Raw genomic sequence first — 144179 nt, 5'->3', positions numbered from 1 at the left:
TGTTAAATATGTCTAACTATCAATTTATTTAGGAATGGGAACATGATATAGATACACCCACTTCCGTGCATATAAGCAATGATACATAATGACTAACGGCAGCTTCATTTGTTCTTTGAAGAACTCATTGAACCTTTATATATCAGTTTCTTCATTTGCAATTGCATGTTTTTGCAGTTATTGGCATACGGAAAAGTCTATTACTCTTTCAAGTGCATGAGTTCTTGAAGAATTTGAGCGCACACAATATAGCCATTTGGGAAAGGAGGGGTAGAAGAGAAGGAAAAAGAGGGTTATGATGGTGCTCCTCTCTGAGGATTTCTGCAGTTTAAATTTTTTATCATGCATTTTTTCTACGTCAATTTAACTTTTTAGCAATTTTATTTTAATTTAAGTCAAATTAAATTTAATAAGATTTCACTAATGTTACCATTTAAATTTTAAATTACATTTATTTTTGATAAGGAGGGCAAGACGGTGAAGAGGGGCACTTAGAAACATCAATACACAGCTTCCTCTCTCTCCCTAGACTCAAGATCATAACCAGCTACATTTTCATGAAAGGAGGGATATGTTCAGAGTTACCCAGGAAGACTCTGGAAAGAAACAGTTGTTCATGTGTCTTCTGTCAATGTACAGGTGAAATCACTGCCAAGTCCTCCTCTTTCCCGTCACGGCCTCTGGGCAGCTGCCTGGGGAAGAACAAAAGGATATGCCCATGTCACTGTTTGAAGCCTTTGGTAGTAATTCCACATCACCGCGCTGGTATCTACTGGTGACAACAGCGGAAACCAATAGCTGCTGGCTCTGTTGCAGCCAAAAACCCAATATTGTCAAGATCTGAGATGAGTATGTTAAGTAGATGCATTAGCTTAGCTTCTGGAGTTGCTTTTGCTCAGCCTACATAAAAACTGGCCTGGGAGCAGAAGATCACCTCTGAAAAGTCTCTTGTCATATGAACTGTAAGTACATTGAGGTATTAAAAAAATCCCCTTTTAAAGGTCGCAGTGACCCTTTCATTGCATACAAATGGAAACTTTTCCCTCCTCTTCCACCAGCCATCTTACCCCATCCCTTTTGCTAATGAAGTTTCCTCTTTTTCATCTCTTCTCAGTTCAGTGGCAGCCGACATCATAGGAGACAGATGTAGAAACCTGCAGAAGAACACACTAACCTTTCATGCTGATAGAGGAGACCTTTTAAAGGTTTGGCTGCAGCCTGTAGACTCTACTAATAGAGATTTGTGCTATCATCTTTACAGACAATGAATTTCAAGTATCCAGATACCTATACTGAACAAATCTTGTTTTGTTGTCGAAAGGGACACCAGGGGACCTCCTCTAACTCCCGTATACAGATCCTCCGTCTGAAGAATTTACGAGGTTCTGCAGAAACCATATTCAATTACAGGGACCAAAACTTTTTTTTTTAATTATTGCAGTAGTGTCAAAGGCAGACTGGAAGTTCTTTAGAACACAAGACTCCCCTTCTGACACATCAAGTAGCTTCAAGAAAATCCTGTCTCGGACCTCATTTAGTGCATTTTACATTACTTTCACCACCTTGTGTCATGCACTCAGGTCACTGAAGTACTTCCAATTTCTCCCCTGTTGTACTTCATTCTGTAGCATCTCCTCAGCTGTGCAGGCTTTTGTGGCACATAACTCAAACACATCTCTTCAGCTGCTCAGTAGGCCTTTATGTTGAAATCAGCAAGGAAGTGCAGGGTTTATTATTTTTATGTTACTGCTATACAAACACATTTCTGCATCATGGGCTATTGAATTGAATTGCAACGTTGATCCAAGCAGCATCACTCCATCGAAGTTAATATCATAGCTTATGAAACTAGAAAATTATTCAGAGTTTGATAGGCCTCAGAATGCAACTGGTGAGAAAATCGTGTGGCATCACAACTTGCAAGGCAGCCGGTGTGTTTAAGTTACACTTTTGCATAGAAAAAGGAGCAAATGCCAATTGTGAAGTTCAAAGGATTGGCGCTGGAGACAGGAACAGTTGAAGAGTTCATCATCATTGCTTTTCAAATATTATGTATGCACAGGAGGAGAGAGAGGATTTATTTCTAAAAAAAATTGGGATAGTATAACACACACACATGCAGTTGGAGGAGGGAATTTTTAGAGATTAGATCAAAGACACTGACCTACACCTTGTTTATGACAGCATAAAAAAATCCATTCATGCTCCCATCAGTTACATATCACTAATTTAAGTTTCCTATAATAATCAGGGCTATATTCATCTGATATTGAGCATTTCAGTGTCAATACTAGAACTCTACGTTTCCAGTGTTTTATATAACTGAAAGACACAAGCATCTCCTATCAAATATCTTTCAAGGGAAAAAGAAGTTTATAACATAACAGCCTGGATAGGTTCTATAGTCATGTCTTTTCTTGTTGTCTCTTAATTTTGTACAGGAATTTAATAGTTTCTCACCATCCCTCCCTAATAACAAAAGTCTCTCTGCTATAATTACAGATTTATTGTGTCCTTAAACAATGAAACAACCTAGGTAGAATTTGACATTGCATAATGATTTTCAGCCTTATTTCAAACAAAACCCAAGGAGGCAATAAATCCAATGTTTATGAAATCTAGGATGTGTCAGAGAAATTCGTGCCATTGAATGAGACTATTCAGTATCGCTTTATCTTGGTATTGCTTAGGAATATCACGTGAAGCATAAAGCTGAGCTCCATCCATCTGCTGCATATTCCCTCTGATTGGAGTGGGAAAGAAATGGAAGTAGCAGCATCTACAAGAATGTGCCTATGCCACTTTTATCTCTGAATCATTGCTTCCTTCCTTCAGTTCAACTACCCAAGTTATAGCAGAATAATTTTGTACAGTTTGTGCAATACCAAAAAGCTTTTTTCTTTCTCATTTGCATGTCTTTTGGCCACTTTTTTCAGCTCATGAAGTCAGAACATTATTATAGTTTTGAGCTTCTCAGCAGTAAGGAGAAAAAAAACATAATATGATCTTCTCTGTTGGGAGAGCAAGGAGGTAGAGGGAACAGATGCAGCAGCAAGATGTAAGATAGTTGCTTTAGGGCAATACCTTTCTGGCTTTGCTAGGAAAAGACCTCATACAAATAAAGTGATTAGCTCACACTCTAGATCATTCATAAAAACAGAACTTCTCTAGCAACAGCTCACTTGCGTAAGGGCTGCTTTTGGCGACACTCATTGTTCATACATCAGAGTCTTCCACAAGTAGGAAAACCAAAAAGAAAGTACATGCAACTGCTTCTTATCCTTTCTTGATGCACACGAAAAACTGAACCAGCGGGTTGCACTGAGGTCTAAGTAAGCCAGCTACAGGACACCCACAGCTGCAGCAACAACAGACACGTGTTGCAAGTTGGTAACAACTGTGGGAAAATCCATCTAGCAGAGGCTGAAATTTCATTCTTGCACAGCAAAGGAAGGGGAAGAAAAAAATCTAGTCAATTGTCACTTCGAAGTGAATATAGGAGCAACTATATTTCCTTACAAGATGTGTATTTAGAACAGATGTTCAATCCAAAGCTCATATATCAGCATGGGTAACAGGTCAATTTTTATCTTCAATTTTAAAGCATCTAGAGTTTGCTTTAATGTAATAGTGATGAGAGATGCAGTACCACCAGCTGTAGAGCAGAAAAGGCTGAAATATTTCTCTTAAAACGGCAAACAAATAGAAATTGTTCAAATCACATTTGGTCTGCATTTTATTAGCACAAGGAAACTACAGGTTACTTGCAACACTAATCACCGTGTGAAAATAAATGCTCTTTTATAGCTAGCTGGTGTGTTTCTTTATCCCATTTCTACATGACTATGTAGTTACCTCCTGAGATTCAAATTTATATGTTCCTTAAAGCAAGTTTTTGCTGCTCAGATTTTTTCAAAGTAGGAATATATTGCTTTTTAATATAGGAAAGGGCAGTGTGTTCTGCCAAGTCTAAGATTATCATCACTGCATTTTCTGGAGAGACTGATCTGCTAAGGGTGTTCTCTGCTATTGGATCAGCATAGTCTTCTGACCCTTAAGACTACGACTTGCATCCAAGGGAAGTGAACACATTGCCTCCAAAACGCCTATATTCCATCGTGCATGAAGTAAACAAACCCTGAAGAAATAGTTATGTCAACACTCAGTTACGCTGCAAAATTTAATTTCATCTCATTTAAATATGACTAAAGAAATGAAATAGCTTCCAGAGCTGGTTTGTCACAAGTTTCTTCTTTATTTGGTGCCTTAGGAACTCTGAGGCATAAAAGTACCCTCTGTGAATCTATGAGAAATATCTTTCCACCACCACCTCCTCACAACAAAACAGCCGAAACCAAAAAGACACAAAAACACCCAGAGGAAATCCTTACTTGGAACCACTTCCTTTTCAAATAGTATTTGTTGCGGGTTATTGGTCATTTTCTAGACCTATGTAACAGAACACAAGGTGTTTAATAAAGAAATCCTGAATACTTTGAAGCAAGTACACGCCCCTTATTGTGAATAGTATTTTGTCACCACACTGTAATGAAATATTTTAAAAGATATGTTGCAAAATTTTAGAATGCATTTTGATATTGTGTATTTATAAGCTTTAGCAATTACAAAAGAAGTGTAAACTATTCTGCATACGTTACAACCAGAGGGAAGTTATTTTGCTCACTGGCAGAAGAAAGAAAAAGACTTTTACCCTTTCCATTTTAAACTTTGTTTCCCTCATACAACAAGTAGTACCATAATAGAAGCATTTAATGGCACTATGAACTCAACCACCTAAAACCAGAATCTATATTAATTACATTCATTATTCTTAATTGAACATAATCATCTAACCTAACAATTCCTTGTACACTAATTAATAAAACAGCATGTCTTCTGGATCAGAAATGCATTAATTTATTTCTTTTGAAGGTAAGATATTTAGGGGACAGAAAAAATTCATAACTTTCATCATTACTATATTTGGACAGACAACTTTTGTAATCACAGTGACTGTTCAGGACAATGGATCTCTAAGTGAAATTGAAATGTCATGCAAATTTTGCATATCTAATGTGTTAGGTTTTTTTTTTTCCTCCTTTGTGACATTTGAAGAGAAAGACATGAATCAACAAGGCTATTTCCATAAAAACATTGCAAGGAGTCTCAAAAAAAGTCTAAAAAGTGTCATCTATATTACGAGCAATCTTCAATAACTCTACATTTTTATATAGTGCTGTTCAAGTATACAATGTCATCTCCTTAAGCAGGTAAAGAGTAAAGCCTGGACAGATCAGATGGGCCATCCAAAAAAAAAAAAAAAAAAATGCATAAACTACTTCCGCTTCCAGCAGCAAGCTCATGATATCTCATGAATTGATCACTTGGGCTGGATCACTAAAATAGTCACCAATTTGCCTTTGTTTCAGGGCACAAAATGGCCAGAAGGAAAAAAAAAAAGAAAAGCTTCGTGTCTAAATTAATATGCATACTGAATAAAGCAGTCTACAGCTCTGCACCTGAAAATCCCCACTTGACTATTATTTACTTTGAAAGAAACCCTAACTGTAACTGTGTCTTACCTTTGATAGCAAAATGTCTTAGGCACCTGCAGGGTTTTGGGGGTTTGTTTTTGGTTTTGTTTTTTTACATACAGCCAGAAGTGCATCCATCAGGAGGGACACAGCTGAACAAAAGCAAGGAACGCTTTCAACCTGACATTGTAGAGTCAAGATTACCCTCTGCTAGAGGAGATGGAAATAAAGATGACTCTCAGCCTGGGAAGTCATCCTGAGAACTGAACAATGGACGTCTCTAAGATAGAATTATTCTCTAACCCTCTTATTAAAGCTATTATAGCGTCTAATAATAATTAAAGCAGCAATAGGCTAGAGGGAGAAAGCTTTAACCACTTTGTCATTTGGTAGCTACGTAGGTCTGCATCCTAAAGCATGCATTTCATTATTATTGAAATTATTTATTCAATATGAAATAAGTAATCTTTGAAGAAGGAAATGGAGGAACCAGACCTATACTTAATAATCAGGACACTTCCCTGGGAAGGGAGAATAACGTGTGTTTGGCCCAATTAATCTTTGGTGTTGCTCCACTGTTCATAACAAAATTAAATTCAAGAGCTAGAAAATACCACAGACTAACTCAGCAAAATAGTTTAGAAGGCAAAACAAAAACAAACGAACAAAAAATAGCAAACTCCCATCATGAAGAAATTTGCACCTTGATTTCACATCCTATGTAAGGGTACTAACCAGTAAGCTACGTTCGGTGAACTAAGCAGGGGAAAGGGTGGAAGAGAGGAAGGGGAGCATATGCTTGCATTCCTAAATCTCTCGATCCATTAAAGAAACAAAACAAAATGAAAAACACAGACTAGGCATCAATATTCAGCAAATAACTCTGTTTTGTCAATCACAAGGTGAAAGCACATCCCCCAAAAGAACAAAGAAAGGGGTCTAAATTTTAGCTTCACAGGAGCTTAAAGAACCATTCTCACTCTCAGCATTTCCCTTGGGGCAGTTCAGCGATACCTTGTCTATGTGACACGCACTGACACAGTCCGACTACCTAAACTGATAGCTATTAAAAATGTATCAGAAAACAACCTTTCCACAACTATTACTGTCCCCTGAAATTATTCAGCACAGTTTCTGAACTTTAAGTGGCTTAAGTGGTTTGTTTGAGACACACTATTTCTGCACATAACGAACAAATGCACTTTTCTTTATTTCGGTATATTCATATATAGCAGGAACGAAGTTCAGTGGTTGTGTTTCCCAGGTCTGAATTAGTTTAGCCAATTACATACCCTTTGAAGATATTTTTTTTTAAACCTTATTCCTTAACAAAAGTGACTGAGCAAAAGTTGTATTTTATTCACATCCAGATAATGCAAAGATTTAGTATTAGCATCATTTAAAAAAAAAAACCCCTCATCTGTTCCAACTTCCTTTAAGTTCCAACAACACATCTTAACTGAATAAGCTTCTGTATTGCGTAAGTCATCCAATATGCTAATATACTACATCCTACTTGTAAAAATATAATGCTGTTCTCATGAGTCTCCACCCTTCTCCCCCTGTTCTCCCTCAAGCTGTTTCATCAGCAGATCTTTTCAGGCCTCCCGCTTCACAGCTTGTGCCTCTTTGAACAAGTAAATGGTGGGAATCACGTTACCAAACTTCTAGGCTCTCCGTGAGAATCTCTGAACTGTCTGTGTACTAAATACCTGCTCTTACATACAGTAGAAATGGATAAAACACAAGCCAACTTCGATTCCCTCACCTAAATTTACGGAGCGCACACACACGTATGTGTAAACAGCCACACTCCTCTTGTGAATTTATCTACATAAACTTGATTTCAGAACAACCACACATGACCCTCTTTCCCTCCCCTCCCACTCCTCCTCAACACACAGAGTTTGAGAGTTTCTGACCAAGATAAAGTTTGAATCTCCTACTGTTTGAGCTAAAAATGTTGCAGAGACAGCATATCAATTTTCAGGATATACCAGATCCAAATTATAGCCTATTCTGAACCCTGATCCCTATTTTGGATCCTAATGTCATTTTCTTAGTTTGTAATTAGTAATATTATTTTAGAGCCTTATTAATAACTAGTGCCACAAACTAAGTTATCGTAGTTTCAATCAAGTCATCTTTCAGATCCAGTAAAACAAACAGCGTAAACCACACACATTTCCTAGCTACAGACAGGTATGTCATAGCACGCAATTTTTAATTTTATAGGCATAAACAGATCAAGTTTGACTACCCAGTTATTAAGTGATTATGTTTATTAATGAATTAAGCAGCTTTTAAAAAAAAAAAATCATTTATAAGTAGTACACATGAATCACTGGTTCAGGAGCTCCTACCCTTTCCCAGGAAGCGTCCTGCAAGTCACACCCGGCCCCACGTCTGTTCTGTCTTGCCTCTGCAGCGCAAGCCTTTGGGGGAAGACTCTCTTATCTTTTGACACGCATAACTGCACAACACTTCACCATCTGCAGCCTTACACAACATGAATATTGCGAATCTTTTCCTGCAAGCGATTTTAATGTAATTTCGGTTTCGTTAAAAACATTAAGTCCCGTTACCAAACCTCACCGGGTGCACTGGGTCTCAGTAGCGCAACAGGATTTCCTTACAAGGACTTTCAACAGGAATCCAAGGCTGGAGGTATATTCCTGTCCCGAAAAACTTTAACATCTTTGTGATACCAACAGTTCCATGTCAACAGGAATTATTATTACCCATTTGATTTTTGAGCAAAGCATTGTCTTCCTTAGAAAGTGGTTAGAGTAGACAGAAAAACACTTTTAAATTTTAATTTCTTTAGCAGTGTTTGTGGAAATCAAAGTTACCAGGTAGACTTGAGGATGATGTGGGCTGTATTTGCTGTGGAGAAGAACAGAACTGGGATATGTTGAAACTAGCTTAGCTGGTTACAAATGTACGTATAAGACATGGTTATTGTATGCACTCTGAAACCAAAGAAAAAGTTTAATTTAGTGCTGAGGAGGAGCTGAAAGTGGAAAAACTAGTTTCCCAGCATTGTTCCTCAGAAGCCCAGAGGAAAATTTTTAAATGTAACACAAATCAGTTTTGCTTCCTGCCCCACCGCCTTAAACAAAATACTCTCAAAGCTGACTCGCTTTATTTAATAGCACTCTTTAAAAGACATTTGCTATTAGAATTTGGCATCATTAATTTTTCTGGAGCACACTGTCAGCATGTGAGTAAGTACAAATGCGGAACTCATACATGTGTGTTACACGGTATAGAGCTTGCCTTTAGCATTTCTCCGTTTCTGACAAGCAGGAAAGTAATTATCAAACTAGTTGATGCAGAAGCCTGTGGCTATAGTAACTAGTTAACCCAATTTAAATTTTGCTGGTTTTGCCGATATGTAGTTGGTTTATTTTTTAATGATTAAACAGCCTGGTTTGTTGGGTTTTTTTGGTGGTTTTTTTTTAGCTGACTGTCAGCCTGGAAGTCTTATATCAGAATTCCCTTTATGCAACAAAATGCCACCAAAGAAGAAAAAATAATCGAGAGTTCCAGTTTTACTTCTCTCTGAAAAAAAAGTCATTACATGTGAAAAAAGTATTCTTAAATGGAGCTCAATTAAAGAAAAAATTGAATGTGGATTCAAAAACATGCTCTGAACCCATAACTAATTTTTGTATTCTTTCCTTTTCCTCTTCCTTTTTTCACGTAGATGGAGCAGAAAAGCCAGTGCCCGCTATGATCTGCGGTCAGGCTGCAGCAGTAACAGGAGTTTCTGCCCCAGGACAGCTTCCCGACCTTCCCCGCCAGGAGGAGAAGGCAGGGACGACCCCCAGGGCCAGGCACTGGAGCCCCAGCTCTGCCCCAGCTGCTCTCACCCTGGGCTCCGCAGTCCGACACCGCCCCAAAAGGCATAGGAAGGGAGGAACAGCACGGGGGTCCTCTCCCACTGCTTGGCATTTCCCCACTTGATTCTTCTCCTTCCTGAAGGAAGGACAGGCACAGTCTCCCTCCTCATTGCCCTTTAAGGCAGTAGGTTAAGCAGGTGCTTTTTTCCTCTAATTCAACTCTCTTCCCCCTCTTGAAACGCCTTTATTTTGCCGGCTTATATCACATTACCCCCCACCTATCATCTCCTTCCAGCTGAGAAACTCTGCTTTTCCACATTTGGTTGTTCCTTAAACAGAAACTATCCCATGGCTTTACAGTTTATTGCTGTCCTTCTCTGAACCTATTCCAGACGTACTATATCCTTTTCGAAACGACAGGAACCAGCGCTACATACAGTATTCAACGCGATGCAGGCAAAACAGGGATTAATACATGATCTTCTGTTTTGTTCTCTGTTCCTTTCCCAACAGCCCCTAACACTCTGCTTTCTTTTCGGATTATTACTGAGCTGAGGTTTTCACAGAACTATTTATCATAAACTCCAAAACTCACTCCTTAGTGATAATGAGGCTTCAACCTCAGCAACAGAATAAGCAGACAGAGCAAGGACAGCAGCAGGGCAGGGGAAGAGAAATCTTTAAAGACATACTTTGAGAGCTATACCCCAGGGCTGGCTTCTCAGTTTATGAAAGTTTACATTAAGAATTCAAAATTTGTTTTCATTCTCCGTGAGCACAAAAGCAGGACTTAAGCAACTGTCAGCAAAAAAAAAAAAGGGAGAAGAGTAATGAAGCAAGTCAACAAAGAAAAATAAGAATGCAACATCAAGAGTGACTAACACAGCACAGAATGGTTCAGAAACCACTGAAACCTAAAGGCTCCTGCATCTCCCACATCCCAGGAGAGCGCTGTTCTCATCCCTGCAAAGGGCATCTGATCCCGAGGAGCTACTGCTGAACCAGAGCTGCTGCCAAACAGTCCCTGCAACAGCTCTCAGGCAAGCAAAGCCAACACCACACCTCGATAGTGCTTTGTGGGCTAATTCACTCCCTCTGTCCATGTGCTGGGCTTGGATGCAAGCCAGCAGGACTCCCAAAATCTGGAGAGTGAGAGCTAGTGAATTGCTTCACTTGAGCTTTAAAGGCTTCCTCTCAGCAGGATTTATGATCTCAGCACAACACCATGCTAACTGCAGTGACATAGCTGCCTATTCATAGCTCCCCAGAGGGCAAGAAATGTGCTGAAGTCTGCTAGCAGAAGACCATAAAGACAGGCCATGAGGACATGTACATCTTTTTTAAATGAGGACTGCTTGTTAGTGGACTGAGCAACTCTGGATGCTAGCCCCTACTTGCTCTTTGCCTTTGGGCAAATCAGCTAGCATCTTTCCTGGATTAAATTAATTATAAGCACAGGGATGAGACAAAGAGAAAGAGTGACTCGTCTCCTCTCCTTCAATGGTGGCTTAGCTACCAAAGACTGCCATAAGTCCCTCGAAGCACATGAGAATAGCAGTACACAGACCAGGCCAAGCTACTTGTTATAAAATGCTGTTAACACTACAGAAAATTTTATGCAAAAATAAAGCGCTTGAAGAGCGCAGGGAAATTGCAAATCTAACTTTTACTTTTTGAGAAAGATTATTTACCTTTATGGGAGCATGCATCTTGCAGTCAGTGTTGAATAGCCAAATAACATCACTGAGGGAACACCACAGATTTGACACACTTGTGATGCTTTTTGCTATGAAAGGCAGATAATCTTCCTCCAGTCCTTTCCAGGGGCACCTAGTAACAGGAGTACTTTTGAAGAAGTTATGTAGCTAGAAGTGTAAGAGATTACACTTCTTGCTCTTTTGGTCACCAAGAAAGTTGCCACATAATGCAAGAGACTGCTCAGATCAAAATGGAAGAGGAGTCCATTCTGGTGTGACAACATTCATTGCTACGGCAGATACTGCTGAGTCGGGAGGATGATGTATGACGAGAGACTTCATAAATTCACTGAGCAACAAAGCAAACTGATAAAGCTTTCAGGAGAATACCACACTGGAAGATTATTAGATTTTTTTTCCTATAAACAAAGACAGGCTGTGTTTACCATCAGATCAACTACTTGCATCTAAGTCTGATGGATCCCAGTTGACAACAGTTAATAAATACCCTGTTCAAGTGTTATCTGTGTTATCACTGGCTTGCTTTGTCACTTTCTAAAGTTTTGTAGCCATTGAAGCTGGTTGATAAACAGTTGCCCACCAATAAAGACCATCCCTTAACTTCTAGGTTTGCCTCAGCAAATGCCAACTTTTTCCAAATCACTGAAGCACTTTATCAAAATTTAAAGTATGCTCATTAATTCAGGACTTCCCAAATTACCAACTTATCTTAATTCACTATATAAGATACTTGCCGGGTGTTTAGAAGAAAAATTGACATCAACAAATCCTGAGGGGGGTGGAGGGGTGGGCAGCATGGGCCGGGGGGGCGGCAGGGAGTTCAAGATGACTGGAAGACTGTCTTACCAATGAATCCTCAGCTGAATATTCAACCAACCACCCTGTGCCAGAAAATGGCGTGGGTGTATCCAGAATCTGACACAAAAACAATCGTGTAAGACATAAGCATAATCTGATGCATTCATTTTTCTTGGATTTTCGAAAGAAGATGACAGACAAGATTATCTTCCTTTCAGGTCACTGACAGACTTCAGGATGAACAATACAGGAAGCTAGAAACCATTATTTGAAAAGAAACTGGTATTATTAAACGGAAGAATCTAAAGCAACGTGAAGGTCTTGATAGGTACTTCATGACCATTTAGCCAAGTGGAAATCTATACCCAATTAATGGAACTACAAAGATTTTCTACTTGTTAAGGAAGCACAAAACATGAGGCAGTTTCACATTTTCTAGCGCATGGGGTAATTTAGCTCACATACTTTGCTACTGCTTTGTCACCAAACCAGCACCAAAACTTGCTATTTCCACTGTGACAAATGATCAAGCATAGATACTAATTCAGTTCCACATCACATTTGATAAGGTTGACAGCTTCAGAAGGGGGAAAATCTGTAAGTGCTTATTTGGCCAGATTGTTATGAAATTTATGAAATGATGTGGGCATTTGCTGCACAGCGGGGGATGGCTTTTATTGGACAGGAGCTCAGTGGACAGGAAAGCTGTGTTTTGAAACTGCCGATCTTGAGTTTCAATCCTGTTTTCTAGTGCAGGTCATATTGAGACAGATCTCTCTTTGTAACTTGTTCCACGCTGTTGGAACTGCTACTGCAAGTCTATTTGCTCACATACATTATTAATATCAGCCTCATGTGTCATCCCCCTTCTAACCTTCAGTCCAGCTATTTGAATTTCATTAGGCTATAACTAGAGTCAGTTGAAATGCAGCACTGAAGACAGACAAATTGCAACAATTCTCTTACCTCATTATTAAAGATTTATATTACAGCATAAGAGATAAAGTTTATAAACTTCATGGTTTTAAATGGGGAAAAAGCCAAAATGTTCTTCTCTGGTGAGGATGAAGTATAGCGCTCCTCTGTCCTGGTTTCGGCAGGGATAGAGTCAATTTCCTTCCTAGTAGCTGGTACAGTGCTGTGTTTTAGATTTAGCATGAGAACAATGTTGGTAACACACCGATGTTTTAGTTGTTGCTAAGCAGTGCTTACACTAGTCAAGGACTTTTCAGCTTCCCATGCTCTACCGACTGAGAAGGCTGGAGGTGCACAAGAAGCTGGGAGGGGGCACAGCCAGGACAGCTGACCCCAACTGGCCAAAGGGACATTCCATACCATGTGACGTCATGCTCAGTACAGAAACTGGGGGGAGTTGGCCAGGGGTGGCGATCGCTGCTCAGGAACTGGCTGGGCATCGGTCGGCGGGTGGTGAGCAATTGCATTGTCCCATCACTTGCTTTGTATATTCTTCTATTCTTATTATTATTATTTTCCCTTCTTTTTCTGTCCTATTAAACTGTCTTTATCTCATCCCATGAGTTTTACTTTTTTTTTTTTCTCCCCGATTCCCTCCCCCATCCCACTGCAGGGGGGGGAGTGAGCGAACGGCTGTGTGGTGTTTGGCTGCCTGCCGGGTTAAACCACAACATCCTCAAATACTATTTTCTTCTTATATTATTTTAGAATACCTTGTAAAAATCAGTCCGTTCCTTCAGAAGGTTGCAGTTGCAAAGAAACGTAGTTTTCCCAATACAAAAGCATTCCTTTGGGACACATTCCAACAGCAAGAATCCAGAGTAACGTAAGGGTTTGAGAAACAGAGGATGAAGGATACATAGGATGTCCAGCCTAGGTGACCACTTGTTCTTTTCTTCTTCCAAGAAGCCTGAGAGATGCGAGATCAGAGGCACTCTACAGTGCAGTAGCAGAACGTACAACATTTCCTCCAATGGAAAAAAGCTGTGACAACTTTCTTTAATGTTTGGGGTTTTTTTAAAGTTTCAAAATAATGTCTCAGCCATTGCTCAAAAAAAAAATCTTCAAAAACTAGGCTCAGATTAAGGTTAGATTTTGGCATTTTTTTTCATGTTAAAAAAAAGCTTTATGCACAGGTAGGGTGGTTCTGTACTCACGGCCACACAAGCAACCAAGCTCCACAAAAGATTTTTTTGGTTCAGAACCCGTTTTTCTCTTTCCGCACTTTCACCCTCTAAAAGGTCCTTATTTGACAGTAGTAAATTACATCATTAAAGTTTTTGACAAACATCCCTGGATATTAGGAAAAACAGAGTTGTTAGTCTTTCTGTTAATCATAAGCCCTCTTTATATTTGGTTTTAATGACATAGTAATTCTTCTGTAGTTTTCTTAGTGCCTGTTTGCTTTCCCTTTTATCATTCACATTCATGTACTGTCTGGTGCACTAGCTGTCCTTGACATTCCCTTATTAGGTTTACAAATAATCATTAATTTGTTTTGTGTTCTGCCTCCTGTTTCAGTGATATATAGGCATGTCATTATCTTTCTAAAGCATATTCATTATTTTTCTTCTTCAAAAAAAAGCCCACTACTTTTCACACAGGGTTCAAGGCAATTTGCATGGTACACACATAATGGTGTATACTGTTTAGTGCATCTTCAAAGTTTGTTATCTATTCTTTAGATTTCATAATTAATGGACTTGTGATCTGAAGTCTCTTTCACTGTTTGATTGCTCTTTCTCTTGATCTGTTTGAAAGGCATTGCACTATAGTGAATAGAATATTAAACTCAGGCTCGATTGTTATTCTTCGTTTTGTCCCAGGCCTTCGTATTGCACCATCTCTGTTTTCCTCCCACCACAGAGGAAGCAAGGCATTCTTAAATAAGGGTTTGTGCAAGGTTTCTTTTGTTGGGGGGGCGTTGGGGGGTTTTTTTGTTGTTGTTTGGGTTTGGGGGTTTTTTGGGTTGTGGGGTGTTTTTTGTTTGGTTGTTTTTTTTTTTTTTTTTAGTAGGGACAACCTCTTATTCTGGTTTTGTATAGTACCTGACACAGAGTTTGGGAATTAGTTGAGGCCTACAGGCACTAAGGCCTTCTTTTTTCTGTTTCTACTTTCTTCCATAGGCTATTTCTATTAGTTTAGCTCAAGTTTTGAGGAAAAGTTCTTTGATATATATCTTATATATATCTTATTATATATTATATATTATCTTATTTATATCTTTTGATATAAAGATATAAACCACCACTTTGTGGTTTAAGCTCAGTGTTTATACCAGTGATGCAGTATTAGTAACAACAGTAATTTTATCAAAGCTTTGCAACATACTAGAAAATGCTAATACTGATTTGATACATCAGATGTCCTTAAAATTATCAGTTAAGTTTAAAGTCATCCTCAGATTTGTGTCTCTTCTATCCCGAGAGGCTAGCTCAGGACAGCTTGCTTAGAATCTCAGCACTCTGCTGTGGCTGACTTTATCGAGGGGGCATTTACTGGCAAGTCATCTGAAATTTAAAGCCCTAGAAGACAAACATGAATCTTTTTATTATACTTTTTTTCCCCAGCAGTTTTGGTAACCTAGTTTATATAGTACCGTTGCTCTTACTGCTTAAAAAAAAAATGCAGACATTTTGGATAATAAACTTGTTCAAAATATACTCTTAGTTAAAAAGTTAAAACCACACCAAACCAATACAAAATTTCACTCATATTTCTGATATTTAGATGTTATATTTCCAAAATTAACAAAACTTTAATAGCCAAACAGAGATAGCTATGGCAACTTAAGACGGCAATTATGTCAAGAAGCCCTTGAAGCAGAATGGGAAGAAGAACAAAGCAATGAGCCTGTAGCCTTTCTCAGCAGAGTTTGAAGATTTAAGAAATTCTAGAATCAAAGACGCATTTGTTCATACCATCAGTTGGATTTGTAATTATAAAAGAGAACTAAAAAGGCACAGATGTGATTTGTGGGATTGGTGGAGCCCATTCCCTTCTGAAAGAATACCACCATATGTTTTCTGTGGCTGACAAAAATGAAGTGTTATTATGGAATCACTCAATAGTTTAAAAGGATCCATGGAAAAAACATGAGAATTTTTAATAGAAAGTGGTGTAGGGGACAGCTTGTCCAAAGTTGGGTCCCACAAAAGCCTGCAAATGTCAGCCTCATGAAATAATCCCATTGAAGTTTGTACAATAATAGAGGCCACGTCACAGACAGTTATCCACAGATATTAGAAAAGCCATCCTGAAGAACAAAGGACACCAACCAAAACTAAATAATTTTGGCTGCACTCTCAGAAACGACAGTCAGGCATGTTATTTAATACATGGTACAGCCCAGGTGATGCTGGTTTATCAGCTTGATGCTGCAGTTGAACACGTAATTATCCACTTCACCTTTTATGATAGGTATGTTCACAATAGATGCTGTCATTACTCAGGAAAGATGACCAGCACCAACACTTTTTTTTTTTTTTTAAGTCTCTATCATGAAGAGAAACTGAGACCAAGATACAAGGCAGATCACCCTCTCAGTGACTTTAAAACAGCAGAAGTCAGATGACTTCAAGAAAGGCATGTTAAAGAGATAACAATTAGAGCAAGATTAATCTGATTTATACTGGAGAACCAGTATGAATTCAGTTCTCTTATGTTCTGCCTTAAAGAAAACAGTAACAAAAATTAGTTGTGTCACGTGTGTTGCATTTTTTCCTCACGTACACTAAGCTAGTACTAAAAAAAAGTGATGTGCCTTGTTATGTTAGTAGAACCCCATAATTGGCGATTTATTCAAAGAAATCATTAGACTTTATATTCAACAAAAGGAATTATCTGTCCTATACTCATAGCTCTGCTTTTACCTGATCCATACTGAATATCTTATTTCTCTTTATATTACTTTGTAAGGAGCCATCCTTTATTTTGCTCTGAACCTTGTGTCAACGTCTGCACCTGTGTAAACCAAGTGTAATACACAATCATGTCAAGAGTGATAGCGTTTCCCACCTATTCTATGAGAAGGATTATGGTGCGTTTCAGGCTGTTGGGGAACCTGGTCCAGAGTGTCTTGTGGCAGCCTTTTCCAACACAATCCAATTAAAGTGAGCCCTGTGCTGTCCTCCATGTGATGTTCTAAAACTGTAATGTCAAAATTAGGGACCTCAGAGTTGAATGAGATTCATTTTTAACACGTGTTTCAATCACTAACACAGTGGAACTGAATAAACTGTAACTTTCATTTCTTCCCAGAAACAAATTGTTGAAAAGGGTTAGTTATTGCAGTTTTTTGGAAATAATGTCTTACCGTGACAGGTTTCTTTTCCCGTTTGTATACTGTATTTGTACAAATGACAAAAGAACATGCAGCAGCATGTAGGATATTCACAACGTTTTACTGGGGAATTACATTTGCAATATGTTTTTCAGCATTTTCCTGATAGGTCTCTGTATTTAGGGGTTCATAACTCCGGTGAAATTTCAGTCCCAACTGGAACTTGGCAAACAGATTCTCCACTCGAGATCTTTTTCATGTAAGCCTCAGAAAAAAAGCCATTAAACGGGAATGCATATGCATAGCTTATTGCAGAAGTGACATTAAAACTGGAAAGAAGCTATACTCGTTGTATCAGTTTATACACCAATAGGAATTCTATAAGCTTTAGAACTGGAAAGCTTTTCTTAAGAAGAAATAAAAGCTATACAGAAAGAATACTTCATCCTTCCTGAAAGAGGAAATTATTAGTGTAAGCTTTAAGAGAAGAATGGAAGACTTTGTTTGAAAGGTAAATTATCACATATCCATTCCTTTCCTTGAGTTAGCCAGGTCATAACTATCTGTACCTATGTTAATATTGGGAATATCTGAAATAAATTGCATGCAAGTAAGATATAATCAAGAATTATGGAGGTATATTTGATGAAAATTTGAAGTGAGGTCTAAAAGGTAGACTCAATCCACAGAAGACTCATGAGCAGAAAAAATTCACACTCATTAAACAGGTTTTTCTACAGATTCCAAGAAAGTGATTTACAAACAAAATACAGTAGCGCTGTACATTAGCAGAACTAAAACCTGTTGTTCAGTAGGACTAACACTAAAAAGAAGATAGAAGTCAACACATAACAAGTTTCAGCTGCTTTAAAAAAATTGGTTTAGTTTATCCAGTAAAACTTGACTGTCACAATGCAGTCAGTGTCAAAAAACAAATGACTGAGCTTCCCCATGGCGTTTCAATGGAATCAAAATCTATTAACTGCCTGCACATCAATATTCTTTTGCAACAACCAATTTAAAGCTCAATGCTAAAAAACACGCTCTCAAATGAAGTACATCATCAAGTACCAAATAATTTAAAAGGTCATGAAGAAAGTTATGCTTGAGTAGTGTTGTAACAAATAAGCAAACCAAACAAGCAATAGCTCACCCACTTCCCCTTTTTGCCTCACTTCGCACCATCCCTCCTTCCACACACTAGGGTTTGAAACCTCAGATGATAAAAGCTGTCGTGTGTTTATTAAGGTCATGAACATACAACACCTGAATGATTTTAATATCCTTGGTACAACTCCTGAACTATATAAGCCAGCCACACTTGTCTCTAAGAGCCTCAATAGTACACATTTTATACCACACAACTTTGATAGTGGCAATATTTGCACCCTTCCTAAATGTTGGGTGGGGGGGTGTGTGTGGAATTCAAACCTCTTCCATATTCATGTACTTGCATCACATCTTACTGAAGAAGACCTCAAACGTCATACTCTACTTATGTATCAGAATTCTCTAAGTATAACTTAGAGCAGCTTTGACAATCTAATTCAGACAAGCTTTCATGCATGACTAACATTAATCAACTTATAAATCTTGATGTAGAAGTTTAGCTTAAGAAAAAACACAGTAATTTAATTAGTGTTGTACACTGCAGTTATATTTTGTTCATCACTACCCATAATACTGTATCATTAAGCACGTTTAATTCCACATAAAGCAGTCAAGCAGTGAACACTAAAGCCTTCCTCAGACATCATTTAACCCAGCAAGCCTCAGGCACCACTGGAAAAAGCACGCAATTTGAGAACAGGGAAAAATCCAAAGATAGCACAAGTTTGGAAATATTTCACATCTCAATGACCAAACGCAACAAGCTTTATTAATAACAAAATTCTGTCATTGATAATACTAGTTATTCATAGCAAGACATACTCCATAAAAGGGCAGTGGTCTTTTCAGGTATATTACTGTGTTAAATACATAAATCCAATATAAATACAGGCTAATTTACTCCTCCATTACCGCACTTTAAGTTCCAGTGCACTCGCTATAACAAAATGTGGATGCAAGACAGTGAATGACTTCACCCCAACCTGGGAAAGTCTCTCTCCTCCACTCTCTTCTTCTGAGGTGATCAAACAGGAGTCCTTCAGCCTCAGCAGAAGGTGTAAACGATGTTTATTGCTCTGTCCCTCACAGGTCAGTTAATCTTATCTGTCCTCAATCAAAAAGAGTGCAACGGGGAGGTCAAAAAACTACACATCCCACACATGCTCTTAATCTGCAGCTTGTTGTTATTTTAGATTTCCATGAATCCTGAGGGTTCATCTTTCAAAATGTGAAATAAGAACTACACAGCATCTACCCTATGCAGTAAGATAGTTACCAAGGAAATCCTCATTTTTTTATTATGCTAAGGGTTACAGACCATCATTCTCACGTAGCAACAGAAACCCATGGGAGGGTTCGGTTTCATTGTCCAGCAACGATACAGGAAAGTGCAATTCATCTCTGAAGCAGCCTATCAATTGTCGCTGAGCAGTGACAGCAGAGAAAATGCTTTCCTGTGGAGTCCTGAGTCATCGGCCTGAACTTCTGCCACATTCTTGCATTAGGCATTTGCCCGCTGAGCAGTTATTTGCCAGCGCAGCGAGAGATAAACATGTTAGCCATGGGGAGAACAGAAGGGGAAAAAAACCCCAAACAAACTAAAAAACATGGGGAAAGAGTATGAAATTTTGTAAATAGAGACGAGAAGTGGAAATAATCCTTGCCCCAGCATGCATAAAACACGAGAGGTTCTGTAACATGCTTCTTCTAGTGACTCCTCTGAGGATTCAGAAGTACTTGCTTACATCTGGTACTTCAGTGTTTATACCTTTGTTTTCACATGCTTTTTGACCCAGCAGTTTTTGTTTGCTTGCTGTCTTCTTACAACTTCAAGTACCAAGCGGTAAAACCCTGAATTAGCTGTTCAGATCACCAACTAAACTGAACCATTTCATATCAACTGAACTCAATTATTCCACTTTAATTAACCACAAAAAGGCCTAACCCATCAGAAATAGAGTTCTTTCATCTTCCAAGCAAGTAACAGAGTATAAACATCAATCAATTCTGAAATGCCAGTTAAAAATGAAACTTCCCAGATGTTTTATTATTTCAATGTGTGTAGATGCCTATTGGAATAACCAGCATTCCTGCAAGAATTGCCCCCCCCCCCCCCCCATTTCATTAATAGTGAAGTCATTAATGCAGTAGACAAAATGGACCACATTGACAAAACGAAGACTTACAAAAGCCTGTTGATCAAGCAATATCAAAGAAGCAGTGTTGTCAGGGGGAAAGGTAAAAGATCACATGGGAGGAAGAGATTGGTGGTAAAACAAGTGGATAAATTTTTAACTTAGGAAAAGTTTAACAAGGAAGGTACCGCAAAAGCCTACTCACTGGTTTGTCAAACCCTTTTTTCCAAGTATTTTTTTTTTTCCTTGTAGCCATTGTCTACACCCCTTCAGTGCTATCTCAGGTGTGACTACATGGTCTATGCAGTCATGCCAGAGCTCAGCCCGATCTAGCTAGCAGAGACTGTGGGCACGTTGGCATTATCTGACAGCCTACAGATTTTAGACTAAGTTCTATGTACAATTATGTAATGGTCTGTTTTATAGTCCTTTATGAAATTTACAATACAGTCCCACAAAGAACCTACAGAAGGAAAGAATAATGCACCTTTTCTTTTGTGAGCAAAATCTAATTGTATGTTCAAATCTCCAAACATTTGAACTGCAATTTAAAAGAGAAGGTGAATTAGAAAGCAAAGATAATAAGAATTAAACAGTTGTGAACATCTGTAGTATGGTTTGGCAGTGACTGTTTTACTTAAATCATACATATGCAAAACAACTCTCTTCACAGGTTTACATTTTCCTTGCTCACCGACAAGTAATAGCCTAGTTCACTACAGCAATATCGACTGTTCCTTAACTGGGAGCTTACAAAATATTCTGACAGCCTCCAACTTAATTGAAACTTGTACAGCCAGTGAAAGGTAGAGGGAGGAGATAGACACAATACTGAGGATGTAATTTTATTCAGTTTAATGCAATCAATGTGAGCCATCATTCAAAACTCAGAGTCTTCATGGATTCAAAAGACAAATATTGAACAGCTCCCTCCCTTTTGGGGGATTAATACCATTCACAAAATTATATTCTTATCAGATACTAAAAATGTCTTCAAATGCATTCTCCTCTGCAAAAAAAGAGAGATTGCTATCTGCTGTGGATAGAAAAAGAACTGAATTTCAGTTTTACTCCTAGGGTAAATTCAGCTCTATTTAGTGGCTAAATTTATTTGAAATAGAGATGAACAAACACACCCATGGCAAACCACTGGAAAATGTAGATTCAAACTCTAAATCCACTGTCAAAACTAGAAGCCTTCCAAATGAACATGCCCTATATTGTGGTATTTGCAGATATCTGCGCTCTGCCACTGTGGCCTCTGTGTCAACTTCAGCTTTCATAAGCTCTGTAAATTAATTCTGAAAGATTATTGAAACAACTCCACCACAATTTAGAGCTTAGCAAGTCTTTTAAAGACTTTTCAAATATGCATAACTAATCTATGATTTTATATTCTGGATCTGTGATCTTGTCACGAGGACATGCAACTGCACTGCAGAGAAATCACGATTCAGATGATCACAACTCCTCCCACGTTTTTCCCATTATGTGAAGGATAGAAAATTATTTCACCTGCAAACCTTTTAAACTGGTTTTATAAAATCTGTTATTTTTTAAAACTCAGCCTTTCAAGGCATGTTATCTGAAAAAATGTTCTTTTTAAATTTCAAGTGAGTTTCCAGTCTTTGTATGGAAATATACTTCATTATATCAGCTGTGGATTAAAAAAATCCAGAAATTATGAAATTTTTGAAATCTTGTACTTTAAAGCCTCTTTCCCTTTTTACCACTTTTCATAGAGCAGTTTCATCTCATTACGTGCCTAATAAGGAAGGACTAGTGTCACATCTTTAACCAATTCCTGCTCATCTTTTGATTTTTTTTTTAAAGATATTTTCAGAGTACAAGTTCCTTCCTTAGGTGACTCAATGACAGACTAGTTTTATGAAGAGGGAATGAATATCATGTCCTTTTTGCCAAGACCAAACTCAAGGCCTTGTGTGAAGAAAACTGTTCATGCAATGCTTCATTGGTGAGCAAGTAGGGACAGAAAGATTTTAGGCCTAGAGAGCCTTCCATGGAACATGCTCATCGCTAATTAATTCTGATTACTTTATAGCTGAAGGGCTGAAATACAGGGAAAGGAATTTGAATTTTACTCCTGAAAAATATGTTTGCTGCTTCTACATTGTAAGACAACACATTAGTTACACATCTAATCTGGGGACATAATTGGTCATCACCCAGCCATGAAACCAGTTCTGAGCATTAAGATCTGTTTCTAGGGACAAGTTTTTTTGTTGGAAGATACTAGCAAGTTGATTGCACCAAAGGCATTACTGAACATGCCACTGACTTTGAGAGAATGTCTACAGAAGTGCAGGTATCTCTAGAAGAAAAAAATCTTAAACAGTTAAAGATTTCAAGGGTTTTGTCAATGTTTGTGTCATATTGTACATATTACTGGAAATAGTCATGCCATTTAGAGAAGCACCAATTTAGGATTTCTTTACAATACACTTGCAAGATTTATTTTGGCATATGGGACCTGGTTGATCTTTCCACCAGGGAATTAGTTCAGATTAGCATTTGGAGTGCTCTAGATCTCTTTAAATGACATACTGTCCACTCTTGACACAAGCAAGAGAAGAGCATGCTAGGCCTTGCTATCTTATCCTTTTCTCCTCTCCCAGGCATGTTGGGAGACACAGTGCTTAAACCATAGATATCACATACAGAATACTGGGAGCCACTTAGAGACACACGTAGAATTTGCTATAGGGCAATGTAAGTTTTATACAGAAAGTCCAGATAATGTTTTTGTTGAATCTTTCTCCACAACCTCCAAGGTGAGCAGTATTCAGCCTTTCTATCTATCTTACCTCCAATAACTGCCTGGCCTATACCCTCAGAGCTATTTCTCTAGAAAGCTGTACTTCCAAATTAGGCTTTGCCTGAATAAAGGCAGTAGCTATAGTGAATATTCGTGGTAAAATGTGTATCTATCTTAGGAAGTTTGGGCATGCTTTCCAGTTAACAATGCTTATACATTAAGGGCAGAGTCCATTATCACATTACTCTGGTTTTAGGCTTCCTTTCTTTTAGGTTTCCACTATAATGTGTGGATGAATCACATATGCAGTACCTAGGTCTTAGTGTCATTCTAGGTCAGTCTTCTTAATTAGAAACTGCATCTCTTCTTTCTAAACTTAGTACGAAAAACAAACAATATAACCTACTAAAGACTTGATTAATAACTTGCTGATCTTTCAGATACAAGGAATTTTAGTTATAGACAGTGGCAAAAAACAGAATGCTTAGTAAAAAAAATTTTTTAAAGTGAATCTGCCACCAACTATGCTGCTTCTATTTGTCTTGTATTGTTACCCTAGAGGCAAAAAGCATAAATGTTTGTCTTGTTATCAACCTAGACTCTGTATATAGATATTATATCAAATTTATTAGATATACAATAGAGTAATACCTAAAGAGGAATGATAAAACAAAAATAAATTTAACAAGCCCCACCAATTAGGTACCTATCCAGAGATACCCAACTAAAAATGCAAGAGGATTATGTCTGAGATTTTGCCTCTCCCATGAAGGAGACCTAGACACTTAACCAGGGAGTGAAGAAATGCCTCCATCCTCTCAAGATCCAGACTACAGAATTACCCCTTGAGGGCAGATGATTGGCAATTACTTCCTCCTTTTTTAAAAAACAATCAGAAGTTTTCTTCTAAGTGTCACATGTAATGTTGTTCTTTGACTGAGGGACTCAAACCCTCAGCTTTCCAGTGCACACCTTTAAACTATGACAGGAAAAAAAAAACAAGAACAAAACAATATACTTCTGTTAACATTAATCCATTAATTAGTGGAAGACACAAGCAAAATCCAGTACAAATATACCCCCCCAACAAGGTTAGCTGGACCAGAAAGATAAGTAATGGCTATAGTACTAGCTCAGCAATAGAAATACTCAGTGTGAAGTGTTGATACTGAGTGTCTTCACCACATTAAACAGCACATCAGGCAGGTTGTATATTTAGATAATGAAAAAACACAGCTGTGAAACTCCTTAAGCCAAAATCCACATTTTCTACTTAGACGTCTTACATAGAATGTAACATAGTAAGTATCCTCCTCCTTTAGTAAGGTTTCACAAAATGCTTTCTATATCTAGTTCATGAATAGTAACTACCTCAGTGCATGTAAAGAACATTATGAACTGCTTACTGCATCATTCAAGCCATTTTCATATCACAGTAAAACGTGCGAGGGAGCTAGATGCTCAAATAGTTAGGCCAAACAAGTTTAAGATGTGGAAGTTGAGCTTCAAAGCACTCAAGTCAGGGAAAAAAGTGCTCAACGAGGTTAAACACATCAGGTTTAGGGACTATGCAGTAGAATGTTTTTAAATTGCAATTATTTCCAAGTCAAAAATCACCTTTATATACATCTATTTTAGGAAAAGAGAAATGTGTTTTGATTAGTGGTTTAACACCAGCTGTAATCCTAAGCAATACATTCTTAGTTGTTGAGAGGGCATCTATTTACAGGATAGCAAGGGATTTTGCTTCTGTAATACATGTTTTCAGTTTGTTGGTGTACATTCATGAGCTGCTTTTTATGCCCATCTGGAGTAATATTAAGTGCTTCAAAAATATTACACATTTATGTACAAAAAGAAGCCTTAATGCAAGATGATTTCTCCAAGGAGAACTCTGTAATAGAAGGCCATTCACTTAAAAACAAAAGTGGTAAATTGTATATCTGTCTACTCCTTTCTGATGGTGTTAATAATAGAGTATGGACAGAGAGAAAGCAAAGCACATGTATAGTTTAATATACAAAGAAATGTATTTTTTAATGAAAATTTTTTAGTAGCTCCTCATTTCAGGTGCATGCACATTCCACTTATCTAATCCTGTAGTGATTATTTTCTAGGATACATTTTACAGTCTTTGAAGAAGCTGAGTAATTGCAAAAACTGGGAAGCAACTATTATAGCATAACTTGCCATAAAGTTTGAAGTTCATCAGCAAATCAGTTCTACATCTACAGTAATATTGTATAACAGATTATAGAGGGAAGACTCATTAGATTTTTATCATTTGAGGACCTAATACAGAATCAGTAAGTACCTAGTTGGGAAACAAAAAACATACAGTAATTAATGTACTATAGTATGCATGCATTGATTTTTACATGGACTATATTTTAGCGGTAATAATGTCTGGCACCAAACTACAAATCAATAGGAGACACTATTGTGCTGTTGGCTTTAAAAAAAAATTAAGGAAAACAATCTTTTGTTTAACTGGCACCATCAGAGTTCCACATCCCAATTTTGCTATGGTAATGCTTGCTGTTATTTTAAATAAGATTCTCATTCCAAACTTATTTTGCCAAATACATACCAGTCTTTGTACTAGTTCTGTTCTTCTCAGAAGAAACACGTTGTCAAATTTAGAAAAAAGCAAAACACTAACATCAGATGGAAATGGGACTGTGTTCTGCATGTGAATATTCTTGAGGATTTGCATTTGCCATCACAGTTCAAACACCATAATGTTATGCTTTGCTTTCCTTCATTGTTTTCTCTTAGAATTGTTAAGCAAGTTTCAGACTAATATGTAAACAGAAGATGAGCAAGAGACACTAGATTAATTTCCTGAAAAGGCATTACTGAATATTAAGAACAGAAGAGGGAGGAGTGAGCTTGCCTGTACTCTACCAAAATCATTAGAAGAGTGAGCAACGCTTTCATTAGATCCGAAAGTGTTTCTTTTTATTATGGCTGGGAAAATTCAGAATTTCAAACACAGTTGTAATCCAATTTACTAATCTTCAAAGAAAAAGAAAAATTAATTCTGAAGGTTCAATATCTTGTTTAACTCTTGGAAGGCCCACAGGCTGAAGGGAACGTGGCAGGTAGCATCAGGGAACAACAACTGTCTTCACTAGCTGCTCTTTGGTAACTGCGCAGGTGTAGACCCGTAACCTTGCACAAGGGAGTTTCCAATCACCCCACAATAGAGGGGGATAAGTTAAGGGCCAACTCCAGAAAAGCTGTACTGGAGCAAGTAGCAGGCAAGTGACCCAGGATGGAGGCTATGGGGGCCAAACAAGAAAGGCCTGTGTGTCCGGACCTGTGCAGTCATTTCACAAGCTTGCTTTCATAGACTTAAAAAAAAAAAAAAAAAAATCACAGTTTGTAGACTGTAACTTCACAGAACCCCATGAAAGCGACAGAAGGAAAGAAAATATTGCACTAGCAAGAGTTGTAAGGTACATAGAAATCCAAGGACAACTATGGTACATACGAAGGATATTTTGCTTTATGTAAGAAATTATTTTACTTAAGACTTCAGGTCAGAACAGCCTCCAGAACAGTATAGCCAACATTATGGCATGCTAAAAATTATCCTGGCAGGAAAAAAGAATACTCAATTAAGATTCCCATTACTGATAACACAGCCCATTTTAAAAAGGAAGGCCTGAAAAAAAGGCAGATAGCCTTAATTTAAGGAAAAAAGATCAGTCTAAGCAATCTCTTTCTCCCAAGCACCTACAGTTCTTTTACTTCCAAGGCAATACCAGGCCTGCTTCCACTGTCTTTTCCTATTAGTAGTATACAGCCAAGAAAAGCTGGCATGGGTAGCTTAAAATCCATTGTCATTACCATTTGTCTTAGCATACAGGATTAAGCTGATGGAAGTAATATATTTTCCACTTTTCATACTGTGGTTAGGATTTCAGTGTTTTTAGAATAAAGAAAACAAATGGGATTATGCATGTTTATAGTATGAGGAAAATAATCTAAAAATTAAATTAGCACAATAACCTTTAAGAGAAAGTACGTATGCAACCTCTATAAGGTTGCTGCTAATACACAGGAAAAAAGCATTATTTGTTCCAGAATGTCTTTAGATTAGCCAGCTGGTTCTCTTACATACCAAAAGAGTTTAAAGGCTATTAGGGACCTACAGATCCCATTTCTCAGCAGGTGTTACAAACACACAGTTCGGGGGGGGGGGGGGGGGGGGGGGAAGCTCCTGTGATCTTACCTTACAATTCTTTTCTGAAATGCATTGCCAATTTCAGAAATATTCAGCCACTATTTCCATAGAGGGTTGTGATTTAACTGTTTTACCATATAACAATAGACTTAAGCCCAGAAAGATACACTTAAGAAGTTTGTTAAATCAAGGACCTAATATTAGGAAATATTCCTAATTTGAAATTCTACCTGAGTGAGAATTGAAAGCATTCAGCAACTCCCAGCATTTGACTTACTATTTTTAGTCAGGAAAGTGTGTGATCTAGTGCAGCACCATTTGCTTTCTTAAATTGATTGCGCTGTCTTTTCACTGGTAATAAATATACTATCCTAACACCATTTACATAAAAATCTGGAACCAACACAGCATCAAGCTCAAATGCAGAACAGCAGATCTGTGTTTGAGTGACCTTTATGTATAATGTGCCCACAAAAACCTACTAACAAATAAAAGCTTTTTCAGGGCTGTCAGGTTTCACCGGCATAAGTTTAGAAATGATAAATCAAGATACAGCAGAAAAAGGAGTAGTATATGGTGGAAAAATAAAACAAAACAGCACTCTTCAGAAGACAGGTTAAAGAGAATCCAGCATTACACTTGCTCTGATCTGCTGGGTTTAATATTCAAGTGGTTGAGACACTGATCATTTACATTTCAAAGAAAAAAACTGAAGCTTGCTGATGATCCTCCATAGAGCGTGGGTGAGACTGCCTAATTCTGCATGACCCGTATCCATGGAAGCAGAGGAAGCACCTTCGGAGCCCACCCTTCCCAGCGCTGTTCACGCAACTGGAGCCATGTCTCTCTCACCCGAAGCAACCACATTTACCAATATAAAACCCGACTCAAGCATAAAGGTAAACTGTTTCAAGATGACAAGTGGCCCTTGGTATGCCACTTTCTAGGAGTATCAATACATCTAGTGGAACTAAGTCTAGGAAATATATATATAAACGATGGCAGGTTGTTCACCTGCAGATGAAGACATGAAGAAGTGAAGCGATTCAGCTAGCACGCATCTTGACTTCACTGATTTTTTTTTTTTCCCTGCAGGTGCTATTTATGCAATGAAACCAACAGTCTAACTGCTGATGTTTGTCCATGATCTTTTGAATGTCAGCAGATGTCAACATACCCCCTAGCGCTGTGTAGCACTAAATTTCTCAGAGGAAGATCTGAGCACCTAACTGCCAAATTTCACTCTCAACACCTTGGGGGGGGGGGGGGGGGGGGGGAACATGCTTAAGAACAGAAAACTTGTCTAATGGGCCCAAATTGTTGTTGTATGTGTTGCTCCTTTTTCTTCAGACAAGAACAGCATTTAGTCATTCTCTTTTCGTTGAACTTTAAATTGGGATCCAGTTTAGTGCACATTTGAGAAAAAAATTGCTTTGGTTTAGTTTCCTAGCAGGTTTCTCTCTTGATACTGCTTAAAAGCAGATCATATGAAATTAGGTCTCAAAGGTTTTCTAGGAGAATCAACATGTGTGAGATGTTCTCTTTAGAAGCAGGGTTGCTTCTGTCAGATAATACGCCATCATACCTCTATATGGGGATAAAGGAGGACACCCATTTGTTTCCCCTCCTTTTACTCTAAAGGCATCAATTTATAATCCACAATTCTTAGCTGAAGAACTTCTTTTCCTGCACTCTTAGAAATAATATATAAATAGACATGAACAGATAAGTAAATAAAAAAGAGAACACAACTTTTATTTCCTCCTTGGCAACTTAATATTTTCAAAAGAATGTCTTTGAGACGTTTCCTGCCACTGACAGCGTAAGACCAGACGTCTGCAACTTCAGAGTCCTATTAAAGCAAATTGGGCACAACAGTTATACCTGTTTTCTCCACTGCAATTTTAAGTTCCAGTCCTAAAACAGAGTGCAAGTGGCATGTCTTATCTTCCCCAATTCAAAGAGACCCTCACAGTCAAAAATAGCCTTAGTGAAGTCCATATCAACTTGATAGATAAAACAGAGTATTTGCATTTATCCTGCCTTTCTCCAACCTCACTGTATCTAAAAAAGCAACTTGTATCTGTCTGAAGGATCATTTGAACATAGTATTTAGTCATTATATGTTTAAAAAAATAAACATTTTAAAAAGTGAACATCTAAACATTTTGTTTTGATTCTTTGTGTAACAGAAACAACGTTCATTTTTCCCCCCTTCACATCTCCCCTCTTTTCTTTCACAAGTATATTCTATTTAGTTCCACAGTCTGAAAATGACCTTTTATTTCAACAGCTCTGTGGGCTCCACTGCTTGCAGAAACAAACATTTTCTTCCTGGCACAATAGCAACTATTTTAATATTCTCTTCAGACTCTCTCTTCATTGCAATCCTAATAAACGCATTCAGGTTTACGATGAAGAGAGATCCTACCAGACAAATGGCAGCAAGGTTACAAGCTCAAGCTGGTGACCTTCTGAAAGCTTGTTTTCCAGAGCTGCCTGATGGGGTGAACATTCCAGCGATGTTATTCATTGAAACAGGAACTCCAAATATTCCCCTTTTCTAAACAATGTCATTTTACCTTGACAACATATCATCACTGGCTTTCTTCTGTTCATCTCCTAGGTCAGGAAAGAAAGGTGAACAATTTCTCACTCATGAATCCCTGATTTTTAATGCAGGTATTAACTGAAATTCAATTTCCATTGAATACATATTTTGAATATTATATACACATACATATGCAGTAGCATTAAGGCACAAAGGCTAAACATATCTGTCAGATCTGATCTGAACTGGAATGGAGATATAGCATTTTTCAACTACAGTATAAAACACTAGTGACTTATACTTCACAAATTCCTGATTTTTCTAAAGCCTTTAAGCCATTTAACCATTAGAAAGCAAACAGCTTAACAGGATTTCCAGTTTTATAATTCATTTGACTTCAGCTTGCAAGAGTTAAAAAAGGGTTAGGTCATACAGGTTCATCTGTTCTGAATACCACAAACCTGTAATGATTCGTCTGCTTTCTTTTCAGAAGGACGATTTACAATTTGGATTATACACCCCACAGAGCTATACACAAAGGTGTCCTTCGATGTGCTAATCTCCCTCTTTTGGCAGAGATTTCACTTCTGAGATACTCCCTGGATGACACCGTTGTTTTGTCCCACACTGAGAAAGATGATGCCATCACTTCAGATGTATATGGGTCTCTTATTTGGGTACTACTGCAATCCAAACTTAAAAGCCACCTCGTAAAGCTTCAATTATGCTTCTTTTCTGCCTGAAAAGCGGACAGATTCAGTCCTTACCTTACATCCTAAAAGGGCACCTTCGATTTTGCCAGGAAAGATTCAGAAATTCAGCTTGCTTCAGCACAGAGAATTACAGGGTACAACCCCAAGCAAATTAATAACACACCAAGACTAGGAAAATAAGGTCAGGGTGTCTTTAGCATGGTTTTGAACAGGACAGTCATAGTTGGTCTAAATTCTTTTGTTATTATCTTCTTTGAAGGCACACTTTTAATTAACTGTGGTAGAAAAAGTGGATATGCCAGGTATGGAGAGCAAGCCTCATGTTCCTCTACCCACTGTAAGTTAGAGAAGTAAACAAAGTTTAGGGGTTTTTTTCCCTTCAGTGTTAAAATAGTCTTTTGTTGTCATCTTTTAAAGTAACCAGCTGCTTCCTGACAGGATCTAGTTTACACCTCAACTGGTACCACTATAAAGGTATTTCTTCAAAACATTAAAATTCAATGCAGCTTTATTTGTTGACACTGCTATAATCTTAAAACTACTTTTGTCAGTCTACATAGCCCCTACACGTGTTGCCTTGAACTGATGCAGTGAGGACAATGCAGTACCTTTGCTTGCAGTTACATTTTGCATAAAGTAGTCTATAACTGGGGAATGGGAACAAATTATACCCAGGACATTCCAACAACGCAGAGAGACTCTACAGGTCAAGAGGTAACAAGTGTCAGCATCTCAGAGGGTAAATCAGAACAGAAAGTTAGTAAAAAAGATCCTACAAAGTAACAGGGCATACACGCAGAGATGTTCCTCAAGCAAACAGGGTTAGGCAAACTGCCCTATGATCTGAGCTCTTCCCATGCAGATACTGTGTTCTCCAAATCACAGTCACTTAAAGATGACTGGAATTACAAATCTGCTAATATTTTTAAAAGGTAGTTTTCTTCACCTATCAAAGTCAAGAGGATTTAGTTGTCCAAAACTGTACAGTTTAGAGCGTTATCTGTGTTTGGCGGAGAACAACCCTTCATAAAACAATCCTTTAAATTTAAAATGAAATTACAATTATTTAGTATAGTTCCAAGCAAGCAATTCTTACCAAGTGGCTGTCAGATCAGAATGCTGTGCAGTATACTTGACAGAAAAGCTAGTGGAGTAACAAGAAACCAACCCGAGATTCAGTACCGGAATAATTCAAACTCTGCCAAAAGAATCGCACAAGTGCACCCTGTAACAGAGCTTTTGGGAATGTTATTCATACATACTTAGACTCTCACAATTATAATCATGCACCCTATTGCTTCAGGTACTCCTCAAATTTAGCTTTAAGAGTTATACTTAGGCTACCCTTAATAAAAAAAAAATATATTTTAAAAGAGTGGGAAAATAACTAAAAATATGGAAGGAAAAAATCCATCACCCTCAAACGCTTGGAACAATAGGACTGTAGACGTATGATAGCCATACGACACAACTACTCTAATCTGCACGATAAGGACAGTTTTACAGATCCAAGTAGTGTTTCCATTTATAATTCAAGGGCTATCTACACTGCACTTAATCCATTTCCCTTTCCCACTTGGCCCTCTCCCCCCCTCTGCCAAAGCTGTGAACTAAAATACAGGCACACCATATTGGTGTGAAACCAGTTAAATTACCAGGATTAGTCATTCTGATGCATATTCTGTTTTGCAGTGCATCTGTATTAGGCAAATGCATTTATATTAATGCAAATGTCTTAGTTGAGACATACTATGAACTGAAAGGAAAATATAAACATTTCAGCGATTAGAACAACAAAACATCTAAAGGTGAGGCACTACATGTAAGAGGACCTGAGCCGGAAGTCAAATTAGCTTAAGGGCTTAACTACACCCCTGGAATGAAATGGTAATTCATTGTTGGAAATACAAAGCAGACTCTGACAAGTCTAATTAATGAATAGAATTCTTGTGTCTTTTACAATAGAGCTTTAAACCGTTCCTACTCAGCAGGCTCAAAATGATTTCACTGGGGGGTACAGGGGCTATTGAGCTGAAATAGCAGCTGTTTCGCTCAGCTCGCCTCACGTCATACCAGAATCCCAGGGAGTTTTGTACTGCATGCTAGCATCCCCCTCGCCCCTCCCCTCCAAAAAGTAAACTTAATCATAATATCCAAGTGAAAGACTCAGGAAACAGTTCACATCTCTAGGTGCGCTGCTTAACAAACTTTCAAAGATACTAAAACAGGTTTCAGGGTCTACTTTCCCCTCCCCGATCTTGCCCTGGCACGCATCAGTGAAGTACAACCTTCGCATGTTCACAAATTCCTATATTCGTAACTACCAAAATGGAGGTCTATAAGGAAGACTCTTTCATGTTTAGGTTTCCATATGCCTATCAAACATTTTCTGAACCCTGTAAAAAGTGCTAAACTAACACAGGTCATCTAAAGTTTATTAAAGCATCTGCACATTCCAGCATAGAGTTCACAAATCTTGAATGCAATATTATTCAGCCAATTTAACAAGATTAGCCAGCCTGCTTTTTCCACTTTCTGTCATTTCTTCTTCCATAACAAGCTAGCTTGTAGCTAAGGGAAGCCAAGCTCTTTTAAAGCTTTATTCTTTCACAGCTAGTGAAGTACAGCATTTACTATTGGGAGCTATCATGTCAGAAGCACAGTAGTTTCTCACGGGTCATTCAAAGTATGCTACATAAACCAAAAACAAGAAAATAGAAAGGAGACTGGGAAGAAAGGAGACTAATTAACAGTTCTAAATTTTAGTTAACTCTGTTCAACCTTCTGCTTCTCAGATCCGGCTAGACAGCTAATAAGCCTCGTGGAATTCTGGCTCTTAATTAACACACAATTATTTCTCCAGAAGGATTAGAAGTTTTACCAAATGCTCAAGAAGTCAGTTTCTACAGCTCAAATTAGATTACTGCCTACATTTAGGAGCAAGGGTTACTGCTCCATATTCTATTTGTAACAGACTTTTTTTTTAAATGCAATCACATCTTTAAAGGAGATAAAGGATGCCTGCATTTTCATTGCACAAAGCTTCCCTCTATGTGAGCACGTAACATTCCCAGCCAATAATTCAGCCACTTGACATGAAAAGATAGCAGCCATTAATGTAAGCATCCCAGTTATACATTAACTGTTTGAAAGCAGAACAATCTGTGAGCAACCACCTTTCTGAAGGCTAATCCAACATTTTATAGGCCAAGGTCTGAGACGCTCTGCTCCCTAGCAAGGAGCTGATCATCACAAGCAAAACGTTAAGCAAAGCAAAACCAGTTGCACCAGCAGCTTACACCACTAACACATGAACGATGCGTTGTAAATGGCTCCCTCCCAAGGTAGACCACCTTCTTTGTTAGCAATTAGTCCTTCCTTGACTTCTGGCTAAACTCATGCAGTCCATTTTAAAGCCCTGCCTCCGTTTTGTGAGAGCGGCAGCAGGTGTGAGTTTTAAATCACAACAATGAAGCACTTGTCTTTAATGGGACAGTCAATCCTCAGACCTTTCTCTTACTCTTCCCCCATCTATAGCTGTCTTCAAGCCAAAGCCAACTATCATAGTCTTATGGTCATACAGATTTCTTCTTCAAAGAGTAAAAGAGCACAACCATCTCCTTTCCTCTAAACACGCTAGCTTTCTTCTGCTCATTCTGGCTGCAACTTTACTTTGTCAAGAAAAGCAGCTCTATGCTGCAAATTAGTACATATTATCTCAATATATCACCTAGGGAATTAGAGTGCACTATGCTGGAAAAGCTTAGAAGACTGACAAGTCAGGCCAGCTTCAAACTTTAAAACAAAACATTGTTAAGCTCACTCATTGGCAGCAACACGCTAACGGTTAGCCCTTATGCCTTGTTAATCATTTTTGCTGCATGCAGAACTGTCAGCCTTCCACACCTCTATCCTAAACCAGCTGCAAGTGGCACCACAGAGCTGATGGTAGTTCTTCATTGCAGAGGTGAAGATGATCAGGCCTGACTGACAGCTCCTCAGCTAGGAAAGCTGGGACTGAGACAGGCTTGCCTTTTCTTCTCTGCCTTTCTTCCTCCTTGAGGTTTCTGTGCAACTTACTCCCCCCCACCCTTCCAAAGGGGAGCTCATCTGCTTCCAATAATGCTTATCTTGGTTTTGCTACTCAGCCCTGTGCATTTGGTAGGACACTGCACACTTAGCTTGTAAATTTTTGCTATTTGGATGTTTCCTATGTGCAAATACACTCACCTTTCTTGCCCCTTTGGTGGTCACATTGGTTATATGTTGCATCTAGCTATGCCATCGGTGCTACAAAATACTCACATACTGGGTTTTGTTAGCCATCTTAGCATGCTCTTATTCAGGTTCAAGGCAAACTAACATTAACTACATCCTGATTAAGGCACTTATAACTTGTAGGTATCATAAGCTTTTGCTTTAGCTATGCCTAGATATACAACTCCCAGGCTAACCAGGTGCTCTTCTACCTGTGGTAGTGAAGAATTTCTTCTAAAAACCTGTGCTATACATAGCTTATCTTCATACTGGCACAGAAAGTTTAATGCGATATGGGTAAAAGTGATAATAGGACCAGAGTACAAAGGGGGGAAGAGAGATCTTTTTTTCCCCCCAGAAGAAAGTTCAAAAAACCCTGAAGATATTTTAAAAGCAACATGTGATTTCTGATAATGCAATCTAGATAGAAGCAAGGATTGCTGCTGTATTTACACTATTAATACTCAGTTCTTCCTGCCCAGCACTGATGTGGTCTGCTATTTTGGAATATTACCCCTCTTATTCCATCCACAGTCTCATTCTCCAAATCTATGAAATATAGTAATAATGATTTGTCTAGTATGTTTTGTCTATGACTTACCTACTGTGATAAGTGACACCAACACTAAGCAAACACACAAAAAATATTCTTTTCTACTATTTCCACTTTGGCATCAGTTGTTTTACCCCTTTCTAATTTCCCACATCCATAAGCATTTTATAAACACAGCTTCTACTGAAGAAAAAGAATGAGTCTTTGGCTCGCATTTTGAAGGCTGTTTGTTTATTCCCACCCCACACACCCACCCACAATAGAGGCATGGAGTTTAGATAGTTTTGAATGTTTAAAATAGAATAAGGAAAACTGATTCTTTGCAAGGAAATTAAACAATATACTCATTATGTGGATGGCACAGAAAGTGTGCATTTAATTTAATGCTACATACATTTTATTTCCATTACACCAGTTTCATTGTGGCCTGCCAACAAAATTTTCAAGCTTAAAGTCCTGAACCTTGTTGAGTTTGTCTGGAAAAACACATAAAGTTTGATGAAGACACAGAAACAAGACCACAAACTTTGAACAGAGAATCTCTATCTGGACCCAGTATTCTGGTCATTGAGGCTCCAACAAAAACCCAAAGAGATGAGTAACTAAAACATAACTGCTTGGATGTCAGCTTTCAAAATAAGCTGATATGTGTACTTAAAGTGCCCTTGTAAAATGAGGACTTAGCTCCAAGCAAAACTCAATACCTACTCCACTCAAGCCTCTACTCAAGCCTCTAGACAGAAATAGTTGCCCATGTAATTAAAAAAAAAAAGCCAACACACACAATCAATTAATCATCTAAGTTTGCCATAAAAATAAGCCTGTCCCCAGATCCCTGTCTCACCTCTGTCCCTGACCCTGCTAAGCCAGCCGCTAATGCCACCAAAGACTGCTGGCTATAGCCCAACCACTGTGGGTATACTTCCAGCCAGCTGAAGAGTCATGAAATTATAGTTTGGGAGTCCTGTGCACCTGGAGAGGCAGCTAAAAAGGTTTTCTGGCTGATCAGTGCCTGGAGAAGTCCTGTAACAAAGTCCAGAGACTGGAGATCTACCTCCAAAACTGTCAGCCTGGTTCCTGATCCCAAGACTGACCTCTCCAGGCAGCACGCTCATCCTGACACTCCTGGTGGTCGAGCCCCAAATCCTCATCACCCACAAGTACCTGAATGCCAGTTCTGCCACAGTTTCTGATGCTTGGTCATCTGCCAAAAACAGAAAATACACAGATCAAGCCAAACCAACCAGAGGAAATACATGGATCCAGTCACGCATTTCCAAGCTCTCTGAACCCTGTTGAATACGAGAGCTCCCCAAGCACTATAGTGGAGACAGGGCCTGCCTTCCTGCACCCCATGGCCTCATGCTTGCAGAGAGCAGGGCCTGTTGCAGTGGCTGTGCACCCACTGAGGTCTTCCCTGTGAGCACCATGCCCCCTGTGGTGCCAGCACCCTGCTGGAACAGGGGCACAAGGGACCTGCACCAAGGAGGGACCTCACCTCACCACCAGCCTGCATGAGATACTGCCAGAGCAGGGAGAAGGAAACACATTAAAAGACTCAATGTAACAAAATTCACTTTTTTGCATGATAGCTCCGTAGGTTTAGTGAGCATCTGAAGTCAGCCCTGGGGTTCACCCTTGGAAAGGCCCATTTTCTCCTCCTCCACCTTCTGCTCAACTCACATGGCCAGTAGTAAAGACCATTTGGGCTGAGAGCAAGCAACCTGTGCATCTAACAGGGGCTGGTAATCCTCCAGCTGACACACGGCCCAGGTCACCCACAGGCAGGACAGGACACTTGGAAGCAGCAGGCTGGTGGGGATGGGTACTGCCACTGCACTAGGTCTCACTACAACTCTGTCTGGGGTGCTGTTAGCCCCTGCCTCCCCAGGGTGCCCTTGCCTCCCAGCCAGCTACCCAGAAAAAAAAAACACCAACATGAAAAAATACACAATTCTAAAAAATCCAATGCAGTAACAACAACAAAAAACCCACACACAAATCAAACATACCAGGAAATCTAGCCAGGCCAGCAAGATTCTTCAGATGAGGTGACCAGTGCTGAAGGAACTGGTGAAAGACAGCAACAACCTGCTTCAGGGAGTTACAAAGACCAAGCCCTCCCCTCCTGACACCTACATAGACAGCAAAGCCTCCCCAGCTGCCTTATCAGGAGCAGCACCCTAGGAGCTTGTTAAATCCTAGCTATTCTCATATGTGCTGATCAATAAATAATTGCTTTATACCTTCAAGCTGTGTATATCCCACTTCCAGAGCATCTTTGCACCTGGCTACAGGCACCCAAATAAACTCGCCCAGAAGGGGAGTGATAACCGCTTACCTGCAGTCAGGTGGTAAAAAAGGCCACCTTCCTTGAGACAGGAGTTGTGTTTGGCCACGAGCTCGTCATCGTCGCCATTAGGTGTTGCTACACTGTTCATGTACACGAGACACAGCTGAAACCCTGGTGGGCCATCACTGCATTTCCACCTAGGCCTAAGACAGGTGCCAGCAGTGTTTGTCCTGGCATCACTTCCCACGTGAAAGCAGGGTGCCAGGCTCCTCTGTGGCTCAGGTACCCGCCCAGCTACTGATGCTACTACAATGCTGGCCAGCCACAAAAATAAATGAAAAACCTATGTGGAGGCCTGTGTAACTCAGCCACTGAGTTTGGTGTATCAGGTGTGAAGGAACGTGGACATGGTGGCTGTGGTTGTCACGTAGAATAGAAGTAACTACTGTGAGCCGATGGCTGCTCCAGATTTTTTTTTTAATATATATAGGCAAACTAAGCTCAACTTCTGGTTCTTCTTTATTTTTAAGCATTGACCAGTACCTTTATTTAATTATATATGCCTTTAAAATACTGTTCATGAAAACTTATTAAGTTTCCATAGCACCTTGTGGGTGCCTTCCCATTAACATTTCTTAGACTTTCCCTAAAGGTGTGATTTATGGCCTTATTCTGCAACCACCCATGGGAGGGATTTTGAATTCACTGAGACAATCTGCATGAGTAAATGTTACTCATGTACATTAATGGTTTCCAAGTCAGGCAATTAACTTACAAATGTTTGCAGGCTCTTTCTTCATTTTTTTCATACCATAGTCAGGCACAGTATTAATATCCAGTACTGAGTCTAATAAGATTTCCACTACCTTCTCGGGTTAATAATGAACACAGCAGGGACAAAATCAGTATCACTGTATTAACTATCATTAAATAGGGTATCTAAGCATCAGCATCCTAGCGAGTGAAAAGCTTAGTGTATATAAAAAATTTGTATTTGTCTACTTACCTCATTCAAATTCTAACTTTAACATAAATCCTTGGATTTTAAAATTAGTAACCTGCAAACACATTGTGCATGGTCAATTAAACTGAACTCTGCTATTTCACGTAATTGCAGAAAGTGTGAAAACCAGAAGTAAACTTTATTTCAGCCAGTTTCGAACAAGTATTTTAGATTTTTTTTCATTAATGAAAAAAATTGTCTGAATCAATTGATTTTAAGTATGGAATGCTCTGAAGAATTTGACCCTATGTATGACCATTTCAACTTAGAAACTGAATCCATACTACATACTATAATAGTAAAATTAAATTTTACTACATTCCTTCACTAGCAACATGCATCCGTGTAATTAAAATCAAATTATCAAATTAGTTATCAAATCTGAGGCAAGTATTATGTCTGATCTAGCACATGGAAGTCTGTGCTAGAGGGTTCAAGGCATGTTCCCCACTGGCTAACCTCGGGCACTTAATTTAAGTGTTTGTGTGGACAAGTAGGCTCCGTACAACCTGTCAAGCCAGCAAAGAGAGACAAACCCAAACCACGTAAGTCTGAAGTCACCTCCACACCTGACAAAATGATGGCAGAATCACATTTGGGGGAAAGGAAGAAAAAAGAGAAAATGCCTCTTTGTTTAGGAGGAAGTCAGTAAAACAGAAGGGGGAGAGGACACACAGGGGATCCCAGCTTCCCACGTGCTCAGGGCAATGAACTAACCTGAGCACTCCAATAAGTCCATCCAAATTACACAGGGTGAAAGGGAGAAGGGCAGAGCTAATGTCTCCTGCAGTCTTCTCCCACTACGGAATCAGGATACAGATAAAAGCATGAGCCCACAGGTCGCACAGGGTAGACACAACCCAAACTTAGACGATGCCTATGCATGGCTCTTCCCTGCACTCCTCTCTGTTAAAAGCTTGATGATGGAAGGAGAGGCACCACACGAGCACTGATTAACCTCAAAATGCACAAGTCTGCACAGTTCTGGTCTGAGAAAGTTTATTTATGGCTGACCCCTACTTGGAAAGACCCACTACCTGCTCATACCGTTGCAACAGACTGCAGCCACTCCAGTTTTAAAAGTAATCCTGCTGTTCTTAATGTGAACCACACACCAACACCGTAATAAATACTAGTTGGCATTTATTGGCAGTTTGAGATACAAGACAGTCTATGGGCTTAGAAAGCGTGGCCTCTTAAGGCAGGCCTCTTCAGAAAAAACTGAGGTAACACAGCAGAGAAACACAATGAGACACTGCTTGCAGCTTCGTCATCTGCTTTTTTCGAGATTGGATCTGCAGGTGAAATACACAGAGCAATAAGATAAACTTTTTAGGACTAAATCTAGACCATCCTTGAATACTAAACATCTTTTAAAACACACAATCAAAATGAAATAGTTTCATAAGTATCACAATTTATCTTCCCACATAAATGAGAACAAAATTAGTTTTAAATATCTCAGAAGCAGATTTTTTCCTCCTTCAGAATCAAATGGGGCTGAGGACTTTTTGAACAAAGGGATCGACAGCAAACACCTGCAAGCATCTGTAGCCACATGCATTTCTCATTTACATCGTTATTTTTCTCCTTCTTCCTCAAAGTAATTAAAATCTTCTTTTTGCTGGAAGGCCTGTGGGGAATCATTGCAGTGGAGTTGCTCTGAAAGACAATGCGGTCCTGAAGTGAACCAGCTTCCTCCGGGTCCTCGGCCAGCATCATCTCCACTGTACTACTGGTGGCCCAGCGCTCCTGGTAAACCTTTCTTGGTGTTGCCCCAGCAAGCACTGGTGGCACGTGGCAATGCCGTTTCCATTGCTCAATGGACTGAATCTAGGTTTGTGCCTCTGCCCAGGGGCTGACTCACCCGACTGACTTCCACCCTGACTGACCTAGCCTCATTTCGTCTGTACGAGTCAAGCTGTACTTTAGGTAAGTGCAGCTAAATTTGGGAGATGATAACTTTATTTCTGCACGTCCGCTCAATTAATCTGTTCCTGGACTGTCAGTGATAATAATTCTCAAAAAATTACCAATTAAGTCATACACTTAAAGTTGTTTTCTAAAATCTCCTACTGTCATCTGAGAACTTTGACAGTGACTCTTGTCATTACAGCTTGTTACCCTTCAGCATCATCACATCCAAAATAAGGATTAGGTTTTGCTTGTTCATTCACAGGACTATAAATGTAGCGCAGGGATTACCACTTCATATTCTACTTCTTATTTGCTAGAACTTTCCTTACCTAATTTTCTCTCTGGGACCTTTGCAAACATATGTTTCCTTATTCTTTTACGGTATTTTCTGCAATTCCTCCTCATCTCCATTATTACTACTGAAACTATTCACTGTCTTTCCCTTTCCATTTTGTAAAAGCCTTAAATTCCCGCCCCACCCCAAATTGTTGAAGGGCTTTCACTTCTGGCTTATATCAGATAGGCTAAAGCTCTAGCTTTCTGTTTTGCTTAATCCTAATTAAACTTCTGGCCCACACACAAATGATGCCTATTACCTCTGTGGCAGCTTTTGCTTTTGACTAATCTAGAAATTTTCCTATATATTTTGTACTAAAGGAAGTTGTCTTTAAAGATGAGCAACTTTGCTCTTCAAACACTTAATGAGTGAATACCATGCAGAGATGTAATCTGCTTTCATACAGCCCTCTCTGCATCAATCCAGGATGAGGCGTTTTGTACTACCTACAAACCAGAAGACTATTTAAGACCATTTAATCACAATAGGACACAAATATTCAGATTACAAAATAAACAAGTGAATTGAGAAGATTAAAAAAAAAACCCAAAGGGGAAAATTAATCCTGATGTAAAGCCAGCTAGTTAAACCGTATTCTTGCTATATAGCCACCATTAGTCAACTCCTGCAGTTTCCAGATGTTTATTACAGGATATGCCTGGACAAATCTTCTTTCATAAAAGCTCTCTGACACAAAGACATTAAACTTTAAGTACCTTAACACAAAAGCAGACCTTTTAAAGGGGATTTACTTGAACTTTTTATATACAAAAACAGCTGGAAAGGGAATAGAATGACAATGAAGTAAAACAATACTTACAACCAACCAGTTAGTAAATCTCCATCTTCTCCTTTAGGCACAAAAGCGAACTCCATACACCGTCAGCACCACGTACACAATAGTCCTATTAAGCTCACCATTTTCTAGAAGATTAAGGGCCTGATCAAAAGAACACTGAAATCACTGGAAATCTCGCTATTTGCTTGAACAACTTTGGATCTGGTCCATACTGACTCCATAAGAACAACTGCTTGTAACAACTCAGCTTAAAGCTGTAAGAAAACAACTCCGGTTATAACCTCCATAAAAATACAATAAAAATGCTTTCTATTTACTTTACTTACCATAATTTTTAAAATGGAAACTTCCAGCATTTTGCCCCACAATATAATCCAATTCATTTGGTCTGAGGAAACGAAAGGAAAACGCAACAAGGCATAGAAGCTTGGATCCCTATTCTGAGATGTATCATTATTCACCGTGAAGATAACTACCATTTTATCCCTGTTTGATGCTGAATGAAAAATTATTTGCCAAAAACTGGGGGGACAGTGGGACATACTTTTTCTTTCTAGAAAACGCTCTCTGTATTGCTGGTTCCAGGGTCCTGGTTCTGCATTTCTTCCATGTCCCAACTACCTACGGGCTTTTCATCACAATTTCACGTTCATTAAATGCAAGGTCAGACTTCTGTAACCGACAGTTTTACTTCCACTTGTATGTATGTGTGTGTGTGCATGTATATATTGTAGAGCAAGGCCAAAAAATGAATATAGCATCAAATGATAAAAACAAGGAACATGACTCCGAAACATTTTAACTAAAACTTATGCTGGTTGGATACTGACCATTCCTAATTTCAGGCAAGGCTTCTACTGTTTGCAGAGAGTGCCAGAGAAAATACGTTTCTATTGTTCCTGTAAGAGAAAAAAGGAAACAAAAACAAAAACAAAAAAACATGATCAAAGAACAGCTGTCCACTGGCTGACAAACACACACAGATTTGTAGGACAAATGAAGCCACGTCTACAAGCAGGATCTCATCTTACCCCAAGTAAAAAAATCTGTGTCAAAAACTCCAGTGATTTAAGTGGGACTAGAACAGATGCCAAAGTTACGATGCTCTCATAGCCAGAAAGGTTAAACCATTTTGTAAATTTTTTTCTACCACTCTCACAGACTGAAAGCTATTATTGCCTAATGCCACATTTGGCAACCAGATGGTACTGAGGAAACCTCTATTCTAATTTTACAGGTATCTGAATAAATTTAGGCTAGGCTTTTTAGATTACTAATATATGATTAGCATCTTTATACATTAGAAGATAGATCATGGATACGCTATCTGATCATCCAGCAATAACAAGCTGGATCAGGTTCAAGTTAATCATACCATCACAATCCTAGTAAATTAGACAAATCAAGCAATATGGAATATCTACTGACTTCTTCCAAGCCAAGACAGATGTTAACTATGATCCAGCATACAGGGGACAAGCAGTAAACCTTGCCACTACAAAATTAACTTATCTATATATTCTGAAGACATTTGAATAAGCCAAATGTGTTTGCGTCAGGCTGCATTTTGGTCATGGCCACAGCATGTTTGATGCAGCACTGGAAGATCTAACACCACATTTTTCATACTGCCAAACCACACCAAGTTCCTACAAAAAGTTCCCAGACTTCTGCTGTTAGGATGCCCAAAGAAGTCATTTCTACTTCTGTCTCATTTCAGTAGGCAGGCTTACAGAAAACCCTTCTCGGATTAAACTCATACACAGTAATGAAGTCCAATTCCTGTATAGGACCTTCTTACTCATGGACCTAATTCATTTTTTTCATAGGGGAGGAATAATATTATGCCCATTACACATATATAAAGACTGAGGCATGGAAAAGTAAAGCAGTTCTTCCAAATCACCACCGCTAGCAAAGAGCACAATCCTGTCTTCTAACTTTGGTACTACATCAAATGGCAATTTTTGCCATTCCCTAAAAGCACATAAGCTCTGGAAACTGTTTTATGACAACAATCACCTCTAGAAATTTTCAGAAACAAATTATTACCCAGAAAGCTCATTTTGGCAGGCAAAAAACAGTTAGATACATATATTTTTTTCTAGCCCCATGTTTTTGTGATTTCTCAGATTAGAATACCAATCAGGTATTATCCTCCCTCTTCCCACAGAGACCACAACACAAGGTGGTTATTTATTACCTATTGAAAATTCTAAACAGGGGCATTTAAATTTACAGTTTTATATATACAGTTTTCTAGATAAAGGACTTCTGATGATGCTATAATTTTCTGAATTCTGGTCAAGGATTTTCAGTTAATATTATTAAATACTGCCCTGTAAGCCTATCGTTACATTGCAAAATCAATGTATACAACTATTATTTGGCTTTTCTATCTTTGCTTGCAATAAGAACCGCATTTCTGAAGCTATTTATTGGCACTTTGCTAACACCGTAAAGGCTATTTCTTCCTTCCTAATTGTGCTTTTGTTCCTTTCTGTGCTGAGCAAAATATGGCAAAGGGTCGAAAGTATGTGTCCTTACTTTCCAGCAAATTGAACATTATAAACTAGTTTCCTGGTCACCTCCAGATTCTTAGAAACTACAGAGTGGTGGAAACTGAGGGACACAAGTGTTCCCCGGATCCCTACTGCCCACCACTACGGCAGCACGGGAGAGCTGCAGACAACTTTCTAACACATTCTTCCAGAAGAGGCTTTCCCAATTAAAGCCAATAGTAGACCACAACCAGTAACAGGGGTAAGTTGTTCCAAAATATTGCCACTCTGCTCTTGACAGTGCCTTTTACAGGAAGCAACAATCCCCTTTCACCAGGTTTCCCCCAATTACAAGGAAATCGATGAGAATCACTGAAAGCCAGCAAACTCTCAAATGCTTTTGAAAGCTAAGAAAATCCAAGCCTTCCTACAAGATTTCTATCATCTTCCCACTCTACCCTAAATCACATTTACATGGCTCATTCTTCCATTTTACACTTCCCACAACTTGAGTCCTTCCTGTCTTGTCTTCCTTTTCCCTCCTTTTCTTGCAAATCTCTTTACTTTCATGCTTAGCTCATGTAGAGTTACCACAGTGCCTGTGTTACATTTTTCTCCACTGAACTGATTACTTCTTTAAGTCAGCTCTCTGCTTTCTGGAGACAGACACTGCTGTTGTGACTGCACAGCAGTGCAGATTACTACGCAACAGTACACTGCATCGCCACTTTTATTTGTAATAAGCATAGCTCCTCTTTTTGCGTGGGCATTACGTTGTTTTTTTGCAATCCAGCTGCTGCCTCCCATAGCTGCAGGATTTGCCAGACCACCCCTTCGAAGCAGCAGCTGCTGCAGCTCGCAGCTCTCTGGGAGCGCCGAGCACAGCAGGGGTGCGGAAAGGCTGCTGCAGGGGAAAGGATGCTCTCCCTCCCCGCGGCAGCGGGGCCCTGCGCTGGTACTCGGCAGCCGGGAGGAGCAGCCACCGAGGCCATCCAGCTGCTGTGCTGAGCTCCGCCACGGTGGGGTGACCCTGCCAGTCGTGGGGGCAACGTTTTGCTGTCTTGAGTGGCGGAGTTGATCAGCCTCTCCCGAGAGCTTGGAAGTGCGTTGAATTAAAAGACATTGCCTCTCGCTAGAGGCAGGGTCGGTTTTGCATTGGCCGTTGCTCTTGCTGAACTCGATTGCAGCTGCATTCCCCTCTCCCCCCACGCGCACATCTTGCAGTACTGTCATTTCTTTCCAAGTTCTAACATCAGGGTTTGTATAATTACATATAAGCATATGTATATGATTGTGTATGCATGCGTTACTTCAAAAAGATTTGCATAGCAAAGCCTGCAAAATGAGAAAACACCACTATTAAAGGAAGCAGGTGTGATTCAGCAGCTTGTTGTGGGCATGTTAGGAGACAGTCACATGTGGCTGCAGACTTCTTTAGTGCGTATCGTGCCAACCCTCCACTTCCTATAAAATTGTAATCACCTCCGGAGCTCTTCTCATCATAACCAAGCGCTTCGCAAGTATTCATCCATTCATGTCAAAATACATTTGGCAATACTGCTACAGCCCTTCTTAAAACGGAGGAACTGGGGCATACGGTACATATGTTAACACACAATAGCATTTGGCATTCAACATATTTGACTACAAGATCTTTCTTTTCCTTCCTCACGCATTGTATGCTGTAACAGAAGCCGAAGTCCTGCAAGTACTAACCAGCTCTGATTCAACAGCAGCAGCACTGCTCGTTGTGCTCACTGATCAAACCAAAAGCTTTCTTGAAAAGATCTTGTCTCAGAATAAAAATCTGGTACCATTTGAGTCCCCCGTTCCAGTGAGCAAACTGCAGGACTGACGGGCAGCAGGGAGGGATCTTTTAGTAACAGATCACCACAACGTACAGGCTCATTAGAAGCGACACCACGAGTAACTTTCAAATCAAACATTTCTTAAGTCTGATTATGCAACTTGCATACTTTGTTAATAATTTTTCCAGAGTTTTGCTGAGTGAGGCATATCATCCCTGTCCCCCATAGCTGCAAGATCCTGCTGATCAGAGCAACCTTGCAGCTGCGGGAGGCAGCGGCTGCTGGGCCGGCACAGCCCCCAGAGATCCGGAGTTCAGCACAGACTTCTGTTGAGAGAGACCATCTTTTGATTTCTTAATTGAAAAACTGTAATTGTAGCAACACCAGGCCCCCACTCGCATAATGACGAGAGTGTGGACCATTGAGATCTATAGCACAGACTACTCCTACTGCACCTAATTAAGTAAGAGCTAGCAGTTGCGAGCTTTTCCATATGCATATGTAAAGCCTGCTGATAAAAGGGGAAGGGGAACTCTTAACAGCTTTTTTGTTGTTGTTGTTGTTGTTAGGCTGTGGGAACTTAGGAAGCTGCTGAAAAGTCTGGTAGGATATATTCAGCTTTGTGGTTATAGTCTGATTGCTTTCGCTTTTAAGCCTAAATGCTTTTTTAATTTTTCTCTCTTACCATTTGTTTTGCTGCCCTTACACTTTTAGTCAATTCTCTATACTTTAGTACTTGCGACCTCCTTTTTCTGCCATTCTATGTGCTGTCCTATGTGCACACTTTACTTTTTCTACTTTCTCCTGCTTCCCTACCACCAGTGGGAGCAGTAAGTGTACGGATGATAAGTGGACACATGCTTTGAATCTATATGCAGCTCTACAGAGGAGCCTGCAAAACCCTGGAAATAACTACTCTGAGAAAAATGGTGTTCATCCTCCACAGCAATTGCGTGGAACATATGAACTTGCACAGTTTCTGTCATGCAGTCCAGCCACTAAGCAGGAGTTGTGAGAGGAGATGTCTAGCACAGATTTTTCAAGGACCAACTTCCAAATTTCTGAGAGTGTGTAAGCTGCGGCTTTTCAAGGACTTATCACTTTGGCGTATCTTCCTGAGAATGGCAAAAAGCACTCCTGAGACCTCCATCTGCTAAAGTCACTCTTCCAAAATGTGGAGGTGGTAAAGTTTCCGAATTGAGTGTTGCAGTATTTTTAGCATGGACAAAATAATGTGCTTTCCTTGATTATTGCCTCATAAATGACTAACTGCTTTCCAACTGGAACTTCCTCAATACTCAAATTGAGGTGGGTAACACTACGGAAAAGCTGACGCTAGCCAGATGCAATCTGAGGAGAAAAAGCAAGCACCTGAGTATAGGGTCTTACCACGTGAAGACTCAAACAGAAAAATGCAGTCTTAACTATTGGTAGTGAAAGTAGCTCCACCTAGAATAGTTATAAAAAAATACAGATGTGTGCTCTCCTCCCAAGTGACTACATAATTATAACATCGTTTTTCCCATCTTTCTCCTTTCCCTTCCTAGTCGGTGCTATTGTTATCTGTTGTGTAGTTGGTGTGATGACTCAGATGATAGAATTATGCTGGAGATGATATACCTATAGAACACTGAGGCCCAAGAATGCAAATTCTTCTGGGCAAACAATCTAGGGGATTTTTTTTTTGGTATTTATTCTGCCAAGCACTACACATACAGTATTATAAAAGTTTTATATTTTTAACTACTGCTTTCAAGCTGAACCTCAAAACAAGCTATGCTTTAGTTCAAGGCTTGAACTTGCTGTTGAAAAGAAAATCAACAGAGCAATTTTCTTTATCTTGAGTAACTACATCTACCTATGGCTTTGAGTGTATAAGAAGAAGCTTAACAGCGTCTCAGGCAACTGGAGTTTTCCACTGCAGTTTTGTCCTCATTTGCTCTAGTAATCATTCAAGCTTAGCAGCATTTGTTAAATTCAGATACAGGTCAACTGTATTTCAATGAAGTTCAAAGAAATGGGTGCAGCTGATTGAGCCATATCATAAAAATGAAATTTATACAGAAAATAGTGGGTTGATGATGCCTGTCTTGATAGATTTGGTAATATTTTGCTTCTCAGCTGATGCAGTACCAGGACTATCTATGGAGTAAACTAGCCTTCTGAAAATTCTAGTTAGATGATAAGTAATTTGCCTTATTGAAAAGTATTTTATCACAAAAGATCTTCCGTGAGGTAAGTTAGATACAGAGGTCATCTCTCATCTGCAAGTAAACAGATTAAAAGGAATATGTATTTTTGACTGATCACCTTGTGTAAAGTCATTTTCATTGGTTTATAATGTATCTGCAGCACTACAATAAGCGTTAAGTTCAAGACTGTCAGATTTGCCATTAATCAATAGATTAAAAATAATGGGACATGAGGCAAGCTTATAGGAATCGGGCCAAATGTATGTTGGTTAGTGTAAAGCCATGCATACAGAAATGAGTGTTTTGAAGTGACCAGGACCTTGGCTGGTCCGATCTGGACACTGTAAAAAGGCCTGCTTGCTAGAAAACGTTGAGAGCTTAACTGTGAAAAACCAGAATTTTCTTATATTTATTTCAATGCAGACGTGAATCAGCTAAAACCGCAAGTCATTAAAACAGGCTGGGATTTTTTTTTTTTTTTTTGCAATAAACATTGCAATAGACTCTGAAAACTGGAGAAGGTGGGATAACAGCAATGGACTGCACCAATCTGCTGTTTCACACTGGACAGCCTCTCGCTGCTTGAGTGGTCTCCCTAAAATCTGTATGAATGTTTGGGGGCAAGGAAAAGGAGGCAGAAGCTGGCCTTAAGAAACCCCTGTAGGATGCATCCACTGTAATTCTGTTCTGGACTGTGGTGCCTCCACTGCAATTCTTATTCAGAAAGACTCCCAGCACCTTCTGGAGAGGCTCCATCATATCTGATCACTAGTGCAGTGCGGAGCATGTAATGAAGTAATATTTTGTCTTCATTTATTAAAACAGCTGTCTAAGGTCATAAATACGATGAGTTGTTTTTATCACCAGGAGTCCTCCCATAAGCATGAGGATGATGATTAACATCCTATCTCCAGTTCTGCTTACGTTTACAACCTCGCGGCAGATGCTTGGCTCCAGCGTTGTTTAAAAGCCATCAGAAAATGTCTTGATCACTGGTGTGACCTCTGCAAGAACTTTGGTGGCCGCTACATCGATCTGACCCAAGGAGTGCTCCTCAGGCAAACATGAAGGCAGGCTTTTTTTATTGATTAGCCAAATGGTCTAGCCTTCCTGTTTTGTCTCCTCATTGGCAATTAAGAGAGAAATCCATTGAGGGAGTGGTGGCAGTGGACCTTTCCCTCTGACACAAATAACCTTAATCAGGCCTCTTAGTTAATTTCTGAAATTGTTCTCTATCGACCTCTGTTTGAAGCAGGATTTTCATCCTACGGCCCTATCAGTAAAACATACACATCTTCCTGTTAGCAAAGCAGGCTTTTTCTAATGGTGACATCTTTTACTTCTTATTTACAATCCTAATCACATCATTGATTCCAGTAATCGTTCCTGCACTAAGAGCTGTTATTAATTCTCTCGAAGGAGAACCCAGGTGGGTTTTGTTGGGGTTTTTTTAAACCTAGATAATTAAAATTAAACCAAGTAATGACAATCTAGGAGATTTGGGGAGAAGTCCAATTCTCAGTGTGTTTTTTAACATCCAGACAGCAAAGAGGCCACAATGTTCCTCAGCCGAAAACTGATACCTAAATTGGAACCAGAAGATCATTTTGGTGGCTCAACTAAACAATGGGGATTAGCTTTCTACACCCAAAGCTATGATTGTCCAGGTTAGGAAAGCGATTGTTTAATCCAAAACACAGCATTTGGGCATTTCCTTACTTGTGTGACTCCGTTTGTGTCTGAACAATGGAAATACGACACTTGGGTAATGAGAAATGAAGCATTTCCTCACCTCTTCCCCAGTAATCACTGATTTAACCCCCCCAAATGAATGCATTAATCCTTTACCTCCATCTTCCCCATCTCTGTTTCATTCTGTTTCATGAAAGGCCAGGACTTGTTTGTCCTTCTTAAAGCTGAGTGATATTTTAGACTAGGAACCGTTGAAATAACTGGGAATGTTCATGGCTTATGTCACTATGACTTCATCGCTACTCTGTGATGAAGGGCAAAAGAACTTGGTTGCGGGAGAGAGGAAGCCCTGGCCTTGGGGCACTAATGCAGGCTGAATCTGGGGCTAAGCCCCCTCCCTATCTGACAGTTCTTCCTCGCCATATGCACGTGCACTCAGGTTTTCGTGTTGATTCACTCTCCCAGTGTGCGAGTTAAATGCAAAGTGTTTTATCTTTAAGATAATCCGTGAGATTTGGTAAATGGAGATGCTAGGGAAGTTCTGGTTGAGCAGGAGTATTATTTATCATACGTTCTCCTTGCTAGAAAATGCCCCTTTGTACTTGGGGTGCCAAAGAGGCACGTGAGGATTTTGGCAGGCAGGAAAGGTTTGACTTACCCAGGTGCTATCCCTGTCAGCATGGTGGATTTACAAACCTGATGTCATCTATTTACATTTCTAAATCGCAGCATGGAGCGAAATGCAGCGATACGAAAGATTAGTCTTCATTTGGCGAAGTAACTGCCAAATTAAATGATGACAGATGGAAAAACTAAAAGCCACGGTGTCAGGGGTCCGATGATAGCCCTCTGCTTTAGCAAGAGGTAAATACATAAACCTCAGCTGGTGCCTGCAGAAGATACACGTCCAGTTTAAAGACAGCCCTCGGACTTTTTATTTAATCAATACCCCCTATCGAAGAGAGCAGCGTACAGCATTAGAACTAAAACAGTGTTATTAGAAAATGATATACTGCACATTAGGATGTATAATTCATGTCGCCTTCATTTGCTCAGACCGTCGTGAAAATCCATAAATCATTTTCTCGTTCATGTATCGCCTAAGTGCAATTTGTCATTTTGCATTAGAGGGCTGCCTCAGATGGTCGGCGCTTTTAATTCACCGCTCGGGCTTTCACACAACGCGGAGCCCGCGGAGGAACCCGGCGCTGCCTCCGGCCGCCTCGCACAAAATGGAGACCCGGGTGCGCTTTGAAACGCGGATGGGGGGGATCGCACCGCCGAGCTGCGGCACGTACCGCCACCGCCCCCCCGCCCCGGGCCTGCGCCCGCTGCCAGCCCCGCTGTGCGCCGCGGGGAGGGAGAGAGGGAGGCGGCTCCCCCTGCGCCGATACATGTGTATGAGTAAATATATATATATATATATATATGTCTATTCCCGCGTGGTTATTGCCCCCTGAATCAGGCCGTCTTTACAAAAGCGTCGCGTGGGTGTCGCGCCTCCAGCGCGCGTGGGGGGCGCCCCGAGGCCGCCTCCGCGGTCAGGCGGGGAAGTGCCGCGCCGGCAGCCCGGACCCCCGCCTCCCCCCTTACCTCCGGCCCCCGGGGGCGGGTTCGGTCTCGGTCGCGGCCCCGGGCGGGCGGGAGCCCCTCCGCTTCCGCGGAGGTTTCGCCCGGGCTGCCCGCTTTCCTCGAAAGCGAGGGAGATCGCCGTTCCCGGGGCTCCGGCGGCGGGGAGGGTTCAGAGACGGGCTGCTTCGGGTCACGTTAAATGACTGGAGGCGGCCGTTCATGTGAGGGCAGGTTAGCACACCGGCCCCTTGCACCGAAGCGCAAGAAGGGCGCGAACTGCCACCTGTGTTTGAAGTTGGTGGCAGCGCCCGGGAGGATGGACGGTCGCGCTTCTGCATGCGGAGGGAACGCAGCGAGCTCCCCTCCCGCGTCCAGCAGAAAGCGGCAGCCAGGGTTTTTCTGACGAAATCCATTTTATTGGAAAACACCCACCGAAATCGACCCGCCGGCTCTCCCCAGATCTGCTATAAGCGCTGAGAGGTGGGCAGAGGGGGCTGGGGAGGACGAGGTGTTACTTGGGGTGGCATTTCCCTGCCTGCCGCGCCGGCGGGCAGCACCAGTCCGCCCCCCCCCCCGCACACACGCACGGTTGCTGCCTTCCTGCCGCCCCCCCCCCCCGCGGCGAGGCAGCACCGTGTGCCGCTAGACCGGACTTCAAAGCCGCCGCAGCCGCACAGCCGCTTGCGGACGCGAGGGCGGTAACGGGAGAGCTGCGGGCGGCGCACTCGGCCCGCGGGGGGCGAAGGGGGGTGTGCGGGTGCGGGGAGGCAGGAGAAGGGGGCTCAGGGCCGGGAGGCGGGGGTGTCGTAGCGGGGACGAAAGCCCCGCTCTCCCCGCGGAGCGGAGGCGGTGCCGCCGCCGGGGCGCAGTGCGCCGCTGCCGCCGCTGGGGGGCGCCCGCCGCCCGCGATTGCAGCCGCTGGCGGGGGGCGGGGCGGGGCGGGGGCCGCCGCTGGCCGCGGGCTCCCGGGGGGCGCCGCCGCCCGCGCGGGGGCCGGCAGTGCCGGGCGGGGAGCCGCCGCCGCCGCCGCGGTGGACGGCGAGTCCGCCGCCCGGGGGCGCCGGCCCGAAACGCGGCGCGGGGCAGCGCGGCTGTGCCCCGCGGGGGAGGCGGGGGGGTGGCGCCGCGCGTCGATCCGCCGGCGGCGCCCGCGGGCGGGTGCGCCGTGACCCGCTTCGCACGGGCCGGCGCGGGGGCCCTTTCGCAAACCGCCGCCCCGGCACCGGCCCCCGGCGTGGCGCCGAGATCGGTTTGGCCGCGGCGGCGTGAGCTTGGCCGCACCCCCGCCTCAGCTCACCGCGGCCGGGCGCCCGGTGGCGCCGGGACCCCCTCCCCGGGGAGGGCGAGGGCAGGGGCGGGCGGGTAGGAGCGCGCACAAAGGCGAAGGTGCGTCTGATACAGGCGCAAGTTTGGAAATGTGAAGTCCTGCCTTTCCGCAACGGAAAGCGCATCCGAGCATGTGTTTACTGAAAGGTACGGCAGGGAGCCACCGCTCGCCGGCGGATTAAAGATGGGGTCAAAGCAGAAGCTGCTCATACCTGCTTTGTGTTGCTCTTTAGAAACAATAAAATAACGTTTTGCAAAATAAAAGCAAGACTTACAAACGTTTAATCCTGGTTACTCTTACTTTCTTCATTTTGTAAAGTTACGGACGTGGATCTTCAGTTGTAAAAAGCCCGGGGGTAGCGCGGGGCACTAACACAGCTAGGGGGTAGATCTGTGAACACCCGCCTCGAAATTCACCCCTCGGTGCTAAGCCCTTCCCCGGTGCCAGCGTAGCTTCACAGCCCAGCGCGGGGATCAAAAGCGTGTCAGCCGAGCACTCGAGGTGCTATAGACGCTATGGGTAGAATCGACGTTATTTAGCACAGAGCTGCCTTCTCGCTGTCTGAGGGGAAAAGGGGAAGGAATATGCCCTGTTGCTGTGTGAGGCAGGAGGATACCCGCCGTGGGTTACTAAAATCTGCGAGAAGTCGCAAGCCCGAGCCTCGGCGGCGGCCGCGAACGCCGGCTCTGAGCCCGGGGTGCAGCCGAGCAGCCTCTGAGCCTCCAGCGCCGTTACCGGCGTCGGCAGCGCGGCAGGCGCGGGTACAGCGAGCACCGACAGCCGGTAACAGAGCGTTTCACGTGAAAACAAACAAATCGGTGGCTGTCAGCCTCTGCTCATTCTTCCTGCCTATCTCCCCCCCCCCAGTGATGCCCCTCCGCCACCCCAAGTAGCCAGTGACACAACACATGCCCGGTTTCCCTCTTCCCCCGTACCCGACGGTCTCCTGTTATGTTAGTGGAAATTCCAAAGTGTCAATCGGGAAAAATCGGCGCAGGCTCATGATACTTTAAATTGGCTGGAGCTGGAAACACTGTCCAGACGTATGATGGAAAGTTGCACTTTCACCATCGAACTAACTAATTAGCTAAGGCAGCCCGTGGGGGGAGGGGGGTGTGGAATAATAATCTCAAGTTTCCCCTTGTTTATGCTTTTTCTAAAAACGTTCCTGCGCCCGGCCTAGGGCAGGAAAGTTAGTAGCTGGTGGAAACTCCCTCTCCAAGGAGAGGGTTGTTTACGATCACCCGTGTGTGCGCGCTGATGACGAGCGGTGACCTCCCTGCCCAGCGACTGCGGCGGGGGAACAGCCACCCTGGCAGGCAGGCAGGCAGGCAGGCATTGCCCAGCAGCGCCTCGGGAGCTGCAGGGTTAGCCTCTCGGGGCCCAAGCTCGCCCTGCCTGCCTGCCTGCCTGCCTGCCTGCCTGCCTGCCTGCCTGCCTGCCTGCCTGCCTGCCTGCCTGCCTGCCTGCCTGCGCGCTCGCCCGCTCTCCCGTCTGTGACGCAGCCTACTTGACGTGCGCCGCGGCCAATGGGGTGCCGCCCCCGGGGGCGTTGCTGCCGGCTGATTGGTTGGCAGGAGCCGAGCGCTGCGCAAAAACAGAAAAGCCGAGCGCTGCCGGCTCAGAAACTGCCGGCAGAGATCAGAGGAGCGGGGGACGGGGACGGGGCTGGAGCCGGAGCCGGGACGGGAGGCGAGCGGCGGCGGCAGCAGCAGCAGCAGCAAGCAGAGACAGACACAGAGAGAAAGAAAGAGAGAGAGAGAGAGAGAGAGAGAGAGAGAGAGAGGGGCTAGACGCAAAAGCAGCAAGAGAGGAAAAAAAACTGATCAGCACATCCACAAAAAGCAGAGTGATGATGATGAACATAATAGCAATAGAAGAAGAAAATGAAAGACTATTAATAGAAGAGAGAAAAACCTAAAATCTTTAAATAAAAAAGAGGAAATCCCAGAGAAATCAGGGAATGAAAGTTTTGGGTAGCAAAGCTGTTCTCTGCCTTTTTTGATACGAAATCTTTTTGCGGGTTGTAATTTTATTTTTTTTTTTTTAAATTTCGCGGTTTTCTGCCTTTTTCTTGCATCTGAAGAGGGCATGTCCACCGGCTCTTCCAGCAGCATCTACCCCTCCAGCTCCCACCAGGAAGACACAGCGAGGACAATCTTGAAATATAAAAATTTCCTCCTTGGGATTTGCTGCTGCTGCTGCTGCCGCCGCTGCTGCTGCCGCGGTGCAGTGCCAAGACTCTCGGAATAAATAAAAGCGGGCTACTGTGTATCTCTAGATACATCCAGCTAATAGCTATTATTAGTTGGCCGTTTATTTCGAAGATCACAGATGAAGTGGGGACGCCTGTCTTCTTCGTTTGGTCAGCGTGTGAAACAATAATACTCGTAACAAAACGGAGGGAGATGGGGGAGAAAAAAATCCTAACATGAATCAGAAGAAATAATATCTAGCATCCCCCCTAAATCAACCTTCCCTCCCCTTTCCTTCCCCCTCCCCCGATCCCTCTCTCCCCACACGCTCGCAGGCGCGGACACACACACGCGCGCATCACACACACACAGACACACACAGATAGACACGCACAGGCACACACACTGTACTGTGTATTTTCAGAGGAGGAGGAGGTGGTGGTGGTGGTGGTGGCGGTGGTGGCGGTAGCTTTTGGAAGAGGAGGAAGAGGTGGTCTTGGGGAGGGGGGATCTCTTTCCCCATTTGGAGATGATTGTGCTATTCCTCTTTGCCTTGCTCTGGATGGTGGAGGGGGCCCTTTGCCAGCTCCATTACACGGTGCAGGAAGAGCAGGAGCATGGCACGTTCGTGGGGAATATCGCCGAGGACCTGGGCTTGGACATTACAAAACTTTCGGCTCGCCGCTTCCAGACGGCGCCCAACTCCCGCAGCCCTTACCTGGAGCTCAACCTGGAAACCGGGGTGCTCTACGTGAATGAGAAGATCGACCGGGAGCAGATCTGCAAGCAAAGCCCCTCCTGCCTGCTGCACCTGGAGGTCTTCCTGGAGAACCCCCTCGAGCTATTCCGGGTGGAGATCGAGGTGCTGGACATCAACGACAACCCGCCCTCCTTCCCGGAGCCCGACCTCACCGTGGAGATCTCGGAGAGCGCCACGCCGGGCACCCGCTTCCCCCTGGAGAGCGCCTTCGACCCCGACGTGGGCACCAACTCGCTGCGCACCTACGAGATCACCCCCAACAGCTACTTCTCCCTCGACGTGCAGACGCAGGGGGACGGCAACCGCTTCGCCGAGCTGGTGCTGGACAAGCCCCTGGACCGGGAGCAGCAAGCGGTGCACCGCTACGTGCTGACCGCGGTGGACGGCGGGCAGCCCCAGCAGCGCACCGGCACCGCCCTGCTCACCATCAGGGTGCTGGACTCCAACGACAACGTCCCCGCCTTCGAGCAGCCCGTCTACACCGTGTCGCTGCCGGAGAACTCGCCGCCGGGCACCCTGGTGCTGCAGCTCAACGCCACCGACCCCGACGAGGGCCAAAACGGCGAGGTGATCTACTCCTTCAGCAGCCACATCTCGGCCCGCGCCCGGGAGCTCTTCGGCATCGCGCCGCGCACCGGGCGGCTGGAGGTGAGCGGCGAGCTGGACTACGAGGAGAGCAGCGTCTACCAGGTGTACGTGCAAGCCAAGGACCTGGGGCCCAACGCCGTGCCGGCGCACTGCAAGGTGCTGGTGCGGGTGCTGGACGCCAACGACAACGCGCCCGAGATCAGCTTCTCCACCGTCAAGGAGGCGGTGAGCGAGGCGGCGGCGCCGGGCACCGTGGTGGCCCTCTTCAGCGTCTCGGACCGCGACTCGGAGGAGAACGGGCAGGTGCAGTGCGAGCTGCTGCAGGGCGACGCGCCCTTCCGCCTCAAGAGCTCCTTCAAGAACTACTACACCATCGTCACCGAGGGGCCGCTGGACCGCGAGCAGCCGGGCGGCGACGCCTACACCCTCACCGTGGTGGCCCGGGACCGCGGCGAGCCGCCGCTGAGCACCAGCAAGTCCATCCAGGTGCGGGTGAGCGACGTGAACGACAACGCGCCGCGCTTCAGCCAGCCCGTCTACCAGGTCTACGTGAGCGAGAACAACGTGCCCGGCGCCTACATCTACGCCGTCAGCGCCACCGACCGGGACCAGGGCGCCAACGCCCAGCTCGCCTACTCCATCCTGGAGAGCCAGATCCAGGGCATGTCCGTCTTCACCTACGTCTCCATCAACTCCGAGAACGGCTTCCTCTACGCCCTCCGCTCCTTCGACTACGAGCAGCTCAAGGAGTTCAGCTTCCAGGTGGAGGCCCGCGACGCCGGCGAGGAGCCGCAGCCGCTGGCCGGCAACGCCACCGTCAACATCGTCGTGGTGGACCAGAACGACAACGCCCCCGCCATCGTCAGCCCCCTGCCCGGCCGCAACGGCACCCCGGCGCGGGAGGCGCTGCCCCGCGGCGCCGAGCCGGGCTACCTGGTGAGCCGGGTGGCCGCGGTGGACGCCGACGACGGGGAAAACGCCCGCCTCACCTACAGCATCGTGCGGGGCAACGAGGCCAGCCTCTTCCGCATGGACTGGCGCACCGGGGAGCTGCGGACGGCCCGCAGGGTGCCGGCCAAGCGCGACCCCCAGCGCCCCTACGAGCTGGTCATCGAGGTGCGCGACCACGGGCAGCCGCCGCTCTCCTCCACCGCCGCCATCCAGGTGGTGCTGGTGGACGGCGCGGCCGAGCGGCCCGGCGGCGGCGGCGGCGGCCTGGGCGCGGGGGCGGGCGCGGGGGGCGGCGGCGGCTCCGGCGAGCATCGCCCCAGCCGCTCCGGGGGGGACACCTCGCTCGACCTCACACTCATCCTCATCATCGCCCTGGGCTCCGTCTCCTTCATCTTCCTGCTGGCCATGATCGTCCTGGCCGTGCGCTGCCAGAAGGAGAAGAAGCTCAACATCTACACCTGCCTGGCCAGCGACTGCTGCCTGGGCTGCTGCTGCTGCTGCCCCTGCTGCAGCCGCCAGGCGCGGGCCCGCAAGAAGAAGCTCAGCAAGTCGGACATCATGCTGGTGCAGAGCTCCAACGTGCCCAGCAACCCGGCCCAGGTGCCGGTGGAGGAGTCGGGCAGCTTCGGCTCCCACCACCACAACCAGAACTACTGCTACCAGGTCTGCCTCACCCCCGAGTCCGCCAAGACCGACCTGATGTTCCTCAAGCCCTGCAGCCCCTCCCGCAGCACCGACGCCGAGCACAACCCCTGCGGGGCCATCGTCACCGGCTACGCCGACCAGCAGCCCGACATCATCTCCAACGGCAGCATTTTGTCCAGCGAGGTAAGGCCCGGGCGCCCGGCACCTCCCGCCACCCCCCGCGCCGGGCCGTTGGGGGGCCGTTGGGCGGCCGTTGGGGGGCCGCGGGGCGGCCGGCCGTGCCCCGCCGCTGCACTGCGGGCTTCCCCCAAGCTCCGCGTCGCTTTCCCGTCGCCTCCCGAAGCTCCCGCCCCTCCTCTCCCGGCGGGGAAAGGCGCTTCGCTTTCCCCTTCGTCCTTCATTTCCCTTCAATTCATTCGTCGGCCTGTAATATTTGGGAGGCTTCAGCGGCAGGCGAGGGAGAGGTGTGTGCGGGACAGCCCGCCGCCCGCCTCGGCCAGCCGCTGGCTCCCCCTCACCCGGGCTCAGAAACTGTTGCAGCCAAGCGTGTGTGTCCCCCCCCGACCCGACCCGACCCGACCCGACCCGACCCGACCCGACCCGGAGCCTGTGGACGAAGCTGGCCCCGGCCGGGCAGCCCCGGGGTGCAGAGATCCTCCTCAGCCGTTAGCTGCAAGCGGATCGCCTGTGGGTTGGGGCGGGGGGGGGGGGGGGGGGGGGACGACGACCGTACTGCTTTTCACAGGGTCCCTGCAGCTGACAGTAACGAAGTGACGTGAGGCGCAATCACAGGGTGTTCTGAAGCAACGTTTTTAAACTGTGTCTCCTTTCTTCCTGAAATCTTTGCCTGTGCAAGTAAGGCTTTGGGGGAACCCCCCTCTGGGACTGTGACAATCTCTACAGTTAGCAGGAACTTTAATTAATTTGTGAATTAGGGTTTGTTAATTGACTTTTCTTTACTTTATCGGAACGGCTCTTTATAACCCAAAGCTGAGTTCGCAAAGGGAAGCATCAAGAAAGAGTTTCCGTGAAATTATATGCAGAGACTTAACGTCCCTTCCTGTTAAACATGTTGCCTATATTGTGTTATCTAGCCTGTGGAGAATTTCTATCAAAGCATACGCCATGCCGTAGTACTCCCCTGTTAATCATTTTCCACTGGGTTAGCTCATACATGCTCTCAGTACCTCTCTGCCTGAGCACTAACGAAAACAACACGTTCTCTCTTAACATGAATACTGAAACCTGAATGCTGTCCAGTCTGGCAAAGGTGGTTTGAATGATGTTTTCTAAAGCGTTAAGTTTTGCAGTGAAATTTCTAATATTGGCCTGTAAGATTGACCTTTCCTCAAAATGTCTATAAAACTCAGTCTTCTGTTGCCTTTCTAAGGACTCGAGGGTATCTCAATGTATTTTCTTCCTTAGAGTGCAGGAACTGTACTGTCTCCCCCTATTTTTATACACTGGAATTAAAAACAGGCTGAAAACTAGATTACAATAAGTTTTTTCTCAGACTAAGTAGTACACAACTCTAGAAATAGTTCTCTCGATTTTTGTGGGAGTCCTTGTGGTGCTCGACAGCATGCACTGTGAGAAAACGTGTCAGAATCTCATCCCAAAAAAACTGAGGAAAAAATCCCTCATGCTTTCCCATCTGTGCAAATAAGAACAAGAGCTGGGTTTTTTTCCCTTACATCCTAGAAACAGATTGTGTAGGCCTACTTGCAGCTAAACATTACCATTTATAGTGAATATGGTGAGCTGCTCTGGTATATTTTCTGATGCTGGTTACAGAAATATCAGGAGTTAAAACATTTCCCAATATTTTCTTTTTCCTAGACAAAACATCAGCGTGCTGAGCTCAGTTATCTAGTTGACAGACCCCGACGAGTAAACAGGTATGAGCTCCTTAGCCTTGTTTTCCTAATGCATGCTTTAGCAAGCCTGAATGGGGTGCAGAAATGTGTTTACTGCAGATGTAAAATAGTAGTAAAGCAATGGGAGATTGAATGTATGTAGACGTATTAAATAAAACATCGTCGACTAAATGAGTTTGAATTACGGCTTTTCTGAACTGGTTTCAAAACCAACTGCAAAGAGAACAAAATCTCATTTTGTATTAGCCTAAAACGTGCTTTAAATACTTATGAATGCTTCTGTAGGGTCTTCCAGAAAACATTGGTCTCTCTGAGTTAAAATTTAGCTATCCGGCTTAAGTAAATACTACCGAATTATTTATACCAATTACATGAAAACCAGGCGGAGTAATAATGCTTACTGTCCGTTTCAGCTAGACTACCAAGGTCTGAAAATACCAGTTTTGTTTATGGTGGACAGAGCACCTCTGCAGAAGCAGTGCAGCAGGCAGGAGTGGGTGAATGCAGCACCGTGTTTGGCCATGTGATGGCAGAAGAATGTTTTATGAGTTCCTCTTTCATGTTTATTCTAATGTAAAGATGTTTCTGTGTCTAGTTCTGCATTCCAGGAAGCAGACATAGTAAGCTCTAAGGACAGTGGTCATGGAGACAGTGAGCAAGGAGACAGTGATCATGATGCCACTAATCGAGGTCAATCCTCTGGTAAGTCTGATAAGAGAATGGAAATAGTAGATCTTTAAGTAGGGAGACTAGAAAGAACAGTTACTTACAGGAATATAATACAAGAGTGGCATAAATAATGTGAGCATATTATATGGGAGGCTGGGTTCAAGTCAGCTTGCTACTACAGTTACCTGGGCAAGGAGACAATTTTGAACCCCTTTCATTCACGGGGCAGAGTTTATTTTACTCTTTTGGGGGGGGGGGGGGAGGCGGTGGCACGTTATTCTGCATCATTTGCTGTAGCGAAACTTCCTGCACATTAAAACAAAGTTGTCGGTACATTTTATAGTGCGTTTTTTTCAACGGCAGATTTGCAGAATTTCAAAGCATTAGGCAATTTTGTTTAGCAGGCACTTCAGCCGGCATGGCAGTGTGAAGTGCAGGGGGAGTTCCCAAGGGAAAGAATGAACCCAGTGATTGAATGACAGCCAGACTGTGAGGATTTTTGCTGGGGATCAGTGGAGACACATCGGGTGCTCTGAATGTGTAATACCTTCGCATTTTTTGAGGATTGTTTTTCAATTCAAATTGAGGCACCATATAGTATAAGTGATCTCCATGTTAATAAGGCTAAGGTATTCTGAGGTACATTTCTTTCAGTCCTGACAAAGGAGAGAGATGCTTTAAAAGACTATGATTTGAATCACCTAGAAAATATATACGTTGCAGTGTTACTCCCATGTGTACAGCTTGCTGTCTTTGCTCTCATACTGTCAGTTTTCTTCTGAAAGGGACATTTGTTTAGAGCCTATGCATTAGAATTCGTTCTCGCCCTCGCACTGCATTTCAGCCACAAATGCTTGTGCTTTCTTCCCTACCACAGTCTCCAAAGGTCTGGTATGTCTTGATTCAATACAGTGATTTCTTTCCCCTTGTTTCCTCTGTGCTCTATCATGTATAAGGATTTGCTACAAGCGTGTCATACAAAATACTGCCAGAGTCTCTCCAGTTGTCCGTTTTTTTCCTCTGACCCCCCGTCTTAGAAGATACCAGGGCAAGGGACTCAGTACTGTCACAGCAGTGCTGCCTCACCCGCGTGCTCTGTTAACGTCCTCTATTTTCTTGCCGCTGTAGTCACTGTGCCCTTAACGATGGGAAACCCAGGCACCAGGGAAAGAGGAGGCTGCTACAGGGCCCCTTTATATTGCTGCAAGTCATTAATATGCAGACCTAATGAGACTCGAGAAGAGCCAAGAGTCTCCGGAGCTCCCCGCTTCTTGCAGGGCTTCATGCTAAGTGAACAGAGTGTCTATTTTGTGTCTGGGAACCTGACAACAAACCAGGTCTTGCCAGAAGTTTACATCTGAACACAGAGCCTCTTTCATTTTTGGCCTATATATGGCGTATGATTTATTGTTATTTTAAAAAGCCATGTATTTAGCCTCCCCCCACCCTTTCTTTCACACTGTTTCTGATGCAGCAATCAGTGCTACTGAGTTATAAAAAGCTCCCTCTCCTCCTGCCCTCCCTGCATTCCATTTTTTTTTCTTTTACGCATTTTACTGCAGCAGTCATCTCAATGAACATTTCAATCAGCTTAGTCCCTCAACATAATGAACCATAATAACCAAACAGGAGAGAAAAGAATAAACATCTGCAGAAGGGGCTGGATTTGACTGATGGTGGGAATATAATCATATAGTTGCACATCAACTGAAAGCTATTTTCTTTTAGATGCATTCAGTGCTGTTATTGTTGTGCCTCTGCTCTTTATTTTCTCTCCATTTTAAAAGTAGTCTATCTCAGATATGAACACTGGAACTACTGTCAAACTTGGCATTAGACCTTAGCTGAGTAAATTCTTCATTTTCATAATTTCTATTTTATCAAACTAGTTTCAAAATAATTTCAAATCATTTAAGAATCTGATGCGATCTATGAACTTCTGTGTCTTCAATGGTGATTACATACGAAGTAATGAAAGCTGACAATTAGGTTTGGTTTACTCACAATTAACAGTTTGAACTGAAACCTCAAATACACAGAACTTCCAATTTAATGTATTGGTGCTGTGATTTGAGAATAATTTGCATGCACAATTTTTTAAATGCTAGTTCCAAATAGATATTTAAATACAAATCTCTGCAGAAACTGCTTTAATCTTCTACATACGTGTAATATAGTTTTCCTGTAAGTTTTGGGCTGAATCCTGCTGTCGTGATGCAAAGAACGTGCCCCTTGATCTCAGCGATGACAAGATATTTTGACATAAAAACTTCACTCTTGCTATTAGCTTTTGGTGATGAATTTTATGGAGAAAAAAAAAAGAGCATAAATCTTGTTTGATCTTGAATGGCTAGAGGAAATATCTGAGGGAATGCCTTCTCAGTTTTTCAGTCATTCTGGTGCTCTATAATCAATTCTTTCTAAATTATTGAAGGAAAACACACTGGTTGATAACATGGCAGAAGTTTGGGCTGTTTTTTTCAAGATGTTACCTGGTACCATGCAGCATCATATTTGTTTCCAAAAGCATTGTATTTGCATCCAAAAATATTTAGTAGATAATTCACATGGACAAATAAAAGTCACTCTCTACCAGTTTTAGTCAGCAGCATGTTCTGCTTGCAAAACATCTTTTTACTGTTCTGTACATGACTTCTGTTATTGTCACCAGTGAACAGTCCTGTGGCGCACCAGTAGCTATTCTATAGTAGTCCATTGCTAGCCAAGCTGACTGTCAAAAGTCATAGTCAATTATTAATTGGGAAGGAAAACATGCAGGATGAAAATCTGTCACTGTGTCATAGATTTATCCTGCACAATTATTTAGTGAAAATTCTGAACTAAGCTGTTCTATGTATCATAAAATGTTTTATTATGTTTTGAAATAAGATTCTAGTTCACCTTTTCACAAAATATATTTTCTTAATAATGATTTAGTCATGGTTTCAAATGTGCTGGAATGTAAGTAAGGGATTCATATTGTTCCCATTAAAGTACCACCTGAATGCCTCGTAATTATCCAGATTCTTATGTACCTTAACATCCACGAAGTACAAAAGTACTGTCATCTGCATTTAGTGGGGAATGGCAAGTAGTGGGATACTCAGGAGCCTAATTTTCATGGATCGAGTAGTCATTTTGTTGACTGGGATAGGGATCTGAGCTTTTTGGAAAATGACTTTCCAAAGGTGAAGAAGCGCAAGAAGTTTTTGGCAAACAGAGGAGGGGTTTCTCAAACCTCAAGTGCGCGTTCTAATTACTTGTGGTCGTCTTTGTCTGAAAATTGTTGAGACAAAAGCTGCTATTTGTTGTAGAACAAATGCAACTAATACAACACTACTACTTATTATTAACACACTGTATTTCAATCATGTTCTGTAGGAGTAATTTCTAAGCGTGAGGTTAGTTTATTTCCCATGGTTGATTAAATTCTTGGCCTCTCTTGTGAAATTGCCGACTTGGGTGCCAATTAATACTCTGCGTGTGTGTATGTTTAAATTGTATGATTAGACACCTGTCCTGTAAGATTTGGACTCATGCCATCCACTTATTTCGTATGGTTGCCCACCAGCCACTCAGCTTTCTCAAGCCAAACATGGAGTGTTCTTCACAATATTACCTTTGTTTCACCTTTTTCACTGAATTGGCATGATCTCTCAGAAGCACTGCAGGAAGGGATATCCAAGATGTGAAGCTAAGTAAATGTGCTGTCATGTACATACTATAGGCATCAGCTTTTTTGCTAATCTCCTCTGTGCAGTGCTGGACAGTACGCATCGGTGACCAGCTGAGATCTAAAATTAGGCTTCCACTAGTGGACTTTATGGAGGGAATTGATAGGGGTCTGATGCAAAGGCACAGGGTGAAACATTGCCTCACACCTTTTCAGTACAGCTTAGGTAAACCTCAAGAGGGTTGCTGTGCATTATTGCCGAAGAGGTATCATATTTCAGTGTTCATAAGGAGAAGAATTTGAGAAGTCAGAAGAAGAATTTTAGTGATAAAGGGGCAGAGAAAACCAGTATTCCTTCTGAGCCTATGCAGAATGACAGCTAAATCCTGTTTTGAAGATCACTTGGCCTAAGAGTCTATCTCGGATGAAGTGAGAGTGAACATGAAAATGGCTTAGAAAAGTGCTTTGACTCAAGCTGAGGGCGGTTTTTTCTTTTTCTTTTTTTCCTCCTGTCCTTGGGCTGCATGCTTAATAATGTTCACATCTCAATGGTCCAGATAGGGCTTTGAAGTTGAGATTTGGAAGAGCTGAATATTGAAGATGCTTGAGTTCATGTTCTCATGCAGATGAAGTTAGTTTTATCCAAGGCAGCACACCAATTACTTAGCAAGAAAGAATGATAGTAATTCTGTTTCATAAAGTCCAATTCTTCAGTAGATAAAGTCTTCTACAAAGGAGGCTAACATCATTATCCTTATTTACCGACACAAAACGTGAATCATAGGGAAATGAGTAACTTGCTCAAGGTTAATCTAACCAAATGGATAATTGTTCTGGTAATGGAGCTCTGAAAAGGAGGCCTGGTTCCCTACGTCATTCCTATCTCGCATCTAACTAGCTTTTTTTAAGAAAAACTACCACAGAAGAAACGGAAAATGCCATTTAATTCCAAGTAAAAGCCAAAGTTATGAAAAAATGACACATGCTGGGGGAAAAAAAATCCTCTCGGTAACAATACTACAAAAATACTTTGTCAACATTTAATTTGTATTTTTGCTTTTTATTACATCATTTACTCAGTAATACATATGAACGTGTTCACTCATTGTTCTAAAGCCTTGGTGTATGGCTCTTCTCCCTTAATTAAATTAAGAAAGAATACATTATTTAAAAATGGTTTTAGGCCTAATTTTTGCTTTGATCTAAACTGTCTTTCAAACCAATTAGAATTCATGCACATAGAAATTTTGATTTTCTCCTTTTGAAATATGAAAAGGAAGCAAATTGGGAATATGCTTCAGAAATGCAACCCTAGTATCTGATTCAAAGCACCTGAGTTCAGGAAATTCAGATGCAGATATCAAGCTTAATATTAAACTCCTTTCCTAGTTTTTGGGTTCCTTTGAGGGAGGGGCGGGGGCTTGTTTTCCTTCAAAATCTGCAAAGTTAAGGTTGTGTGAGAGCTCATATTGCCCACTGGCCTACCTAATAAGACGACCTGAACAAATAGGAATGAACTAGTGGCCTCTGCCATGAGCTTTTACATGGATGCTGCGTTTGGAATAGTGCAACGCTTATAATTTTTCAGCACTTTAGCGCACTATACTGTCTATTTGTATCCACAAAGGACATTTGAAATTCATAATTCGGAGTCACCTTTAAAATCTCAGTTTATCTGCATGCAAGGTCTAATAGGATAACTAAATGAAAAATATAAAGCATTTTTCTTTAACGCGGATTTGCAATTATGATGGATAGTTTAGTTCTGAAGGATCATATATATAACCAGATTTATGAGGGAGATGAGATGGAAGTGTTATACTGCTGAACATTTCTTTTTGTTATAAATCAAGAACATGATTCTTGGTGTATGAAGGAGTTCTGTGCTGAATGTCTTACTTCGTTTACCATGATATATCCTTCCTTCTTGGAAAATAGCAAATAGCCTCCCCCACCCCCCATTTTTAATGGTTTTTCAATTAGAAACAGAATTCTATACCATGACCCACAGGAAAAAGGTGGAGGAAGGATAGCCAGCAGTCATATCAGTGTAAAGATACATAGGTGCCCAGGGATTTCAATATCAGACTGCTAATTTGAATTTATTTTCAGTCAAAATACTAAAACCAAGGGCTTGGTTCTGCACCCATTAAACTCTTAGGGAATGTTGTGACTGATTCAAGTAGGAACAATACCCAACCCAGGCCTCTCTGAACATTTTGTTCCCATCCTAAACAAGCATTTACATTCTAGCTGTGTGTCCCAGCAGTGTATATTAAAATTCAGATGTATATAAAATATTTTTTTTTCTTTTACAAGTTCTCATCTTCAAGGGGGGAAAAGTTTGTCACACTAGCTTACATTTTATATCCCCTACATTCATTACTTTGTTTATTCAAAATCCTGATTTATAGGGGCTATAACATCTCTTCTATAATAAGCTGTTATATAAAACTATTCAGTGCACTGCAGTAGACAAGCAGTATTCAAAAGAGAACTAAAAAAATAATATTTGGATAGACATTTTGTAGTTTAGCAGCTGATGTGAAAACAACACAGTAAAATGGAGAGTAATTTTCCAGGGGAAATAAAAATCCATTAAGGGAAAAAAAAGGGTCTGTCTTTGAATATATATCTTAAAGCCAATGTTATTATAATATCTCCCTCCCCACTGACTAAAGAATATAATTTAATATTTATCTGTAAGTTTTTCTTTCTCCTGCTGTCTTTCAGGAAATGTTGAGTGAATATGGTCACTGATACGCTGTTAGCAAAATGTAACTGTAATCATTTTCCTATTAAAAGTAGGGTTATTTGCTGTTTACATGTAACTTTGCTAGGAAGTCTGAAAATTGAAATAACCATTTTGTGTTAATTGTCACTTAAATCTTCTGAATGGCAAAAAGTTAGATTCATAAAATATGTCTTTTCTTGCATAAGAGATAGTTTTGTGCAGACATTTCAGTACATAAGATACACACACAAACGGTTTTATAGACATTGTTATATATAAATTTCTTTCTGGGAAGCCTGCATCTAAATCTTTCTTTTCATTCTTTGATAGCCACTACCACTACAGAATTTAGAACTATACGATTTGTACGCCTTGCCTGATGTTCTTCATCTGATTCCTTAATCATATCTGCAGTTCACGTTTGCATTTTTCAACAGTTCACTGATCAGTAATTTATTTTCAGACTTCTGCATGCCAATTATCAATGCAAGGTTCTAATCGAAACTGGACCTAGCATTATATATTACTCAGTTTAAAATTAAAAAGTCATTATAAAGTGAGATTAAGCTGAGATAAAAAGCTTTTTTTCTTTCTTCATATTTTTTCTAAGTGACTGCCGAAACCAGGACAGTACTCAAGCGCTTGTTGATAGCTCAGAAAGATTCTTGCTTGCTGAAGAGATTGTTTTTTGTAGTGTGAGATATCGCATAAATATTATTAATATAAGTCAAATTGTGGTTCCAAACAGTGGCAGAATTCTTAATACTAATCCCCCCATTGGAGATCAGGCTAATCCAGTTCTTTACAATGTTGGCTGGTGAATGAGCTCCATTACATGAATCTTATTACAGCTGTTCAAATTTTTTTTTTCCTATTTCCCTTGCAAGTAGTGTCATTTTTTGTAATTCTAATGCAATGCTTGTAAATGCAATGTTTATAACAGATTTAGTTCAGTTTTGACATACACCTATTCTAAGACACTCAGTTCTTTTTATAAATACAAGAAAAAGATGTTTCTTCACTGTTCTGCTTTTCTGTATGATGTTGAACATCAACTTGGAGACGCTGGTATTTATTTTACTCCATGCCTATGATTTCATACACCATTCCTCTCAAAACAAGTATAATCCAACAACTTAGTGACTCACAGTCAGGAAATACTCTTTTGGAAGGCCGATCTGAAGGTAGTCAATAGAAGCATAGCTTGTCATTTGAAATCTTAATAGCATTAAAGGATTTGTAAGCAAACAGTTCCATGTTGGCAGGGACAAGTGTTTGCTTATATAGGGGAAGCATTAACAATTTTGTCAATAGTATCCACAGCCATGTCTCATCGGACTATGGCTACCTTTGTACCGCTAATTACAGTAATTTATTACAGGCTTCTGTCCCATTACTTGGATGACTTGATGCGAGTAAGGACTGCTGCAGTAGCAATGAAGACTATGTCTGAAAGAATGATGTAACAATTGATTAAATAAGCCATCCTGATCACTTGAAAGCTGGATTCCTACTTTGTAAGATCTGCCTTTAATATCAATAGGCTCTATCTGTATACTAACGTATGCACAGATAATTCCTCTATAGAACTCATTAATATTCATTTTCATAAATGAAATCTGTGATTCCTCAATCAGGACATTTCATTTCTTTGGTCAGAGATACATTTATGTAGAAACAATTCCTTCACGTTCTTAAACAAGGATTTTCAACTGGTGAACCACAGACATCAACCTACAAGTGGAATTGAGCCTTATTTGAACGGGTTCTAGACAGTGAGATCTGCAAGTGATTTTGTGAGATAGAACCACCAATACCCTTCTTCTTGTGATATTTTTGTGTGTGTGTGACATTCTGGCATTTAGTTACGCTTATTAAATGGTGCCTTTGACTTCTGAAGACTGGACAATCAGATTTTTTTTTTGTTGAGGAGGTGGAAGTAGTGGAAGAAGTTCTGACGACATTTCTCTTTCCACTCTCTTTTTTCTCGGCATAATCTTTCTTATCTGTCAGCAGCTGTTCGTGATGCTGAAGCTTATATCTGTAGTTTCTTTTTCTCTCATGCTTGCAGGCATGGATCTCTTCTCCAATTGCACGGAGGAATGTAAAGCACTGGGCCACTCAGATCGGTGCTGGATGCCTTCCTTTGTTCCATCTGATGGACGCCAAGCTGCAGATTACCGCAGCAATCTGCATGTACCTGGCATGGACTCCGTTCCAGACACTGAAGTGTTTGAAACACCAGAAGCCCAGCCGGGGGCAGAAAGGTCCTTCTCCACCTTCGGCAAAGAGAAGGCCCTTCACAACACTCTGGAGAGGAAGGAGTTGGATGGACTGCTGTCTAATACACGAGCGCCTTACAAACCACCCTATTTGAGTAAGTACTATTCAAAAAGCTGTATGAAAGTGTTCCCTTTGCGGGAATAAAAATTAGCTCTTTCTGCTGTTCATAGTAGGAATAATACAGACACAATTTTAGGAGCGGTGGGGAAAAATGGCTTCTCTTGGATTCAGGCACCACTGAAGAAGGCATTGTTCAGTGCTTTTAAAAAAAGACAAAACCTTGATTGTTTTTAGTGTGACATGATTGTCAACAACAAAAGTATCAGCTGATATTAGTGGGGGAGTTGCTCAATTTTGTTTTCTGCTGCTGGATTATTTTCAAAGTTTTCCTGGATAGATGGTTTAAACATTGACATTGCCAGGCTAACTTTTTTTAAGACTAAAATTAAGTCAAGAGAACTGTCCTAGGAGCTTCTTTTTATGATTGAGCAGTATCTTGTGAATAAACAGTATGCGTATTATTTTGAAGTAACTATTTACATAGTTAACATTAAGGGTTTGGAAGGGAGAAGACGAAACTTTTTGCTTTCGGTCTGATCATCTTTCAGCCTACATAGTATTGACTTTTGTCAGTGCTCCTTCGTGCCTTCTGTCTTGTTCCAAAATCTTGCCTCTTTCTTTAGTCACCTTTTGACTATGGTTGGGTGACATGGAAGAGTGTGATAGATCTCAAAAAGACCTTCATAATTCCTTTTGGAGTCTGGGCCAGTTCTAGAACCCTTGAGTAATACTTTGATCTAATATGTCTTTTCATTCTATTTAGCAGCCTTCCGTATTTTATTAGAGACTGTAATCTCCTTGACTTCAAGAGTTTATGATGTTTATCTCATCCAAATAAGCCAAAGACATTAACATTGCAATACCGACCCTTTAAAGCGACAAAAGTCTTTTAGGACAGCAGATCAGGGGTAAAAAAAAGAATCTCACTGACTGGTATTAATTTATTTATTTTTATAACGCATTTAGTTGTTCTGAAAGGTGCTGCACTGGCAGCCCTGGCACGTGAAGATCTTTGCTACAGATCATTCTCAGCACAGACAGCTCCCTTCTTAATTAGCTGTCCAGGTATTTCAGTCCTTCAGAGAGGCCTTTTTACCACTTCACTCTTTAGATTTGCTTTACTGAAAGCTTCTAAATTTGGATACCAATTCTGGTATGTGAAAGCCATTCCTAAAAAACCTGTCCTGAGACAATCAGCTTATTTTGTGTAGGCTAAAATGTCAGGTGTCAATCATCTGGTCATACTCTAAAGACCAATGTGAAATTTCACTTAGCTGTGACCTAACGACTCATGACTCCGTCTTTCCCTATCTGGTCTTCCATCTTTTTCCTCTAAGAAACATTCTTTAGTACTAAGCTGTAATCTAGCAGTACTAATTTCATCTCTATCACTTCAGTTAAAAATGTGAGTTTTGTAGCACTGATGGTGTAATCACAACAGAGTTCCGATGCAGTAAGTGCATTACAATGATGATTATATCTGGTGACACCACAATGGTAGTTCTGTTCTGTTTTGTTCTAAGCTTGGGAGTTTTATTTCAAATAACAATGAAATACTTTTTACTGATAGCTTAGGGATTTTAAATTTTGTTCAGCTAACATAAGTAATATTGTTGAACAATGTGTTTACACATAGATATTGGTCTACATTTTACACTCTTCTGGTATAAGGGCATAAAAAATTGGAGGTAAAATGTCAGAAGTAAATAATATAAATGAGTGGTATTACGTAATACACACCTGAGAATCCAGATTTAGTTTCGCTTTTTTTCTTTGAACCTGAAAGCTAAAACTGCTACAAAACAAGAGTAATATTTCTCTGTTTTATTTTCCTTATTTAATATTTTCTTTAGTAAAATTTTAGATTACAATTGTATAGCAAATAACAGGAGCAAAGAAAAGAAAGTGAGATAGTTGTAGCAATGAGTAAATAATTCATTATTAATAATGTATTCAATGAATAAGGCAAGAGGAACGCATAAGAGGAAGTTGATTCAGGAAGGAACTTTAGTTGAGCCACTGGGTAATTGCAATTGTAATAAAAATAAATTCAGCTTCTTAACAAAGAAGATCATATCAAAATCAGTTTGTCAGTAGAACGATTTTTTTTAAAGAAGTTATTAAAATGTATGAAACAGGACCCTCATATTCAGCAAAAATACTGTATAAAAAGTTGCAGCATGTATGAAAACGGCCTATATGAAAAATCAGTTGCAAAGAAGAAAAAGTATATCGCAGAATACACAAACTATTTGAACTAAAAAGGTCTCTTAAAAAAAAAAAAGAGATATTCTTAAGCAAAATGATCAGAAAAGCGCGTAAGTTCCAGCAGGTAAACTTTAGGATAGTAATTAGTGGAGACAAGAGGGACTTCTTAGAGCAAATAGCCAAAGGCATGCAAATAAATATAGACAATTTTTAAGATGTCAAGTGTAGTAAACTAGGAGAGAATTGGTGGGCCTCTTGAGCTGCAGTTAGTGAGGACAAGGACGTTGCAGAGATTCTAAACTGTTTCTTCGCATTTATATTTACCAGAGGAGGGACGGAGAAAGAAAGACAGGCATATTTAGGAAGTCACCCATCCCAGGTAACCATTTCAAATAAATGTGCAGGACTGAGTCATGGAAGAGGAGGATGTTGAAAAATTGACTAAAACAAATAGGAAGAACTCAGTGGATTATGTGGGTTTTTTAATTTTCAGTTTCTAACAAAAGCTGTTAACCAAAGAATGTCAGAAGTTGTGTTTATCGTTAAAAAAGGTACTAGAAAATCTTGTAAATTAGAGACCAGTGAGAAACCTTAACATAGGACATAAAATTGTAACTCAGGGGTTTTAGGAACAAGATAGCTGGCATCTGTCCAGGAAATTGCACAGAAAGATTGTCAATCTTTTGATAGAGTAGGTGAGAATTAATCAACATAGTGTATTTGAACTGTCAAAAAAAACCCTTTAGCATAGCTTCTGTGTAGTAGAAGAAACTACTAAAGTAAGCAAGTGTTGTCACAGGGCAAAGCATTACCAGATTCTCTGTGCCTAAGAGACAAAAATCATAAGGATAATGGAACATTTTAGCAGAAGCAGAGTTCCCCAAGTGTCTATACAGAGATCCATGGAGTTTAAAAAAATTAATTATCTAGAAACGGAAATGAGAAAAAGGGGGCGGTATTTGTAGATGACATAAAATGGTTTAGGTCAATCAAGTCTCTGATAGACTACATATGCCCACATTGTGCAGTGAAGCACGGTCCGGAAAACTCAGTCTGCTTCTGACCTAGCTCACTCTGGAATTGACAGCTGCAGAGCAGTGTCAGCACGGTGGAATAGCTGAGCAAACGTACTTGTTTAAGTTGTGCCGTTAGTGCAATAGCTGCAAACGTAAACCAGTAGCTCTACGTAGAGCTTTCACTGTGCCATATGAGTGTATCTACTCAAGTTTGTGTCTGCTTGGTGATTCCTGCACTGAGTTCCAATGGGTACGTTCAGTGCAGAACCTTAGAAAAGACAGATGAGGAAGGCGATGTGTATTATCATGAGAAATTTGAACTCTTCTTGAGAAAAAAGACCATGGAATAATTCCCTGAAAAGTGTCCCCCAGTGTACAAGGCCAGCAAGAAGGAAATAAAATGCCAGGTTGTAAAAAGAAATTGAATTGAAAATACACTGAAAAAGTATTACAAAACCATTACACAAAACCTATCCCTATGTTGCTCTAGCCTGTCTACTCATTCCATAGAAAGACATGGCATAACGGCAAAAATACTGAAAATATTTCTATGCAAAGTCATATCAAAAGCTTAGTACTAATTAATTTAGACAAGCTGTGATAGGGACATGAAGTAAACAGGAGACTGCATGAAAACAGAGAAGGTAAGCTGGGCGCTTTCGTTTGCCATTCTCAGTGACAAGAGAGCAGCAAGGCAGCGAAGCAATTGAAGGGCAACCAGGTCATGAACTGATAAGATCATATACATTTGATAAAATGATACACATTTGACACAAATAATACAGTAATCTGTCAAATTTATGTTTATGGGGTATGATTGAAAGCAAAGGCTTAACAGTGGGGATTTGGGTGTTTGCTTCTCTGTTGTTTGAGGTTTAGGTCACTGCATGGATAAATGAAAACAGCAGCAGCTATATTACAAATTATAATGTAGAAAAAGATGTAAATCCTCATACTTGAAAGGGTTTCTTTATGTCCCATTATCAAATTTTCACCTTACTGGTCTAAGCCATTGGACTTATTAATACACCGATTTCCACATAAACATACATATTCTGTATATTATTCCGAGCAGAATACACTAAAAGTAGATCTCTTTTTACTCAAATAATATATTTTGAAGAATATACTTTTTACATATGTTTTAAGTATTTATTATGAATACAAGTTATAAAATTGTGATGGGATCAATAAATTGTAGGGGGTTTGAAAACAGTTTTCTCATAGCGTGACTCCAGGATTCTTCTAACTTGCATATTCTTCTTACTGCGTAATTTACACTTATTTCTTCTTATTCATCCACGTGATTTGAACACTGCCTTTCTGCAAACAGTTAAGAAATTTTCATAATGACTTGAATGTTCGTAAAACATGAAAGAGATTCTGAACTTGACTGGAGAAAATAAAATAAGTGAAATAATACCGGTAAGGAAAATAAAATGTAGCTTTTGAACAATTCCTATATTTTTAAAATAGATTCTAACCATTTCTATCTAATTTTTCATTCAGTAGTGGTTATAGTAGCCATTATTTTTCTAAGTATTTTTACTGTAGTGACCAAAAACCCTAATCCAAGATTCAAACTCTGTTGTACCAGATTCTGTAGGATATCTAACAGAGACTATCTTCACAATGAATACCTGATCAGTCTGATTCTGATCTATTTCTAATACTTCGGACCAGGTCCTGAGATGGTAACAGTGGGAATAGCACCATTACATCCCTCTCAGTAGTGTTTTGGTCTATAGTTGATGATAAGAAGTAGCTTTCCCCCCCTCCCCCCGTAATTGTGGATCATTTTAGATGTGCATTTCTTTTATAATACTTTAGAGCTTTCCTAAAGTTACATACCGACATTAGTCATAGAATATTTTTTTCTTCCTACTAAGAGGTTAGGATTTTTTTTATATATGAAAACAGTCAAATATTGCCATAATACCTTAACTTTCTATGTAGAAATGCTTATTTTGCTCTAAAAAAATGACTCTGGCATAGCTTAATCTACTTTGGAAGCACGTTAAAATAAACTACATAAAGGCACAATTTACTACACAGAATAACAAGGAGACATTCTGGAATAACAATTGTGTTCTAAAGTAGCCCCCTAATTAGCTCTGCAATATTTTCTACATACACACAAGCATCTTCATCTTCACTGATGAAACTATATCATTATCATGGTAATTATTGCCAACACCGTCAATGTATTTTATGTATCAATCAGGATTTTATCATGTTAGGTATGACATATACATAGAGACAGAATAAAAAAGCTGATCTCTTCCCCAAAGAGCTGGCCGCCTAAGCAAGGTGAAGCGGAAGGGAAAATAATCCCGTTCTTTGGCTAACTGTTTTGATTTGTGTGGCACGGTTACTAAACATCAACGGTACCTTTGATAGTTGCATATAGGTCTGGGCTTGCAGAGTCAAATGATTTGCACGAGACTTGTTTGTATCATCCAAAAAAATTTAAAGGTGAGCTTGTCCTCATTCTGTGCCTCTGTTTCTTAGCCTGGATAGCCATTGACTCACTCTGCAGTAGAGGTACAATGAAGGTCTGTACACAGTCAGGGAGATTGGGCTTGGGTCTGAGCACAAGTCCCTATGTTTATGTGAAAGTATACATGTAGTCCAAGGTTCTCGTTCTACGAAATATTTGTCACCTGCTCAACTTGACCTACCCAAGTCAAGTTGGTTTACAAATAACATTAAAAAGCTTTCAAAAGTCTTTGCACAGTGGAATGTTTAGGAATTGGACCATCAATTTATTTCAAATAATGTGCCACAGAGCTAGCACAAAGAACGGTTTAACTTACTACCATTATCCATCTCCCTGAATTAGATTAGAACAAATGACCTAGAGGAGAAAAATCTTCATGTCTTTATACCAGGACAAGAAGTGTTTCATAAGCCTTTGATTATTTTTCAAAGGAATAAAAAAAGTGCACGTAAATATTTTTTGAGTATTTGGATCTAGTTAAGATCATAAAGGCCTATTTCTGTATGGCAGGATATATAACAAAGTTTTCTGCTGATGTTTAACATAAATATATGAAAAGATGTTTTAAGCAAGAATTCTTTACTGTTTTGGAAAAGTTTCCTCAAAAAAAGAAGGAAATTACAAAATTGTACAATTAATGTGATGGAAGAAGAATTTTCTTTGGTTTTTTGTTTCGTTTCATCTCATTTCTGGAAATTATTTGTGTAGTTTTATCACAGCTGTGATAGACATGATAGCATTACATTTGCATAAACATAAATAACAGCTATTTTGAATGGGATACTTGATTAATTTTTAAAAATGAGGCCTTTTGCTTTTAGAATTAGCCTACTTGATTTCTAATACAAATCAGGTAAACTTGTGAGCTGTCTGATCCCTTCATTAATCATTTTTAACTCAATTTGTGATTTTCACACATACTTGAAGTAAAAATGCACAGAAGTAAAAGCAAACAAATTAGCACCAATAAGTTGCACGTACATATTACAGGTCTTGGGGTAAGAAGAAAGAAAACATTGTAATGCTGAATTTAAAAAAAAAAAAAAAGAAGTTGCATTGAAATGCAATTTTTATTGGTATGAATAAACAAATGATATGTCCATAGTAAAAGAGTTGTTCCTTTGTGAATAGTATAGTTTTGTGCTCAAAAAGCATGTTAAAATTGTATCTTTCAACTTTAAATCTGATCTGCATAGCTGCATATCCTGCATATCCTGTCACAGACAGTGGAACTCTCCACTTATATTCAGGAATTTATCTCTGGGACAGGATACAGCTCTCACTTCTGCACAAATGAGAATGACTGTACATGCAAAATTGCTCAGCAAAAATGGAGGCCGAGTTGAAAAGCCAACATCTAATAATGCTAAGAAGCCTAATTGAATACTTTTCCTTTTCTAAAGAGTCTAATAGACCATTCCCATTTTTGCTGTATCTGAAACTCTAAATAAAGATTTATTCGCTTATACCTCATGTTTGCCGCTTCAGAGACATCATCTCTATTAGGTAAATAAAGCTTACAAAAAAAAACCCAAACCTGAAATAAATCTTAAACAGGTAATGCTAATTAAAATATAATAAGGGGAGAGCAAGACTATGATGTATTTTGACTCATTATTGTAGGTACTCTATGATCTTGAATAAACCACTTAGGGTGATTCACTGTTCAATGACTATTGCATAACTTCTGAAAGGTATTTGTATCTCACGTTCATGACTGGTTTGCATTCTTCATCTGAACGTATTCCTCTTGCAGCTATCGCTCAAAGGGAAAAGCACTTACAGAGTATTACTGCAATAATAGAAAGGAAACGGATAATTCAGAAAGCAAAATTAGAAAGGAATATATAAATATGCAAAGATAACTTGGCTGTAGCCCAATAAAACCTATAAATTACATTATTTTTATTGATTTTTATGAAAATAATGAACATAAAAAGAAATAAGCATTCTTCTTTTACTTTTAAAGCACAGGTGTTAGCTGTTGTATTTAAATACTATTTGCTTGAATCTCTTTATGTAACTGTGATCTTGGACAGAATTTACAGTACCCTGTACTGTACAAAATACCGATACAAAAACATACCCGTTATTAGGTTTACATAGCATCTTTTATCTTAGACAACTCCAGAGCTCTTTGCAACTGCAGTGCAGGAAAATAATTGAAAAAGTTAAAAAAACTTGAGTAACTTTTATTTGAAAGAAAATTATATTTTTAGTTTGTCTTAAAAAATACATCATTTCAACTATTTCTTTTCCTCTAATAGCTCTAAAAGTCTGTATTTGCCAGTTCTGACTGGAACACATAGAAGTCTCGTATATCTAACTATCTCAGACTGGTGCTATATTTATTCATTTATGTCAATTTTGAGAGTGCTTTTGTCTGCCGTGAATATACCATCTGTGGGGATTTTTTTTAAAGTAATGAAATACCATTTTCTGGATTCCTACCAGCGGAATATGAAAAAAAACCAGCAGAAAGATTGCTTGAAACTTTAGGAGTAATTTTTGCGATTACTGTGTTATGCTGGTTTAAAATTCCGAAATGCCTCTTGTCCTATAAATTCAAATCCTATGACAAAAGTAATTTAGCCACTTACGCACACGAGTCTCTTTGGAAAGCAATGAGATGTTTGCAGTTAAAACTTTCAGGGGCACTACAGTTATTTATTTTTGATAGGCAAATTCTATTCATTATGAATAAATGCTATTCTTAAATGTACAAACCTCCTTATTGTGACAGTCAGGAGCTGGAGAACTGAACGTGTGCCTAATCTTGGGTCTACGCGCAGCAAAGTCTTTTCCTCTCTGCTTGCCTCTATGTGAGGAACTCCTTGGCCTGCACAGCAGAGGAAATTATTCTTTTTTCTGGCTCTTTTGCCACACACAATAACTCTGATTTTCCACTGTCATTTCCACTGCTTTCATTTTTGAGGGCTTCCCTTCCTTTTTTTTTTTTTTTCCTTCACCAAAGGAGGAAAAATAGGGAAAGCCATTTAAGGAATGCAACAAATAGCCAGTAAGAGAAGGAACTGCACCTATTTACCGTGTTTGGACAAGCACACTATAGGGATCGGTGTTGCTATTTATCTGGCAAGCCTGTAAACAGCTCTATTTGTACACTAGCCACCGAGAATCCACAGTTTCATGCTAGCAGTAGGATGACTGCTGCTGGGAAGTAGCTGTCAATGTATTTGATTTGTTTTAGAAACATAGTGTGGTGAAGTCAGAAGAGTGAAAAATGATGTATTTGGTACCTTCTTGTAAGGCAGGAAGTTGGAGATACAGACAATTAGAATATAATTTTTAACTTCAATACCTAATAAATTGTTGGACGAACTGAATACGACGATAGTAATCAATGTGGATTCACTGAACATCCAAACTCTCCTAAGGTAATTTAATTTCTTTCTTTGATAGGGTAATGGTCTTTATTGGTTGAAGAAAATATTGTGGACATGGGGAAGCAAATCTTCAGAACTTGCTTCCTAAATTCTGCCTGAAAATTACGTGCATGTATGAGTTGCAAGAGTAAATCTGCATTTCTTGCATACACATGAATCTATTTCATATGTGTAAATGATGTTGTTTTACATGACATTTTCACAGGTTATCAGGAGTAATGTGGATTAGAAAGGAAAAAAAATGGATGCAGAGTAGATTCACCAAAGAAGTTACGGGGATGACAGACTCCTGTTTTAGCAAGTGACCCGAGTCCTCTGACTTGATCTTTTCACCTCCAGCATCATGGCTGCATTCAGCACTGGAAAAGGATTCATTATGAAACTGCTTGAATGCAACCTTTCTTTATTCATAAGGAATTTTATAGATGCTGATATTGTGGATTCATCTGACGTCAGAGTAAAATTCTGTCACTTTGTGACTTTTTTAGTCGCCTATTTGTGCTTTAATTTGACATCCATCTATTCTCAATTGGAATTAGAAGACAATTGAATGTAGCTGCACACAGCTGTGGGTATCGATAGGAATTGAGATCTAAAAAAGTTCTTGCTTACGAATGAGATGCAGTAATAACTTTTTCCCTGCTCTACTTGAGATAAAGTGCTGTGTGCTTTGTACTTGCAATATTGTTTATGTCCAACATGGCTACGCTACTTCCAATTAATTAAACAGGATCCTTCCCAGCACTGGAATGTTATGGTCCGTACTCTTACACTCTCTGGCATGCCTTTAGCCTGTGTCAACTAGCTTTCTTCCCTAACAAGTCCTGGGCATGGTGCAGGGGTGTCAGAACATGGGCCGGGGACCATTCCTCAGAGCAGATTGAATGTGATCACACTATATGGCCGCCATATATTGCTCGATATGGCTGAGAAATTTTAATAATGTAGATATAAATCATTCCATTCTGATAGTCTTAAGTGACAAAGAATGGTCATGGGCAAATTTCATTAATGGACAGAAACGGAGCCACGATGTCTTCTTGAATAAGAGAAGTTTTGAAAGTATTGTGAGAAGTTTTTATGATACACTTAAGTATGTTATCTTGGTAAACTGGGAAGGACTCTCTGAAATCTGAGTGTATGCTGCTCATGAAAAACAATGTTAAGTACTGTGCTTTAGAAATGGAATATAAAACGTTCACAAAAAGAGAGGGGACATACCTGCCAGATCCTAATGCCACCTAATCCCTGCTAGGAGAGAGGGGTGGTGGAAAAAACATCATGGCAAAGATAAATTGGATAGGAATACACAGTCTGATGCTGATGTAATACTGTAATGCATGTTACCTCGTGTAAGAACAAGTAAATTTAATTATTTCAGGCCAAATCCAGCACGATTAATTTAGGCACCTCTGAAGGCCACCAAACGGTGACTTGTAGATGTCTGCTTCTCCCTGGAATCTATAGGAAACTTAGGCACTTAAGAGCAATTTAGGAGGAATGGTTCATATCCCTCCTCCCCAGGGCACTGACAATTTTAAGTCACACTGTAGCCAGCCTTTAGTGTATTCTGCATTGGTTAACTCTCAGACTGACATGTTCATTTTCAGGCTTGTCAGCTTAAGGAGATGTATATTGTAGATTTCAGAAGAGTGCAATAAGCTGGTGAATTTTGAATAAAAAACCCCAAAACCGCATGGAGGAAGAAGAAAAGAAGGCTGAGGAGAAGAAATGATTGTTGCATACAAATACATAAGCATTTTCTATAAGAAGAGAAGGGAATCAAATACTGGTATTACTAAGGATAGTACCAAAATCATTAGCTTACAGTGAATCGGGGAGAATGTGAATTTGCTACTAGAACATTTATGCAATTAGAATAAGTTGTTGATGGAGAATTTGGAAATATTCTTAGGGAATATGGTCTGTGCTAAGTTTGACATACATCAGGAATAATTTAGGAGTTATTTAATTGGTCTTAATACAGTACATAATTATAAGAACTCTTGCAAAATTAACTATTCCATGATTCTCTGAATAGAATGGTGATGTCATGTATTATCTTTAGTGTTTTCAGTTAGATAATATGGTTATAATGGTACAGAAAGATGAAAATGCTTTCTTCTGCTCACTGTATCTTGTGGGAAAACTGTCTTTGGTATTTTTATGGTACATTACAGAATATAGCTTAGCACTTTGTGTGCTGAATTGTAGTAACTAAAAAGCATTGCTTCTGTAGTAAATAATGGCAACCAGAGATAAATCAAATCTGACATGTACTATGCCACTGGGCTGTTGCTGGCAGTGAAAAAAAAAATTGTCAGCATTTAGAACAGAAAATCAAATGCACATAAAAGTATCTTATGTGCCACAGAGCATTGATGACAAAATCCAGGACTTGATTCAAAAGGAAGTCCTTCTTAATCGTACGTTTAATGTAAAGCACGTGTTGATTGAGGTCAGTGCTTAAACTTAAGCCTATGCTTGAGGATAGTCCTAAACAGAGAGAAATTTTATCTGGTGCTTACATGAACTGGGACTTGGATACTTATTCTTAAGAACTGAAATGCTTTTTTCTTTTTTCAGAGGATCAGCTAAGTCCAGGTAGAATATAAATCTCAGAGCACTCAATAGCACCAGAGAAACATTATTTCAGTGACTGTTATAATGTGTCAACATTTGTATCAGGTATCCCACTTGCCATATGAAAATATTTACCAAGACATGTTCCAAACATCAAAAATATCTTTTAAGTATGTATTTTCCTATCTTGAAATGAAGCTAATAGAAGTGGCAATATGTGTCAGTCAGAATTTGGTCAATAAACTTTTTTCAAAAAAGAGTGATAATCTGTTTAAGTGATTGATACAGAATTCAACACTATGTTCAAATTTGAAAAGTGGCACTTTTGTCCTTAAGTGCAAAGGACAAACCTCTTTCCCCCTTTTCATGGAGTAGGTAACACTATTTGTCATGCTCACTAGATTACGGCCAGTGCAGTGTCCACCACTGGCAAATTTTGGCTTGGCTGGGAATCACTGTTTCTTGAACTGATTTAAATGAATATAGACATGGAAATGTATGCCCTTAATGCGAGACAAAAGGAAAGGACAATATATGTGGTTACATTGTTTACTTTATGCAAAAGATAGCTTTTTGGCATAATCATCTTTGCTCCAGAAGTAAAGATGTATTCTCAAAGGAAGGAAAGATTTTAATGGTCTGGGGGGTTTATTTATTTAGCTAAAAGCAAGTCTGTTTCCAGAAAAGATTCAGTGCAACAATTACAAACTTCTGCATTTTGGCCTACTTTATTTATTCACAGCCTGAAGACCTAATGCTCACAGATTTTTTTTTTGTTTCACATGAAATCTGGGTAATCGTACCCATCAGTCCAAATGCTGTTTGTTTATTTTAGAAACAATATTTATATTTTGGGTTTCGCAGATGCCAGAAAGAACATTTCAGTCATGCTGAATTCCATGTCTTTACTAGGGACAAATTCTCCCTTGGTGCAACTTACGTGTTCACATGCAGGAGCTTCTCCTGCCTTCCCTATCTTGTCAGATGCCAGAAATGGCCGGAGAGAATGCGGTCTCATTCGTACCTAACTCCCTTGGTGGCCTTCAGGAGTCTTCAGACGTATACATAAGCACATAAGCAGTGGCCACCAGAGCCAGCTGACTCACTGACATTAGGGGGGAGTTGGCTTTTTTTATTTTTTAAAGTACAAAAGTAAGTATGTTCCATCTTCCTTTTTTCAACTATTTGATATAATACAGAGTCAACAAAACCGCATTAACTGTGTAAAATGTAACAGGGGCATCTGGAACGCAAACTGTGTTGTCCAAGTGTGCTCTGCAGAGTACATAGATTTGAAGCACAAAGACTCTTAACTAAAGCCTTGAAAGAAAAGGAAAAAAAAAGCTCCCCTTAAACTAATTCATGAGGAAAAGATATATGAGAAAAATAATATTATTCTCATATTTGTGTACCAAAGTTTATCGGACTGGATAAGACAATCTCTTTTTATAATGCCATTAGTGGAGTTTTCATAAAATATTATTAGCAATGCTTTAAAAAACTTCTTTAAGTAATAGCTCATTTGAAAAAAAAAAGACTTTGTGGATTGCAAAAGATACTGAATTGACACCTGCAATGACTGGAATACTTTTTTATCCACAGAACATGGGTGGCAGCAGAGTAATCCCCATCCTACATCCCCCAGCCCCAGCCGCGTGTCTCACCCTTTACCTGGATACACCACTACAAAGGGTGAGGGAGCTATGGTAGTTTACTCTGCATTCCCATTCACTTGTTGACCTCTTTCCAAAAATATAGTTGCTGGTAACTGAACTAGAGCTCCAGGTTAACTGAAACGGCCAGGTGGTTTCACGTAGAATACCTTCTACCACTACTTAAATCCTGGTCTCTCTTCAATTGGGCTGAGTTAAAACAAGAATGCCGAATTTACGGTCTGTTGGTTGTCACTAGAATTATCCATTCCTGGCTCTGTCAAAGCTAATGGGACTTGAAGGGCAATATTTCATCTGCTACAGTTAATGTATAGACTGTAAAGCAAACCATAAAAATAGAAAAAGAGTTAAAATTAATAATGCAAATTTAAAACCAACATTGCCATAACATATATGAGGTAATTAACTCCTTTTTAAATTATTGTTCACTGCAAGTGAAAGGCATTCACTGTAAAGCCTGAATAGCTGGGCTATTTCTGAGTGGAACGCAGGAGATTACAGCCTCCCGTAATCTCTGCATCAGTTGCAGTGTTGCGTGGGGACCACCTGATCTGCATGAATGTGGCATGGTGAGGCACGCTTTTTTTTACAGGGGACCCACAAGAAAAAACGTAATGCATTGAGTGCTTGCATAGAAGCCCGTATCTGAAAGCCCATATGAAGACAAATATTACTTGGATATTGTGCTAACTTACAGAATTTGGATCTGAAATAGCAAGATGACAGTTTACGTACTGGCTTTTCCCCCTGCTCTCCTGTTGCATAGCTTGCTTTGATTTAAAAGAGATTTGTTTAGGTTCAAGTGTCTTCTTTCTCCTAAGTGAAGGGGGATCAGCAATATTTCTGTAACAGCAGCAGCATGCCTGGCATTTGATGTTTTTTGGAGATTTTATTATCCAGGGGTTCATTTGGATCTTTAGACTGTTGGCACTTGGGGGAACTCAGCAGTCATTCCGTTACAGCAGATATAATGCTGCGGGAGTTTCCAGAGCTCTCAAATATAGCATAGAGTGAAAGAGACAATAGTTATAAAAGGTATAGGATGCGTCTTCTTTTGCTGCTTTGGTTGCCAGCTGTGGAGGGACGCAGTGGGCCTTCTCTTCGTCCTAGTTAGATTAGCTAGCAATACTAAGCAGGGGAAAATTTTTATTCACGGGGTTTGAAGGTCTTCCAAGTACAGGCAATCCCTTCTAGGGTTTGCCAAAAGAGGAAATGTATATGACTGTATTCATGGCTGTAAAGCAGTAGTCTGATATCAAGTTTGGATGCAATAGGATGATTCACAACAGGGTGAAAGGAAGATTTATTAGAGACTAGGGCTTTAGAGTATTTTCTGTTCCTTTCTGATTCAAAAGCTAGGAATAATCATTGCATACTTAATTTTCTTTTTTCTGTTTCTTATGTTAGTGTTTTTAATTTCTTTTTCTGTTCATCTACTGCTGATGTCTTTACATGTCTTCCCTTGTCAGTCTACACAGAACTAGCTCTCTGTGAATGGGAGGCTTACTAATGTGTACTGAGGAACAAATGAATCTTAATATATTTTTGCTGGGGTTTATTTCCAGTTTTTATTGCAATTTTATGCTTTAAGCGCTCTTACTGTAACACTCAAAATCTTTGTTAAGGTCTTTGAGGAAGGATCAATAGTCAGTACAGCACAAATCTTGTACCCTAAGAATTTTAATTGGAATACTTGTGATTATTTAATCATCTTGTTTGCCTCAAACACTATTAGAATATATGTACAAATAGTAGAATTACATTAACAGAATTCTGAAACTGCTTATTATTAAAACCCTCTTTCTAACTAATACCCGTACTCACACAGACTTGAAGCTTCCCTATGCACTAGTTTGAGAGTTCGGAACAGGAGATAAAATAGGGATGAAAGAGAGAGCTGTGATCTCAGAGGAGATATTAGGCACCAGAAATTATGGTGTTCTTGTTCCAGCTCTTACACTGACTCTGATACTTCCATTTCTATAGCACTTGCCATCTCTGGATCTCAAAGTGGATTATAAAGAATAGTGCTTTAAACCTTCCTGCACCTCTAGGAGATAGGTAAGCAATATTATTCCCATTTTACAGATGGAGAAGTTGTGATACAGAGAGGCTCAGTGTTTCTTATTAAAGTTTATTTATGAACACACATGCATGCACATACACAGAGCCAGAAACGGATGTCAGAACTTTCATTGCCCCCTGTTTTAAGCTAAGTCCATCCTCCTTTCCATTTAACCTCTCTGATTTATATTCCCCATCTGTAAAAAGACGGAAAGTTGTACAGACATGGAGAGATTTGCTTGCACATAAATTTCTGTGCAAAAACAGAAAAAAAAACCCCATGGAGGACGAAAGTTGCCTTTGAAATCCAATGCATTTTATGTGTTGGCAGAGGATATTTGGGGATTCGGGACAAGGATTTTTGTAGGTGGGGAGAGTTGCAGGTGTTCTGCACCCTGATGTGTAATATTTAGTTATTGCTATAAAATGGCCCAATTGTTTTGTAATATAAGCATATTAACGGAAGTTTAAAAATTAAAAAATGCACTAATTTACATGGCAAAAGACGAGACACAGCCAGTAACTCTCTCTCTGTATTATCTGAAAGAATATCGTAAACAGATTTTGCTGTGCACCCCAAGTGCCACATCAACACCACCAATGCACTGGCTCAGACAGGATTAGAAGGACAGCAGTGCTGCATGAAAGCAGCAGTTGCCCCGGCTGCGTATCTGTATAGTTTTCTCCCATGTAAGTCCTACTGTGTCTGTGCTGCAGCGTGAGCTCCTCAATGGCAGGCAGCACTCTAGAGTACTGCACTTACAAAAAAGTTTTGAAGATCAAATATAAGTCTTGTTATTACTATTATTGGAACGATTGCTTCTTGTAATATTTAAAAAGATATTTTAAACGATGTCTAGAAACTTGATTGGTCTGATCATATACTGCATCAAAACATCATGAAGATTCCTATCTCATTAATCTTAACTACAATGTTAAAAAAATATCTTGCAGAAGCTTTTAAAAATCCTTTCTAATTCTGCTACTAATTTGCTACAGAATTGAAACATCCAAAACATAATATATTAGATGTTTTAATTTTAATGTTAATAACACATCTGGCAATTGTCCGTATGTTGAACAGATAGCTTATATATAAATGTTTTTCACATTTTTCTGCGTGCATCCTATGGCATAGGCAGGCTAGATTAGACGAACATACAACACCCATGTTAACATTTTCCTGTAAGTAATCTAACTTCCCTGTGATACAGTAGATACATTTCGTATGTTTACTAGTGAATATATATAGTGAATAAGTATGGCTAATGTATATGTTAAATGGAACGGAGACTGGATGTGTTTGTGTGTCAGCATGCAAGCATCAACATGTATACATGGATGGCTTGATTCAAAGATTCATTCTAAAGTTAAGATTCCTTTTTGTTTTAGTTGTAACACTTCATGCACAGAAATATACTGAATTTCAGGTGGGGATTTAGTTGATTTACTAAACAATAATGATGATGATGATGATGATGATAATAATACTTCAGCAAGCGAGTTAGTTCCTTGCCTCGACTTCATGTGTGACTGAGATCAGAATTTAACCCAGGGTCTTCCTGAATGCTAGTACAAATCATTTGTTACCTTTGCTCCCAGTCGCAGTTAAAATAGCCAGTGTCTTGAGGTAACATAGCTACCACAGCTGGTGGATTGGGATATGGGTTTGCTAATGCATTGACCTTCTTCATCTGTGTAACGCAAGTTAATTTCCAGCCTGACAGTAAATGCTGAAATTTGAATTGTAGCACTAATGCACCATTTTTTCATCTCTGTCAAACCAGACTAAAGGGTCGTTTGGTGATGAGGATAATGGTTCACTTTGAAAGAGAAGGAAAACCGGCTTCTGAATCTTTGGGGGATTCTAGATCTTGCTTCAAATAACAAGATGAACTAGGAAAAAATAGGCTTGGAAATTCCAGTAATATTGAACCTGCAAGTCTGACTATTTGCCTTGTTCTTACACTGATTCGGTATAGGCACATCATTGGAATACTTGCCATGACATGTTAGACAGAATAATGAAACAGCATGTGAAGTTTGGTTTTCAGGCTATCAAGCCTCAAAAAGACTTTTCTCTGAAAATTAAACTGTTTGCCTCAATGGGAATTCTAAGCGACAGTTTGTGACAAGGTTTGATTGTTTCTCTACACTCTTAAGAAATACTAAACCTAAGAACTGTTGGAGACTGATTTTTTTTTTTTTCTTCTCTCAGAAGTGTCTTTCTTTCTTTCCTGCAGCACGGAAAAGGATATGCTAGTCACTTCTACAGGACTTACCTGAAGCAGCATGATTTGCACAAAAGTCGACCAACAAAAAGCATCAACTTTCAACTTCATTATCTTGGCCATCCAGTTCTGTGTAACTGAAGGATTTGTGTGCTGTTGGAGACATCATGGCCGACAATAGGACCTAATTGCTCTCAGCAGGCCTGAGAAATGAGTTGAAATGTGTAGAACTGTAGAAACTTCAGAGGCAACTGCCTCTCTGATCAGTGTGTGCCTGTTTACAGCACTATATATCTTTCTCTCTCCAAAATGTCACTGAGCCCTTTAGATGTTTATATTCACCACAAGAAGCCAATCGTACAGATAAAAGAAATGTGCATTATAAATGCAATATCACTGTTTTAAACTTGACTGTTTTATATTATTTTTGTGTGATCGAGTGTTCCCCAAACTATTCCAACTTTACAAGAGAGATTGTGATCATGTTCTTTTCACCTGTGGGTCATAAAAATGTTGTTAATCTGAAGACCCACAAAATTATCAAAGACATTCTGTAGTTTATACACCGTGTTGCAAAGTGTTTACTGTACTATTTCAAAGCTTCTAAATAAATATAAAATATATATATATTATATTATATATAATTTTCCGAAAAATGTGGTACAACTTAGTTGATTTTTAAATGGATTCATACAGTCTACACCATACACTAAAGTGAGAAGGTAATTCAGGGTTCCTAAGCTATCCTTGCTAAAAACAAAAATAAAATAAACCTTTAATAGTACTTCCCCAATATTCGTATTTTGGTCAATCCTGTTTTTCTTGTTTAAAAAAAAAAAAAGCTGTAAGCAACAACATTTTGTCTAAAAGTTGTAATGAATTTTCAATGCCAAAGATGCAGCTGTCAATATTACAAGAATGAGCGCTATGTACTATCAGCGGTATAAATCACTCTCCATTATTTTGATTATATTTCTATGGTTTTTAATTTGGAATCACAAAATCTTTTATAAGGCTCTATAAACTCACCTGTATATGTTGTTAAAAAGAACACTGGGTGTCTGTACATTTTGCAATGTAAGATATAATGTAAGTGAAGTTAAGTATTTTAAGAAAATCATCCCAAACTCATAAGTATGCATACATACATACGTACATATACACATACAAACACCCACACATCTCTCTCTGACATAGTTTTGTGAAACTATACAAATATATTGCCTAAAAATATTTCTCTTGTGGCTAGGAATAGTTGTTGATAGAATTCAAATTACAAAGGCAAAGTATATGCCAAACTATTGACTCTTTTATCACAAAGGAGATTTGAAATTAGGAACATGGCACATTCTCAGCTGACCCCTCTCCCACTGGAGTTAAAATGGGGTTGGCTACCATCTTTGTTGGGACAAGGATTAAGCCCTTGCATATAATCTTTATGTTCTGTAATAATTCTGTGGTCTGAAACAGTATCTTAGAGCGTTTCTTTTCTATGAAATATTGAAAAAAGTAAAATTTCAAAGGTAAAGTTTAAAATTACTTTCATGTCCATGGAGTTTAAGTACCATCTACTAAATGTAAAAATCTAGTAAAATGTTTTTTTCTTTTTTTTTCTTTTTGTATTGTGTTTTTTTCCCCACTGTATCTTAATATGTCAAATACTGAAAACAGATGAGAGAACACTGTGTTATCAACCAATGTCTGGCCAAATTTGAACGACTTCCTAGCGATGATTCAATATTAAGTAGGACAAGAGAAAACCTCTCACTGATTGCAGTGGAATTTGGATCATGCCGTTATCTAGAAATTCTGATAGCCCCACCAATGCTGCCGCAGGGTGAATGTGTGAGAAGCTGAATTTAGCCACTGCTATGTCATAATAGAGTTTGGGTTTCTTCCTTTGGTGGTTTTTTTTTTTTTATATAATGACAGTTTCTATTAGATAGAAGTATATAAATGATCTGTATGGAAACCATCCTGCTATGGATCCAAACAAGACTCCTGATCAATTTGCGAGAGCTCTTTGTACAAACAGCTACTGGACCGAGCCCTGAAGTTGTTAATTTAATACTCTGAACAAAAAAATATGCTTATGAAACTCTTTTAATGTGTACATCTAACACATTTGTATAACTACAATGTATATCTTATACAAAACACAATCCAAAAAAAGCACCACCAATAGCTATTGATTTGAGCAAATACAACGGTAAAATGTTTCTCCAGCTGTAGGTAGCGGGACTTTTAGTCACCTACAGGCTTTGTTAATTTTACGAAGAAAGGCAATGAAATTTGTGACAAACATTTCATTTAAAGGAGTTTGTTAAATTCTTGTTTCTGCTTTTAAAGCAAGAAAGTCCTTGCCCTTCTTAGAACCGGTTTTTCTTTATTTCCGAGCATCTCTTTAATACTAGGCATGTACTGTAAATTAAGGTTGGTTTCAGTCTTTGGGAGGAAAAGGAAATGTTTTTCCTTTCTATTTCATGGACAGTTGACGTGTTTGTATTTAATGAAACTGCCTTCACATTTTGCATGCCATTTTTTCTGAAAAACTTCACCGTATCATACCCTGTCATTCGTTTCCATAACTGAACTCTTTCCATGAACAGTGTATGTGAGATACATACCCATTTATTTTCTTTTTTTTTTTTAATGTTAAATAATGTAGACATTGGTCCACGTATGCACAGAAATCCTTCTGAGTTCATTGGGAGAGTCCCAGAGGGAATCACGATAGGGTGCAGAACTGTTGAGGAAAAGGAAGTTTTTAAGTACTACAGCCTGGACTCGCAAGATATTTAAAGACGTAGCTTTTGCTGATTTCCCCAGCTCACTGTGAATTTCAGTATGATAACATTTGACCGCGCAAGCTTTAGGACACATTAAAAACCAGTACATAGCTGCTGTGTCCCAAGAGAAGTGCTGAAAAGCACATTGGGCAGTACAGAGGCTCAATTTCTCCCGTTTCTTTGTTTTAGTGGGGAAGATACCTGTCGCATCCAGCCAGCTCCCATTGAAATTGACTTGTTCAGCATCTCCCATATATTTCATCATGCTACTAGGTGCCTATCTGCAGTGATAGGTATGTAAATGCCTTTAAACATTAGCTTTTGTATTTGCCTCTTCCTTTAAGCGTATGTGATGCAAATGTCTAAGGACTCTGATTTGCATATTGGACACAAAAGTAAACTGAAGTAGTCAGAAAATGTTTAGATTGGCTCTTAAGGGGAAATATCTATGCCCATAAGCTGGGGTAAGGAAGGTTCTGAAATCTCCTTCATTAAAGGTTTTAAAAAATAGTTCAAAAAATACCTGTCAGGGATGATATAAGTGTACTTAAACTTGCCTCAGAGAAAAAGCATGGACTAGCCTCTCAGTCCTGTAGTTCTATAATGTTCCTAGCAGGGCATGCTGAGCTTTGGAGGATGTGACCTGTACGCAGCTGTGGGGATGAGAATGTTCTATCCTTCAACTAGGTATCAGAAGCAATATTTAATGTTTAAATTTACAATTTATGAGCGTAATAAAACAAGCTGTCTGTGTGAAGAACTGTCTTTGGAGTAAATTAGAGTTCCAGCACAGAAGACAGGATCTTATAAAGGATAACAAAATGGAATCAGATCTGTAAATTTTATTTTTTTTTTTTAATTCCTGATTTAGATATGTGGCAATGAATTTCTAAGCAGCTTGCCTATTCAATTTCTTCAAAACCAGACTTTAGTTTCTTCCAGATGGATTCTTCCAAAACTTAGAAATACTAAAATATTTCACTACTTGAAATAAAATTCCAATTATTTAATGCAAGTTTTTGCTAAGCTGCCTATTGAGACAAAGAAAAAAAGAAAAGAAGTATTTCCATTAATATATTCTCAGCTGATTTGAACAAGGTGTAGTAATTTTTCATCAGTATTGTTGCAAAATTAAGTGGAACGACAATGCACAGATAAATACAATTTGTAAAGATTATGCTTCCTGCATTATAGTCACTATATATATGTGGGGGGGGAGGTATGTGTGTGTATATAATTATAGTTCAAAATCTGGTAAGCTGCCAATGGATTTTTTCTTACAGGAGTACGCTCCTATCTGTAAATGCAAACAGGAGCGTAGAAACACATTTATGATACTACAAAGTTAGAGTTGTTCCTTAGTGTAGAATGGAGTTTTGCATTCAAGATTTGAATTCAGCCCCTTCTTCATGCATTACACCCACAACCAAGCACACATTTCAGTATCTGGCTTGCCAAATTTTACCTGCTCATAGTAGGCTTTTTTTTTCTTTTTTTTTAAGCACTATCATTCCTCAGGGTAAAGGGTGGATAAATAGATAGTCTTCCTAGGCTGGTAAATTGTCATTGCAATTTTGCAAGGCTGTCAAATATTTGTATGTCTTATATGGAGAAAGCTGATCATATCCTGCCATTGTTCCATGTTCAAGTCTCGAGTTTTATGGCACTGGGACTTCTGAATTAAAATCCATACAAAGGCGTGGGGGCCAAAATAAGCATCTTTGATGTACATTTAGTTACTGCAATTTGATTGCAAGGCATTGGCATCAGATGTCTATAAAGAATAGAAAGTTGTTTATTCTATTTGAAGTAATGTAAAAGACAGCCAGTAAGACTTTATTATAATACTATGCTATGAGAAATTCTGAAACTGTGAGTTAAATCCGTTGCACTGATCCCTACAATCAGAGCTCAAATTCTTCTTAAAGAGCTCCTTTGTTTTATTTTGTCTCTAATCCGCTAATCTGTCTTGGTATGAAATGGATACATATATATAAACAAATACACACATCCATTAAAATCCATTGTTGAGCATCCGTGTTTTTGTAGATATCCTCATATGTAAGAAATGAGCAAGAACTAACTTGGACAGCTTTCTTGAATTGAAATTGTTTTTGAATTTGAATTTGTTAATAAAGTTCATGATATTGACAGACATCAGGAAAAATGAAATCTATGTGGGTGTAGTTCTCCAGAAGGCAAATGCTTCAATTAGGAAGCATCCTGTCAAAAATGTGTAACTGCGAGTGCTGGAAATCTTGCTGAGTCAAGATGAAACACGCTGTGCTAAAGCTTTCTTGTTCGCTGTGTCAGCACTGACTAAAGTGTCCTCTGGACGTTAACCACTTTGGCCAATCAGAAGAGATCAAAAATGGCAAACAGGGTTCAGATAACATTTACCATTCTTACTGAAGAGAGCCGAAGGCAAATAGGTGAATATATACTAAAATATTTATGTATATTATACAACGTGGAAAATTCAGTTAAGCCAAACAATTAATGAAACTATGCTTCCCAATACATGCCCTTCAAAGACTGAAGTTCACCTGATGCTCAACTTCAAAGCGTATTTTGGATAACTCATCTCTGAGTTGCGTTAACAGCGAAGAGTAATGTATTCTATAACAAAGCCTTACGACAACATGATAAAGGGAATGTAACCAAACCAAGCTTAAGTTTTAGAAGTCTTGGATCCAAACATTCAGGTTGCAAAACTGAACTGTATTTTATATGCATCAGAGCCTAATTCCATTACAGGCAATGGCCCAAGCCAAGGGATTTGAAGGAGAGCAAAAGGAAGTTTTCATTTCTTTCTTTATGCACATGCATTTTTAAGCAAGAGCAGCCTACAATAAAATTATTTGACACCAGAAAAAGGGAAACTTCACTAGCTCTCCTTTTAACAAGCTGCGCAATCAAGTTTGGAAATTTGGACATAGCTATGTGTCAGTTTAAAACAGACGTTTTTCTAATAATTTTATCTCAAAGCAAAATAACACAAGTTACATGATATCACTATTCAGATTTTCTAAGAAGACAAAGACAGAAATGCAGTCCTGGAAAGATATATTCATGGTTTTACTATGCAGAAGGGCAGAGAATTAAAAATTCATTGGAGCAGAGTATTCTTACCCTGCCATAGCCGTTGGTTGAAAACGTGAGCAAAGCAAGCAAAGAAAATACCAACCTCAACAATGAATGTTTTGGAAAGTTTTGCTTTGGAAGGTTACAAACAGGTCCTAGGCACATTATCTCCTTTCAGAGCTAGACTGAAACACGTTTCCTATCATCTTTTCTGGTCTAATTTTCACCTGGAGTATAAAAGCAGTCCTCTGAAGGGTTTGCATGTTCACCTCAGCGTGTGGGGGGTATTCCCATTTGATGAGAATAAAACAGAAAAAAGACCTAGATGAAGTCTGATGTCAAAATTACCTAGTAATTCCATCCCCATCACTACAGCTCTTCTAGACAGGTATCAGAATAATTTAGGGCAGAAACTTTATGGGATGCTGACAGAAGAGCAGTGGCATGGCACTGTTCCACTGTGAAGAAGTAAAAGAGAGCGAGAGAAAGAGAGAGAACATTCTCTGCTTTTCCTAGTCTTGCAGATGACATTAATTGGTACTTAAATAGTGCTTTGTTCAGGAGCATAAATATCACGAAAGAGAAAGATTTCACCATGAGAGCAATACATTTGTTGTGGCTTATGCTATCTGCAAAAAAAATGATGAATGCAAGCAAACATTCTCCTGCTCAACCCCCTGAAGATGAGGCTAAATTATGCCCTTGGAGCTCACGGCCATTCAGTTTTCCTAAGAGGCTTGGGTTGATTTATATTCTGACTGTCAACAAAGAAAGAGAAGAGAGACAGAGTGCTGGAAGTAAAAGATAGTTAATCAATATAATCTAGGGAGAAAATGCAATATACCTTGTAATGATATCATTAAACCTCACTGAGCTTCTGGAAACGATCTGTTAAAAATTAAACAAACAAACAAACAAACCCCCTAAAATAAAAAATAAATCTGCTCCTTGACACTCCAAGTACACATTTAAATTAGATCAATCACAGTTGAGTTGAAAAATAATGGCATGTGAAGTATTGTATTCTTTCTTACACCTATTTCCAGGGGACAGTGGGGGACAGCCCTGGCATCCAGCATCTCCCTGGGGACAGGGATGGGCTGAGGCTGAGATGGGCTGTTGGCCCACGGGTGGGGGTCAGGACCAGGCCTGGTGCAGGGAACCGGGGTCAGACACGGCCCTGGGACAGCCGGGCTGGGGGTGGGCCCTGGCCATGGCCACCCCACGGCACGTCAGGGAGCCTCTCCCCACAGCCCCCAGTAGGATGGGGCCACCCTTGGCTGCGCTGGTGCTGAGCCAGCCCCGAGCCCCCAGAATCAACCCCCCAGGAGCGTTTCTCACCCTACTGTGAAAACGTAACAATTCACAAACTTCCTTCCCAGATATATTATCATATTCTGCTTCAAATACTACTTTTTAATGGATGTTACTTCATTGTGCTTTTCACCATTTATGTCAGCGGTTTTTGGGGGTTCCTGGCATTGTGTACAGTTAAGCAATAGACATACCAGTCTAACTTTTTAATTATACCTTTATAATTATAGGTGGAGTCAATTAGCCCTTATCATATAGAAACTAATGCTAAGGTTTCTGGGTTTAATTTTGCTACTTTAATTCCTGTTGTCACTTCCTGTGTGACAACACAGGACTTAATTTCATTTTATTATTAATGAAATAAAATTTTGTTTTATTTAGTAAATCTGATCCAAGAAGTGCCACTTATCCAGAAAAAATTCCAGGAAAAAGCAGGTAGTTTACCTTTTTTCTTTTTTATATAAATAATTTCCAGACCTACCACTGTTCAGGGATAAGGACGTGAAATGCAGTAACGGAAAACATTTGAAGTCTGCACGGTGTTTTACTGCACTGGGGAAATTTCTTTCCTGTTTCCATTCTATCTGGAGTAAACTGGAAACCACCATTTACATGCAAACTTGTTACGTGTTTAATTCTTCATTTGCAGAGTGAAATCTACAGCTTCACTGAACACGTTGCTAATATTCACAGATCTAAAGCTTCAGGAAAAACCAAAACCAAACATCTTACTGTTGTCATCCAAAAAATAACCTTGAGCACTGGAAAATCTATGCACAGCTGGAAACTGAAAAAACATTTATTTTAAAGTTAGATTTCTATTGACTGCCGTTCTGTGTGCTTTATATCCTTTATTAGTAAGCAAAATATACTCCAGTGTTATGACAGATGCCTGTATCACTATCCTTATTTTACTGAAGCATAATTGAGAAATTTCGTAATGCAGTGTATTGCAGAGGTGGGAATAGAACCTAGCTCCTAAATCAAAATAATAAGAAAAAGCCCACCACAACAACAGTGATTATAATATAAAATAATGTAAAACCACATGGGTGCTACAATACTGAGATCTCCCCACGTGCAGGTTAATGAGCTAACTAGTAGTCTAGAGAGCAATATGTAATTTGGTGCCCTTGGTCTCTCTGTCAAAAGAATATATAATTATTCTTTGCAAAATGGGACAGCTTCAAAGAGGAAAATGAAGAGCTCTTCATCTTTCCACTCAGAGCCTAAATCCTTTTGGATTTGATGATTAGGGAGGGTTGGGAAAAGAAAATTGGGTCTAGATCCCATCACATAAAAGAAGCATTTGTCCTCAGCGGCCGACATCATGGGCAAATACTATGATCAGTATGGTATAAAAAGGGCCTCTATCAGCATTTCTTTCTCTGGTAGTTTTCTGTTCAATACATGTCCTCCCAGAACACCTAAAAATAGGATCCTATGTTGTTAAGATGTTTGTTAAGATGTTAATGATTAAGTACCTAAGATTTCCAGAGCAGATGGTATGTCTTTTGGAATATTTTTTCAGGATGTGAGAAATCTGTATTCAGTTCTCTCCGTCTCAGATAATTCCTGCATCCATATCCAGCTTAGAAGAGTTTCTAAACAGCAAGTTGGAGGATTATCTCCTGTTTTGCTGTTCCAGTCTACAAAAGCATTTAAACATCTCTTGGTGCAGGAACTAGGCACATGTGCCACCTTCTACGGCTAATCACTGATTAAATATAGACTCATTTCTTGCTCTCCAGTGAGTATTTTGTATTGCATAAAAAATTTTGCTCAGTAGGTATTTGTAGATGACACACAGAGTGACACTAGGCATATACAGAACCATTAGAGAGCTTGCTCTCTTGCCAAAGGGAGAGATCAAGAGAGCAAACCACACCTGACATGTTAGTCATATAGATGAATGTATTATCAGAAAATACTCGGATATAATGGTGGCAAGGGCAGTCTAAAAATCTTACACTAACAGAATGCATTACTGGGAAGGACTTACCTGGTATTTGCCTGGCAGATGTTGAAAAGTTCAGAGATTCTGGATAATTGGGTACATTTCTGGAAGGTAAGTCTTTCCTAAGTCATCCTATTGATGATAACAGAATTACTGTACCAGTTAAGTTGGAAAACAATACTTTGCTGCTTCCCTGGAATAAGTACCCACATACTAGCATTATAAACTGGAAAGACACTGAGAAAAAATAAAATAAGAATGTGGCTCACGGAACTGCTGGTATAAAAAGAGGATTTGCCCACCCCTCTGACTCCCTTGGACTACTTCGATGGCCTCAGACATCCTGGGGCTGTGTCTCACCCTGGTTCCCCTCACTGGGCCTGACTTCCACCTGTGGGCCAATGTTCCAGCTCTTCCTCGGCCCAGCCCTGTCCCCAGGGAGGTGCTTGATGCCCAGGGCTGGGGCTGTCCCCAGCTGCTCTCTGCCTGCCCTGCTCCCGGCTGGGGCGGTGGGATGGGCCCTGCCCTGACGCCCCCGGGGAGCCCCCAGTCCTGAGGGAGCCCCCAGCCCTCAGCACCCTGGCACTGGGAGGTCATCGCTCCCAATTCTCCTGCCTTGCTGCAGGATCAGCACTTTGAATGCCGTTAACAATACACGTTTACCTAACCTGTTCTTACAGACTGTACTAATGCCAGGCACAACGTGCCTCCGTTGTAAAAGAGAGATTCCAAAGAGGATGGAAAAAGGAATATTTCATTTTGAGATGGAGTTTTGTTTTGATAATTTTATTTCCTTGAAGTTATGTTATTGTAAAATATCAGAGTATTTAGATTGCAGAATAATAGCTGTTTCAAATAAACCAAACAAGAACATTTCCTGTGCATATGTTGTCGCTAATGTTACTCAAGGTCCTTGTTTTATCTTCTTGGTCTTGGTTTGCTCTTACAAAGAAAAACCTCGCACCTGTAACAGTTCTGTCTCTCCCTCTTTCCCCAATCTCCTCCCCCTCCAAGACACTTAAATTGGCCTGACAGTACCTTGAACAAGTAAGACAATGAGAGAAACTGTAGGAGACATATGAAAATAAATTCATTTGAAGAATTTTGTACACTTGTTGGTGTGCAGGTAAAATCCTACTTCAATTCCAGTTTAGTCTAAATAAACCAAAGAGAATAAAGGTAGGTTCTTAGCCTAGTGTGTATTTGTGTAATTCCAATCTAATACAGGTGAACATCGTGCCCTGTCAGGTCCATTGTAAAGAAGGTAAACTGACCCATTAACCAAAATACCAAACATCTATGTAGAACTACAATTTTATAGTTGAGTGAAGATACATAAATAACCAATAAATGCAAACTGAATTAAAAAGTGAGATACGGGGTTGTCTCTCTCAAAGTCATAGCACAGAACTCACAACTTAGAGAATAAGAAATGGGATAATATAAAAGGGTATCTGAATTAATCACTCTGCGCTCTTGATATAAGATGATTATACCAGACGTTTGTCAATTTTTCAGCAGCCATCCAGAATATATTGCTTCCAGACTATATTGCTAGAAGTGAAGATCTCTCCGTGCTCCCATCGTATTCCCAGGATTTGTGTTCCCTTAGGGCTTTTGAAGAAGAAAGAAGAGACTAACAGAGACTGTTCTGTCTTGCTGCTGGTGAGAATACCTCTCTGGATTGATCTTGTAGTTTAACACCCTGTTGTAATCGCCCTGCACTTACTCAACGTGCAGAAGCTAAATTGGGAGAAAATGGCTTTCTTAAAAGATCAAAATCTCAGGAGGCTTTGAACCCTTAAATAATATGGAAGATCACAAGCAGCCCATTCAAGTTAGAAGAATCTGCTCATCACCTTGAATTATATCAGTACCATCCTTCTCTTTATTGCCCTTAGAGTGTGCGGAGTCAAAGACAAAATGGCATAACAAATGACACTCTGTGGCCTGCTGATTTCTGCCTGCCATTTGTACGTTAAATCACCAGCAGCTGTCATGATCAGAAAGAGTGGTAGTCAGTGTTGGAGGGGATAAACATGCACAGACAACAATGAGGGCTTGATTCCTTAGGGGAAGAAAGCAAAACAAAATAGAAATGGAGTGGTATAGACAATGCAGGTAGTGAATGAATAACTCATGATGTTGTAAAAGGAATAGGGGCAAGTGCTTTATAAGGATCGTTTACATATCTCAGTACTTCTCTCTGAAGTTGTATTGTGTATTGCCTCTCAGAAAGTAAATGGAAAATGCTTTTAAATGTCAGGCATTTTTATTAGGTTGTTTACGTGTGCTTATGTTGCACAACAATTACTACGATAAGCAAAAGTCTGGAGTTTCAGAAGGTTACAGCTAACTCTCATATTTGGGAGATAATGCCATCTGCTTCTTAGCACAGTGAACTCACTTCACTGGGACGTCACCGTGGAGCCACTTTTTGGTTACCTTTCTTTGAATGAACAGGGGAGCAGGCCATTCCTATGGAACCGTCACTCGGTCTGCACTCAGGCTGGAGAGGTTCCTTCACAACTCACAACTGAAAAGAAATTAGTTGTTGAATGTATTTTTTATCTAAAAATACTTCATGTCTCCAAAGACTGATTTGAAAAATTTCTGAGCAACGAGAGGTCAAAGGGTGCCAGGTGTATGCAATGTTTTTCAAAAGTAAGTTAGTACATTAAAAAAGAGTCCGACTTCCTTTCTCCCACAACTACGGATGCAGTATTTCCATCATCTTTGTTTCAATGTTAAGCTTTCTTTGTTCAGTAAACACAGGACACATTTAGAAATGTCTGCTGGGAAGGTACAATGAATTTTTCTTCCTCCCTTAGCTGGGTATTTATGCAATCCATGCCGAGCACTGTTTTGCAGGTAGGAGCTTATGCATGAAACGGTGTTGAATTCCTCTTGTTTGTAGACTGGGTACCTTTCAACTGATTTGAGTCTCACCTGCTACATCTGTTAGCACTTCACTGGAAAGCATCTTTCCTTGATGGCCTGTCACTCTTCAAGAAAGATCCTTCCCTTTTGTTCCTAATCTCTGCACAGCATTGCTTTCTTTTTGTTAGATGGATCACTTCTCCAGAATTCACAATCTTTAATAAACACATCATCGACAAAATGCTTTCATCTATTCTTTAGATTTTGTAACATCAATAGAAATTATTTTGCTCCTTCTACGTGTTTTGCATAAACTTGTCAGCAAATCTGTTTACCTGACTCTCAGAGAACTAAAGTTTTTACTTTTAAAAAAACCTTTGTTCTTCTCCCAGCTCAGTAACTATTCATCGGATGGCTTGCACTCTTTGGCGGTGGTTTTTTAACCACTCACCATGACAATAGAATTGATCATTCACAAGCCCAGGGCTCAGATATCCCACTGGTATCAGTGTAAAAGAAAAATCTGAGTTCCGGATATTTATTATATGTAAAATACCTGCAGCAGAGTCTTGAATTTTTAAGTTTCAGTTTTAGCATGTGTTACAAATTGACACCATCCAATGTCCCCATGCAAACATACTTGACATTCTGTATTATACATAAAAAGGTTACCTGCATGTATCATAAAAATTCTGTTTCATATTGTATGTGATTTACTGATTAATTAAATGCATGCAATGTATCAGTACAAGGACAAAATACCTTTTCTTACTCGTACTTGGGTGTGGACATCAGATTTTTATTTATCAGTATTGGTAAACCAATAGCACATAGGAGACCCATTCGTAGGCAGAGTTGCTTGTACTAGTGAATGCACAAACACACTAATAAAAGATGCCCTCACCATACTGATCTTACAGGTTAATTATTAAAGCCAACAGCAGGATTTAGACAAACAGAGGACCACAAGGGAAAATACCCAACAATGAGAAGTGGGAACCTAATTTATACAGTACTGAAATTCAGTGGTACTTCATAAAAGGTGTGTAGGAAAGATGGCCCGCTGGCAGAGGATGAGCAGGGATTAAAAAAGTTGAAGCTTAGAGCTTTTCTCCACGGAAATAGGAAGCCCGGAATTTCAGTACTTGTGTAAGACCAGAGATCTGCCCGGGGCCTCACAGCCTTCAGAACTAATGAAGACAAAATGCTGAAGTGAAGGTGTGGCTGACCTTTTGGAAATTCACAAGTTTGAATTGTGGTTGCATGTCACAGCCCAGATCCATCCCATCCAAGTTTAGACATCGACATTAGGTGACCTCATTAGGATATAGCAGTAAGGTGCTAAATAATACAGGGAAAGAGAGAAGAGTATCAGGGGAAGTTGAAATTGAAGCAGCACTGAAATGACTGCTGGTGCTGCTTACCTGGCCAGGAGGGAGCTAAAGATAACTATGCTCCAAATTTTGACACTTCATTTACGTGCCAAAACTTCAATACAATAAACTCAATCTCAGGAGCCCCATCTTCTTAAGTCTCAAGGCAGAGTCCTCTTCAGAAGCTGTATGTTGACCAGAGAAAGCTGCATTTTTTAAATCTTGGCTAAACCGAGTAATTGTGTTCCTGCATATCATTCAGATGTTGGTGCCAAAGCTAGAGCCCTTACCTGGGAAGTGGCATGCCCATCGTCTCCCCCCATCCACAGCCCTGGCTGGTTTCCTTCACGTCACTGCCATGTGTGCAGGGCACATGAGGTGAGGGTGACTGCATGCTGGCCCGTTTTGGAGATCAGTGAAGTACATTTAATCACCCTTTTCTCTTGGGACATACCACCTAATACAGATCTCTCAGATACTAACTAGGCAGCCAGTAGTACTTGAAACTATAATCTGTTGTGGGGCTATTAACAATGAAGATGGAGCTTTTTTACTAGTATTAAATTTTAATTTTTTTTTTACATTTTAATTGCTGCTAACCATTATTTTAAAATAGAAGAGAGCAGCTAAAGTTTTAAATCAACAACAGAAACTCAAATAGTTACTGCAGTTCATTATTAGCTTGGAAGAAAACAGAGCAGCGATTATTTCCCTAATTGTCCTTAAAGTCATTATTACATATGCAAGTACAATTTGGTACTCTCCAGAGTCTTTCCCTCATTACACTGTGTGATTCACTAAATTACACGATTGTGATTAGTGCGGCAATCGGTGTCCAAGTGGTATCAGGCAACTACTGGGCTCCTTTTGCGGAGGTCAATTTAATTACATTGTGCATGACAGAAACCAGGCCAACTGAGTATTGCCTTTGCCACCAGCAATTGACACCTGAGTGTTAATGAGCTGGTAATTAAGAGTTGGCACAGACAGGCACATTTTAGTGTTTGGGACTGGGATTACCATATGCTTCAATGCCTCTATGCTAAAAGCCTGAAGTTATCCATTTTCTAAAATATACAGGATTTTAAAATAAAGGCAAATTATGGCATTTGCAAATAACAAGCAAGAAAACATTTTAATCAGGACTGAATGCTGCCTCTCATGAACTTCTGAGAAATCCTCTCTTTCTACTTGTAATCTTTTTGCCAGCATTTTATTTTTTGTAATACGTGTTTACCAATACATGCTCACACTGGAATTGCCTATAATCAAAGGGATGTTTTAAAGTTTGTTTAAAAGTAAACAATCGTTGTTATTAATTTCACTACTGTAGTTTGGCCTAGAAAATTTCTTCAGAGCTGAACCTGTATTGAAAGATCTTTCTTACAATTTAGAAATCAATGCAATATCTTTCTCAAAGAAGAGAAAAAACAACATTGGTAAACATTAACAGACATGCCTTTTATTACTAAGAGGCTATGAATACAGAAACGTTAGTTGTACATTTCCTGGTTTTTTACTGATTTCCCTAAGTTGTTCCAGTATCTTTGAGGGTCCGGACTACTGTCATCTGCCATTATTAAAATGAAATCCTGTGTTCCAGCCTCTTCATAATACAGCTTTATAGAAAAGTCATGTATCTCTGCATTTCTAAATATCCAGGATGCAAATTCTCTAATCTTTGGTATCATCGATAACATTGGTTTTAACTTTTTGTGAGGCTCTTCTCAGCCAAACGATGATTACCAGGCTCTTCCTAGAAAAACAGAATGGCGTGGGCTTGTCTGCAGCACGTCACCTCGGGAGGGTGAAATGGCTGGCTGCTTCTGCAGAAGGTAGTGGGAGAGGCAAAAGGCGGCTCTGCTGCTTTCCCAGTGCCTTTATGCTCCTTTGAAAACAACCTCTACATACTGCCTAAATTTATGAAGAAGAAAGAAGCTGATGAAGGAGACTGAGCTTAAGGAGAACTGAAAAGTGAGTGGCATGAAGGAGAGTGTGATGACAAGTTGGGGGGGGGGAGGTGGGGAAGGAGACTGGAAAATTAGAGAGAAGGAAAAGCTATATGATAGGGAAACCATCTCTGAAACATAATCCCAGAAACATAAACCCCAGAAACATAATTCCCAGAAAACATAATCCCAGGAAAATTAGAAAGAGGGAGAAGGAGAAGCTGTGTGGTACGGAAACCACCTCTGAAACATAATCCCAGAAAATCAGTATTACCAGCACTCATGATTATGTTGCAAATGTCCCAATTTCAATTTATTATAATGTTCCTCAAGACCTGTGACTATATGCAGCTCAACTTTAAATTTAAAAAAATATATATTTCTAACTGTCAGAGAGATTTTAAGCCAAGTGCATAAAGTGAGTAAGGTAAATTAAAAACACTCCAATGATGTTTAGCATTTCTATGAGTTTCATGAGGTTAACTCTGTGTGTTCAGTGTAAGGAGTATTACGAATGAGCTGATTGCTGCGATGCAGCATGTATAGCAGTTGTGGCTATAATTGCTGTATCTCAATTTTGTTATATAATAGGGTGCTACGATACAGTCAAACCCAAGCAATTTTATACAGTTCATTATCACAGCAAAACATTTTTTTTTTGTGAAGACCTCTTGATGGATGTAGGTGTTTAAAAGTCCTCTTCCGCATCTCTTTCATGACGTCTTAAGCAAGTAGTGTTGCTACAGACCCCTCCTTCCTCAACAGCCTGCAACAGCCCCCAGCAAGAAAGGTGCTTAAGCTCTGGGAGGGTCCTTCAGAGCTCACTTCAACCTACCTTGCAGGGTGCCTTGGGGTCAACAAGGGACCCGCCACGCACCCCGGCCGGCAGCAAGCTTTGAAGCCGTGGGCCCCTTGTAGCAGCTACATTTTTTTTTTATGTAGGCAGACTGACTCGGGGCAGTGGCTCAGACAATTTTCTGGTGGCTTTACGAATCCACAGGCTGTTCACATCAGATGAAAAATGTATTAACTACTGAATCTTAGTTGTGGGATTTACTCCTAATTTTCTTCTTTTGCGGAGTTTGCTTTTTTCCGCTGAACCCTCTGTAGGATGTATAGACTTTTATATGCAGATTGCTATAATTATGCTTTGAAATAGCTTTGAATTCCCAGTGGTTTGAACGAGAACATGAAAGGGCAAATGTTACACTGAGCTGAAGGATATGAAAGTGGCACGTACATCCGCCTAAAATGAGATATAGGGACAAACAGCTCTTTACACAGCGATGTCAGTTCTTGACAGGTTATTGAAGGATTTTTGCAGCCACAGAGGCTGTCTTGGGCAGCACAGAAACGCTGCCTAGGGATAGCTTATCAGCTTACATTTTTCTTTTTTAATACCGAAAGGTGAGTAGGTGCTAAGCGAGGCGGGAGAAGCAGACCGCCACGAAAGCTGCAATCCTCCCCACCGCAGGCTGGCCCCAGGCCCCAGGCAGGCACGGGGCTCCTGGGCCGGGGAGGGGGGGCAGCCGGGCCGCCGCTGCCCCGGGCAGTCCCCTGCAGTCATGGCTATTATATGATTTTATAGAATATAAAAATGTTATAGTTTTAATACCTCTGCGGCCCAGCGGGGAGGCTGTGGCCCGGGACACCCCTTACCCCAGGCCTTGGGGCTGCCCTCGCTGTGGCCGGAGAGGCCTGGGGGTGAGGGGCTGAGGGCCGAGGGGCCTCTTTCTGGCGGGAAGCCACAAAGCCGCCCACCGCCTTCTGGCTTTATTTACTTATTTATTACTTTATCTTTTTGTTTACATGAAGAGACTACTCCCGGCCCTAACAGACAAGAGGTGCTTAAAGCCAGCCGGCGGCATGACGGGCTGGGCAGGCACCAGTGGGGCTCTGCCTTTCCCCCATGGAGAAGCCCACCGCTGCCTCCCTGACATGGCCAGCGCTGGGGCGGCAGTGCAGAAGAAATGGGAAAGATATATGCCCTGTTCCACACGATGCTATTTTAGCAGCGTAAAAACGTTACGTTGGGAAAGTAGTTACCTGCTCTGTTATTGAAAAGCCATGCAAATTCCTCCGTGAATGGAAATATGCCAGGTCCCTTTATATCAAAGTGTTTTCTCATGTGTACATTTTAATGCAGCCTGCTAGATTATGTGTCTATAATATTCCATTTTTTTTTTTAAATGTATGGTCTACAGAATTGTTAAGGTGGGATTTTTTTCATTGATGTTCTCACAGAAAGGATTAGCATTCAGGCCCTCTAAAACACTCACACAGCTTTTTAAATTGTGGAGTCGCACAAAAGTCTGAAGTTTTCGGTTTGGGGCTTTTTAAAAACTTCCTTTAAATTACTCGATTGGCACCTAAAGGCTTCAGGCCAGGTTTTGCTGGTGGGGGGTGTGGGGCTAGCCGCCCCGGCCGGGCAGGGGAGGGTTAAGGGCGGCCGGGGGAGGCCCTGACCGCAGAGCGGGGGGCACGGTCAGCGCGGGCTGTGTGGGGAGACTTTTTAAGGCGGGGGCGGGGGCGCGGGAAAGGCCTGACAGGGAGCTGCGGCCAGGACGAGGTGGGTTTAACAGAGCCGAGGGCGGCTGGTGTTGGGCGGCGGCGGGACGGGGGGAGAGAAGGTGTCGGGGGTCGCGGCTGCCGGCTGTGCCCTGGAGCCGGGGCAGGGCGCGGTGAGGGCTCTGGAGCGGTGCCTCGCCGGCTGCCGCAGGGCTGGGCAGCGGGGCTGAGCCGCCTGCCTCTGTCGCTGGAAGCTTGAGCTCTTCTATGAGGTGGAGATGTCCAAAGGCAATAAAAACAGGTTAGACAATAACAATAGGAAATCCGGGCTAGTAGGTGTCGTCTGGGCTGGAGCAAACGGCTCCAGCTGGACAGGCGGCGCCTGCTGAGAAGGCAGCGTCAGGTGTGGGGGAGGCTCTCTTGGGGCTGCAAGCACCATGTGCTAACGCATTGCAAAGACCTCTGGTCACACCCTGCCCTTAGGTGAGGTTTTAAAAAAAAAAAACGCAAAAACCCCCACCGAAACCCCAATGAGGTGCCATAATCAAGGGGCTGGTGTAGACTTGGAGCTATGTAGGATGGTGTTCTTAAGTGTTACTCCAGATGCGTTTCCCTGCAAGGCTGTATCAGGTGTTGGACCTCAGCACTGGGTTTTTTTAGTTGATAGAAGCCAATGTCTGTGCTTTTCTTACTGGTATGACTCTAAAAATACAGGCATAATAAATAATGAAATAGAGCTGAGTAGAAAATAACTACTCTCGAGGTAATACTTTCTGAATCTTGAAATTATTTATGTATATTGATGAAAGCTTTTTTTTTTTTTCTTAAAGGGTGAAACAACAGGTTTGCTTTGACTAAGCACAGGTTGAAATCTAAGAACTCAAGAAACATGCTCTGTCATGGTCAAGTGGTGGTGGTTGTGTACAAGGTTCAGAAATATCCCCCCCTTTTTCATTCCACCTCCATGGAAAGCCTTTGCCTTGATCTAGCCATTTTGAAGACTTTAATGGATAGGCCGGTTGAAAACCTTCATTTTCCTTCAGTACTTGAAAATGGACTATCCGTGTTCAGAGGTTATAAAGGAACAAAGAGAAAACTGAATGTGCGCTAGGATTTGGTTGTGTTCTAGCTAGATGCATTTAACTGGTACTATTACTGAATTGTCTGTTGTTGTTTGGTATGGCTTGGAGATGGAACAGAAAATTGTGGTAGTTCTGGATGTTTGAGAAGGGTTTAAATACTTTACAGATATTAAGAGTGTTACTCTTGGATGGATGTGCTATTTAGAGCAGCTCTTTAGTTTGATCGCACACCCCTAAGTAAAAAAATGCACACCCAATATATGAGCATGTATTTATAAATTATATACGTGTATTACTGCACTAATATATTATGGACATTATAAAACATACACAAAAATAGAAATTAAAAAAGGATGAGAGAAAGATGAAACAAACTTTTCTTTATTAAGGGTACAAAAATATTTTTTCCTGCACCCCAGTGGATTGTCTTGCACTCCCTGGGGTGCGTGCACCCCACTTTGGGGACCACTGACTTAGAGCATCTTTATAGTTGACCAAGTAAAGAAACCAACTCTGTGTGGTAGAAACAAGTGATGATGTAATTTGAAATAAATGCTTTTATGACTGTAAAATTCATTGTCTTATTTCTAACACTCTTTTCCTTCCCCCCTTTCTCTGTATTCAAATTCTTCACTAGGTTATCAGCTTCATGAGGTCAAATATCCTAATTCAAATTCGCTGGCAGTGAGAACTGAATTTGGCTCAGCTGTGGAAATACTTAATGAACTTAGTTATACCCTTTGCTGATACTCTCTGCTATGATCGTTATCTTGCAACTGCTTCCAGAGTTCAAGTTTTGTGAAGGCAAGGGAAGTTTTAATGAAGTTCTTAGATTGCAGCAATAGCTGAAAACTTGGTTATTTAAAGTTTTTTGAAGGGATCTTGAGGGCAAGACCTATTAATTTCTGGAAAACCGGACACAAGTTCAGGCTTCTGCCTGCTTTCTGTTCTGCTTTCATTTTTGTATGCTAGTTTTTTTTTCTCTGCTGAAAGCTGTTCTTCTGTGGTGAAAAAAGTGAGAGGAACACCAGTGTGAACAATACATTTTCCTCTCTGTAACCGACAAATTTCTGGCAGTGAGAAGCGAGAGGGAATTTAATGAGAAGTCTGTTTTATCTGGTAAGATCTCATATCTTAGAATTATTTGGTGTTAGAGTTTGTCTTTTGCTTTTAGTGAAGGAACTTCTTTTAAAAAGAAGTTGTCCTTGGCCTACCACTTCAGAAAATTGCATGAAAATCCTCATGGAAATGAGAAAGCAGTAGGAAATATGTTTTCATTCTGAAAGTGAATCCTTTCTCCCAACAGGTGTGTAGTAACTTCACTCACCCTGTCAAATGAAAGAGGACACATTTATCAATGTTTGTTAGGAACAATAATTAAGAAGGTTTTTATTTCCTTGGTAAGGGGGTGTGTTCAGCAGCTCAGTGGTCCTATAACCTCACAGAGAACTGATCCGGTGTTCAGTGTGTACTTAAAGGGCTAAACTCAAAAGGGGAGATACTGCATGTCCACTCTTCAACGCAGTGCAGTGCAGAAATCCTTGAGCTAGCTCAGATGTCTCCAGCATGAAATCCTGCCCTCAGTAAGGAGTTTTCCTCCCTGCCCCCCCTGCCACTTAAGATAGATGCAGTCCTGCGCTGTAGCTACTGTTTTACTTGTGGGACCTTAGCCGGTGTCTTTGCATGGCAGTACACTGTGCTGACTTTTTTTATTAACTTATCTGCTGTGATCTCTGAACTGAGATGTACGAACTGGTGTCTACATACGTTATGGCTCTGAAAGTTTCTGTTTAGCTGAATAATCATTGCAGAATCTTTATGTAGTATATAGAGCACGATAGGTGTTAAAAACTGGATTTGGAGGAATGAGTGCACTGAATGCGAGACTCCTACAGGAAATGCTGACTGAAAACAGGGTGCCAGTGTCTATGTGAATCTCATTTTTTGTGCTCATGGTTTAACTTTTATTTATTCATTACATAGGATATCTGGAAAGCAAGGTTCTGATTTAGGCAATTATCATGCAAACTGTCATTGAGTTCAGATAGCGTAAATTGTAAGAGGTGAAATATTCAAAGAATAGGTTGAGCACTCAGTGTTTGGAGTAGCACATTCAGGGTATATGACAAACGCTTTACTGATCAGGCAAACTGAAAAGTGTGTGTTTTGTTAAGTTGTGGCTGGACAGGGAAGAGAAACTGTATATGATGTCCTGGCTGCTGCTGTGTTCTTGGACATATTTTACTTTCACTGTAAAGGGAAGGGAGAAAATTGCTCTTTCCTAGTGCGCTCAGGCTGGGGAAGGTCCTGGTGAGCAGAGTGAAGAGGTCAGCTAGTGAGATGGGCAGCAAGAGGAGATCCTGCTTTCAGCAGGGAGCTGCTGGCCAAGCCCGACTTCAGGAGCAATGACAGACTTTACAGAGACCTGAGAGAGGGTTGTCTGATGTCTGCTCAACTTGAGAAAGGGCTGAAAGTTGTTGGGCTAGTAGTCAGGTCTGGGAGGGACCCCTCCCCTTATTTCAGAGATGTGAGTGGGGCAAGGGAGATGTTCCCCCTACCTCAGCAGTTTCTTTAATCTGATTTAAACTGGATTTAAGATTTTTTTTTTCTGCTTATGTGCTGTCTTGCAAAATGATGTCTTGGTGCATTCTAATAAAATACTTGAGCACTCTGTAAGCCTGCTCTCCTTGAAGAAGAGGCATAAAAAATTAGGCAGCCACCCCTCCAAGTCTTGTTGAGCTCAAGTCTCAGTATGGTTCTGGGTTTTGTTTCAACCTGGACTCTTTCCTTTAAAGTGGAGAAGAAATTTGAATGGAGGAGAAGAGGGGCGGGAGATAACTTCTTTGAATAACAAAGATGTAAACTTTGAAATTTAAGTTACAGATGCTTGGCCATTTACTTCTTGATATATAGGGGGTTTTGTGTCTTCTGGTGCATAAAAATCTTGTTTTTCTTTAGTTAAGAAAAAGACTACTTTGGAAAAGAGAAATCTGTAGGCAATTTAATCCATTAGAGGGTAAGGTTTCTGAACTTGTCTGATCAAAATAACCTCACTTAATTTGAAAGAAATTGCATTTCATACTGCTGTTTTTAAAGTACCTGGTTATTGTTGCATACAGTAAAACTGCTGCTTAAAAGTCTTTTTCTGTGAGAACTCCTTTAATCATGCTGGGGAGAAAGTACTTTTTCCCTAGTGCTATCTTCTTGCTTGATATATATCCATCTTCCCTGCTATATTTGTGACCTCAGATGTATGTAAACAAACAAACATGCCATTGGAAGGTTCAAGAAGCGATTTAATGATTACAGCCCTTATCTACCCTTCCGATTGTTGAGACTACTTTATATTAGACTTATTTTGGGGATGCCACACTGGTGGCTGTGCGGGCTAGTATGTTGCATCTCACTATCCAGTGTTTTACTTCTTTGAAAATCTACGCTTAAGAACTGACTGTGTAGAAAAGAAGGTAGATGCCAAAACTAAAGCTCTTCATTGCTTGCCGTCTTACAAGAAAATGCAAACAGGTGGGCCGGTAAGTACCACTTGCAGGGTGATGTCTGTGGGTGTGAACACCAGTGGGCTCAGTCCCACTGCTTCCAGGTAATTCGTTTCATAATACGTCACCAAGCAATTGTCAGACTGTGATTAGCCTCAAACATTCCCGAGGCTTAAGATGCTGACCATCTAAGATGCTGTTCATCCCTTGAGCCTCTTTCTGTTTGTTGCAAATGCTGTAGAATAAATGAGAAAAGGTTGGATTTTGAGGACTGAAGTGACACCCTGGTAATTTTGCTGTTAGACTGATTTTTGTGGCAGAAGAAATAGATATGCAAATTCACAAAATATGTCCCATCCATTCTGACCCTTTTTTACTGTTCTTTAACAACAATAAGCTTATATCTAAATCTGAGGTCGTGACCCCCTCCTCTTAAATCCCTTTCATCTCTCTCATCCTCTTTTGCTTTTGGCAAAACATCCTTCCTTTCACTTTGACTCATAAGACTAGATTATCTTTGACATGAGAGCTGTGTGTCTGTAGTGAGAGGCAAGAGTCAGAAGGCAGCTCCATGCATCCACTGGTCCACAAGCCAATATTCCTCTTGAAATGCAACTGTGTAGGTTAACAATGTACCCTCTGCAGGCTTGCTCAGAAGCGTACAAGGTTGTGAAATGACCACAACTTGCTTAGTTTCACCCTTTTGTAGATTGGGAGGCATCAGTTTTGTTGATTTCAGTATCTCAGGAGGTAAACTATGGTCCTTAATCTTAGTGATTCAGATCCTGGGCTACAACCATGTGAAAGAATGTACATCCATTTGCATGCGAGTGAGAGTTATGTACTTTATGATGTTTCACTCATAACTGTTCCCTGAAGAAACCAGGATAAAATGCTGCCTAATAAATTAGACACGCTAAGATTTGTGCAGCTCTCAGAACGGTAAAGAGGAGAGACATCCAGGTGCTGTTAGGACCACTCCTCATCACGTTGAACCTTGATTCTCTTGGGAATCATAGAGCCATTACGTGCCTTGCATCCAGGAAAGATGGACTTCATGAATCTGTTTTGTCAGTCTCCAAGACAAGCAGCCCTGTCTGCTACTCTGTGGTTGCTGGGGATTAAATCATCCCCTGCCCTTTTCTTGAGTCTCTCACATGTCTGTCTGTGGTGGTATTACCTTCAAGACATGTCACTCCTTTGAAAGCCTGTCTTCTCTCAGCATTTCAAACTAGTGCATGGTTGGATGATGATTGCTATTCGGCTTTTCCTGTGAAGAGCTAGGTTTGAATTGATGACCAAATTGACTTTGTCACGCCCAAATTTGCGCATGAAGTGAAGAATTATTTCTGAGCTTTGCAGTAAATATGGTAATCATAACAACAATTATACAGGTAGGAGAGAGCTGGGAGAAAATTGTTAGTCTAGGTGGGGAAGTACACTCCATTTCCTTCTGTATTGCTATAGGTGAAGTGGACAATAGTATCTGCCTGTGGATCACGTAGGTTCTTTGTTTAATCCCAGGAGCAAGGAGGAGAAGCCCATCCAGCACCAACACATTTTTTGAGTGACCTGATACGTAGTTTCTGTTCAGGTTAATGGTAGTAGTTTGAAGAGTTGGTTTGGTTTTTTAAATAGCTTTCTTTTCTATGCTAGATAATCTTCAAAACTCTCAGTTTTCAAAGATAAAATTTATAAAACAACTTGAAAAGTGAAGTTCTTCACAGTGAATATTTCAGACTGACTTTAAGGGAGATCTGCAGAAAACATGAAAGCTAACCAGATGAGCGCTAGATAAAATCTTTTTCAGGGATTTCGTTACATACCTGATGAAAAATGAGAAGATAACACTTGTCTATTTGATCAGCTGGATTTTGATTAACGATGAGCGGAAGGAACTAAACCTTCAGAATACTGTTGTCCTTGAAAGGAGGAAAAAAAGTGGTAAACTTCATTCCCTGCAATGTTGAACCTAAACTGTAACTAGCAGTGCTTGCAAAATAGTAAAAAGGAAAGAGAAGTGAGAGACAAGAATAACCTGTATAATTCAATAAGATGATGTGAACTTTGAGAACGTATTTGCACATATAGCAAGACAACTTTTTTTTTAAAAAAAGGAAGCAACCCTGATGTCTTATATTCATTCATAGTTCTTTCTTAACTCTCTAGACATCTGAAGAACCTGATCCTGCATACTATTACTTTCTACATTAAATTTGGAGTTCAGTGTTTCATTTCTGATATAACTTTGGATTATATAATTGTTTTGAAGTAAGCTTTAGCTGAATCTGATTTGAGCTGCATCACTTCTGAGGAGCAAAAGAGATGATTGCTGTATCTTAGAAGTATGAAAGACATACTGGGGCAAAGAAGAAGGTACTAACGTGCTCGGAACTAGTATGTATATATACATTTCTCTGTCTCTCTCTGACATTGCAGAAGTATTATAGAGGAGAACAGTTAGGAATTTATTTACATAACCCTAAAACACTTCCTATCCCAGAAAATGTGTTGGATTGAAAGAAGTTGCAAGTTATTTAATGTGACAGAACAAAAATCTAGCTGCTGCTGAAAACAGAAGGTGAAAGTACAGAATGGACGGGTGATATTTAATGAACAGTAGCTGTGTATTATTGAACATCAGAAAAGGATCTACATAGCCAGATTAAAGACAGATGACCTTTTTAGAGTTTAGTTAACCTTTTGGTCACTTTTGAGAGTTATCACTTATGAAGATAAAGGTCAAGCTGGAGCTTGGCCTTCATATATTATCTTTTTCCTGCGATGAAAGGTATGCCTCACTTGGTTCTGCTTTCTTAAGGAGCAATAGGAGTTGTTCAGTTTAACAGGAGTATTGTGTGGAACGCTTTTATGTTTTTCTAATCCTTGTCAAAATGATTTTGAAGGGGGAATCCTTTTGTACGAAACGGATGGCCCTTGATCTTTAATCTTTTCGGTATCTTCCTGTTAGTGTAAAAAAAAAAAAGTAGTCAATGTTCCATATAAATTGATGCATTACTTTTGAAATCAATACAATTATGCAAACTTGCACGGAGTAGTCTTTGTTTTTAAAAATAGCTGTCCGTGGGAAGAAAGACAAGCTATTGCACCCAAGAACTCCATAATAAAAAACAGCAATTGTATCAGTTATTTATGGATTAATAGGCATACAAACTCCTGATCAGCCAACTGTTTGTGAACGTGGCATACTGGTTTATAGCCACTCCAAAGAAGGCCACGGCTAGTCCTTTACTAGGAAACCTGTCCAGCAGTTGCTAATTCTCTGACAGGTTACTACTTTTTTTGGTTTGGTGTTGGGTTTTTTGGTTTGTGGGGTTTTTTTTGAATTGCATCTTTTAGTTCATTTAGGTAAATTGGAAGCCTACTTCAGACAGCTGTTTGACTATTTCAGCATTTAGGTTACTGTTACAGATGGGCAGAATACTTTCTAAATTTCGTAAGGCTTCTTTCATCTACCCTTCTTTTAGCTGATGTAGTCAGGGTCAAAATGAAATGAAATTTTGCATCACACAGGAAGCACATGCATATATGACTGGGTATCCAAGTATTTGTCTTGGTGGTTTCAGTGGAAATTTAATAGTTTTCTGCCAGAGTGAATTTCATACCCAGGGAAGAGGGGCTGTGGGTGAGATACACGAAAGCTGCCACTCGTGCTTTCTTTTCTACCTCTCATCAGAGCAGCAGGTAGGGAAACTGGACTGATTGTTAGAGGACTGTCAATGGTTTGGAGCATATAGACTTAGTAGAAAATAACTGTTCTGTAAGTGTCAATAATGAAATATTTGCCAATGACCTTTTTTCATTTTTTTTTTCTGGAAGTTTGGTTTAACATTTGCAATGATCAAATAAGTCTTATACTAAAATTAATTTTAGTGAATGCTTTAGAAAAGATTTGAGTTGAATAAGAAAACAACTCCTCCACCATCCTTCTTGGAACATTACGCAGACTGGCGTTCTGTGTGTTACACAAGAACTAGTCAAGCGAAAGTGTTTCCAGGCCAGCTTGAAATCTAAAAAAAAAACAACCCCAAAACAAGCCAGGCAAAAAAACCCCAAACCACATATAACATATGTGACATGAATAAAAATGATAGTTTTACAGGCTGTGTGCATGTTAACTCCTTGCTGAATTGGAGACACAGTGCATATTGCATGGATACCGAGTTGTAGATTAAGAATGCAGAAAGGGCTGAGGGCTATTTGCTCTTTCCTTCAGTCAATCATTAACAAGGCTGACTGAGAGAAAGACCTGGTTGTCTTTCCGTTGTATCTAACCAGTTGCTATACCAGGTGTAACCAAGGATCTTTTTACCCTGCTGCCTCAGAGCTTGCAGTGTTCACCAAGGAGAGTGTGAGGAGATGCAAAGTATGCATCTCATGGGCTTTACAGTGCCACACTTGACCGGCATCTAGCCATCTGGAAGTTATGTCTGGGGAGTCATGTTGTAGTGGTCACACTAACTCTCTGCAAATTGATAAAATCTCAGATTTGCTGTTCTTTGGCAGTGACTTCCAAAATTTTGATGCAAATTTGCATGAAAACCAGAATTACTTTTAACTTAATTTTAAACCTCCTCAGTGATGACTCTGCTGGGGGCTACCTAGTTCTTTCCCCCTGCCCTGCTGTAGAAGAGAGTAATCTCCTCTTCAGCTGCTTTATACAATGCATAATTTTGTAGACTACTGCTCTTTCTCTCCCCTAGTTTTCTCTTCAGATGGCAAACTAATCTACTTAATCCCTTTCTAAAGAAGATTTTCCCATACCTTTGATTATCCTCGCAACATTCTGCATCTTTTCTACTTTTTCGATCTCTTTTTGAAATGGGATTAATAGAACTGCATGCAATATGAATTCATAAATGTGTGTGTGGTCTTTTGGAGGGATATCACGATGCTTTCTGGTTTACTGTTCCTTTCCTAATAGTTGCAAACCTTCTATTTGTCTGCTTCTGAATAGTGAGTTAATTCTAGTGTCTTTCCTGAGTGGTAACTCTTCCTCTTTAAGTGTTTGTGTGAGGCGGAGACCAATTTTTTTTTTCTCCATGTACATCTTTGCATTCATCTTTGTCTTCATTCATCTGCTTAGGGTACTCTCCAACCTGTCACAGTAATCCTCAGCTTTTAAACTGTAAACTCTATACCCTTCTCTCCTTTCTCTTCATGCATCATCTTCCTCTCTGCCCCATCTTTATCACTTGAGTGCATTGAACAGTGAAGAACCATATATATATATTTATATATTTCAAGGACTGCCTTAGCAACTGCTTTGAAAGGACAGTTTACTTTTTCATTAATTAAGTGATCAAAGGATAGGAAACGAAGGGTAGGATCTTCTCTCATCTAATTACAGTTCAGTTTCTTTAGGAGCCTTTAATGAGGTTTTGTGACAAAAGCTTCTAGGAAACACGAGTATACTTTATTGACAAGATTATCCATGTGTTCCCTGACCCCTTTGAAGGGCTTTAGCTTGAACTGAGAAGTGATTTCTTATCCTAAACAAATTGCTTCTCTTTCCCTGGTTTGTGTTCATGTCTGCTAATTTTCCTCTTTTTATGGGTTCTACTTTTTGCTTTGCACACAAGTGATGGATTAAAATTTACTGTTCTCTTGAAACCATTTTTAAAGATTGTTACGTGGCAAATAGACACAACTCCTCTTCCATATGTGCTCATGCAGGTGACAAGTTATAGGATGCAGTTATTCAGCATCTTTGTATTCAGATTTCCTTAGGACCATTTGGATGAACAGTTGAGTGACTGTCCCAGTCATTTATGTTTTATGTTCATTTTGTGAATTTGTTCTAAGATGTTTTCTCCTGATAACTGGGTCAGGTATTGGGATTCAGCCATTAAATAATAGCATTGGCGATGTAGTGAAAATGTGAGTTAATGGCTCTGAGGACTGTGCTGCAATAGTCCTTGTTGCTGGTTGTTGGTTGTTGCTGGTTAACATAATCTCTTCCTGTGTGTATCTTAAAATACAGAGCAATTTAGTAAAGCTTTGGCTAGATTTAAAGGAGGACTGGCACTTCCAGCAAATGAATGAGGTCTCATACACAGGGCAGGGCTTTTTCCTCCTCCTGACTGAAGTATTTTCCTTGGCTGGACTGTCTCTGGCTGCATTGACCTTGTGAAGTGGTGTCAACCAACAGGGGTGGATGTGTAGTGTGAGCTGGGAGGAGCTGAAGACTTCATGTGCACACTTGAAGAATATCAATGCACCTTTTTGTCTTCTTTTTTACTTTGGATTAATTTTAATCTGATTCCATGGGCTGAGTATCTGTTTGACTGGAATACAAGGGGTTCTGTGATTTAGCTTCATCAAAAAGGAACCCAGTGTCCACCTCACTGTGCAAAATGAAGCATGGTAAATGTGTATGTTTGAAAGCTTCTTAAAAAGTGCACTTCCAGTCTGCTAATCCCCAAATGTTGAAGCCCCTGGTATTCTCAAGGATACTGTTGTGAAATCTGCCTCAGTTCTTGGCGAGGCAGGACAGATTGTGAAGGAGCTTTGAGGAAGAGTTCAATAACTGTATTTCCTCTTGGATCTGTTCTTCTGGTGTGTGAAAGGATGGCTGCAGACTCTGTGCTTTCCTGTGTCATGGGCGGGTTTGCTGTGTACGGTCACCTGTGCACCCAAAGTGGGCTGAGGATTTGTCTCAAAGCTGTAACTGAAGTCTTGTAATGAATCTTACCTAAAGGCCGTTAAAAATTGTGGCTCACTGTAAGAGAACTTGTCCGTTACAAGGGTGCCATTAACATGGAGTGATCGTAGATTTAATATTGCAACTGTCTAGGCTGAAATTAAAGACAGTTTTGCCCGAGTAAGAGGTGCCATACTAGACCTTTACATGTTATTTACAAATTGTGTTGAGTGTTGTATCCTTTTGATTCTACATACTCAGTGCTATGATTTTGGAATATAGTCTGTGTGAGGCCTTTTTTAAGAAGCTTTGGAAGTGGAGGTCTTGGAGGCTCCTTTTGCTCTTAGAAATTTAAAAAAAAATATGGAACAGTTCAACTAGTTATATCAGTTCTTTGTTATTAGGCTTTTTTGCTTGGTTAGAAAAGCAATAAGGTTATGTGCTTCTCATCTAATAATGAAAAGGTCTGGAATGATTTACATCAACTATTATTCAAATTAGGAAAGGGGAGATGCATCTAAATTGAGGTCTGTAATGCCAGGCTTCACATTGATGGAAATCAACTTTGATAAGTCTTTAGTTGCTACAAAGCAGGATTTATAATGGAAACATGAATAGACATTTGAATATATAGCGTGTTTTTGAGGTGCCACTCATATATATTGTATTATCTTTGTGTTACTTGTTTAAATAAGACTTCTCTTACAGTTTTAGCCCAATTCTTACCTTTAGGAGTCTTTATGTTTTCTTAATTCTCTGTTCTGTATTATCAGTATTTATTTGATGGCATAGTATAAATAAAACACTGCTAAACAGTTATGTCTAGTCCATAAAATTGGCTTGACCCCTTTGTAACTATCAAGTCTAGCACAAAAAGGTATTTAGTGTTTTTAAGTTGATGGTGACTTTTTCTGGAATGGCAAGCAAAATGAATGGGGTGCGTTCTAAAGTGTTGGAGTAGAAGATTACATGAAATAAAAGGAACAAAAAAACCCCCCCAAAACCAAAAGAATGCATGCTGATCTTTGCATATTAAAACCCTGCATAAGTCAATATGTGAAAAGTTTTTATAGAATAAAATATTCTGTACTTCATGGCTTGTAGAGCTCTGTACAGCACTTTAAGTAGCAGAACTGCAAGCACAGAAACCTTTTTTCTTTAAGATTAAAAAAAAGCCTTTTAGTATCTGATGATGGTCAAAAAGGCCTCTATTGGCATAACCAGGACACCGCTGGAACAAGTGGTTGAGTTTGTTGTGTTACTGTTGTGTTCTGAAAGCACTTTAGAAACCTCAGAACAGGACGTGCTGTTGCTTACTCAGGTGCAGTGTACTCGTAGATCCTTAACTAGATATGTGGATGTGAACACTTACTAATTAGCTGGTATGTTATATCAGGTAAGGAAGTTATTTTGGAAAACAGCAATTTCTACTATAAAGGATTGACATAGTACTTGCAATAGTATGCAACGTTTTCCACCCCCTACTGCCTATGGTACCTCAAAATGGGATTTAAGCACCTCATCAAAAAGGAGCTTTCTCTAATTACTTTTTTTGTGCCACTAGCTTAAGTCACATGCAAAGATTCAAAAAGAGCTTGCTTTAGTAGAAATCTGACAGTGCTGGTCTTACAGACTTTTTTTTTTTCTATTAACGTTGGTCTGAATTAGGAGTGCCTTTAAATAAAACATCTGCATCTTAATGAACGTTGAGCAGATTTATGCCCTTTATCTATCCTTTGACCTTAATCCTTATAACTCATCTGCGTGTCCAATTCAGATATTCACATTAAGTCACTTATTCTGTCTTTCCCTTTTCTTTGGAGTTTGAGTGAAATAGGGTAAATAATATATGATACAATTTTTCCTGTGTAGACAGTTCCTCCCCTCTTCCCCTAACTTCCCCAATCATCATTATCAGTTTAACACTTTATTAATAAAAGACACTCTAGTCTTTCTAAAAGAAAAGATATTACGGAGAGTAATTGAAAAGTAGGGTAATTGAAACTGTTCCTATTACATCTGGCGGAAATTACATTAATTATGTTGGACTTTGCAGGAGCAAGTAATAGTTGTTTTCATGAAACTTAGTTTGAGTAAAATTATTTTTGAATAAAGGCCATCAAATCTATTACTAAGTTTAACTCTTGAATTGTCACTATTTGCAAAATAGCAGGTGGAATTTACGTTAAAGTGACTTCTAACGAAGAAGCATCATTGTTTATTAAATTGCTTGGAAAATAAGATTCCTTAAGTGTTTTAATTGGTAGTTGCAAGGATAAGCTTGACTCAGATATTTTTCTGCACACTGAGATGTACGTGAAATACTGCAGAAGAGATCATCAGCTGCCTTGTGACAGCAGTTGCTTCATTAAGGTGTTATCTAGCTCCTGAATCAAGTCCCCTCCATGAAGTGAAGTACTTCACTCAATGCTATTATATCTTAGTGTTTGCTTATTGTCAGATTCTGTCTTTGAAAGATGTAAGCAATTTGCATGAGCAAAACTTAATTTAAAATTCTCCCTTGCATACAGGCTCGGTAAGAGAGACACTGTGCTTCAGATTCTGACTGCTGTTCCTACCTGAAGGTACTGTAGGCCTAAAACCTGCCAAGTCCTGATGTGCACAGCTGTGATGACCAGAAAAAGCTCCGTAGAAAAGCAAGTGCATAAATAACTTTGTCAGCCTCCATTGCTGGATCCGTATGTCTGTGAGGATCTCTCTGCAGGAGTCAGATTCTCACACTTGAAGCTTGCTTTGCGCTTTAAGTGGGGGTGTCAAATGGGAAAGGCAGCCAATGTATTTAACAGTATGATACCACATCTCAGTTGGTGGGCACCTCTTCATGAGCTAGCAGAAGTGATTCAGAAATGGTAAGAGTGATTTGGTGGTTAATTCTAAAAGCATTAATCAAGACCAGTTTTAGTTCTAAAGCTGAAGCCAGCCATTCAGACTCTTCAAAGCTTTTAAAATTTTACCAATAAAAAAAGACCAAACCCAAAAGCAGGGGACACGAGGGACTAATTCCTACATCTTGAGTTTTGTCAATGGCTGCATAGTTTTTATGCTAGAACAAGAGCAATTACCACTAACTTACTATCACACTTGTCCTGTCTTCAGATACTCCCTTAGTTCATAGAAAGAAAGAATGCAGATGCATGTAATCTGAACAAGACAGACATGTAGCATGCTTTTGCAGAAATTAAATGAAAGTCTGAGTCACAAGGAGTAAACCCAAGGTCAGATATGTTCCCTTGTAAGTTCTACTTTACATATCGCTCATCCACCACCAGTGCCAATGTTCCTGAAAGGTTAACTCTTTGGTTTTGGAAACTGCACATGGGCAGTCCGTGAAGAAGCTGGAAATGTCTCTTGCTAAGATCTTGTTAGATTTTTCTGAATCTCTAAGATCATCTTATAAGACAACAGAAATAGCCTGTATGGTGTTTTTCTATCTGGCATAGCTGCTTTTTGCCCATGATTTCACAAGCAGGCAGAAACAATTTGTAGTAAGATTTCAGAGGGTCTCCCTCCAGTTCATTGAAACTGATGGTAACTCAGTGGTAGGGCAGTCAAATTTCCTGAGAGGAATTTGAGAGTAGTAGGGTTTTTTCCTTCTCACTCCCCCTTGCTGATCTCGCTTGTCACCTATAAAAGCTATTTCCAGGTCAGTGGATCAGCACTAGTAAATTCTTTTATTATTTTTCCAAATCTAATTGCTCCTTTGCTCAACTGAGTGAAGAGCCTGAGGAGACTCAAGCCACTTAATCCCTATGGTAAAGGTGAGGTATAATGCGACATGAAGGCCATCAGAGTAGAGACAGTATATCACCGTAGCATGACATTGCACCTGAATTCATAGGGCCCATGTGCTAGTATGGCTAGGCTGTATCTATGTCTAGTGGTTAAGTCTACCAGATTGCACAGACCTGGCTCTGATGTAGATAAAACCTAGGAGGGCTTGGATGCCATGTTTCCTAGGCAGATTGCCTTGTGGCAAATGCAAGACCCAGGTATTTTGAATCCTTGGGGAAAAGAAGCCATATGCAGCTGAGTTAGAGTTTGGCTGCATAAAATACTTGGATCAAACAAGGGGCTGACTGTTTGCACTTAAGCTTCCTCCAGGGATGAGCAGGATAGCATATTGATACCAGAAATTTCCGTATTTTTTTTAGTCACTCAAATCCTGTTTTGGTTTACCATGATCTGGGAAGGGTAGAGAAAATACCCCTTGCTTAAGTTGAGAAGGACATCAAGAGAAGGGAAATGATTTTACCAGGTTGAAAAGTCTTTACCAAAGCCTTTCCTCTGTCTCCTTTATAGTTGGCTTTTGGAGTCCAACTGCACTCAGGTCTCTGGAGATGTGGCTTGCTTTTTTGCACACACAACCCTATTCTTGGTTTTGTGGTTTTTTTGTTTTACATTAAACCAAAATCAAACTTGACTATTAAAATCCCCCATTAATCACAATCTTTCTCCTTTTGGCTGCAATAAGTACTTCTGACTATGGTTGCTAACTGGTGAGCCCTGGAGAATCCTGCTGGAGTGGTTAACGTTCGCCTTCCCACTTGATTCCTTTTGTCAATCTACTCTCCGGGGCATAATGAAGAAGAGTAATGTATGTGCTTCATTACAAAGTATGGAGTATTATCTTAAATTATCAATTAAGCTGGCTTCATGTGAGGAAGCTGGAGTCTGGAGTGAAGCGTTTCAGTTGTTCTCGTTTCTGGTAAATAGGCGACAGGGGAGTGTGTGGGAATGCAGGTTTGGCAGCTGTAAACTACTGGAGTAAGATTTACCAGAGCTTGTCGGTAAGCGCCCTGTTATGTTGCGGGGTGGCTGCTGAACACTTCAGTACATGAAGTGTTTATTTGCCTGAACCAACTAACTACTTGGGCGATAATTGGCAAACTCATGAGTGGCTGTGTGAACTTCTGTAAGAAGGAGTATTTGAATGAATCAGGTTCAGACCTGGGCACAATGCACCCCTGCATGGCAAGAACTCAAAAACTCGGGGTTTTTAAGTGATTGTGCGCTGCTTCATGTAAAAGTTTGCTTATTTGACATAATATTAACTTCTGTACAGTAAGATGGCCATAAGTGTCATGAAGGTGTTAAAACTGTTGTCTGTTTAAAAGCTATCTTAGGACTTATTGAAACTTTCTGAGTTAATTTTCCGCATCACACGTTTTTGCGGAATCCCCAAAAAACCTCATATTAAGCAAGTGAAAAGCCCAATTAGCGTGTGGGGTTTTTTCCACACTCACCGTAGCATGATTAGAGATATGATCACAAACATTCAGTGGTCAGAACTGGACAAGTGTGTGGGCAAAAGCTTTTATCTCACCTGTCTTCTCAGTGTATTACCTATGAAGATGATTTGTTCCCCCCTTCCATTTATGTAGTCAGAGAGGAAAAATGAGATGATTGAGGGTGGGTTTTTGTTTGTGAATAAATTCAGGAGTTATATTTCTACCAAGATGTCTATTTGTATGTCTGCAAAAATGACTTGGTTTCTGGATTATTTGGAGCAAACCTGTTTGGGTTTATATAGACTTTCCATAGAGCTCTTCAGCTTCCACTAAATGCTGCACCAACCACTTTTACATAATGGCTTCAATAAAAAGAGGAGACTAAAAAAGAAAAGTTTATATTGATTATATAGAAAAGAAAAACCTTACATTTTCAAATATTTGCATGTATATGTGATGTTAGAGGACTGATTTCCTGAGTAAAGTTCAGGGGAATTGCTCAGACCAGTCATTGCATAGAAGATCTTGTCCTGCAAATTCACGAGTGTGAATGGCCTGATACTGGAGTTGAGCGCAACGCTAGGCACACATAAGGAACTGTGTGCATAGAAGATACAAAACATTTATAGCTTTAGAAATAAGCTAACAATTAATAAGTATGAATACTTGCTAGAATTGAGTTTTGGGGTAACTGCTCTTTTTCTTTTCTTGCTTTCCCCAAAAGTTTGTCTCCCATGGGACTTGTTTTGTCATCATGGGAATATTTTGTTGTGGATATCAAGAAGGCAGGCAGATATCAGGGCAGATACTGGTGAAGGGCCTCGAGTTCTGAATTTAAACCTTCATTTTTTAGTGGTGCAGCAGCTCATGTGCAGTATTATATTGTTCTTGAAAAGCTCGGTCGGTGGGATGCAGCAGCACCCTCCTGACTGGATCAGTAGTTGGGGGCTGCCTGGTGGTTTTGTATCGCTTGTTGCAATCTTGCAACATATTAGCCATTACCAAAGGAATTTGTCTGAAAAAATAAACAAGTAGCTGAGGCAGGGTTCTTATGGGTCACGAAAGGCTTAAATACATCTAAACTCTTATCTCGTCCTAACCTATATCTGAGCATGAATGAGCACTGGATACAATCAGGTTTTTGGGACCTGATATCATGATTTCTCCCCTCTCCACCCTCCATGTGTGCAGGTGGAAAAGGCAAACTCTGATTGTATTGCTAACAACTTATTTTAAAACTAGCTTTACTTTGTGGCTCTCCAAATACTGATGTGAGTAAAACATCCAAGAAATAAATGCAAATGATTCATTCTTTGCACTGTGGTCCATGTTTGATCTCTAATATACCATAAATACAGAATGCTAAAAGATGGACCAGTAACTGTATGGGCTCTCCGGTCTTCCAGAAAGTTTGTTTAGGTGGTATAAAAGAGCACTCCTCCTTCGCAGGCAGAATTTTCTGAAAATCTATCTTAAAGTACCTTTGTAGTTCTACAACAGCAAAGCTCAAGCCCTTTCAAGTCAGGGAATTTCTTGTGCATTAACAATACTCTGGGTATTTTTTTATATTCTCAAAGACTATAGATGGAAAGCAACAGGCCATCGGGTCATTTATGAAATGGGTATTTTCAAATTTGGGTTACCTTGTTGTATGACACTTTCTTTTCTAACCCTTAGACTGAAGTTATGTCTTCCGATGATGGAAGGGATGGTTAGGTAGAATAAATATTTGCTGAAAGGTAGACTATTTCTGGCAATACCTTCTTCAGCCTTTCTAAGCATGTTCCAGAGCCCTAATCTTATCCACCTGAGACTGCTTCAGTCTCTGAAAGACAAAAGCATAATGTTGATTAAACCTGGATACAATTCAGTATTAGGTGTTTATTATACTGGAAATACTTTTGTGTGTAGATCTTTATGGCAAATCTTATACCCTTTATTCTTCAATTACCACTATACCAAGGTAAGTGCTTGCATTGATTACTCTATATTTGCAGTAGGGGTTCTAATAATATTTAATGAAATCAAACAAGACTTTAGAGTGACAACAGTTTTGAGAACAGCACAATGGAAAATACTTCTGTACAGAGCAGGACTGCAGTGTTTTGTGATGTATGGCGTGCCTCTCAAGGGAGTGAAAGTCATGTCACACTTTGGGTTATTTTTTGGGGTTGGTTGGTTTTCTTTTCTTCTAAGGGACCTAGGCAAAGGCATGTTGCAGCCAAAGAGCTAGCTTGTGATACGTCTTTCACCTCACTGAGAGGCATGCCATGTACGATGAATTGTTGCAGCCTGAACTGCAAAATGTCAGGGGCAGTATATAGAACAATATTGTGTATAATTTGTGAGTGCGGTTGTCTGGAAAAGACTGAAAGAGGGGAGATGGGAACAGGTTTTGGTCAGTTGTCCAGCATATTTATGAGCTAGACTTCAGAGGGTTTTTAGTTACTCTTTGAGTTATTCACACCAGAGCAAGAAAGCAGCTGTGTGTATTGGATCACAGAAAGGGATTTGAGAACAGAAGAAACGATTAATCCTTGTGTGTACTAAATTCTTTCACAAAGAAGATAGGACTCAGTGTAAATGTCAAGAGTCAGATCTAGAGAGGGGACATAAATGTTGTGACAAGGTATATTGCAAAGCCTGTGTTTAAATAACTGAGATCCGGTCAGTGCCTCTGAGTGAGGCAACCGAGTATCTCATAGTGCTGATGGAGAAGCCTGGTGAAGGGTTTTTAACCCAGCCAATGGGTTGCAATGTGACTCAGTCCTCTAGACTGCAAGGCAGTAAGTTAAGCTATAGGGAAATACTTCTTCCATGCAAATAAATCTTTAAGGGGAAGAACTGAATTTTTTAATAACTTTTTATATATTGTAAAATATGGCCGTAGCAGCCTGTAGTCATAGCTGCAGCAGTTCCTTCTTACTCAGTAACTGATTTGTTAAAGCACATAGTGGAGCTGTGGGGAAAACTGGGCTCAGCTCTCTTCACCTGAGGCTAGTCAAACCGCCATCTCTCAGGAGGATTTTGCCTGTGACTACTCCGAGGCTCATGCTCTGGAGCTGTTGTGATCCAAATGAAATCTGGATTCATCTGGGACAGGGGAGGCGAGGATGGTTTGGGAGTTCTCCAGGAGTGTGATCGGATACATCCTATAGCACTTCTCAGTGCGAGACTGTTCTGTCTGTCGATGGGGGATTTGATTGTTAAACTAGAAAGTCTTTCTTTATTCCACAGAATGATATTTAGAAAGGAAAGAAGTTTCAAGAGGGGAGTTTGAGACTTAGATTTGGTGTATTCTCCTTTGTATATGGCTTGGCTCATAGCTAGGTGTGTGTGCATGTAGCAGTCTTTTACTATCAATAACAGTTACTATTCGATTTAATGGTCCTATAATTAATTACACTATTTTAACAAATCTTTTTAATTAAAACTGCTTCCCACTTGGTGTAACAAAACAAAAGAGACCTCTTACTATGTTGCAGGGTTTCTACTGACTTTTTGTGTGCTCTTCTGTGGACAGATCACAGGCAGCACGCAAAATACCACTGGAAAGACAAGATCTTGAACAGATGTGCAGTTAATAGAATTCCCTTGAGAGGTGCTTGGCAAGGCTTTGTGACATGTCGCGTTGTCCAAAAGGGTGCATGAATGTGCCTTAATGGGCAAATGTATGTTTACTACTATTTTATGTCTTGTCTTGACATAGCAGTTCCAGCTATAATGGGTAACAGAGTGCCTCTGAGGCTATGTCTTAGTGATGTTCCTTCGGTTTTTAGACACATGAGGAGTTTTTTCTGTCCTGTTTTGAGGGAACTTAAGGGCCTGTGATGTGTGGGAGTTACCTTATTTTTCTATTTCTTTTCAGAAGATATAGGTTTTTAATTGGACAGCTGAAGTCAAAGGTACTCGAAATCGCTCCCTCAATTTCACGATAACTTTATTCAGTAATTCTTCGAACCAGCATGCTTGGTTTAGATCCTGGCAAAGCTTGGCCATATTTGCTTTTTTGTAGTGTAGTGCAATATAGAAATAACCAAACTAGCTCTTATACATGCTGTACTTAAAATAGTTTAGTAGTGGAAAACAGCCCTGTGCAGACCGTTATCGTGTTTTATAGGTTTAAAAGAAAAACTGATTCACTTTTACTACCTTCTTGTAGAAATACGATGATTGTTAATTTGGGAAGTCTAACAACATAAAAATATTCTTTTCTTATTTTTATCTTGGATTCAAGGCAAAATTAGGTAGATGCACGCTCTACGTGTACACTTTTAGCACAAATCCAAGTGTGTGTTTACATGAGTTAAAGCCTGACTCTGTAAAGAAGGATCTTGGCACCCAAATGCAGATTTGCCTTTGGTGACCGAGGAGGAGGAGGGAGGAATGAATAATCACCAAAGAGAAGCTGATAGAGGTTCAGCCGTTCCCGTCAGGTACGGGCAGTGGCTGGTATTTTTGGTCCTGTTGGTTTTAAAAGGGCAGTGTATGACGAGGGAGGCAAGGAAGCTTTCTGTTGCTCTAAAAGGTACATTATGTGAAAGAAATTACGAATGATAACTTAAGGTGGAATGCAAATTTGCAATGTAGATTTTTAGGAATATTTTTCATGACCTAGTACAGAAAAATCACTGCTTTAACATATTTTAATATAATTGTTTATCTGGAAATTTTTTTAATGCTCTTAAAGGATAATTTACCTGTCAATTTTGCTACACTTTGGTGTACTAATTAGTGGCTGTAAGGAAAATACTGAAGTGCAGAAGCGGCATATAGAAAGAGGTATGTAAGCTCCAGAAGTGTAGGAATATGTTTCTGAAAAATGGTAATACTTCAGAAGTAGCATTTTTTACTTGTTTGCTTCAGTTTTAGAGAACTGAATGCAATCAATCCCAAGGATCTCTCTATAAATCTCTAGCCAATACAACTGTGTCAATGTGCAATTCCTCAGTGCAGGTAGTTGATCAAGGTGGTTCTACATGAGAAAGTTGCCTTAGTTCAGCAGAAGTTAGGACTCTTTACGATGCTGTTGGGTTGTTTTTTGTTGTTTTTTTTTTAAATAAATCAGTGCTATAAATTCCCGTGTTTGCGTGCTTCATGTAAGACTGTCTTGAATGCTTTAATAGCATTTTAGTGTTACCGTTACATAAGACCTTTATGTCAGTCAAAAATGTGTCTGATGTGCTGGTTTGCTCTTCCAAGAGACTGAAGAGTAACCAAGCTCAGATGAACTTGTATTACAGTGATAATTCAGGTACTTGGAAGATTGTCTCCTTGAAGTGATGTCTCAGTTTGTCACTCTGCCTTTGGGCAGAGATTGTTTTGTAGGAAGAGCTAGGAAATGTAGGAATTTTTTTTTAAGTTTCTCTCTTCCTCCTTTGGTGTCAGTACAACCAGATGCTTGAGCAAAAAAATTCTTTTTCAGCAGCCTTCTCTTTTATTTTTTTTCTGATGTTTGGAAGCATCTTCCTCTTTCAAGCATCCTGATTTTTGTTCTTCTTCAGAGCATAGCGTGTCAGACACCTGCAAGAGATCTGGGAGGACTTCAGAAGAGAACTTGGATTTATTTTCACTTGTCCTGATTGCCCACCAATGTTGGATCCTTGTGTCCTCCTCTTGCTTTATAAGCTTGGCTGTATAAATAACATACTGTTGACCTGATCCTAAAGCCCCTACATTTTTCATTCATTATGAGATAGATGGAAGATTAATTGTTGTATTTTTCTTTAATATCAGATCATCTTTCATACGCAAATTTCTGCTTTGGGTTGTTTTGCTCTTTAAAAACTCACTTTCATTTCACATGCATGTTCTTGTTAAAGGATTGTTGGGGAAAAATACAAACCCAGCCCTTGGAAGCAGCTTGAGCCTCCGGTGACTTAGAATCCTGCTTCCTCTTGGTTAGCTTTTCTTCTGCTGATAGGTGAATCTCTTGCAGTATGGCTTCTTTCTGCAGTATGGCTCAGCTTCAACAAAAGGAGTATAAGATGTTTAAGCCAGCATATAGCTTATGCGTTACGGGTCTGTCCTCGAATAGGGAACTCTCTCACAGGAAACGCATCTCAGTGTGGGCCTACAACCAGAGAGCTGTGCCAAACAAAGCTCCCAAGGCCTAGCTGTACTGGTGTAACGTGCCATCAGTCCCAACTGTTGACCCTGAATTAAATGTATTCTTGTGCCTCAGTTGCTGTGAATACTGCTCCAGCCCCCTAGTTCAGGCTACTAGGGACTGGGTTTGTGATGAGCTGGATGGTGAGGCATATCGGTTGAGGTATTGATCGTGCAATGGGGCAGTAACCACTGGCAGAGTCATGTGGCACACTAGTCGGTGAGGTTGAGCAAACTCTTAGGTCAGCATTACAATTTGGTTTGGTGCTGTTGAATCTAGGCCTTAGCACCCCTATTTCATGGCTAATGGCTCTCCTGTTATAGATGAATAGTGCAATCATCTCCTTATCCTACTCATTTTTAATTGAAAGCTTTTGCAACAAAAAAAGTTTTTACAAATATATTAATGACAAGAAGAGAGCCAAGGAGAATCTCCATCCTTTATTGGATGCAAGGGGGAACATTGTCACCGAGGATGAGGAAAAGGCTGAGGTACTCAATGCCTTCTTTGCCTCAGTCTTTAACAGGCAGACCAGTTATCCTCAGGGTACTCGGCTCCCCGAGCTGGAAGACGGGGATGGCGAGCAGGATGAACCCCCCGTAATCCAAGAGGAAGCAGTCAATGACCTGCTATGCCACCTGGACACTCACAAGTCTATGGGGCTGGATGGGATCCACCTGAGAGTGCTGAGGGAGCTGGCAGAGGTGCTCGCCAAGCTGCTCTCCATCATTTATCAGCAGTCCTGGTTAACGGGGGAGGTCCCGGACGGCTGGAGGCTTGCCAATGTGACGCCCATCTACAAGAAGGGCTGGAAGGAGGATCCGGGGAACTACAGGCCTGTCAGCCTGACCTCGGTGCCGGGGAAGATTATGGAGCGGTTCATCTTGAGGGCGCTCACAAGGCATGAGCGGGACAACCAGGGGATCCGGCCTAGCCAGCACGGATTCATGAGAGGCAGGTCCTGCTTGACCAACCTGATCTCCTTCTATGACCAGGTGACCCGCCTAGTGGATGAGGGAAAGGCTGTGGATGTGGTCTACCTGGACTTCAGCAAGGCCTTTGACACCGTCTCCCACAGCATTCTCCTAGAGAAGCTGGCGGCTCACGGCTTAGACAGGTGTACTCTGCACTGGGTCAAAAACTGGCTGGACGGCCGGGCCCAGAGAGTTGTGGTGAATGGAGTTACATCCAGTTGGCGGCCGGTCACGAGCGGTGTTCCCCAGGGCTCAGTACTGGGGCCGGTCTTGTTTAATATCTTTATTGATGATCTGGATGAGGGGATTGAGTGCACCCTCAGTAAGGTTGCAGATGACACCAAGTTGGGCGGGAGTGTTGATCTGCTCGAGGGTAGGAAGGCTCTGCAGAGGGACCTGGACAGGCTGGATCGATGGGCCGAGGCCAACTGGATGAGGTTCAACAAGGCCAAGTGCCGGGTCCTGCACTTTGGCCACAACAACCCCATGCAGCACTACAGGCTTGGGGAAGAGTGGCTGGAAAGCTGCCCAGCAGAGAAGGACCTGGGGGTGTTGGTCGACAGCCGGCTGACCATGAGCCGGCAGTGTGCCCAGGTGGCCAAGAAGGCCAATGGCATCCTGGCCTGTATCAGAAATAGTGTGGCCAGCAGGAGCAGGGAAGTGATCGTGCCCCTGTACTCAGCACTGGTGAGGCTGCACCTCGAATGCTGTGTTCAGTTTTGGGCCCCTCCCTACAAGAAGGACGTTGAGGTGCTGGAGCGTGTCCAGAGAAGGGCAACGAGGCTGGTGAGGGGTCTGGAGAACAAGTCTTATGAGGAGCGGCTGAGGGAACTGGGGTGGTTTAGCCTGGAGAAAAGGAGGCTCAGGGGAGACCTCATCGCTCTCTACAACTCCCTGAAAGGAGGTTGTAGCGAGGTGGGTGTCGGTCTTTTCTCCGAAGTAACAAGTGATAGGACGAGAGGAAATGGCCTCAAGTTGCGGCAGGGGAGGTTTAGATTGGATGCAAGGAAAAATGTCTTTACTGAAAGAGTGGTGAAACATTGGCACAGGCTGCCCAGGGAAGTGGTGGAGTCCCCATCCCTGGAGGTATTTAAAAGACGTGTAGATGAGGCGCTTAGGGACATGGTTTAGTGGGCTTGGTGGTGTTGGGTTGACGGTTGGACTCAATGATCTTAGAGGTCTTTTCCAACCTCAATGATTCTATGAATACCGTGTAATAGAGGATTTTACTTTTAGCATCAACACGTTAGGCATAACCTGGCCATGCCTAATGGCTTGGACTTCAAAGACTGAAGTAGGGTTAAGCATATCTTCTACTCTTGAATCAAAATGAAGTCTAGATAAGAGCTAAAAATCTAGATGTTCCTTGCAGTGTTCCTGAGTGTATGCAAATACACATAGGGGTTAAGTACGTGGGGATCTCTGGCTATGTCTCTTGTATTCTGTTGTAATTTCTGCAAACCTTGGTGTATTTTTTTTTCCTCATCACTGAATGTTGTATGAATAGAAATTTGAGTCATTTTCTTAGCTGTACTCAAAGTTGGAAAGAACTTCTACTTTTATTGATGAAATTCAACTAACCCGTGGTAGTGAAAATAACATACACTGTGTATGGTCTGCATGCATGATGTTCCTTCGTTGCCTATTGCCTGGTGTTGGTAAGTATCTGATAACTTATCTTCATTACGTTCTGACCCTTGGGACCTCTCTTTCTTCTCTGTGGAACAACTGGTGTTTGGACAGTTTAGCAGAAATGCATACTGCCGTTGGCATTAAGACATCACTGGTACTTGTCGGTGGAACAATTATACAGTACTACAGGGAGATGTGACAACAGAGATAATCAGACTATCAAGGTTATAATCTGTCCTTGTATTCATGGTTGCAAGTCAGAGTGGCAGAGGTGAACATTAGGGCTAATGTATGGGGCACCTGCAGTTACAAACACACAAAGATATGAAAACACTTCAACACCATTTAGTAAATGGAAAGTGCTGCTATCTCATCAAGTTCATATCTAATTGTTTCAGCCTTTGGCATGAATATGTTGCTGAGTCAGTGGTAGCAGGGCTGGATCCAGCCTGAGGCTGTTTTAGGGGAAATATTACACAAAATGCATGTGTACCTTTTTAGTTAAAGACAAGTGAGTATATTCAGAAAGAACTTCTGCCAAAATATGGTAAATACTTAGCAGAGAAGCCCTGAGAAGCAATACAGTTCTGTTTTACTACTGATGTTTAAAGACGTGGGTAAATATTTTAAAGGGGGAATATGCCTATTAGAAGTATTTTGAGAAATATGTGTTTGTGTGAGGGAAGGACAGGAAGATTTTTTTTCTGTTCATAGGTTGGCTTTTTAATTTATTTTAGTGCTGAGCTGAGTTTTCAAAATCATGATTCTTTAGAGCTCCTCCTGAGACTTGTATGGCTGATACTCAGTTTTCATTAAAAAGTCATTTGTTTATGCATGTTCTAGCTCTTACAAACAAGTCAATTTGGCAACACTTTTAATGCAATTTCATGGTAGTTCTCATTGTTTGCTATGAATAAAATACAAAGTTTACCTTTCATATACAGTAAAGAATTTTTTTCATTTGGTAGGCATATCCTGTAGTTGTCCTAAATGACAACGTATATTTGAAATAAATTAAGAAAGCATAGTTAGGTTCCCTGGGAATGGCATTCCTAAAGCCCTAATACATTATTTCTATTAAAAAGCAGGGAAAAAATCCAACTCTTCCTCTCCTTCTGCAATTGCTATCAGCTTTAGGGTCTTCTGAGTTTATGCAGAATGCTACAAATGCGGTTGCACTGAAATTTGCTTTCTCGTGTTTTATCAAAAATACTGTTTCTGATCATACTGCTCAAGAGGACAGGGCTGGTATCCCATTGCTTCATTGTACAAATCAGGAGACAGGTCAATGTGCAGCCCATAGGGGAAACTAGTAACACCTTTCAGAAGTGGGTAAAGTTTGACTTTTGGTTGAGGTCTAATGGTAAGCACACTAAAAAGCACAGACCTTGGTTTTTTCAAGCCCATGTAGTCAAATTGTAGAGAAAACATTGGCGTAACGAAACAGCAATTTTTGATATTAAACTTACTTGGAACAAAGGCAAATATTTTACTGCCCCGAGGCTCTTCTGTTTTTAATACATTCAGCTATTTGCATGCATGGATTTAATGATAAAAATGGGGGGTGAATTCTGTGCTCTCCATTTGTGGGTGCTGTTTTCAACTTTTTTCTCTAAATCTAATAGTTGTAAGCTAAGTACAGGCATCCTCGTTAGCAACGCCACCAGCAGTTCTGTACAAAATGTGATTATCGTGTACCTGTGAAGAAAATGGAGTGTCGGGTGTTGCCACGCTGAGTGAGAGGCATTATAGGATCCAAATGACTTGTTTGTTCTTGCATTAGGGTGACTGCACACCCACCTAAAGCGATGATAGTATGAATCTCCATCTGTGCCATTAGATGAAGTGGTATTATCTTAATACTTTGGCATTAGTTAACTTTATATGTTGCCCGATCAATGCATCGATGTCCAAGTATCTCCAAGATGCTTCAGTGTGCTTGTTCTTTGTGAAGACCATCTGCATGAATATTTCAGTCTCTAGACAAATGCCAGAAGTGCTAGAGCATTCTAGTTAGTCATACAAGACTCTAAGAGATTTAAAATTGCTGTATACAAACTGATGCCACTTTACTCTGTGTCAGCAGGCTTGACAAGGCTTGCTGACTGGTAACACTTTCTGGAAGTTGTAAAGAGTGATGATCTTAGTGTGTCAAACATTTGCAGAAGGATCATATAGAGCCAGTCCAACTGCCTATTTTTTAAATTGGGTGCAGCTTGAACTCCTAACAGGCTGGGGTGGAAAAGAAGACTTGTGCATGTTGCTAATGTGTTTTGCCATGTTCTAGATGCTGCATTCGAATAGTGGTTTTCAGAGAATGAAAAAAAAAATTTGAGCAATGTCAGTCTTTTTCTGTACTGTACAAATAATATCAGCAACATTTGAATGATATTTTATTGGGCTGTCTTACTTGCATGAGTGTTAGTTTCTCCAGACTTTCCATTTTAGTGATCTCCGATATTTCTTCCTTAAGGAAAGGACAGTGTAATTGCAGGTGGCGGTATGATTGCCTTGTATGGTTTTGAAATGGGCCAGTTTAAATATGGTAGGTGTGTATCAATGTTGCTGTTACTCCACTGGGCTCAGCATGTACTGAAATACCCTTTCAAGTAAGGGCTGGTATTGCTCAGTGTTTACAGCATTGAACTGTTTTTCTGATGGATTATAATTCTTGTCTTTTATTCACTTCATCTAATTGTTGCTAATGATGTCTTGAAACAGGGGAGGATAGACGGGCTGGTGTTTGAAGTCCTTTCTAATCTTTTCTACCCTTGTAGAATTGGAGGGAACATGCAGCATTTCCAGGGTGAAGGAATCCAGCGATCTGTCGTGTAAGCTCTTTTTTTTTTTTTTTAGAGACTGGGCTCAAATTTCTCTGAAGCTTTGGTAACATTTGCTTGCACTGAAGCCCCCAATTCTGCCCCTCTCAGCTTTGGAGGTCCTCCCGCTGCTATTTAAGTGCTTGATCTAGCTTGGCTGGAGTGCTTGGCTGGAGATTGACCAATCTGAAGGAACAGGTCTTTACGTGTGCACAAGGAATCTTCATAAGGTGTTGCTGTTTTTTTCTTGCTGTCCTTTTGGCCATGGGTTGAATGTTCAATTTTAATTTGTCCCCATGGGGAAAGTTGACAGTGCTATTTGTATTTAATAGAACTCATCTGAATTTATCCTGCTATAGGAATCTGAGAAGACTTGAAAACTAACTGTGGTCTCCTCATCCTAAATAATAGAAGAATTCACTTGAGTATTTATTTGATTAAGCTGAGGGACAATGAGAGTAAACACATGATTACATAAAATCTGAATTTTTATACACTATAAATAGGGGGAAGAAATAATTTTTAAAGTATTTAAGTTAAAGGTTACCATAGTAAGATAGGTAGAAGTAGAAAGAGAAATCAATCTGCTGAATTAGATAATGATGGAGTCTAGCTGTTGGACTTCTGTCAGTCTTAATGTCATAGTAGGTGTTTTGGTAATATAATATTGTTCAACAACTCTTTGTTCAACAGGACACATACTGTGAAGTGATCACAAACATGTTGCTGATAATTACCAGTCCCCACTGGGGAAGGGGAACGGGGGGGACCTACCAAATCTATGTTGAAAGGACCTGGGGCATTCCCTGCACAGTGATGTTTTGTTTAGGTCAGTAGATAATAGAAGAAGAGATTTTTCAGTATTGACAAGTACAAAATAATACAGTGCTAGATGCTTGGGGAAAATATTTGGTCTCACAATAGGTAATTCTGTAGGAGAATTGCTGAATTTCCCAAAGCAAAGATTTGCAAGAGGTGCGTGGCACTCCATTAGCCTGAAGGGTAGTGCTGTGGAGAGAGGTTGTTTTGTACTGATCCTGGTGGCTGTTCCTGATTGTTATTTTGTGGCAGTCAGTTCTGCTCCTTCTTAAAATTAAAACCTAATTTAGCCTGACACGAGTCACTGAACAGTCCATTAAAAAAATTCTGTTTTGCTAAGCATTTCTTTGTACAGAGTGCCAAATAAAGGGCCAGTTTCAGTAATGTGCTGTCTGTATGAGACTTGGATAACTGTGACTTTTATGGGGATCTTGGAGTACTCTGCACCACAGCCAACCAGATCCAATGATACTGACCTTTCCAGTCCATACTTGGACTTAGGTATGCATGTCCAACATGGAAATAGAATTTTGGATATTTAGAATGTTAGGATATTAAAGCTCATTAAAGCCTGGAAGGGACTCTTTCCCATTAAGTCCTGCTCACAAACGTGCTTTCCCACACCTGCATTCCTAAGGTGTTGCTAATGCCTGTATAATTGCCCCGTGATCTAGATAAGGTACCCATACAGTTGAAGACAATTCCATCCAAAAAAAGTGGGTGGACAGCCTCTGTCACTAAGAAACCAAACTTAAACCAATTTAACCCTCTGAAACCACACTTGAAGTCTTAACCGATAAATGATAGTACCAATGCTGCTTAAAAACCAAACCAAAACCAGCAAATCTAGAATTACTAGTTACTTTTCTACACATTAATTACTTTTCTACACATTCTTGGTTTACGCTCATGCAGTGCATGCCCTCTAAGAGTGAAATCTGGACCTTGTTGAAATCTGTTGTACTTCTGCCATTAAACTCCACAGGAATTTAACCTTATATGGTTGACACAAGTGCAGTACATGCTGGTGGGTCTGTAACCTGATTCCACAGATGTGACAATGTGCAATTTAGAATTCAGAGTTTGTAATACCATCTTGCAATTCTTGCTAACACATCAAATGATGTAGAAAGAGCCTAAAGAACTAACCCAAAATAAGAGATTTTATTGCTGCTCTTGGCCCTCGTTTCCCATTTCTTTCCTATCCACTGTCTAAATCTAGGTTGCTAGTGAGAAGTTAAGGATAAAACGATGCTTAAAAGTAACTTATAATAGCTTTTGGAAGAGCACTTGTTACGGGGGATTGGGTTGGGAGGCAGGGAGAACAGAACCGCACCACTTGGTGATTGTATAATGTGGAAAGTATTTACTGAGCGGGACAGGTACAGTGGATGGATAGTGATTTCTCTCCAGTCCAGTTCAGACTGACACCACAGACCCAGGGGTACAGGACACTCGCTCTGACAGCTTGATGTATTAGAGCCCTGGCTGGTGGCTGTGCCCCAATGTGTAGCAGTCCCACCTGGGGCCCTGCTCTCTACAGGGCGTCAGATGTCAGTCTGTGGTGTTACCCCAGGAGGAGCTATTGGTTTAACTACTTACCGCATCCTAGGTTACACTGCTGGCGTAAGCTGCCAGCGGCCTTGATGGCTGCATAGCCCCCAGGCTAATCCCTCTGACTAATTCTATGTGTAAGGCCAGTTAGTGGTTGTTCCCGGGGTTTCTATTCCCTTCTGGATTCCCATCCCAAGTATGTTACGGAAATGTGAAGTTAGTGGCAGTTACTAAGAAAGTTTTCTATTTCTCCTTTGTTTTTCCAGCTCATAATGGGTTAATCTAGTCACTTGGAGCCAGGCAGATATGGTCAAGATCTCATTTATTTGAGCAGTGCTTTCGGCCAGCCTTTAGTCTGTGACAAGCCTGTACCTCTACAAGGTGTATATTTAAATAATGATAGCATTATATTAGCAGCATACACAAAAACTAGAAGTAAATATTTATTTAGACAAATATTTAACCTTAATCTTGGCCTCTTATTAATGGCACTATTAATTTGGTTGAGACAAGAATGCCTGCCAAACTTAATTTGCTAGTTTTAAATTATACCCACTATGTCCCTGTTTCTCAAACAAAACACCACAAAAGAGGAGTCATGTTGGTGTGCAGATAGCTGGTGAATAGGAATCTTGATATAGAGTTTGTTTTGGGATATTTTCTTGCTGTCATCAGGATCTCAATCAATCTGTACTACAAGCTAGCACTTTTCCTTGAGAAAAATGTTCTGAAAAGCAAACAAAATACTTTTCTGTATTAAAGTGTTAGTCAGCATATAGCTCTGAAAAAGGCTGCCATAAAGAGTCATATTGGTTGAGTTTTTAATAGTTCATGCATTGTAAACGCTGAAATTGGATATGTCACTGAAAGCTGCTCTTGGGCAGTTTTAGCTTACATGACCAACATTTACTCAGCGATTCACTGTAGGTCCTGCTGATCTTCCCCTGGCAGCACTTAAGCAACATTTTTATAATGGATACCCTTTTTTTTTTTTCTTATTTTTGTTACTATTCCTCACCCCACCATGTATTAGGCATTAACATGCTTTCCTTGGAAACTGGAGCGTGCATTTCATCTCCTACTGCCTATTTCCTTCTTCAGCAAATTTATTTTAGTGCCACTGCAAGGGAATGCTATCTTGTGCTGCTCAGTGGTGTAATAGTCCAATGAGTAATACGCTTGAAGTTGCCATATTGTGCATTGGCAAAAACAGTGAAGGATATAAAGGATCTTATGTTTTTGAGAGAGAATTCTGCCTTCAAGGCACTCTGTATTCTGTAGCTGCCCTGGTCTATCAAGGGGAGCTTAGCAGCAAAATGTAATCTTAAAACTCGGATGCCACCAGAGGAGGCAGCAGATTTCTGATTTTTTCGAACTGGCATAATCTGGGGTGCAGCTCAGGCAGACTGTGCTGAGCAGCTCTTCTGTCGCTTGCCGCTAACACACGCCGTTCAGTTCCAGCCTCTTCTGTGCAGCTGGAAGGGGGTCTCTAGTGATGATGGCATGAAAAGTGTGTGCATGGGATGTTGTCTGTTTTATAATACGGACTTTTCAAGTGTATGCTTAAATTTGCTTTCAACTCATACAGTACCCCAGTTATACTCAAAAGAACCATTCGTGAAACAGTTTGGCTTGAGAGAGATTTCTTTTTTAATGTACCATGAGGTAAGAACAGACTGGTGTTAGAAAAGTGACACCACAGCTAACTTACAGGGTCAAGAAAAGAAAACTGTGTGAGGAAGCTTTTTGCTATATAATTACTCAACAGTGCTGGCGCTTAACTGTTTTGAGCACACTGAAAGCCGTTATAGGCTATAGATATTATCATCTTGCTCTTGGCCTTTAATGTCAGTAGTCCTGCTATGACATGCTGTATAGTAGTCAAAAAGCCAGAATAGAGCCTTAGTCTTCCTTCTGTACGATTAACTATGGACATCATAAGTTTGCTTTACTATTATTTCACAGCATGTACTATAGTCTATCCCATTTAGGTATTAGTGTCAGTGAAATGTTATTTGAGAGAGCTTTCTGAGAGCAGCCAGCACTTGAGGTCAAAACCCAAGAAGGATGACCACTGATGAGTTGGTGTCCGATTTGGACCAGGAGTTCTGAAGCTGGATCTCCTCGGAGGGATCACAGCTTGGATTTTTGGGCCTTAGCTTATTAGGAAACTGTCTATGCTAGTATGTGTTGGGGCGTGGAGGACACTGCTTCTGTGGTTAAAAATCTTTCTGTAGTTTCAGGCTCACGTGGAAGAGGGAACAGGTTTAGAACATAAGAGGTTTGTTTCCCAACCAGTGTTGTAAACGAGATGCCAATGCATGCATGCCCATGCAAATCAGAGTTTAAATATTTTTGCTGTGGCTGGAACGGATGGTGTTGAAGATGTGACAAAAGGATCATTCTTTCCCTTTCACATCCTGAAAAAAACAATGCCAAAACGTTGCATACGCAAAAAGCCATGCTTGTTGGTTTTCTTCCATAAGCTTTAAATGTTCATCAGGTTATACCACGTAATATGAGTAAAAGTCATAATTTATCTCATAACTGCGTTTGTACAAGCGTTATTCTCATTTAATTTTGTGTTCAGAAAACCTTTATAACTTAATACATAGCAGACTTGATCTTTATGCTGTCAGATGTGTTTATGCTCGTGCTCAACCAGTGTCCATTATACTGTGAAGTATTGGTCACTCTCAGGGTCTTCTCTAACTTTTCTTTCTTAGGCTAAGTGACTGTACTGCCTGAAGCATTGCATTTCCCAGTCAGATCAGTATCCTGTCTCTAAAATAGGGGGCTAAATTTTGACATTGGTTGCATAATTGCAGGTTATGCTACCTGTATGGGCTTGTGGTTTGTAGATTGACATAGCTCTCAAGTGTCAGAATTTTATTTCGCCATGTCACTCTTGATACGAAAGACGATACGGGATGCTGAGCTCTGAGGTAGCAAAAAGCTTTCAATAAGCTACTGGCATGGATCTTCATCCTTTTTGCAATAGTCTCTTCTCTGCCAACAGTAGGAGATTGATCTCTCAGTTTTAATAGTGAGATGTATATTACATATGGAATATTTTACTCAGAAACATTGCTTTTGAACATTGGGTCCTTCTGTTTAGGTTCTTTCTAGGCTATGTTTGGACACACTGAACTTGGAAGGATGACATGGTTAACATATTACTGCTACTATTATGGTAGAGATGTCATGTAGCTCTGTTCTCAGAAGCCAAATCTTTGCTACTGGTTAAATATTCAAAGATGTTGCAACAGTTCGTAAAGCCATAAAATAAATTATGTTAAAGAATGTTTATAACTAACATGCCAAAAAAGATCCAGTAACTCAGACCGTTTAAATCATTAGAGGAAGGAAAATGCAATACTGGAAACTTCTTTAACCTTTTCACATTTTGAGTGGAAGTATGGTCTTACAAAACTGCTTGATTTGGAAACAAATTTACAGAAGTAATTGGCATATATGTGCATATAAATAGTAATAAATACATTTAAATGGCTATCTTCCAGCCTATATTTAGCAGTGGAGCAAGCACAGAATACTCTTCCTCTATCCTTTATTTCCTTTGAAATAGTGCTTTGCATGACAAGTTCCTCTCCGTAGATTGTTCTGTTAACTTCCTCCCATCTGTATCTCCCTTTAGCCCTAGGCTGTTGAAAATGAGACAGTTTTTGAATGAATAATGCTTATGTGATTACTTTTTTATATGATTAAAGAAAGCGTGGGGTGATATTTTGGTACCCTTCTTTTTTCCCCTCCACTAATGATGATATATAGACTGTAAGAGTTTCTAGGGAAGAAAGAAGGAATAATACAATTCCTGTTTGACCCTGTTCATTGGTAGGAGTCAATTCCTGTTTTGCCTTTGTGCATTTGGGCCCAAGCTTTCTCTTCTTAAGGTGATAACTGATACCTGCCTTAATACTGATCCAATCTGAGGAAAAACATTACCTGTCTTTCTGCTAAATTAAAAGTATCCTATAACTTGAGCATGTGGGAAGAAATGGAGCAAATGTGGTTAACATAAAATTCTTAAATTTTTAAGAGCTTAATATCCGTTAATTTAGTATCAGATTATGATTAATAGCAGTGGTATTTTGCTGCTGAACTCAAATCTATTATTAATACTGTATGCACATTTTACAGAAGCTACCTTTCAGTAATACAGGCTGTAAAGATCTCTGTTGACAGGGTTTGTGGGTGTCATTTAACATAAAGAAATGAACAGTTTTTTCAAAACTACCTATAGCTCGTATTATGTTTGCCCTTTCAGCTATTCAGGCAACTAATGATATGAAAGTTAGTTGTTTAATAGAACAGGCTTTCAAGGGTTTTAATTATTCAAAGGATGATAAAGGAAAGCGTCAGATAATGTAATGTTAAACAATGGATCAACTTCATACCACTGAAACCCTATGGAGCTATTTTGAAGTTAATGAACTTACTCCATTGTTTCACCCTTATCTGCCTAAAAGAAAAGTAAACAAGAAAAACCATGAACTTCCCTCAAAGAAATGCTTCCATTGACTGTAATGGAGCTATTGGCATGAGTAAAGCTAATTGTCAGAATTTAAAGAATTAACAGTTTGTCCTCTCAATTTGTGTGCTATCCAATTAAATGTTGAGAAGGGGATAGGCACATAGACAGCCAAAGCTTCAGACTAGTGAATTAAATATTTCAAAATAGGTGGAAGTATTAGGGGATTTTAAAAAACAAAAAACCAAAAAAACCCCCCAAAACAAACAAACAAAACCCAACCCCACCAAATAAAAAGAAAACCAAACAAAAGAAAAGCCAGAAGTTTGCTCTGTTCCAGTTGGAGAACATCTAGGATGTTCTGTGACTGGGAAATGAATCCTAATTTTTTGTTTAATGAAAGTCCTTATTTGCATTTGATAGATGCAAGGGAGTACAGAATGTAATTTAAGGTACCGATCAAGGCTTAATAAACTAAATCCTAAATGGGGGAAGCAAGCAAAGGCTTCAAAATCCTTTAGCTATTGTGGTGAAATTCTAGTATTTGTTTCCCCCATTTGAACTACTGGGTTTGACTTAGAGTCCTCCTGCATTTTGATACCGTGCTGGTCGACAAAGGAGTCGGACAACGTAGAATAGATGGAGTGCAGTGTGATCTTCACCTTCACTTCAGCAAACCAAAGCAAAACAGGTAATTTCATTATTACCCCAGTGACATATCTCAGTGATTGGTCTGAAATGGCTTGTGGCAACAGCTGAAGTTATGTGTGTTTATGTATAGCTGTTCATCAAGAAAGATCCCAAAGTGCCTGCAGACAGCCTGCGCAGTAACGGGATCTGTTGCCAGCCCCTGACCCCTGGCCCTGTGCGGTGGCAGGGGAGTATGGCGGCTGCTCTGTGTCACGGGCGCTTTGCACAGTGGGCTTTTTTACAGGAGTGCTTTGACTAAAGCAGCAGCACAAAGTTTGTAACCTGAATTAGAATTTATCCGGTGCACTGAGAGAGACTTGAACTTAATTTAGGGACTGAGAAGCAATGGTAGAGAGTCATTAAATTTTTAATGAGCAAAAATGATCAGGCACATCACTTTGTTCATCAGATTTGTGTCTGGTCTTTTTTTCTACCTTCTTCTTTCCCTTTCTTTGTTTAAGATTTGTAGGCATACAAAGACCTTTAGAATTATGGCTCTGCTGTGAACTTATTTTCTTATAGCTGTGCCAAGTAACTGGTAAGGTCAGAGAACAGATAGTGAGATATGGCGACTTCAGCCTTTTAAGGAAACTAATTTACAGTGATCTTTAAAAACAAACAGTTTTGTTTGTATGAAATGAGTAGGTCTTGGTTCAGTTGCTGGTAAAGAAATGTAAATGTTACCTATCAAATAATGTAGTTGGCTTTTTTCCACATTAACACAGAGACTGAACTAACTTGGGCATTTAACAGAATAGTAAGTGGGATTAGTTTTATTTATTCATTCTCTAAAGACATTTTGTTCACAGTAGGTACAGGTATACTGACAGGGTGTCATGAAGAAGCTTTGGTGATACGTTGGCAAAGTTCAGGTGTGATTTGCTATATGTATTGGACTTCTTACACTAGAAAAGTCTTGGAGCAAAGTCGTCTTTAGCTATATATTTCTCTTGAGAGCTATGGAACACATTTGATGATTGCTGAGAGTAACTGAAGTTTTAAACTCTTTCTCTAATATCTTGTGGTGAAATAATTCAGTACAAATCCTGAGGGGGAGAGAAATTCTTGCAAAACAAAGTAACAAATGGTATTAGTTACAGAAGGACTGAAGAATAGCAATAACAGAAAATAACTTGGATACATCGATAATAAGCGTGGCAAGAGAAACTCACTTTATCAACTTCAGATACAACCTCATGGAAGAAAGTTTTTGATACACTGTGATTAAAAAACCCCAGGTTTTGATTTTATGCTGTTTTGAAAGAACGTGGGGTAGGGTCCTGTGCACTCATACATGGAATGTTTGCTTAGAAATAGCACAATAGTATAATGAATGCCCTTTATTTGTGATAGCTTTGTATTTTAAAACCAACTAAGGAATAAGTCTATATTTGTACCAGTGTATATATAGTCATGTGTTATCTGACAATTGATGCAGTTGAAACGTATACTGTTGGACCTTTTTGCAGCATGTCAAGCAAGCTATTAAAATGCACTTCAGTTTATAAATACCTTGGTAATTACGTTTCTGATTTCCTACTTTCATGAAATACAATAGGTTAAGACTTTCTTTTTTAAAATATAACACCATGTAGTATTATTTGGAAATGAAAGTCGTGATTGAAACAGTATTCTCAACGTCTTTCAATCTGTAGTGCATAGCCTCTTTTATAACTCCCAACTTTCATCTGGCACATAAGTACTGAGCCCATTCTGGGCTTCTCAACACATTTCCCACTGGTCCTCCACTGCACCTGCTGTGCTGCCATCAGCCATTAATGTTCAGATGAAGCCAACAGTCTGTTAGGATATGCCCGAGACATTCACTAGTGCAGATGGTGTGTTCTGTCTGCCTCTACCTGTAACATCTGGCAGCAGTCAGATGTGAGAAAGCCCAAATGAGAAGGAGGGAGAGATTTTTTTTTAAGTTGAATTGAACAAATAATTTTCTTGGACAAATTATTGCAGATTGCTTGACATCATAAAGAAAAAAGTGAACTGGGGGCAGAATTAGTTTGCTTGATTGAATTAATGAATACATATATAATGTGGACTTACAGAATTTCTCAAAAATTGAATCGGAAGTTGGTTTAGAGCTTAACGGATTGATGCTCTAGTATCTAGGGAGTTTTCTCCTTAACCATCCCCAAGAATCTATCAAACTACATATCAGGCAGATGGTTGTGCACTTGCTTTTCTACACTGTTATGAGTTTTGCCATTGGTCTTGATGCAATTTTAAATACAGTTTCTAATTGTATCTGGGATTGTGCGGATAAGATTAGAATGGCATTTTTTCCTTCTAAATGACCTTGTTTTTGTTATGAAGAGCCTGACAAAAGGATGACTTTGCCATCTGATCGCACAGCCAAGAACAGTCAAACTTTTTTCTTTCTGAATCAAACGCTTTTTTCATACCTTATCTTTTAAAAATCCCTAGTGTGCTAAAATGTGATGTAGTATCCTTCACAAAGTTTGTGCTGTGTAATAACCAGAGCATGGTAAATACTAAGCGCTCATATGCAAAGGTAGAATCTGTGCCTCGGAGAACCAATTAACCTGCATCATTCTCGATCATCTGCTGGGTTTTGACTGGAAACAATTTTGCATTCTTGATTTTGTCAATTAATTGTTACTATTAGCAATGCAAATGGCTAAGCACTGAAGAAAGAAAAACCCAAAACAAATCAAAAAAACAAACCAAAAAACTGGGGTAGAGGAAGAAGGTGAGGGGTTTAGCTTCCAAAGTGGATTTTGCTCCAAGACTGGCTGGGTGTCAGTCTGCTTGTGGGAGGTGGTGAGTGCTTGCTTTTGCATCACTTGTTTGCCTTCCCCCCTCCTCTTTTCTTCAGTTATTAAACTGTCTTTATCTCAACCCATGAGTTTTCTTGCTTTTGCTCTTCCTGTTCTCCCCCTGCTTCTCACTGGAGTAATGGGAGGGGGCAGTGAGCTCTGAGCATGGCGTTGGGTGGGGTGGAATGTTCCTCTGGCCAGTTTGGGTCATCTGTCCTCGCTGTGTCGTCTCCCAACTTCTTTCTTGCCCCCAGCCTACTTGCTGGGGGAGGGGGGGGGGGGAGGGGGGAGAGTGGGGAAAAAGAGAAAGCCTTGGTACTGTGTAAGCACTCTTCAGCAATAGCCACAACACTGTTGTGTTATCAACACTGTTTTAGTCACAAACCCAAAACACAGCACCATATGAGCTGCTGTGAAGAAAGTGAATGCCATTCCAGCCAGATCCAGTAGAGGTAGGAAAGTCTATCCAAGTTAATTATAATTAAACAAATCTTGTATAGATTTAACAAGTTTTTTCCTCTTATACGGACAAAATATGCTAGAAAGTACTGAATTCTGGAGGAGAGATGAATAAGATTACAGTACAGTGGAGACAATAAAGCTGTAAAAAATGCGTTTTATAAAGCACAAGAGAATTTAATAGATTTGGAAGATGGATCATGTCAGTCAATCTTAAGACTTGCTGGCATCCCAAAGGAGGAGGAGCAGAATAATATGGCTTCTCACCTACAACTTTTTCTGACAGTGCTAATGAGTATGGAACAAAAAGTGAGAAGGACTCTGATTTCTGCTATCAAAACCAGCTCCTGGGCAAAGACCTCCTCTTGTCTCCTGCAAAGGCCCTTTGCTTTCAGAATAAATAACACCCACTTTTTAAACCTCATTTTTGTCAGGATCTGTGCAGAAGGATCTTGACAACACTAACATGAAATGTAGCAGCATTAATCACCTTTAAGCTTTG

At 40.4% G+C, this 144179-nt stretch overlaps 1 protein-coding gene and 1 long non-coding RNA gene across 6 annotated transcripts; one reads left to right on the top strand and one right to left on the bottom strand.

The window, feature by feature from the left end:
• Window positions 1-39861: 39861 nt before the first annotated feature.
• On the bottom strand, window positions 39862-51726 carry LOC143159808 (uncharacterized). Its single transcript, XR_012995227.1, has 4 exons — window positions 51575-51726; window positions 42619-42687; window positions 41810-41929; window positions 39862-40030 (listed from the first exon to the last, which is right to left on the bottom strand). It is a non-coding gene; the product is annotated as an uncharacterized LOC143159808 (long non-coding RNA).
• A 3798-nt stretch (window positions 51727-55524) lies between these two features.
• On the top strand, window positions 55525-91940 carry PCDH10 (protocadherin 10). Of its 5 annotated transcripts, XM_076337223.1 has the most exons (7): window positions 55525-58202; window positions 59859-59917; window positions 60492-60598; window positions 69044-69349; window positions 82629-82718; window positions 84686-84760; window positions 87007-91940. In XM_076337223.1, exons 1-6 carry the CDS (start codon window positions 55605-55607, stop codon window positions 84718-84720), a joined length of 3195 nt encoding a protein of 1064 aa, XP_076193338.1. In that variant the 5' UTR covers window positions 55525-55604; the 3' UTR covers window positions 84721-84760; window positions 87007-91940. The 5 variants fall into 5 exon arrangements, with proteins under 5 accessions (XP_076193338.1, XP_076193340.1, XP_076193339.1 ...); XM_076337225.1 differs by lacking the exon at window positions 82629-82718; XM_076337224.1 differs by lacking the exon at window positions 84686-84760.
• The last annotated feature ends 52239 nt before the right edge of the window (window positions 91941-144179 follow it).

This window comes from Aptenodytes patagonicus, chromosome 4 (assembly GCF_965638725.1).
Source record: "Aptenodytes patagonicus chromosome 4, bAptPat1.pri.cur, whole genome shotgun sequence".
NCBI lineage: Eukaryota > Metazoa > Chordata > Aves > Sphenisciformes > Spheniscidae > Aptenodytes > Aptenodytes patagonicus.
This window is presented reverse-complemented; position numbering and strand designations above follow the sequence as displayed.

Coding starts and splice junctions, on each gene's coding strand:
- PCDH10 (XM_076337223.1), top strand. CDS start 55,605: ATGATTGTGCTATTCCTCTTTGCCTTGCTCTGGATGGTGGAGGGGGCC. Junction 59,918..60,491: donor AGACCCCGACGAGTAAACAG/GTATGAGCTCCT, acceptor TTCTGTGTCTAG/TTCTGCATTCCAGGAAGCAG. Junction 69,350..82,628: donor TTACAAACCACCCTATTTGA/GTAAGTACTATT, acceptor TTTTATCCACAG/AACATGGGTGGCAGCAGAGT.